At 36.4% G+C, this 144,179-nt stretch overlaps 3 protein-coding genes and 6 pseudogenes across 3 annotated transcripts; 8 read left to right on the top strand and 1 right to left on the bottom strand.

Annotated features, from left to right (window-relative positions):
* The first annotated feature begins 15,218 nt into the window (after positions 1-15,218).
* LOC100718871 (olfactory receptor 143-like) lies at positions 15,219-18,471 on the top strand. Its single transcript, XM_003472596.3, has 2 exons — positions 15,219-15,236; positions 17,536-18,471. The coding sequence occupies exon 2, from the start codon at positions 17,539-17,541 to the stop codon at positions 18,469-18,471; it is 933 nt and encodes a 310-aa protein (XP_003472644.2). The 5' UTR covers positions 15,219-15,236; positions 17,536-17,538.
* A 15,371-nt stretch (positions 18,472-33,842) lies between these two features.
* LOC100730096 (olfactory receptor 8B3-like) lies at positions 33,843-40,968 on the top strand. The gene is made up of 2 exons (XM_003472735.1): positions 33,843-33,854; positions 40,036-40,968. The coding sequence occupies exons 1-2, from the start codon at positions 33,843-33,845 to the stop codon at positions 40,966-40,968; spliced, it is 945 nt and encodes a 314-aa protein (XP_003472783.1).
* Positions 40,969-51,587: 10,619 nt separating this feature from the next.
* Positions 51,588-51,684, top strand: LOC111757707 (small nucleolar RNA SNORA11; annotated as a pseudogene).
* A 5-nt stretch (positions 51,685-51,689) lies between these two features.
* Positions 51,690-51,787, top strand: LOC111757708 (small nucleolar RNA SNORA11; annotated as a pseudogene).
* A 10,184-nt stretch (positions 51,788-61,971) lies between these two features.
* On the bottom strand, positions 61,972-77,332 carry LOC100719430 (olfactory receptor 8B3-like; annotated as a pseudogene).
* Positions 77,333-79,541: 2,209 nt separating this feature from the next.
* Positions 79,542-89,355, top strand: LOC100719704 (olfactory receptor 10D3-like; annotated as a pseudogene).
* Positions 89,356-111,010: 21,655 nt separating this feature from the next.
* Positions 111,011-111,985, top strand: LOC100719982 (putative olfactory receptor 10D4). Its single transcript, XM_003472597.3, has one exon. It carries the CDS (start codon positions 111,011-111,013, stop codon positions 111,983-111,985), a length of 975 nt encoding a protein of 324 aa, XP_003472645.3.
* A 7,208-nt stretch (positions 111,986-119,193) lies between these two features.
* On the top strand, positions 119,194-123,016 carry LOC100720258 (olfactory receptor 10D3-like; annotated as a pseudogene).
* Positions 123,017-137,397: 14,381 nt separating this feature from the next.
* LOC100720534 (olfactory receptor 10D3-like) lies at positions 137,398-138,290 on the top strand (annotated as a pseudogene).
* Positions 138,291-144,179: the final 5,889 nt, after the last annotated feature.

Raw genomic sequence — 144,179 nt, 5'->3', positions numbered from 1 at the left:
TCTTCTCTATGATTTTAAAGATGTAAGTCAATCCATAAGCCCTGAAATATTTACTCCGTTATACAACTTGTATAATATACAATGTATATTATGTGTGTATATATATATATATATATATATATATATATATCTGTGTGAGAAATAAATGCATATGAGTATATATTTATACATAAAACTTACATATACTAGAAGCTTCATTCTGTACATAAACATGGAAATTTACTTAATAGTATAAAATAAGAAAGTTCTCCTATTGTCTCCAAACTGCTCAAAGTTTAGACCCTAAAAACTCAAAAAATTAACAGTGTTAAAAAACATATGAGTTATTTCTGGGGACATGAGATAACATATGACATGAGAAAGATAAGAGACTAGTTAGGCTTTGAATTTATAATTTATTATATTAACAATTGCCTCTTATAACTTAAGTATTGTATCTCTGTATATCATAGCTTTTGATCTATCTTTTTATGATTTTTCCAGTGTGGTAAGAATGAGTTTAAAATTCTTAGATTCCGTAAGTAGGGTAAGAAATGAGAAATTCACTATGCAGCATTATTAATAAGGATCTAAGGTTAATAGATGATTGCTCCTCATGTGAATTGAAATTCTTTACTCCCTAGTAAACAGAGCCATTACTTTAGATATTGATAAAGAAACAGTATGTGTTTTGGGGATTGGGGTGGCATTTTTTTTTTTTTACTAATCTTGGTTCTTCATCTTGACTAAGTCTACACTATTGATCATAAAAGATCAGTAGAAGTTATGATGCATTAAAAGTCAATTATTTGGCTGTATTTATTCTTCCTTATACTCTGAATAAACATACAGAGGCAGAAAATGTACCTGGCATCCATGATATATGTAATGAGTATGCTCATTATGTATATTTTGAACCAAAAGCAATAGACCTGTGTAAGGCACTTTCATCTTCCTCAAGCTTTCACACAATTTGCAATTTCCAAACAGATCCATTGAATGGGAATTTTGATCGAGAAGGCTATACATAATTACACCTGTGAACATTGAGAAACAGAAAGTGCCTCGAGAGTTTCTTAGTGTGGTAGCAGTGTACTACTAAGCTGAAGTGTAATGTCTGAATTTAACTTATATATTAGTCATGCTGCCTAAGACCCTTATAGGGAGAAAAGTGCTGCCTCCTATGGTGTGACAAGTCTTTAATTCTGTACATATTTAAAACATAACATGTGACAGACTGAGGGATAAAGGGTCTTTTGATGAAAGCCTTCTTACAAATTCTAATTTTCATAAAATAAGCATTATCCTTTATACTAAAACTGCCTTGGTGAGACAAAAAAGTATATATTAATTGTATCTATTAACTGATAAATATGCTTCTGTCACCTAAATAGGTCCCTATTTCAGAATTAAATTTTCTCTGCTGAAAGTGGAGATTTTGGTGGAAATCTAGGAAAATAGCTCTCTCTGATGGGAACTTTTGATTTACGTAGGATTTGAATTAGTTAAAATATGAAAGTTATTCTAAGAAATATAGCAAGTAAAAGTTGACCAGAACATTTTAAAAGTGAAACTGAGTTATTCAAAAGGATGCCTAAGTTTAAGATGGTCAAAAAATTTACGATGTAATCATCTAATCTGTATCAAAGGAGCCAGACATGTTCACTTGAAGAAAGACTTTTTGCGAGAAAAACTGGCTTTTCACATGCCAAGGACTAAAACTTGATCCATATCTATCACCATGCACTATATTAAAATTAAAATAGATCCAAGATCTAAATATTAAAACAGAAATAATAAATCTGCTGAAAGAGAAAAAAAGTATAACTCTTGAAGACACAGGTGAAGGCAAAGATTTTATGAAGGAAATCCTGATTGCATGAGAAATGTTATAAAAGATCAACAGCTGGGAACTCAGCTTATTAAAAAGATTTTGCACAGCAAAAGAAGTCACCAACAGAGCAAAGAGATAACACAAAGAGTGGGAAGCAGATTTTGCTGGCTGTTCTTCAGACAAATGATCAACATTTAAAAGAGATCAAGAGCTCAAAACAATCAGACACACAAAATTTAAAGATCCAGCCACAAAATGAGCATCTGAAATGAATAGATATTTCTCAGATGAAAAAATCCAAATGGCAAATAAATACATAAAACTATTCAACATCACTGGTAATTTGAGAGATGCAATTTAAAACAATGCTTATATTCCATTCCATTCCAGAAAGAATATTATCAAGAAATCAATCAATAAAAAATGCTGGTATGGATGCTGATACAAACCCTTCTACATTGTTGGATTATATATCAGTGCAAACTCCTGTAGAAATCAGTATAGAGAGTCCTCAAAAATTCTAGGACTAGAGGTCCCAGTAAACTCAGACAATCATCTTCATGGTGTCTCCCTATGGGAATTAAAAGCATCATACTATGGTGATGTATACACACCCATACTTACAGCAGCACAGTTTTTAACATTTAAATCTTAGAAATAAGGCAAATGGCCATCAACTATGAATTCATAAAGAAGATATAGTTTTTTTTACAATGGAATATGATGATGCTATAAAGAAAACATAAACTTGAGACATTTCTAGGTAAATGGGTGCACCTTTAGACCATAATCTTAAATGAAATTAGTTGGACACACATGTGTAAATATGTTATTGTTTCAATGATATGAGAAACCAAAATTTTAAATTAGGACAAATATGTATAATAGATATCCATAAATATGAAGGAAATATTGAAATGGGAAGGAGAAATAAGAAGGGGAAGGGGGAAATAGAGAAAATAAGGAAAAATGTAAATAAAAACTTTTCTAAATAAGGAGGGTAATAGAGGTTGAAGAGAGGGGAAGAGAATGGGAAAAAGAATCAAGATTTATCATGTACATGAATAAAAATCATTTATGATAAGTGAGATCATTATGCATATCTAAAATGTAGCAATCAAAGCAATTTATTAAAAATGTCTGAAAATTATTTATATATAATAGAAGAATAAATAGCAATTTATTTTACACTTATATTTTCCTTTCTTTCATTATTAAAAATGCTGATGTCCTTCAGCGTAAAGTGGTTAAAAGTAACAGTTCTCTCAGAGCTCCGAATGTCACCTTATTTAACTAATTTGTTATTGTTAGAGTATTAGGATTTTTCTTCAAATCATTTGTGAAAAGAAGTCACTATGCTTTTTTTTATTAAAATTCTTTCATTTCTTTTCCTCACCTAAGTTGCATTCTTTAGATCTTGAAGTGCTATGCTAAATAAAATGACAGAAGATGCTTTACACCAGTCTGATGACACTGCTCACTCCTGAATTTTTCACAGTAGAGGACAGCAGAGATGATACCCAAAAGACTGACCTCACTGAAGAAGAGACCAACATCCAGGAGGAGAATTTCTCTTCAGGACTGAAGTATTACCTTAACAGAAAAAAGGAAGAACATGGGAAATCAGAGAAACAGAATACTTCAATGCAGTACTCCCAACTGTGCTTAGGTAGATCAAGGAGGCACAAATAAAGAGAAAATACCAGGTAGCAAAACTCTACCAAAAGGTTAAAGAAGAGATGAATTCACTAAGGAAGTTCAAACAAGAAATAAATTAAAATTCATTGGCATAGCTGAGTAAAACATGAATTGATTCAAAACATGAATGAATAATTCACCAAGGCAGAATCCTATTACTATTACCAGATTCAAATTCTTGAAATTAAAAAAAAAATTTGTATGGAACTCACAAATTGCAGAAATAACCAGTGTGAAGACAGTGTCAGAAATTTGGGCAAATTGTAAAGCACTCAGAGAAACCACACAAAAAAGCAAGAGAACAAGAAAAGAGGACCAGCTAATCAAGGACTAAAATAACTAATCAAGGGTGAACTGAAGTTAAATCTAGATGATAGCGCAGATGCAGTTATTATCAACATTTACAAAAATCACAGAAGAAAAATTTCCCAAATCTGAGAATATTTTAACACACATGCAAAGGGGGCTTTCAGAAATCAGATAACTGTCCTCAAAAAAAAAAAAAAAAAAAAAAAAAAAAAAAAAAAAACACCTCACTAAGACTCATCTTTATTAAATCACCAGATATCAACAAAACAAAAGAAAATGAAAAATAAAAACCAGAATTTTATAGACAGTCTGAGAGGAACAAAATATCAAATATAATAGTAAACCCATTAGAATTGCAACAAATTTATCAGCAAAAACTTTAAGACTGGAAGAGCTTGGAGCAAAGTCTTTCAAGCCATAACAAACAACTTCTAATGCCAATGAGCATTCCTAGTAAAGTCTTTCAAAATAGATGAATAAGAACATCTCATGTAAAACAGGTGGTCAAGGTATATATAGATATATATACAAATAAAGATACAGACACAGATACAGATACAGACATCTGTAGTATAGATTTATAGAGTATATATATATATAGTAGATTATATCTATGTCTATCTATCTATCTATCTATGTATAGTAAAGATACCACTCCAAAATATACTAAAAAAATCATAGGTATAAATAACAGAGGAAAAATGGAAAAAGGAGTCTCTGATAGAGAAAAAGTGCAGTGATAGCATATAACAGGCTATTATTATCTCTCAAAGTTAATGATATCAATTCTAATTAAAAGACAGATTGCCAGACTGCATCAAAAAACATACTCAAACAATTCATTGCATTCATGAAACTTACCCAATAAAAAGATATTCATAGATTAAAAATCAAAGGGTGGAAAAGAATATTTTATGCATCAGGACACCCCCCAAATGTAGCAAGGGTAGCAATTTAAATCTCAGACGTGACAAATCTGAAGTTAGTTAAAAGAGACAAAGGAGCCCACTCTGTTTCAAAGGGGAACACAAAATACTTCCTGCAAAATGGATTACATATTAATCCACAAGGCCTGCTTAAGTAAATATAAAGGAATTAAATTCACTCCATATGTACCATCAGACCACAGTGCAACAAACTTAGAAATCAAGGACAGAAAAAAATCATAAAAATGTAATAGCACTTATAAAATTCACAATACTCTCCTAAGCAACCAATGGGTCAGAGAAAAAAAAAATCAAGAAATACTTCTGTTTTAGTCAGGGGTTGTAAAGAGAACAATTGTATACAAAATACAGAATTTATAAAATTACTTTATGATGGTAATCAGAGTTAAATACAAGAAAGTGCAGGAAATCTGTTTGTAACACTAAACACCTAGAAAATCCATTCAAGAGCCCAGATCTCACAGCAATGTCCCACATGAGCCCAGGTGAAAACCTGGAACCCAAGAAAATGCTGCCCACAAGGCAACTGAAGGACTACAGCCTACAACAATGACTTATTCAAGTCTGATTTATGGATCTGCGATGGGAAGACAAAAAGGTCATCGCTGGAAGCCAGAAAGTGTATACCAGTGGGGTGAAAGGTCTGTGCTAGTAAGTTGAGAGCTCTATAATGGGGCAAAGAAGTGACACTCAAATAAGGACCAGAGCGCTCCTGAAATGTACCACAACCATCCTCAGTGACCTTAAGGTCCCGAGCTCCTTCGAGGATGAGCACAGCTCCATAAATGTCAGGAAGCCAGTGTGAAAAGCTTCTTCTGGAGATTAAACAGCACCCATATTCCCCTCTGTAGCCAGGAAGTGATGCTCAATGTAGGAGCAGAGCTCCTCCGAAGTGAACCACAGTCCCTCAGCTACAATGTCCCGAGGTCCTCCAGTGAGAATGGCCAAATTCATGTCACAGAAGCCAGCATGGCAAGCTCCTCAAGGAGAACCAATGACTGGAAACAGCAACACTTAGGAGAACCCTAAATGCCCTCCTCTTCTCCATGTCTTTGTATTTATGCTGGCAACTTTCCTCAGGTGGGCCAGCTACACTCAGCACAATGCTGATTTAACTCAGTTGGTGTTAATCACCAGTATTAATCCATAGTAAATTTTATTTTAATTTTGGAAGTCAATGACAATCCCTGTACAAATACCAGAACATACTGAGGAGGATTTCACAGCAATTGAGGACTACATTAGGAAAGCAAAGTGAGCTCGAATAAATAAACCTAAGAGGAACCTTCAGAAACTTGAGAAACAACAACAATCTCAGCCCAAATCAAAATAAAGGAGAGAACTCGGGATGATTAGAGCAGAAACTAGTGAAATTGAAATGAAAAATGCGAAGAATCAGTGAGTTGAAGAGCTATCTCTTTGGAAGAATAAACAAAATAGATAAATGCCCGAGTAAGTTTACCAGGAAAAAAAAAGAAAAATAGATTCATATCATTGCAATTAGGAATGGAAGAATTATAAAACACTAAATCTTAACAGTCACTATTAAAAGTCAGAAGATAGTAACTACTATGAAAAATTGTATTCCAAAAAGTTAGAAAATTTTAAAGAAATGGACAGATTTCAAGATATACAAATTAATAAGAGCTAACCCAATCAATGTAAAATTGTTGAACATTCCAATTAAAAGCAATGAAATAGTCCCAGTGATAAATAGCCCCTCAATTGAAAAAAGTCCAAAATGTGATAGATTCACTGCTGCGTTCTACAAAATTTCAATGGTATTATATCACCAATATTCCTCAGTCTTGTCTAAGAAATTGAAATGGATGGAGCATGTCCAAACTCTTTTATAGAACCTAGTATTACTCAGATTCCCAAATCAGACAAACATCCAATTAAAATATAGGACATTCTCCTCAATAAAAATAGATGGAAAAGCATTTAACAAGTTATTAGAAATAGAATTCAACATTCATCAAAAAAAAGAGTAAAAAAACATGCATCATGACTAAGTTTCATCACAGAGATACAGTATTATTTCAACATATCAAAATCAATAAATGTAAAACCACAAAACAAGGTAAAAAAACCACATGGTCGTATCAATAGATTCAGAAAAGTCTTTCAACAAAATCTAATACCCCTTATTGATAAGAACAATGAAAAAATAGCTATAGAAGGACTATTCATCAACTGGATTAAAAGCATCTGTGAGAAACAAACAGGCAACATCGTATTAAAAAGAGAACAAAAACATTCCTTCTAAAATCATTAACACAAGGATGCCCTATATCACCTCTTCTATTCAGCATACCAACCTTCCCTGAAAATGAGACCAAGTCAGAAAATAATTAGCCTTGAATACTAGAAGTCAAAATTCCACTTTAAATTGCCTTGCTTTGTCTGTCATTACACAGTACTACTGAGCAAGAGAAGAAGGAAGCTTAAACTTCTGCATGACAATGGTCATCACCATGGTAACAAGCAGAGCTTATTATCTGGTTAAATTTTCTTTTCAGGGAAACAAAGTAGTACTAGAAGGAGTAAACAAATCAATTAGACAAATGAAAAACATAAAGCATTATATATAGAAAAAGAAAAACTTAGATTATCATTATTTGTAGATGACATGACACTCTACATAGAAAACTCAAAGAATTCTACCAAGTAGCTCATAGAATTAGTAACCAGGTTCAGGAATGTAGTAAGACATAAAATCAACAAACACACCAAAAGCATTTGTTTATACCAGTGATGAAATCAATGAAAAGATAGTTATGAAAATAATAACATTGACAGCAGCGATGAGAAAAATGAAATACCTAGGTAAGAACATAGCCATAGAAGTTAAATAAGTCTACAAAAATACTATGGTATTCTGGATAAAAGTGGACAAAAACAGCAGAAAACAGAAAGTTGTCCCTGTCTGCTGGGTAGACAGACCCAGTGCTATGGTATGTAGCTGGATGTCTCCCCAAAGCCTGATAACTCTCATGTGTATGGCTTTTCAGAAGTGATGATTTAGGATGTGTGAATTTGAGTTAAGGATGTGATACTGGAATTAAGCATATGAATAATGGAAGCACCACCTTGGGTTGGGTGTAGATAATCAATAGTCCCTGAAGGGAATACAAAGGGACTGATAAAAAGCAGCGTCTTTGTGGCTGCTTTTGCTTCTTGCTGCCTTCTATCTGCTATACCATTTATGGTTTCTCCTCTATGATGTCCAACTGTATACTGGGAGCCAGCTAACTAACAATGAACTGAAACTTGTACAAACTCTGAGCTGAAAGAAACTCTTCCTCCTATAACTTTGGGGTATGGTATTTCATCTCAGCAATGAAAAAAGTAACAAGACAATCAGCATTGTCAAAATGGCCACACTCGCCATGCACCAAAATACCAACAGTGTACTTCACAGGACTAGATAAAACAATGCAAAAATTCTTATAGAACTAGAAGAGCTTCAGCTTAGAAAAACAATCTCAGACAACAAAAGAAAATCAGGAAGCATAACATTACCTGACCACAAGCTATACTACAAAGCAACAGTAATAAAAATGATGTAGTGCCACAACAAAAACAAACACATGAATCTGTGGAACAATGCAGAGGATGAGGAAACATTTCCAGACAGATTGAGCTAATTAATCTTTAAAATAGGGGCCAGAAGCTTCTGTTGGAGGAAAAGTAGCCTATTCAACAAATGGTCCTTGGAAAACTGGGTATCTGTTTGCAGAAGATAGAAAAAGGCTCTTATTTCTCACCATGTATTAATCTAAAATAAAAAAGGGATCAAAGATCTACATATTAAGGGAGAAACAATGAAACTACTAGAAGACATATAGGCAAATATCTTTTTGTCAAGCTGTAGTTTAAATAATTCATCATATGGACCATATTGATGTAAATGGTAGAAATTTTTGCTTCATCCACGGATCAAACCTTAGACAGCTGCCTAAATACATCTGATGCAAAGAAAAGAGAAACTTCAGTCATGTGGGAACTGTAGTTGCTGAAGTCTTTGGACCTTCCTCTCAGTGCAGGTGATGTGGAAGAAAAGAGAGAGGATAAAATTGTAGATGTGAAGATAGGTAAATGGGGCAAAATGATGTCAGTGCTGGCACGATAAATACCAACAACTCAGTGACATAGGTGCTGGTGCATCACAGGGAGAATATCACAGAAATAGCAGTTGACTGTGTTTGCATATGCCATTGTGGACCATGGTGCCAGAAAGAAAAAAATATGCATTTGTGAACAATTTGGTCCTTCCAATCCTAATTCGTCCCTCTCCTTTGAGGTGCATTCTGTGAATGCCTGAAAGTGCCTAAGAATAAACAGGTAAAATCTGCTTGTGTATGGCACAATTTACACTGCAGAGGAGATTCAGTGAGACTGAATAAAGACATGACTTCCAGAGAAAACACAGAAATAAAAAGAGTGTATTAGGACATTTTCCTCATCTTGTCTTCCATCCCTAGATCCCTTACCTGGTCAATAAAGCTAGAGGCAGAGACCTTGGTAAACTGTGCTGGCCTTTAAAACAGTCTAGAGTCTGGTGGAGTGGGAGCTAAAATACTTTTCTACTTTAAAAATAAAAGACCAGATTCTAAGAGAGCTTATTTATTGTCCATTTTCAAAGAAAAAGTAGTATGTCTGGAGGAGTGAAAACTCTTCTGTGGGGAGAAAAGTATTGATAGAGGTACTATCACACTCATCTCCCTTAATGTCTTCAAGCAGGCTCTGCTGTCTGGAGAACTCTGTATTTTTAGTTTTCTTGAGTTGCAGAATTGCAAGTAAGAGGGGATTTAACTTGGGTCAGGAGGCTGACCATCCATCTTATACTGAGAACAGTGATATACATGGAATTCAGGAATCCATTCTTAGTCCAGAGCAGCGGTAACTTGATCCTGGGTTCTATCTCTTATTTATTCCTGTGTTTGGGAGAAATGATTATGAGGTTCTGAGGTTTGAAGTCTTGTGTTCTGGGGGATGCAGTCCTGACACTATTTCTGATACACCCTGGAATTTTTTCTCAATATGTCATAATTTGTGATTATAATTTTAGCTCTCTGGCAGCAGAGATAAAGAGCTTTTATTATTACCACATTTGCCACTTACAAGGCAGAGGATTTAATGTCATTTTAGGGAGTTAGATACTTGACTGTAAACAAAGTACAAAAATATTTATGTCTCTTCCCCAGAGAAAAAATTCTACATGTAAATGTAGCATAAGGGAATTGTATTTACACTCAGTACCATCAACTATTTTTAGTCAGTGAGACTCTCACAATTTTACCCAACCTCCCTTTAAACCTACAGTGTGCATCCTTGTAGTCAGAGCAGAAAATGAACTCCATCTCCCCATTAATTTTGGTTCTGTAGAGAATCTGTCTTTATTTATGCATCTTAAGTGATATTTCCCACAAAGTTGTTTTCAGGTTTCCTTATCCTTGTTACTGAAAATGGTCAGAGGTGCAAGTCACGTAAGAGTTTGTATCAACTGCAGTAACACTAAGATATCTTTCAGTCACTTAGGTTTTTTCTAAAGTGTTTACTTGTAAAAACTTCCTAGGAATATCTATCTGTGTGTCTTGCTCCATCTTTAAATGGAAAGAATTAAATAAAAAGATCATCAGTTTCATCACCATAGAAAAGAGTGGATTCCATAGGATTCAAAGGCCTGTGTTTTAATCACTCCTCACCACCATGCTTATTAACAGAAATAGCTTGAATATCTTGTTGAAGCTCTTGGTGCATCGAATTCATAATTTCTAAAATAGGGACAATGATAGTGATATCTCATTCATGGCTTCTTGTGACAATTAAATAAGACACTGTAAGTCAAATGGGTACCTCATGGAAAATGGCGAACTGTTAACAAATATTTAACCCTAACCCTAACCCTATTATCTCCTTTCTCCCTTCATTTTCCAGTCTGTAAGTTAGTTTAGAGAACATCAGTATGAATCTCTACCCATCTCTCTTCTTTAGTCATGGGAATCATTGCACTAGAAACCTCATTTTCACTTTCACTCTGAAATAATTCTCCAGGAGTTTTCTTTGTGCCATCACAATTCTTCTTTCTTTTTCCATTGATCCTAGATGCACAATAGATTCAAAGACTGGACTTTGCATCTCTACCTGTGTGGCCTTAAGCAGATTTACCCATAAAATGATACTCTTGAAAAGGTTTCTCATCGGGATGTTGTGGGAATTATGCATAAATATCCCCATAAAATATTGGAATTGTGATATATACAAGGAACTTGAAAAAGGAGCTGAAAAGTGTGTAGGAGAATCTATCTTATTTTCAGTTGAAGTAGACTTTAAGGTAAAGCTGTTCATAATAGAGAAAGATTATTAACACCTATGTGTAAAGAGACAAGAGACAAAAACTGTATGTGTATGTGATTGAATGCTGGCATATTCATCTTCATGAAATAAAAGCTGACAAAACTGGATATTAATATTCCGATAGAAATTGACAAAATCATAGGACATTCAATTCCATCTCCTGTAAGTGTGTCAACCAGGCAAAAACAATTGAGAAAAATCAATTGATTCATTCTTTGAAAGAAGCAGATTTGAATGGCATCTGCACAATGTTTCATCCAACAATAATAAGATGGACACTTTTTATTAAAAATGCATGGAACTTTTTCTTAAATAGGATAAAAATGCTCAAAGTGCAATATGTATATCTATATCTATATATATACATCACTTTTTATAGTTGAAACATTCCTATGTATCATAAACATATAACATTTAAAAAATTTAAAAGATTCACAAATGTATTAAATGTATAGAAGACTCAGAAATAGATATTTATGCAGTCAATTGATTTTTGAAAAGGCAACAAAATAAACTAATTCTTTTGGGAATAAAAGTTTGTGTACTTGATGCTAGAATAACATGCATGAAAAAAGAGGGACAAATAGTCTGTGGGTCTATAAACTCTATCTCATCTCTTGTATTATGGTTCTTTTATAAATTTTTTGTTAGTACTATATAGGAAATTATTATATTGGTATATGCAAAGAGTTCTTAGTAATATTGTAGAAAGCTTTAAATTCAAAAGGAAAACAAAAGTACAAATAAAAATATATCGAACTATTTGTTCACAAAATAATTTTGGCAAACAGCATGCCTGTATCTGATATATATATATATATATATATATATATATATATATATACATAGATATAGAGATAGATATAGATATAGAGATAGATATAGATATAGATAGATATACATGTATATATTTATATATATAGTGTCCCTATATAATAACTATTCAATAATTAAAACTTATTACAGCAATAAAAAGATCATTTAATGAACACACAAATAACTGTTAAATTCCTTAAAAAGATACCCAGTAAGTTGATACGAAATGAACATGCGTTTACGCTTTTGTGGAGTGTAACTGCAAAGCATCCCTTACTGCGTGTCACTTGTTCTCCTTAAACGACATGAACTTTGCCCACTGACCGGCAGGAACGTTTGCGAAACATCTTCTCAGTTATTCCTCTCTGTAATTCCGAACCTCTGAGTGGAACTCGTACTTCAGAAGCCAAACACCAGTGGGGCACCGCCATTTTTCAGTTATTCTAAGTGCCAGTCCTCTGGAATCCTCTTTTAAGATTCTTGAATTTGGTTATGTTTCGTGTTCTGTATTCCCTCAAGTCATGGGATGGAAACTCTTTTCTCAAGTTTATAAATGTTTTATTTTCTAATTATTGACTATTTGCTATTTTTCCTTTGTGACATTTTCATGACTATTTTTCTGTCTTTTTAAATACTCTGCTGCATGCAGCATGCTATTTTTTTGAGAGGGGAGTGGACTGGATGCCTTGTTCACAGGGTGACTGTAAGGATGAATTTAGGCAAGGTATATAATAAATTTAGTTCTGTGAGGGGTAAGCAGAAGCTACAAATCTCAGCTTCTTTGGATGTCACTTTTATGAAAATGAGGGAACTTTGGCAAACCTGTTTGCCAAACCTGTTTGTCTTATTCTGTTTGCATTCTTGGTCCTCTGCATGTTTACATGCTAAAAGAGTATTTTTGGATTAAACAAATCATTAAAACCTCTAAAATGAACAAAGTAAGGGTTTTCAGACCTCATGCACATATACTCTGCATGGAACAGATTTTCTCAAGACTGGGCAGCTTTAGTCAGCAATCCCCGTGTCTTCCATTTCCACGATGCTCCTCTGTGTCATCCAAGTAAGTCAATCCGAAGGCTCTGGCTAGTAATGGCATACCTAATGCAAACACATTCTCAATTTCTTTCTGAAATTCATTGAGTTATTAGAAAGAGGTACAAATGGTATTAACTGAGAAGTGCAAAGCAAATGGATAAAAATCCTCTGTAGAATAATACACCACCAAAATCTTGGAAGTTAAATAGTAGATAAGTGAGCAAAATTTATTGTGGAATTCTCATGACTTGTGACATAAACAGAGCTGAAGAAGCCAAGGGTAAGGCTTCACCTACACTGAGCAGTGCTACATACACTCCAAGCTCCATGAGGCAAGGTGTTTTGTGGAGAAATTAGGTGGAGATAAATAACTGAAATACGTAAAAGTTCCTTTAGGAAGTATGTAATTCACCGGATCTTGCCCTGTGCACGTAGTCAGATGATTGTCTTCTACATCCTGAAAAAAGAATAAGCATTTATTCTTTAAAGAGAGTAAAATGGAGTTTCTAACTCTGGAGACCATATGTGTATGTGTGACTGAGTTTACCATATTTAAAACAAGGAAAGAAGGTAGAATTTTTGCTTTCTGAAGGTTGAAACATTTTCCTTCATTCAGTTTGAATATTGTTAAAGAAAGATAATATCTTTCAGGAATTTTGGTAGGCACATCTGTAGGTAATCAAACCAGACCATGATAGAAGACCTAATGGCATTCCAGTAATAGTTTCTCCCTGGTATTGGATAATATCCTGTGAAGTCCACCATTATTAAGTACTATCCGGCCACTTAGAAATATTCATTGGATTTGAGACCTCCACTCCCGAATGTTACAGGAGGGCAGGAGTGCTAAGACATTCTTAGAAGACATTTAAGTAAGTTTTCTACTCTCATTTAAAAGACCAATGGATAAGATGCTATAAAATGACACTTTTAGATAAACAAGTCAGAATTTTTAAATTCATCACTCCCCTAATTTTTTCCCAAGAAACTAAGGTATAACATCTTGTATAATAATGGAGAAATCAAGAAAAAAGGAAATGTATTATTCATTAAATAAATGAACCAGTACATGAGAGAGATGACAGAAATCCCTGATATTATGGCAGAAGACCTTACTCTTTCAAATTTTGTACCACTATAAGAAGACAAGACACTGGTGCTTCAAAAGCTTCTGAAAATTCTATTTGAGAAGATGAAAGTGAACATATGTGGCTAAATTCATTAATTTAAAAGAACAGGAATAATTTGTGGATGAACCAGAAAAATATATGGAATATTATTGAAAGCTGACCTAAGAAGAGTAATAGAAACGAATGCATTGATAGTGAAAGGGAAAACTATTAAAGGAAAAATTGTTCTTTTTAAAACTGCCTGGTTGTGTAACTGCTTCCTGTCTCTGTAATTGCTTTCTTGACCCCTGTAACCATGACAGCATATTAAACATATCTGATTGTAGCAGACTCTGTGATTATTAACCTGGCCGTGTAACTGATGATGTCCTCCTGTTAACTAATCAAGAACAGCCAGGCCATTCCATTTTCATAACTCCTGCTTATGGATTTTATAAAAATTCTATCCCACCAACCCTTGTGGCCTGGCATTTTTTGGGAACAATCCCAGCCTGGAACACCAGTGTAAGCCTCCAGGCTTCATCCTGTGTCCTGCCTTTCGTGGACTCGGTTTGGCCACAGTTTCACTGTAAATAGTACTTTAACACTAGTTTTAGTAGTAAAATGTTATTGATGTCAATAACATATCTGAATTTATGACTTTAATATTGGTGGCATGAACTGGGAGGGGGCATAAAGAAAAGGGGTGTCTGTGTACACAGGGCTGGTGATGGGTACGATGCCTCAATTCTCCTCTTCCATGGAAGATAAAGAAAGTTGTTAGTGACCCAAATGTGAGATGAAGAGAAGCTGAAATACTGTCTCCCAGGAAATTCTGAGCTTAGAAGAGGGGTTCACAGAATTTGGGGCATGGATGAATACCATGGAAGACAAGGGGGTGGTAGGTTTAGATTGTTCATCAGCACCAGGGTAAATGTGAAAATAAATGAGGAAATGATGAATTGAAGAAGAGCAGTACTAAGGACTGTTAGAAAAACTGGAATTCAGTGAGCGTACATTGAGGGTGAGGTGCAGAGGTAAATTTGAAATAGAATTCTTTGTGAGGCACACATGGCAGATGTCAGGCTATAGAAATAGAACAACAGTTCCTAAATGTGGGCAATTTTGCAACTGCAGCACGTAAATGTGTGATGCTTTCCTTTTGCATTATAGGAATCATTGCTGATACTCATAATAAAAAATGTTTTTAAGAGAAAAACTTATAGGATTGATTTAATCAAACTTTTACAAGACACAAAAGTTTACATAAATGAAGCTACAAAGCCCAAGGCAAACTATATATATATATATATATATATATATATATATATATATATTTTAGGTAAGTTAGAGGGGAAACGTAAATCTACAGAAATAAGAGTGGAACAAAAATATTACGCCTCTCTCTTAGATCTCTCCTTCCTCCTGGGCATGGAGGAGCATATCTTCCATAAGAGGACTCTATATGAGTCCTTATGGGACAAATAATGATAGAGAATTTCTTTACGATCAGGTCTTACACAAAAAGGTGAGAATAAGACTAACATTCCAGGTTCATTGCTGTTGTAATGGAGGTGATTTCTAGTTGGTAAGATGTACCTTGGATAATAGAAAATTCTCGTTTCTGTTTTTCAACCTTCGAGAAGTAAAAACAACTAGAGGAAGAAGGGCAGGGAAAGATCAGAAAGTCACTCTCTTCCACAGTCTTCCAGTGTTTGCGGTTCAAAGTTCATAGCTTACCAAAGCATCATATTTTTGGATTATCGTGTTTGCAAGACCCATAACCATCAAAAAGAAATTTTGATGGTCAAAAATTCATGATTTTTTTGGTGTGTATGAATGTGAGATGGGCAGAGAATACTCTTACTGCCTAATGGGAAAGAGTATGGATCTGTGAATTCTCCACAAATAAAAAGCTCACACACACAATAAAACCTTATTGCATTCCAATGTCCACAGTGCCAAGCTTTATCATATGAACATGTGTGGAACAGGACTGGAGGTGAAGCTATTTTACTTGTAATACTTACCAGGCTCTCTGTATAGTTCACAATTCCAATACCTTATGGGAAACTTTATGTACAATTCCCACAATGTTCAAATAAGTAACCTTTTCATGAGTATCGTTTTATAGACATGCAGAAATAAGTATAGATATAAACATACATAAACAGGGGTCAGAGAAATTTTACCACTCACTGATAGTCACATTTTGGGGCATTCAAACACTCAGATTTAAACTCAGATTGCTTTGGTACCTACTCCTGTTCTTTCAAGCTGGTTGCCTCCACATTCCATTACTGGGTGAGCTTCATAAGTGCACAGAGTCTTAGAGCTATGATCCAGTCTAATATTTATTAATGCAACCTCAAGGTTTGTAGGAACATTCTAGAAATAGAAGTGACTATGCTGTTGGCCTTGTTATAGACCTCTTTATCGCATGATGAAGAGAGTTACAAAGGTGGGCATTTGCTATTCTTCCCAGAGAATTAGATATTCCTGAAAATTTATTTATTTATTTAGGCGCCAGGAATCAAACTCATGAACTCAGGCTTGCCAAGCAGGTGATGTGCCACTGAGCTACATACACAGCTCTGGGAACTAGGTATTCCTCATGGGAAATTTTAACTCAGGTAGCATATTGAGTCTCAAAAGATCCAGTGTTAGGTTTATAGCACAGGATGTAAACACATGCTCAATAATTTCTATTCTCAAGGGGCTCATCCAACTCAGGAAGAAACGGTAAATAAGAGAATAGTTTTCTATGCATTGTACCATTTTCTTCAGAGCTATATGGCATAAGACAGGTTTTCATTTGATTGAGGAGAAGTTTTGGGGACTCATATAAGGTTGTTGTTTTCTTTCTTGCAAGTGAAGAGAACTTTTTAGTGAAATCTCTAAATCCAGAGCACTCCTCTAACATACAGATAGGCACTGATGGCCATAATCTCCTGTACCATCAAAAATTTCGATTACATCTCAGGACAGAGGAGAGGAAGGGTCCTTCAGATCCCAGACAGGGAGACCTCAAGAGGTAGAAGGTGAGCAGTAATTCATCTTGACCTTTAAATCCCCAACTAAGTAAATCACTGTTTAATGGGAACACTCCCTATTTATTGCTCTTCACATCCCTAATCTGCACCGAATAGTGAAGTGAGGCAATAATATTCAGATGCATTGTGAAATCCAGCAGCCTGTTTCTTGGACAGAGAAACCAGGTAGAGGGGCAAAGAGGAAATTGGGATTCCTGAGAAATCAACACAGGAGCTCTTGTTCTTTGGAGGTTTTATGCATGTTGTCAGAAAACTGTAACTCATAAAGCAGCTCTATCTCTCTCTCTCTCTCTCTCTCTCTCTCTCTCTCTCTCTCTCTCTCTCTCTCCCTCTCTGAAGTTTCAATGTTTATTTCACTGTCTTCTTGTCTTTCAGAAGATCCCACTGTGAAGGAAATGGACATAGGAAACAACTCTTCAGTGATGGAGTTTATTCTGATGGGATTGACGGACCAGCCTGAGCTACAATTGCCCCTCTTCTTCTTGTTCTTGATGAACAGCATAGCCACTGTGGTGGGAAATGTGAGCTTAATTAACTTAATTTTGCTGAATTCACACCTTCACACACCCATGTACTTTTTTCTCTTCAATTTGTCCTTCATTGATTTATGTTACTCATTTGTCTGTGGCCCCAAATTGCTGATGGGGTTTATTTCACAGAGGAATGTCATCCCATTTACAGGGTGTATGGCTCAGCTCTTTTTCTTCTGTTTTTTTGTCAGTTCTGAGTGCTATGTGCTGACAGCTATGGCCTATGATCGCTATGTGGCTATTTGTCAGCCCCTTCTGTACGCAGTCATCATATCCCCTAGAACCTGTTCTCTGCTGATGCTTGGCTCCTACTTGATGGGGTTTATGGGTGCCATGCTCCACACAGGATGCATGATGAGGCTTATCTTTTGTGATTCTAACATCATCAACCATTACATGTGTGACATCCTCCCCCTGCTCCAGCTCTCCTGCAGCAGCACATATGTCAACGAGCTTCTGAGTTCTGCTGTTGTGGGCACAGTTATCATTGGGTCTAGCCTCATTATTTTCATCTCGTATGCTTCGATTCTCTTTAATATCATGCATATGTCATCAGTCAGGGCTTCATCCAAAGCCATCAGTACCTGTGGTTCTCACATAATATCTGTTGGCCTGTTCTATGGATCTGGTCTGCTCACTTATGTCAAGCCATCATCTGCTAGCTCCGTGGGCCAGGGAAAGTTTTTCTCTGTGTTTTATACACTTGTGATTCCCATGCTCAATCCCCTCATTTATAGCCTCAGGAACAAGGATGTCAAACTTACTCTGAAGGGAGCCCTGAAGAGAAACACAAGCTGAGTGGACAGTGCAGCTGCCTGGGTCCCTGCCCACATTACTTGGACTTTTTCGTCACTTCCTGATCTCCTTCTATTTTTTTTTTTTCACCTTGTCTTCATCTTTCCTTCTACCATCTGGGTGGGAATTTTATTGTACTGTCTTTTCTCTCTCTGTCCACTATGAATACACCAGAAGTACCTGTTTACGGATCTGAGACAGTGTTAGTTCCAAGATGGTTCCAATCTAGAGTGAATTCTCTATACCATAAGGAGACACTGGACTGATAACTTTTCATGCATAAAGGTAGTACAAGTTACTTTTATTGTATTTTTTCTTCTTTCAAGGAAAAATGTATGAAATTTTTCATGTTACAAGCATACTAGTACTTGTAGCTACTTTAAAATAAACAGAATGATAAAAATTGTGGACATACTATATATTTCCAGATTTTTTTCAGCATTTTTTGATGGTGGTTGTATTGAGAGTTTTAACCTCATATCTCTATTGCAATTGTATACATTTTGCACAACATTCTTTGTTTTGTTTTGTTCTTTGGTCCAGGGATGAAATTCATGATCTGGCACTTACAAGGCAAGCATCTGAACTGCTGAGCTGAGTCCCTGGCCCTTGCATAACATTTATGTATCTGTAGATATATTAGGATTGGTGAGGCCTGTGACTGTGCCAAAAATTTTCCAATGCTACTCATAAAGATATTGCATTGGTACACTAATTTATTGTAAGAAATTATACTGAGTATATTTGTCCACATGTTGCTGGTTTGTGTCTGTCATTCAGAACCACATGTGGAATTCCTGACTAGTGAACACTGTCTCACATGTGATGCTGAGATTCTTTACTTCTTCAGCTACATAACCAGGCCCGAGTTTTTCAAGACAGAGTCTATTGCCTTGTCACCCTTTAAAACGCACATCAAAATATATGCAACGAATCTTAATCAGGTGGGACCTACTTTTTGAAAACATAAATTTGTCCACAGTTCTCTTAGAAGAATAGCCTAACCTAGTGTCCCATACTGAGTGTCACATTCTTTAAAGTTTCAGTTAAGGGCGTCATTTTATTTTTTTTTTCTCTTGATGAAGGAATATTCATGCTTAAGACCATACAGGTAGAGATGCAAAGTCCAGCCTTTGAATCTATTGTGCATCTATGATCAATGTAGAGTAACAGGAGAATTGCAAAGGAATAGAGAAAATTTCTGGAGAACTACTTCAGCAGGAGCCTTAAAATGGAATTTCTATTGCAATGTTGCCCTGAGCTAAGCTGATTATGGCAGGGAAATCTTTTATGGGGTGGTTAGAGTTTAATACTGACATGCCCTGAGTTGTTACCTACGAATTATTCACTTTAATTAATCTGATATTCAACAGTGTATAACTGGGCACTATAGTTTTTGGATACAGTTCAGAAGTATAGATCCTGGAATGTAGCCAGTTTGCTTTCTGTATATGCATTTGTTTATTCTAGACATTTTGTTAAAAATGTAGCTAAGCCTGTGTTGCCTCTGAGGAGAAGGGATGGGAGTCATTGTGGTTATATAACCTCTATTCCTAAGCAGGTAAGGAATGTGGAAAAGATAACAAAGTTATTCAGTCAAACACTATAATATCTATAAATACTTCAGGAGTTCCTCTCAGATATTCTGTAGTGAACTTATTACTGAGAGGAAGGTAGTACATAAGGTAGAAGTGATCTTTATCCTTGTAAAACATAGACTTCTTACAGAAACACAATCATTAGGGCAGAAAATGTCTGATAAGTGTGATGATAGAAATGTACTAGATGTTTACGCCTAATAACAGCTAATGTTTGTTAACAGTTTTCCATATTCCTGGCATGGGGTACTCATTTGAGTTATAGTATCTTATTTAATTTTCACAAATAGCCATGAATGAGATACAGCCATCATTGTCTCTATTTTAGGAATTATGAACTTGAAGCAAAAAGAAGTTCAACAAGATACCCAGGGTACTTTGATTAAAAAGCATGCTGGGGAGGAGGGATTGAAACACAGACCTTTGAATATTGTCGAATCCACCATTTACTATGAGGATGGCCTTATTACTGAGTTCTTCCATTTAAAGATTGAGCAAGACCCCCAGGTAGAGATTCCCAGGAAGCTTCTACAAGTAAACTCTTTAGAAGGAAAATGAATGGTTGAAAGATATTTTAGGGTTATTGCAGTTGATGTGACTTGCACCTGTGCAATTGATGTGACTTGCACTTGAGTGACTTGCACCCATGATCATTTTCAGTAATAGACATAGAAAGCCTGGAAACAAGTATGGGAAATATCAAATTGAGATGCATGAAAAATGCTGGGAAAAACCCAAGCAGTAAATTCCCTACATAACTGAAATTAATGGAGAAATGGAATTTATTTTTCACTGTGCTTTGGAGCATTAACCTTGTAGGCTGAAGTGTAATTTGAGTAAAAGTGCATGGATTTCAGTGGTTAAAAACAGATCATGGCCCTGGTTGTAAATACAATTACATTATGTGATATTTACACCTGGCATCTATTCTCTAGGGAGCAGATTGAATGTTCCTGCATTTTGTTTATAATTCCATGTTTAAATCCCTAAATTCATGTTAAATTCTCTGTGTCTCGTAAGTGGCAAATGTGGTAATAAAGACTTTTTGTCTGCTGCCACACAGCTAATCTCATAATTATAAATTATGACATATTGAAAAAAGATTCCAGGGTACATCAAAAATAGTCAGGATTACAACCTCCTAGAATCATAGGACACCAAAACTCATAATCTCAAAATCCTTCTTCCCACGGGAAACGTAAGGCATAAAACACAGCATCAAGAATCCCCAAGTCTCGACTGCTGATGTTACTGAATTCCATGTTTTCCAACACCCTTAGTGTTGGATGGAAGACAGCACCCTGACCCCATGTCGTTTCCCTCCTTGTTGCAGTGTGTCAACTCTAGCAAAAGACATCACTCCAGGCAGCAAAGAGTGCTTGAAGATAGTAGCAGAGACAAGTGTGATAGGATTTCCGTGGATGCTTTACTCTCTAGGAAGGAACTCTCGCTCATCCAGACATATCACTTTGTCTGTGCCATTGTAGAATAAATAACCTCTCTTAGAATCTGGTCTTTCACTTTTGAAGTAGGAAGTTTGAAAAATATACTAACTCCCACCCCATCATGGTCTAATCTGCCCTAAAAGGCAGCACCAGACTGACATGTCTCCTGCCTCTAGCTTTACTGACCAAGTGAGGATTCCAGGGATGGGTATGTGATGTGAAAATGTATATCCTAGTTTCTTCTTCTTTTTTAGCCTGTTTTCTTCAGAAGACATGTTCTTATTAAGTCTCACTGAATGTCCTCTGCAGTGTAAGTTATGCTGCACACTGGCTGATTCTTTTTGGTTTATGAATATATATATATATATATATATATATATATATATATATATACATTTTTTAAATTTTAAAAATGAAAAAAATAAAAATGATAATATAGAATTTCAAAATAAAATAATAGTTTAACACTGGTTAATATATTGTATATTGTTATCTTCAAAGTAGTCGTTCATATCACAAGATGTAAGCATGAAAAAATGATCACACTATCAAACAATGTGAGCACAAACTCTTTTTTTTGATGAACTAATAGAGATTAGTAGTATAATTGTCTATCTTTTCTCTCTGTCTATCTTCCTATCTACATATAATCTTTCTTTCCTCCTTTCCCCTACCCTAGTTTGTCTTTCCTTTTGAGCAGTTCATTCCGGGCTACTTTCAGGTGTTCCCAGAATGTACCTCAAGGGAGGGGAAAGAACTAACATTGGAAGAGCCAAATTGTTCTCTAGTGGACATTTATTTACTGTTCTCCATCGACTTGGAGAAGAATGTCTCCTGAAAAAGGCCCTTTTGTGACTGAATTTATTCTTGTGCGGTTAACAGACCAAAGTAATCTTCGGATAGCTCTGTTCTTTGTAGTAATGTGTGTGGTCACTATATTGGGAATTGTGGGCTTTAATAGGCAGAGTTTGGACTTTCATACACCTATGTAGTTTCTTCCTTATAGCGCTGACTTCTGTTGATTTTCAGTGCTTACTCCCACAATATCAGCAAATTGCATATTAAAAAATATAATCTTACATCAGATATATGACCCTGCTCTACGTTTTTTCTCATTTCTTTATGCTATGTGCTGATGTCTAAGCCTTATGATTTGTATGTGATGCTAGTTAAGTCATTGGTGTATACCATTTTCATGTCTCCCCAAGTGTGTAGCAACCTAACACTTGGTTCATACCTGATGGCATCTTCTGGTGCCATGGCCCACATAGGATGCATGCTGAGATTGACGTGTGACACAAACACTAGAAACTCCTATTTCTGTGACACTCTCCCTGTATTTCTGTGACATTCTCCCTGTGATCCAGCTCTCCTGCACCGGCACCTGTGTCAATAAGCTGTTGGTATTTATCGTAGGAGTAACCACATCATCCTGCCCAGTTTATCTATTTTTGTTTTTATGGTTTTATCCTTTCCATTGTCTTCCATCAGCTGCACGTAGGACAGGTCAAAATCATTCAGAAACTGCAATTCCCACATATTAGTTTCTCTTTTCTTTGGACCAGCTGTTTATAAGTATTTTAAGCCATTTTTTTGGGCCCATGGATAAGGAAACAACTTCTGTCTTTTATACCAGTAGTCCCTACGATGAACAATTAAATTTACAAGTTTAAAATGAAGATGTTCAATTAGCTCTGAGAAAATGCCTGAGCAGGAGAAAGTGTTGATTAGATACCCTGTCACCACATGTGTCATGACAGGCCAGGAAGATGCAATATATTTAACTACAACATTTTAGTGACATTATTTTTTTTTCTATTTTTTCCTGCCACATAGCCACACTTTGTACATTTAAGTTAAAATTTAAATATATCTTTGAATTGGGTAAAACACGATGTTTGGAAGTGAGCATATAGGGAAGACAGATTGAATTTATTTGTTTTTATCATACTAAAGGAAATTGAAATCTTCTCACAATGTGTTTCTATTTACCTGTAGTACACCTTTTTCCTTGCTTTACCATTTTGACTGTTGTTATGGTTTAAGACCTGGTGGTCAACTTAACGCAAGCAGGATTACATCAACATGGTGCTGAGATTGATGTTCCACCTGAGGAAAGTTGCCAGCATAAACAGAGAGGTGGAGAAGAAGAAGTTTTGTGTTAATGTGTTATTGCTTGAGGCATTGTGGGTTCTCCTACAAGTTGCTGTTTGAGCCATTGGTTCTCCTGGAAAAGCTCTGATCCTCACATCAAGCACTGCTTCCTGGCTCCAGAGGGTAAGACATGTGTTGCTTGGTCTCCAGGATGAACTAGTCACGCTGGTTTCCTGGCATGTACTCGACTGTGCTTATAATCAGAGGAGCTTGGAGCCTCCATGTCACTGAGGATGGCTGTGGTGCTTTTCAGGACAGCACTGGTCCTTTTGTGAGTGTGACATTTTGGCTCCAAACTAGAACCCTCAACCTACCAGCACAGCTCCTTGACCCTACTGACATAGAATTTCTGGCTTCCACCACTGACCTTTGGACCTTCCCAGCACAGATCTGTACAAGAGACTGTTGTGAGTCATCTCCAGTTGGACTTGTGGGAGGCATTTTCATGAGCTCTGGGTCTTCATCTGGACTCATGTGGAACATTGCTGTGGGATTCAGGACCTTGGCTAAATATTCTATGTGTTTGGTGTTGTAGATAGATTTCCTGCATTTTCTTGTGTTGACTCCCAGTGATGTCATGAAATAATATTATAAACTCCATGTCCTGATTCCAATTGTTCTCTGCACAACCCCTGATTACAACTGTCAGTGCTGTTCTTTACTACTTGTTCCACTGAAGAACAGTATTAAGAAAGAAATTTCTATTTTCCTACATCATTAAGGATTTTCTCCCTGAAGTAAAGGTAAGTGGTTCTATAAATGTTAATGTAAAATAACACCAGATGGACCCTGGGTCCTGGGTGTAAAGTTTCATATTTTTCACTTATAATGTAGGTTTGGTAGTTTAATTACAAATATTTGGCTATTCTCTCTGTTTATCCCTCACTGGGCAGAAACATGTCTTCATGGCAGCTTTCCATAAGTATGGAAGGATTGTTTTTCTTTTTTGTACTGGGGTACTTCACTGATAATTAAGTAGTAGTTAAGCTTACTACTTGTTGAAGTCAGGAGTTGCAAGAACAATTACATGCAGGACACAGAATTTACATTATTATTTTGTGATAGTCATTAGAGTTAAATATAAGAAAGTGAAGGAAATCTGTCCAAAACACTAAACACCTAGAAAATCCAGACAAGGGCCCCGGATCCCACAGCAATGTCCCATATGAGTCCAGGTAAAAACCTGGAGCCTAGGACAATGCCTCCCACGAGGCCAACTGGAGGCATAGAGCCACCGACAATGACCCATGCCAGTCTGTTTTATGGATCTGCACTGGGAAGACTCAAAGGTCAGTAGTGGAAGCCAGAAGTTCTATGGCAGTGGAGTGAAGGAGCTGTGTTGGTAAGTTGAGGCTTCTACACTGGAGCCAAGAAATGGCATTCAAAATAAGGATCAGAGCTCCCCTGAAAAATGTCCCAGCCATCATCAGTGGTAATGAGGTCCTGAGCTCCTCTGATGATAACATGTCAGGAAGCCAGCATGACAAGCTTCTCCTGGAGATTAAACAGCACCCATCTTCCCCTCTGGAGCCAGGAAGTGATGCTCAGTGTAAGCAGTAGAGATCCCCCAAAGTGTACCACAGCCATTTTCACCAACTAGGTCCTGAACTCTTCTGATAAGAATGGCTGAATTCATATCAGGGAAGTGGCTATGAAGAGTTCCTCTAAGAGAATCAACAGCTCAAAACAACAACACTTAGAGAACACACAATGCCCCATGCTTGTTCTCCACATCTCCATTTATGCTGACAACTTTCCTTAGGTGGGCCATCTTTACTCAGCACCATGCTGATTTAATTCAGCTGGTATTAAGGTGACCACAAGTTTTCAATTGATAACATCACTAGACCAAATGGTTTAGGCAAAGTTTTGTTTAATGGTGTACTTGCATTAAAATGTTTCTTGTTGTCATGAAATTTTACTGATGAAGAAGACCCTCCATCTTCCTCAGTGAGCGGGAGCCTGGTGGAATAATCCGGATTGTTTACTGTGTCTATGATACGAAGTGCAAAAAGCCAATGTATAGAGACACAGCAGGAGTTGCTGTAATTCTTAGAAGTCTTTCACAGTATCCTTCACATTGTGTCAGCTGTCAATTGCTGTTCTTATTATGGAAGAAATGGGAGGCCAGTGGGGAAGAGAGAATCCACAATATTCCTGTTTCAGACATGATGGCTCTCATACTCAGGGGTGTTCCCAGGTGGGTCCAAATCACAATTTACATGTTAGAACTGATACTAGGATTTCATGTATGCATTCCAAATCTATGCGGTCTTAAAAATTATTGTTTATTTTCACTTTGTAAAGAATAAGAGATTTAATGCATAAAAATTATTCAAAACACAAATATAAGCAAAATGCTCAAATACATTTCTAGATAGTAATATATCATTTTATATTTCATAGTTCTGTTAATTGAGAATGAGCCATTATGGTCCTTTTACCCTGCTTTATTCAATTAAGGGAAATTCATAAGGTAGATGATTTAAATAATGAGTGTTATTATTCTCTGTGAATCCCAGCATCAGCACAAGTCTCATATTCAAACTGATATTTGATGTCATGTAGAAGGTTCACAGTGTGTGGATGATACTCTATTTGTAGATTTTCATGGTAGTTATTATCTATTAATATCATAAAATATTTGAAATATATAATTCATAATTTTACTTATGCTGAATATAATCATACATTAGATTTTTTAAAAATTGTTTATAATTTTAATGAACTGAACATTAGACTAATCAAAAAAATCTTTAGAATACTCAAGCATAGATAAAAATTCTGGTGGCATAGAACTCACAAGAGGAGAGCATAATTTGAACGATTACTGGAGGATGATCTTTATTAGTCTTTGGTAGATAATTCTCTTCCACACCCAATGAAGAATATTTACTAGTGTCTATGAATGCAAATCAATATATATACAATGGTGTAGATTTATGTTTCATGATACTTAGGGTAGTCATATCTAAAAGAATGTCTGGATCATTTTTGAAGAATTATTATGGATAGTGTGTGATGAAAAAAATATTTCCCAGAAATGTGGGAATATTTCATCATAGATATATCCTGTATTATATTTATTATTTTCATCATAAAGATTGTCAGAACCGTGAACTATAATTTTAATTCAACTTCATAGTTTTTGAGTCCCAAATGTTGAGTTACAGTATTTAATATCACACATTAGTAGATAAACACTTTTTCTGAGTTATAGGAATGACAGAGATAAAGAAGCACAAAGAAGAACTAGAAATCCTCAGTTACATAAAATAAGAGCTATGGATAAGAATTTATTTATTATTCTCTGATGTATACAGTGGAGTATGAACAGATGACCAAACCCTGGCCTAAAACTTTAGATATAAATTGCCGAAGTTAGTGTCAGCAGAGTCTGAGATTTTGTGAAATGTGTTTTTTCAGTGTGATTTTGCATTTTTCGGGAGAAAGCTTTCTGGCACTCTGTCATTATAAAAACAACAAAACATCTTTTAATTATCATGTAAGTTTTGTTTTTGTTTTCAGTACATGTTTGCAGTACAGAGTTCACAAAAATCTTGGGAGTAGTTATATATACATAATACAACTTGTTTCTTTTTAAAATCTGCTTCCCCTTCCCTCCTACATCCCCTTTCTCCCTCTACTCTAAATCCTCTATCCCTATTTCTGTTCTCGTTGATGTTATTAATCTTGGCTCATGTTTATGACATATAATGTTTCTATTCATTGAGACTATCAGGTTCCTTCATCTGGCATATGCTTATTCCACTTATTTGTCCTGTACTTCCACCTTGATCTTCTGGCCCCATTCCCATTTGCCTGAGAACTGCTTTATTGTGTCCACTTAGCTATCTTTATTGTGCTCTCTTCCTCAAACAGCTAAAGACATTGTACTACAGAGGTTCATGTACACCAATGTTTAGTGTGGCACAAGTCATCATAGCTAAATCCTGGAAACAGCTGTGTATCCCAAAACAGATGATTGGATAAAGAAATAAAGATGATTAGATAAATGAAATCATGGAATAGTACTTGGCTGTAAAGAACAAATTAGAGATATCGGTGAGAAAATGAGTGTGGCTGGAAAATACAATTTTGAGTGAAATAAATCAGTCACCCAAGCTTATACACTACATTAGTAGCTCTCGTTTGAGTCAGCCAAAGCACAGAGTCCACACGTTTCTAAACTGATTCTTATTATCCAACAAATGTTTCCTTCATGAGAGTTTGCATCAATGAATAATTGATTCTATCTTTTTAAAAGTGAATGGAATTTACATAATTATAGAAATCATAATGTGTAAAGTAATCGATTGTGCCAATAGGCAGCTGTGGATAAAACAGCAAAGTGAAATATCATCTGCAAGAACTCCAAACATTTGTTTGGTGGTTGGTACAGTTTTAAACTTTATTCCCTATATTTCTGTACACATAATCTCCTCATTTCCCCCTCTCCTATTTCCTGCCAGTTCTCTGAACCTGGAAGCACTTTCTGTTTGCCTAAGCGTGGGCAGGGGTTCTGTTGTCTGGTTTCCATTTTAGTGATTTTTTTCCTTGATTATTTCTTCTATTTGACATGTAATACATTGCATCATATTTTTAAATGTTTTTCTCAATCTGAATAAATTGCCACTAGGAACTGATTCAGTTTCCTCAAAAACGAGCATTCCTTTTTACATAGAACATTGAAGAATACCTATTAAAATCAAACAACTAATATTTGTATTTTACATCTTCTCTTCTGGGTAATGAAAGGCAAAAAGAACTAGAAAAGTAGAAAAGAATCAAGCGGACTGTGGAGAACAGGGGAAGTGAGTAAATAATTACATAAGGCCTGCTATAAGCAAGTGTGGATGTGCCATAAAAATCTATTTCCCATAAGACATACACACTAATAAAATGTAAAATAAATGACAAAATATAAAATAAGACCGCAATCTTTCATCATTCTAAATAGGACAGATACATCTTCACTGAGAATGGCAGGTTAATAATGATTTAGAATTCTGAGCGATCTACCATGTTTGGGATTTCTTGCCTGGTATGGCAGGAAACACACCGTTAGGAGGTCTCAGAAGGGACAGGTGGATGCACCCATCTGTATTTATGGGCCAGCCAGATAAAGTGTTGTCTCTTGTAGAAAGTCATGTCACTTTCAAGATTTACATGATTAGTTGTAACATCTGTCTGTCTATCTATCTATCTATCTATCTATCTATCGATCGATCCATAATCACTTTCAAGTTGAATGTCTGATGCCATACAGAGTCATAGGGCTTCATTGTGTAATATCACGTTCCTTGAACTATAAAAAGGTATAATTTCTTAATTTCACCAAAGTTTTTTTTTTTTTTCTCTATACACTAACGTATTTTGGGAAGCTTAGGAGAGCTATTGAGAGTCATCAGATATTAAAAAAATTAAAAATTAAAATATATTGTTTTATTCAACCAGATAAGCATTGGGAAAATATGTAGAAGGATAAAAGTTATTGATTGTGGTGTTATATATTTCAGTGTAACAGACAGTGAGCTTAGCTCTCTCTGCTTTTTATCAATAAACCAAGTTTTCAGCTGTACGTCTTTGCTTACTTTTGTTGTTTTCACATTTCAGCTTTGTTACTGAATACAGTAGTGCACAGTTTTCAGCTGACAGCTGAATGCCAGGCCACTACTCACATTTTGAATCTTTTTTAAAGAATAAACTTCCTGAGACCCAAAAGGGTAGAAGTGACAGCATACAAATGATAAAGGAAATGTAAAAGAAATCGAGCTCTACCTGTCTTCTTGTTACCATCTTCCTCAGAGGTTCATGTAAGAAAACAAAATGGGGAGTGAATTGGCAGATGTGCTGGGTTCATTAACGTAGTAAGTCCCCAAAATGATCATGCAATTTTTTCTCATTTTAATGTAAAGTTATATTTAAAAACTAGTTCATGGAAAACTCTTTTAGTAGAGATTTTAATGTCATGAAAATTAAATTAATACTTTCAGACAAAGTTTTCTACTAGTTCCACTCTGCCTCTTGATTTCTAAGAAGATAAAATCTAGAAATGCGTAAGTCTATATCAGGAAATATATTTTAGTTGAAGACATAAAGTTAAATCAGGCATGACCCTTGATTCATTGAGAAAGCGATATATAAGGTAGACGTCTGAAAAAATTGCTCTTAGGCAAGTGTAAGGGACTATGCAGTATGAAAGCCTTAAGGAGACACTGCACAGATTTGGAAGACAGCAAAGCTGCTGTGGTGAATGAGTTTAGGGAGAAGGAGAATCAGAGGGGACAGACACCGGGGCACAAGAAGGGGTCGGGTCACACTGGAGCTCAGAGAGCTTTGCCAAACTTAGACTTCTTTTTCTACATGACAGAGTAAAACATTTAGCCACAATCTCACTTGTGTTTAAAACATAAGTAACTGCAACATGTGAAATAAATGTTCGATACAATGAACGAGGCCAGGATTGATTCTGAGCGCTTTGCACTTATCCAGAAAAGCAACTATGGTCTATCATCTTAAGCTTCTTATAACAGAGAACCAATATGTAGGTTTATCACACTTATGTCATGTGCATTGAAATAGATATATTTGTGTAAAACTTGGAAACATCTACTAGGCAGAATAAAAATAAAAAAAAATCAGTAGACAAACACTGGATTACAGAAATGTAAATTAAATTTTAATTAGTTTATTAAAATTTTGATTACTATATTATTTATAAGATAAAAACCTGTAGTTCATGTAGAGAGGACATAAGCAAGCATAGTGTAAAAATGAAGTTCAGGTTACAAATTTATGGAAATATACACAAACTCTTTAATGGGGAAATGCAACTTAGAAATACTAGGGAAAGATTCAGACATTAGCTTGAGGAATGTGAATTATTAAGGTTCTGAGGAAAACTGTCAGATCATAAAACTGAAAGAAAATATTTTTCTAATTTATTTTATTGAAATAAAATTTCTAGATATATGCAAAATTATGACTTTCACTATAGTTTAATGGTAAGGAATAGAAATATTCACAAATTTCTTTCTACATGTAGTTCACAAATAAATTATAATTCATATACAACAAAGAATATTAGAGAGATTTCAATGAAATATTGTTGGATGGGCAAAACAGGAAGTTAAAACTATTTCCTTGTAAATTAGAATCACAATTCCTACGGAAGTCCTTGATTAAACAAAACACTGAATGAAACATGAAAAGTTTGCATCAGGTTGAAAGGATGGAAACCAGGTGTAATGTATTGACAAGGTTACTAAACAGAGAAAACCAGCACTGAGTGAAAATAAAATACTGATTTGTTGTAAAATATTTTAATTTAAATTATGCAACGTAAGATCAAGTATGTTGTTTTAAAATTAAAATACATGAAAGCTTATTATGTGCGGGTAATTTAAAAATATTATCATTAAATAGTAATCTTTTAAAATTTGTTTTAATAGTCACAAAAGTATTGGCTATCATTTAATGGATATGGTGTGTTTAAACTGCACCTACCCTGCTTATTACCAGTTCTCCTTCACCACATCTCTTTATTTCCCTAACAGTTTCCCTTCTCTGTTCATGTTATCATTCCCCTGCTTTGATTCTGAAGATCAAATGAAACATGTAATACTTGTCTTGCTGAGTCTGGCTGATTTTTCTTAACATGAGGATTTCAAGTTCTTGTCAATTTCCTGTAAATGACATTCTTTTGTTCTTTTTATGGTGTAGTAATACTGCGTGCACTGTGTTTAGGAACCACATTTGCTTTACTTTTATTCACTGGTGGGCCGGCCCCTATGCAGTTTCTGTAACTTGGCCAACGTGAACAGTGCTGAGATTAACACGAGTATGCAGGTATCTACATAGCAATGTCGACTTGGAACCCTTTGGGTAGGGGTTTACCCAGGAGTGCTGCAATTGCTTCTGGTAGCTCTAATTATAAACTATTTTAACCTTCTATACTTGTTAACCAACTATACCCATAGTTGGCTATGGTAATTTCCATTCCCATCAAGAGTCTATAATGTTTCTTTTTTCTCTATGTTTCTACAAGTATTTGTTATGCTTTCTTTCTTGATAAGAACTGTCCTGGCTGGGTAACATGGAATCTCCCTGTAGTTTTGATTTATCTTTTCCTAATGGTTAAAAATATGGATCAGTTTTTCACATATTTATTGGCCATTAGTATTTCTTTGAGAAGTGTGTGCTCAACTTATTTGCTCATTTATTGTTGGATTATTTTTTTTTCTTTTCGTTATAGATTTTTGGGTTCTTTGTGTATTTTGGATATTAGTCCTCTGTCCACAGGTTTAATGGCTCAGCAATACTTACCTGACAGAATGGCACACGTATATACCTTTACTTTTCTTCTATGTTTATCTTAAACTGTAAGATAAACAATCTATATCATTTTTGAAGGTGCCCTTTTAGCATTCAGTTTTTCCAGTAATGCTTCCCTAATAGACTTTTTCATGAATTATCCTATCATACATGTATATATGTTTGTATTTTACATATGTGATTTAGAGAAAACATACTCAAATATGCATATCTATATATGTACATGTGTTGTATACATTGGATATGTATTTAAATGCAGCCAATGTATCCCCATGAAAATTTCTGTTTATTATATATTTCAGTTATATGAATTCTTTGCAATACTGTCTTAATATTCCATGATTTTTTATTTCTTTTGCCTGAGAGTTAAAAGCAAAGTGCGAAATAATCTCAAGAAAAGTCTCTATGAAAGACTCAGTATTGCAATTTGACTAGAATGGATCGACTCTTCCAAGTAATGAGTGAGGCTTATTGATGTAAAATGTCCTCAATCCTGGGCAAAGAAGCTCATCAGGAAGCTGCAGGAATTTTAAAAGTATTTTTAACAATAACATATTTTCCCTCAGATTTGCTCTTTTGTTTCTGTCCATTCAAAATTTAAAGAACATCTTATTCTTTAACTCACTGGAAAGAAGGTGGCACAGACTTCACAAGTTAATATTTTGTTCATTTTTTTATCAAGTATTTCATATTAGTATGTATGCACTATATAATGATTATATTTATCATGGGAAATCTGTCCCTCTACAGAACATATTTTAAATATTGTTTGCCCCCTATTACTCCCATTCATCAACTGTCTGTCAAGTTCTTATTAGCTTCAATGTTTAGATTTTTCTTTCTTGAGACAGCGTTTCATGCAGCTCAGGTTGGGCTTAACTCATTCTGGAGCACAGGTTAGCTTCAAACTTGCTTGTAATCCTCCTACCTCCAGAGGCCACAACTATAGGACCACACCACCATACTGTTTTAGCTTCCCATTTGAAAAAGCCCTATTTCCAGCATTTAATTTCTTTTTAGAACCTTTTCCCTTCCTTTCCTAATAGCCTTCATCTCTTGTTCCCTAGTAATCTTTTAAAGAAGTCTTTGCACGAGCTGATAGGCCACACACCTGTCACCCGCACTCTGGGAACATAGGCAGGAGGATTGCAAATTCAAGCTCAACTTGAGCAAGCTAGAGAGTTAGTGACCCTGTTGAAAACAAACAAAAGAACTGTAAAACTGCTAGGGTTGTAACTCAGTGCAAACGCCCTGAATTTACAGTACAACAATCAATAATAAACACTGATAACTGAATGACCACAAATGATATTAGAACTATGAATCCAGCTTTAAATGAGGCCATCTTTGGTCTTACTTAGTAACTTCCATTCAGATTGTCAGAAGAGGGAAATACACTCCAATGTGCATATATATGTAGAAAAGAAAATACATGGCTAAAGGGAGAGAAGTAAAGAAATACTAATCTCAAAAATATTTCCATCATCCTAATCCAACTGGTCTAATTTTCATTCTATCCTTCAATCCCACCCTTCAATTACTAAATTGGTTTTTATTCCATTCCTCTTGTCTGAAATCATTGTCTCTGAGTAAATTAAAAATCCATAGATAATTGTTCAAAGTGTCTCCAGTAGGAAGAATTTTTCTTCAGGTTTGAACATGCCTCAGGAATATCAAACAAAAGGAACTGAACCTTATCACTCACTTCAAGATGCCCCAAAAAGAAACCAGAAACTTCTGGAGTCTTCCACAAGTTCACCTTCCAGTCTGCGAAGCTACATGATCATCATGAAAAGTCTTTAACAAAAGATCATATGTACTGTGGAGCCACAAAATCCCCATGAAGCTAATTGTGAGCACACTATTGGTCAACCTGGAGCTGGGAGAGCCACCCTAACCTTACTCATCTTCAGATGCTGGGACGGCATTTCAGGCACATCAGCAGCAATGGCAGGTACACCTGACAGACTGCAGAACAGTCACCAGAGGCTGATGTCATCCACACTCAGCTACATTCTGTGCTGCCATGTGTTCCCTTGTGGGCATTTGGAAAGCTTTTCTCATGCTTTCTCCTTGTTCAAGGGACCTAAGCCATGATTTTCAGAAAGAATAGTGTTGCCATCCTTAACACAGTCAACTGGAGGACACCATGCTTGCTTTCTAGAGATTTCATCTTTCACTCCACTCTGGTGAGCCAGGAGATCCCTTCCAGAGAGGTCCTCCTCCTCCCAATCAGGCATCCATGCAGACACCTGAGTTCCTCAGTGTCTTGATAGACACCGGAACCTGGGTTGCAAGCATTCTTCTGCATAGTTGCCAGGTCCACTTTGTCACTTTCAGGGACTTCCACAGAAACTCTAATGACTTTTTACATCCATGGTTTACTTCATGCTCTCTTGACATCTTCACCCGCACCTGAATTTTAGAAAGTATTTTGGGCCTCTTTAGCATTTTCCAGTATGGTCTCTCTTCCTTCTCTTTTCCTATTAACTATCCACACTGTAATTACGATCAAATTTGGTGCCCAAGCCCTACAGTACACCTCATTATTTGATGTTTACATGTTGACCATTTTTTGAGTTCCAGAGTCATTAAAGTATATATGCATATTATTTTTACTTTTCACCTATTTTATTTTTTTTTTATTTTTTGGTTTTTTTCCTTTTTTATTGGTACCAGGGATCGAACTCACAACTGCCTGCTCGCAAGGCAGGCACTTATGCCACCGAGCTAAATCCCCAGCCCCTTTTTCACCTATTTTAAATTCTAATTTATTTCTAATGTATGCTTAAAATGTAAAATTTTTCATGATTATGGAGAACTACATAAAAATATAGTATTTTAATTCAAGTTTTTGCACTGCTGAATCAGTTTGATTTTCTTTTTGTTGAGAACTGTAGCATAAATGACTTGTAGCTTTGTCAAAATCCAAGAACGTATGCTGTTCCTGAATTCTACACACTGTTCCATTGACCTCTCTGTGCTTTAACCAACCTTACATACTCCTGAGAATTATATCATTATACTAAATTTTAAAGCACTGTTGTTACTGATTCTATTATTTTGGACAATTACTCTGAATATCACTGATGCTTTGACTATTGATATAAATTTGAGAGTCATTTTTCTCCTATAAAATGCTCTGCTTGGAATGTAATGTATTTGCATGGATCAACTTAAAGATAACGGGTCTGGATACAGCCCAGCACCATACCACCTGCCTGGTAAGCATGAGGTTGAAGAAAAGAAAAATATGATAAACACCTTGACAAGATTGAATCTTTTAATCTCTGAAAATGAGGTGTTTTGTTTTAGTCTCTAAGTGTTGTGGTTAAAAAAAAATAAGGTTTAAATCAGAAAATGTACTCCAGTAAAGAATGGATGGCCATTAATCTCCCTGAAAATACTTCCCTTACTACAAACACAACTGTGCCATCATTCTTGGAAGTTTCTTGACGCAGTTTTGGAATCCCTCCTCTGTGAATAAATCTTTCTCTCTTTTTTTAAAATTTTATTTAAGGAGAGAAATAAAAAAACAGAAAAAGATACAAGTGATATAGAGTTTCAAAAAAATAAACAATAGGAAATCACTGTTTAATAGATTACATATTGTCATCTTAGAAATAGTTTTTCAAGTTACAAAATAAAATCATACTAAGTGGACATTCAAAAAGTGAGACTGCAAAAAGTTCTGTTCAATGATCCAAGAAATATTCAGTAATATGGTTATCTATCTTATACACTTAAATCTACATGCAGTTACATCCTTTAGAGCACTTTCAATCTTTCTTTTTATAAAGATTATTTTTATTTTAAAAATAAAAAAAGAATAAAAATGATGATAGAGAATCTCAAGACACAATGATGGAAGATTAACACTGTTTAATATACAGTGTTTAATATAACTGTTTAATATAACACTGTTAAATAGTGTCTTGTTTCATGGCATGCATATCTTGCATATAACTTATTATTAGATTTGTACCTACAACAGCATCTGTACCTGGATCCCCAATTTCCCACACAAGTGCACGGAGAGGCCCAAAAAATGAGACAAGTGGTATGGGCATTGGGGTTTCCAGGAAGACCAAAACCCTCTGCAGAGTTCATAACTCTGGTGGCTGAGACAATGTCTTGTTTAGTATTCAAACAAGGAAGGGGTCAGAGTGAAAAACATAGGAAACCTGAGCAGGACTTTGGGAGGGGTTCAGGATCCCTCCAAGCAACAGACGATGCTGATTAAGGAGAACTATCCTAGGAGAAAGTCTCCCGGTGTCCTCAGCTGTGGCCTATCTTGCCCCCTGAGATGTCTCCTTGATCTCAGTTCAGCCCTGCCAGGGCCATGCACAGTTCTGCACAGATATTCATCATCAACGGCTCCAACATATCTAAAATTTCATTGTTTTTGGTATTATTCTGAAAGGTACTGCTTTATAGAACTTCAACTTTTCCATTGTTCATTGTTAACATAAAGAAATAATGTTGAGTTTCCTATCATTTTCTGTCTTCCCCAAACAATGGGGAAATTTGAAAGGCATGAAGAGTTAGTACCTATAAGAACTGATACAAGCAGTTAATGCGGGAGTGGGGTCCTTGTGAGGTGACATGTTTTTCCCTTTCTTGCTTCATTCTTGTCTTTTTGCTATCTTTTCTTTAGCTCTTAGACTCTTTTGTGTTTTCTGCCATGAGATGCCAAATAAGCACTCTATTATGATTCAGGAAGGCCTGGCCAGGTGCTGGTGTTTTGTGCTTTTGGATACCTAAAGCTCCAGAACAGAGAAACTATTTCTTAAAATTCATTCTTCTCCCCCACAGAAAAAGTCACCTCACCTATAAGATTCGGTTTTTCCAACAAGAAATGGACTGAGGCAGACCTGTTTTTCTGTGGCATTCTAAATTTATTCATAACTGCAGTGGAATCAGTTCTTCAGTGTATCTTTAGTTTTATGTGAGTGACCCTCATCTCATTTACTGAGAAAGTTGTCTTGTTTCTTCCTTTGCACGACAGCTAACATTTATTTTCTTCTTTCCATATCACCTCTAAACATGAAGGAATTGTAACAAGGAAAACCATGTCTTCTTTTCTCACTGTGTGGGGAAGATCACAAACTTCTTGGTGTCTTCAAATTTGTATGTTCTTTCTCCCTTTGAATTAACTTAAAAAATTATTTCTCTTGGTTCTCAGCACTAGGGAACTCACATGATTCTCAAAATGACAGAAGAGTGAATGGAAAAAGGAAAACATTTATCAAAATTTTGTTTCATTGAATCATAAATGATACTACTCTGCATTCATGAATCCATATATTACTTCCATAAAAAGTTGCAAGATCTAAACTATATAGTTTAGAGTTAGACACAGTAATTAAAATTTGAAATAATTTGACAGAAAGTGAGCCTGAGAGGATGAGAACACAATTGCAGATGGTCTCCAAGTCAGTGGTTCAGCTTGAACGCAGCAAAGTGTGTAGGTGCTGCACTGTGATTCCTGAATTTCCACCTGTTCTTGGGTAGTGAGTTTTTTGGCTCGTTCTTAGGAACTACATTTTGATTCTCAAATTTGGACATTTTCTTTGGTGTGATACTACCGTGATGCTTTAAGCTAATATAAGCAATCAGATAACAGTTAAGATGAACCCACCCAAACTATGTTGTTCCATAGCAGAACAGTATGTAATGTATTTTAATTTTAGGATGTTTTAAATTTGTGATACATGAAGGGCATCTGTACTGAAATTGATATCTCATTATTTTACATATATACACATTTATTTTGATTATTTCTTTATCTTCTTATGTAACAGTCCCAACAATTGCATGAGATACGTGTTACTTTTTACATCCCTATCGTATAAATGGGAAGCTGTGGCACAGACATGTTGCTACTCATCCAAGATATTGTAATTTGAAAATGTGATTCAGGATTCCAACACAGAACTTCTGTTTCTATATTTCCAGATTGGCTATGAGGAACTTACAAATTTCTAACTACACCACTGAAGTGTTCCACTTATGATCTCAGCAGGACACTTGCCAGCCATTTCCATTAAGTGTATAAAGGTCACAACTTTAGTATGGATGCAACACATTAAGTCATTTTGGACGTACCTCTGGAGAAACAAAACCTAATGTGAACTACTGCAGCCCTTCACAACTTTACATAAACAATAAGCAAGCCTATATGTACACTCCATGGGAGATCACTAATAAGGACACGAGAACAAGCAAAAGTGAACTAAAATGATGAATTTCCTTTTAAGATGATGGCGATGGGGAGATGAGAGTTTAATTTTGTCTCCAAAGTGGGAGATGCACAGTCCCTGTAGAGAAAGGAAAGCCTGAGTGAAATATTGACTGTCTAGGGAATTAATACAGGTTGTAGGTAAGAAGTAAACACAATCCCCTCATTTACTTTATATATGTAGAATCGGTATCCTAGGAAGAGACTGAAGAAGCTACTTTCTTTTTCATACACAAGATTATGTCTTTATAACTTTCTGATGTTTCCTCTAGTGACAATTGTAGGAAGAAGGGATATTTAGTTTTCTCCAAATCTGATGCTTCAGAGGATATAACATTATCCTTATAAATTATGACTGTTACTTCAGAAGAAAATATGAGAAATTAAGGTTGTGCTGTTTCTTAATAGAATCAGTGACAAAAGTCCTATATTGTCCTTTGGGACTTTTGAATAAAATACAATAAGCGATGACCAAGGTTTCCTCTCCTAAAAAGGGTAAGTTTGGAAATCCATTCATATTAATGTCTTCCAACTTATTTAACACCTTTACTGAGATATTGATAACATGCAAAATTGTATATATGAGATATTTCAATTATTATGGTGGCATATGGATTGTAAAATAATTTGAAAAGTGAAAGTAGTTAATATCCTGGTCTTTACATTGTTACCATTTTACATGTGTTATTCTCACATATGTCTAAAGAGTAGAAATTTTTTAAAAAATTGTTTTTTGGTCCTGGAGATCAACTGAGCTAAATCCCTAGTTCCAAGAGTGGAAATTTTTGAAAATCTTTTTTGTTATCAAATAATGTGTATGTGAACAAATACTTTTAACTATTATGTTTTGTATTAGCTTTCCAAATCTGAATTGTGTTATGTAGTTGAATGTAGTAACTTTGGCCAAAATAGCCTAAATTTCTCACTAGGTAATAATAATCAACATCCTACTGTCTGATTATGTGAATGTACTATTTTAGATTTACATATACATGTGAGATCTTACATTATTTCTCTGTCTCCTGCTATTTTAGTTACCATAGGTTTCACATTTTGAGGTAAAGTCCAGGAATCTGATATAAATATGTCACTTATTCTATTTTAAAACTTAAGTAAAACTAGTAGAACACATTTGAAAGAGAAATAGATATTGTTTGCAGCAATATTGGGCACAGTGGGCACAGTGTTTTAATCATTACTACATTCTGCGTAGACAGATCTCTCTTCTGGACATGAGATTCCTTGTGCTATAGGACAATCACTGAACCATTTGTTCATATAGTCTGGTTGCTATGTTTAGATTAAAACAGTTTTGATGGTTCCAAAACACCAGAGAGTAATCTACATTAAAAATTAATGCCAAGATGAAAGACTTCGGCCTCCAATTTTACTAGTGGAGGAAAAATCCAAAAAAGGAGAAAGTGAGATGATGCTGTCCACCCCTGTGTTTTTCTTTTTCTTTCTTTTCTTTTCTTTTCTTTTCTTTTTTCTTTTTTTTTTTTTAAATAGCAGCTTTGTTTTCATATGGCAGCACTGACCTGGCTCTATTGGCTAACTTGAAGATACAGGTTTATATTGTTTTTGTTTTTACCATATTTAGATTTTAAGACTTCAATGAGGCGATGACAATGTCACTCAGAACCAGATAACATTAGGGTGAAGCTTTATGGCTTTAGCCTTGTTATGTCCTGACATTTCTGGCTTGTGCCTCACATTTGTGAGAGAAGGGATTGTAAGAGCACTTCTGTGTGGTAAGTGTAATTCTGCTTTCCTGTGTCCATAGATTCTACAGAAAAGAATGGCTCCTGCAAATGGCTCTTTTGTGACTGAATTCATTCTGATGGGGTTAACAGACCGACCAGACCTCCAGCTCCCACTGTTCTTCCTGTTTCTAATAATGTATGTGGTCACTGCATTGGGAAATTTAGGCTTAATAACTCTGATTGGGTTGAATTCACATCTTCACACTCCCATGTACTTTTTCCTCTTTAACTTGTCCTTTATTGACTTTCATTATTGTTCTGTGTTTACCCCCAAAATGTTAATGAACTTCTTGTCACAGAACAATGCTATCTCCTGTAGGGGGTGTATGACCCAGTACTACTTTTATTGCTTTTTCATTATTTCTGAAATCTATGTGCTGACTTTAATGGCTTATGATCGCTATGTTGCCATCTGTGATCCCCTGTTGTATAACACGGTCATGTCCCCTAAAGTGTTTTGCAGCCTTATGCTTGGCTCCTACCTGATGGCATTTTCTGGTGCCATGGTCCACACAGGATGCCTGCTGAGACTGACATTCTGTGATGCAAATGCCATCAACCACTATTTTTGTGACATCCTCCCTTTGCTGGAGCTCTCCTGCACCAGCACCTATGTCAACGAACTGTTGATATTTACTGTAGGGGGTATTAACATCATTGTTCCCAGTGTCACCATCTTTTTATCTTATGTGTTTATCCTCTCTAGTATATGTAAAATACGCTCCATGGAGGGCAGGTCAAAAGTTTTCAGCACTTGCGGTTCCCACATAATTGAAGTTTCCCAGTTTTTTGGATCATGTACATTTATGTATCTGAAGCCATCCTCTGCTGGGTCTATGAATCAGGGAAAGATTTCTTCCGTGTTTTACAGCAATGTGGTTCCTATGATGAACCCTGTAATCTATAGCTTGAGGAACAAAGATGTGAAAGTTGCTCTGAGAAAATCTTTGGGCAGAAGATAGCTTTGATCAGAAACCATTTCTGTGTGTCTCTGTCTGTTTTTGTCAGATAAATTCTGAGTTAATATAAAATATATGTTCAAAATTTTATCATCCTATTTTATTTAAGTTTGGGGAGCAATGCCTTGTTTGCTAAAACTTTTTTTTTCAGTATGTTTTCTCTTTTTCCTTATCATTTACACCTTTTACAATTTTTCCTATTATGGTGACATGAAATGAAAATGACGAAGGGAATGAGGTTGCCAGTGTAATCTAGAAAGAGAAGCAGAACTGATACCCAAAGGCTAACACTTTGTTTTAGGTTTTTTTCTTCCCTATGTAGCTATGGGATTTCTTTTTTTCTGTCTTTCTTTCTTTCTTTCTTTCTTTTTTTTTTTTTCTGTTTGTTTGTTTTGTTTTGTTTTGTTCCAGAGGTTGAGCTGAAAGCCTTGCACTTACCAGCCAGGCACTTGAGTCATGGACCTAAATCCTTGGCCCACTATGGGATTTTAAATTATTGATCTTTCATAGTTTCACTGGCTCTTCTATACAATAAATATATATTGATAATGTAATAAGAATTAGTTGTATTTTACAAGATACTGTAAATAAAGATGACTAAAGCATATAATGCAGTGTTTAGTGATGTGATATAGTTTATATAGGACAGACTTTGTAGAAAGATGATTTGTAAACTGCTAGAACTTGAAAGATACATATTCCTGCTCAGTGTAAGACAAAAATGTAGAATAGAGACAACATCTGAGACTCATGTTTCATTACAAACTGACAAAAAACCAATGTCAGCATAGTGTTATTTTATTTCATCATGTACAGAGTGATTCACTATTTTTGAGGAAGGAATCCATATTGAAAATGAAGAGAAAGAAGAGAGGAAATGTAGAAAGTAAGAAAGGGAAGGAAGGAACAGAGAAAAAAAAGAAAAGTCAAGAAAACAAAAAAATAGAAGAAAATATAAAGCATTATACAGGACTTTTTCTAAGAGTTCTTGGGTTAAAGTTTTGCTCAGGTGAACACCTTGATGGCATTTTTTGTGTGGCTGGTATAGATTGGAGATGATTAGCCCAAAATTGGCAGCAGAATTTTCTTGAGAAGAATTAGTTTCCACAGTCTTTTAACTGAGAACAGTGGAGCTTGGGATAGAATGGAAGGGACAGACCAGGTGTTAAAGAAACACACTGTTAGTTAATAACAGACTTCCGTTTGAAGAATGATCAGTGAAAATTACAAAATATTTTAGAATGGCCCTGTTCCTGCCCTGTAGAGTGCTGTAATTATCCCCTGTTATTCATAACAGTTTGGACACTTGTTTGACACATAACTGATGTACATTAATATTGCACTGAGGAATGAACATGGCCGTATTTGCGGGAAATCAGAAAGACAAATGATAACCTTAAGAAATAAAATAGTGAATGTCAATTAAAATTCTAGTTGGAAGAAGAAATTTAAAAAGTCAAATAGTTGGAAAATATAGCCTAAATTTATCTTTTCTTTTTTGCTGAAGGCCATGGAAACATAAAAGTTATAGATTTCTCTTGAAGCAACACAGGTTTAGGCCTTTTGATTTTAAAGAAGATTAAACAGGTGGGCAGGAGGACTTGGGAACTACTAAATCTCTCTTGTTTGGGTTGATTTTCATATGCTGTTACCTTTTGTAATATAGTGAATGAAAACCTGATATTTCAGTTGAGAGAGCAGTGAGAATTGGTGAAGTCCATTGGGTGAAGAATTAAATTGTAATAAATTATTTTTAAGAATAGTTTGATGGATAATTTTCCTTTTTAGAATCTGGAGTTAGTGACTATTGAAGAATTCATATGCTAATGCATGACATGACAATTTATATAATTTGTAAGATAACTGTAATAAGATGTAGTCTTTTTCTTTTAAAAACAAAACCTGTCAAATCAGTGTTTGATAACTGCGGTGGTTTGTTGGTTTGTATGCTTTATACACATAGCTTTGCTAAATTCTTCATTAGAGGCTTGAAGAAACCATTCCTTCCCCATCTATGGCTGCAATATCAATATATTTGTCATTTCTCCACATGTTTGAACTATGTATAATTGTTGAACTTGAAAGATTTGCTTTAACTTCACTTGCTGCTCCTTTTATTATAGTCAGTTTCCCTGTGTAAAAAAAGCATGTTTAAATAAGAAGATGACATTTTTGTCACCTGGTATCCTTTGAAGGCATTGCAGAAACTGTGTCTGAACCTCATGTTTCATTAGCACTTGAACTGACGAAGCCTGTATTAAAGCAGATCACTAGTCTTTCATTTGAATAACCTCAAAACAAAATTTGCGTTCCATGTTATAAAGTTAAAATCCTTTAAAATCAAGCCCCTTCTTTTTATTTTCTTTAAATTTAACCTCAAAACATTAAAGTTTGTAAATGTAATAAAGTACATAAAGTCTCAGCATAAAATCCTGGAAATAGAATTTCAGTTTGACCCAGATTCTTCTTCTAGACATCATTCCCAAAAATCTCAAATTAGTTATACATGTGTACCCAAGTTTGTTACAACACAATTTCAATGGCCTAACTTTGGAAGTGTTCTATATATCATAGACAGATGATTGAAGGAAGAAAATGTATTTTATATACATAATAGAGCATTTCCCAGTTATGCAGAAGAATAAATTTGGGTCATTTGTAAAAAATAGGCACACCTGGAGACCATAATATTAATGAAAATAAATCATACACACACTTTCTCTTACATAAGAAACACATAATGTAAATTATAGAAAGAGCAAATTTAAAGATAGATAACAGGAAACAGGGTAATAGGTCTTTTGCAAACAGGAATGAGAGTTAGAGATAGAGAGAGACGGAAATGAAGAAAGGGAAAGGAGAAGTACAGAGAACCATGATGTTGTACACGTACATGAATTCCCCACCACAAATGAGATCACTGGGTACTGCAAATATGTGTTAATGGAAAGAATATTGTGGACACTGGCGCTCAGTGGGGCTCCTTGGTGGAAACTTGTGTGAGCACCAGGAGTACCACTAGATTCCACTAGAAAGAGACACAGGAGCTCTGCTTCAAGACCTTCCCACAGCTCGCCCCATGAGTCTCTTCATGTATGTCATCCAATAAAATTACACTCAGAAAAAACGAATGCAGTGAATCCTCTTAAAAGGATCATGATAGCTCTTCATGTTTCAAATTTTCAGTTCCCTAATGGTGAATGATTTGAAGGCATTTTGCTTTTTACACTATATTTTAGAACTGCTTTAGACTTACAGTAAATTTGGTGAGAGGGTGCACAGATTTGCCAGATAACACCCCGCCTGTACACATGCAGAGATTTCTCTGTTGTCAATATTTGCAATCAGAGTACCAAACATTTTATAATTGATGAACTCGTTTTGATGTATTCCTGGAACCAAAGCTCCATAGTAGACATCGGTGTTAACACTTGGTGTCTTACGTTATATGAGGTTGAACAAACATGACACTGTGGCCGTCTCAAGTTAGCTCTGATTTTAACTGTGATAATGATCTTCTGAGAAAATACATATTATAAAAGTGGCTGCAACCACTAAACACTCTCATCTGCAGTGTAAGAAAATTCCAAGTTTTCAGGGCTGGGGATTTAGCTCGGCAGCATAAGCGCCTGCCTTGCAAGCGGGCAGTCGTGATTTCGATCCCTGGTACCGATAAAAACGAAAAAGACGTAAAAAAAAAACCAAAATTCCAAGTTTTCACACTTTCTCTAACATTTCGCATTAGTTGTCATTTTTATTGAAACTATGCCAGTGAATCTGAGGTGGTTTCTTTGGCTGATTTATACTTCATTTGTTATTAAGGATTTTGAGAATCTATTTCTTGTGTATTGTCTTATGAGAAACATATATGTTTTCCAATACTGTGCCTATTTTAAGGACTTATATTTTTGAAATTTTACAGTTGAAGGAGATATTAATGAACTTGCAATGCTAATTCTGATTGTATATGATTTGGAAATGTTTTATTCTGTGGTTTATTCTTTCCTTCACTCAAAGATGTTGATTCAATCTCAAAAATTTATTTTTATCAAATTCAATTTGTCTTTATCTTTTCTGTCCTTAAAATCACTGTTTATCTCAAAATCAATAATATTTACTCTCATTTTTCTTCTAATACTTTTATCATGTTATTTGTTACATTTAAATATGTGATTTGAGTTAATTTTGTATTCTAATTTGTTTCTAGATCACTTTATGCATGTGGATACAGTGTTATTCCAACAAGTTTTTGTTGAAAAGACAATTCTTTGTCCATGAATTATCCTGACATTTCTATGGAAAATAAATGATCAGATTCATGGGTTTATTTTTGACTCTCAGTTTTATTCCATTTGAAATTCCTGCTTCATCTTATGACTCTCAGAGTCTGAAAGCATCAGTTTGCCTCTATGCATTGCTTCTTTTATTTCTTTCACATGCTATGTCCATGAGTTCTTCATATCCCATTTCTGTGGTTTTAAAATCCCATGGTTTAAGACATGAAATTGAAAGGAGGAACAAGGAAACAAGGATAAAGAAAAATCAGTTTTTCAGGAGGGTGAGTTTCTAATTTCTATGACTATTAATGTCCTTTGAAATGTCATTTCAGGGATCTAAGTTAGGGTGGTTTTCTGCTCATTGTGAGCATTTCTGAGACTCAAGTAGAGTTAGTAGAGGAATTTTTCAGAGGAGCAGAAAGTTCTTAGATATTTTGCAAAGCTCACAGTATGCACATGGCATTGGGCCATGTGTTCATTATTCAAGGACAGAACTCTCCCTGCTCTAAGAGATTTACAGCTTTAATTTTGTGACACGCTTAGTGACTCACCTCTCCTGGTACCTGGTTCCTCACCTCTTAGAGTCAATGCTTCATTGTACACTACACGAGAGTCTAACCTGCTTTATAGACTAGCATTGGTTATTAAGACTTTTGCTTCCAAATTTATGGGTAAAACAGTGAATAGCTGAGGGAAGAGAGTGTGAATAGAAGAAAAGAATAATGTTCTCCTGAAGTCTTTTTTCTGTAATCCCTTGATTTTTAGCAGTTCTGTTTGAATACAGCATCAGTGACCTTCACTTAGTCACTGAGTGATAAATTTCAATTTTTTTAAACTTAGGAACACTAACTAGTAAGTGGATGCTTCTGTGAGAATCTTGTCATGATAAATATCAGTTCCATGGTCCCAGTTTCGATGATACTTAGATTTTGTTGGTTTATTGTATTCTACTGGGAAGAAATAATGCAGGAGAAACAAAGTTGTCTGTCCTTTAATGTGACCCCAATTGTCTGTGTTCACAGACACTGCTACAAAAGAATGTCTCTAGAAAATGGCTCTTTTGGGACTGATTTCATTCTGATGGGATTGACAAACTGGCCAGATCTCCAGTTCCCACTGTTCTTCCTGTTTTTACTAATGTATGTGATGACTGCTCTGGGAAATTTGGGATTGGTAATTCTAATTAAGCTGAACTCACATCTTCACACTCCTATGTACTTTTTCGTCTTCAATTTATCCTTCACTGACCTCGGTTATGCTTCTGTGTTTATACCCAAAATGCTCATGAAATTCATTAGAGAAGAATGTTATTTCCTATATGGGGTGCATGATCCTGCTCTATTTTTACAGGTTTTTTTTTTTTTTTTTGGTTCTTTCTGAGGGCTATGTGTTGATAGCAATGGCCTATGGCCTCTATGTGGCCATCTGTAATCCACTTCTGTGTAAAACTTCCACGTCCCCCAGAGTGTATCTCAGCCTTGTGCTTGGCTCCTAACTGATGGCGTTTATTGGTACCATGGCCCACATGGGATGCATGCAGAAACTGACCTTCTGTGACACAAACAACATCAATCACTTTTTCTGTGACATCCTCCCTGTGATGCAGCTCTCCTGCACCAGCACCTACGTCAATGAGTTGGAAGTTCTTACTGTGGTGGGAATCAACATCACTGTGCCCAGTGTCACCATCTTCGTCTCTTATGGTTTCATTCTCCACAGCATCTTCCACATCAGCTCCACGGAGGGCAGGTCCAAGGCCATCAGCACCTGCAGCTTCCACATAATAGCAGTTGCTCTGTTCTTTAGGTCAGGGATGCTAATTCAGGACGTAAAAGCTGAATTTCTGTGTGAATCTATATTTGTACTACAGATTACTACAATACACTTCCCTATGAGAAAGCTTTGGTTAATCCTCTGATCTACAATGACTTTACATTAATAAATTTGCAGGAATGGATGTAAAAAACACATGACCACTTCTATGGGAAATGAGTAAGGGAAAGAATGTCAGGCTCAGGGGAGAAATTGAGTGTCCTAACTTAAACAGAAGGTGGGAATTCAGAAAGAAAAAGGATGGAAAATTAAAGCTTCTACAGTAGCTATGAGAGTTTTCCCAAAATTGAGGAATGCTACAAAAATGATGGGGTCACAGGTTTGTCTGTGTAGGAGGAGGCTTCAATTATGTGTTATTAAAATATGTTAAATCATGTTAATGTAATGTTAATGTCAATGTTAATGAAAATTTTTAGTACAGTTTGTGCTTCATTGTTTGTTTGCTCATTTTTATGCCTAAATCTTGTAGCCTACTTCTTAGATAACAATGTGCAATAGTGTTAACTATTAACTTATGTTAATATCCTACTACTTTTTAATAATTATGTATAATTTCTTTTTGTTTTGCTTTAAACAAAAAATGTTAAAAATAACATGGAAATTTCTGAGAAGAATTAATGACAATTTTATTCCTTCCTCATGATATTCTCATATTGTCTTTTATACTTTGAAATATAACATGACAGGAGAGCAATGATAATTTGAAAGAATTTTTGTGACTAAATCAAATAATAACTTGATTTCTAAAATTCAGTGTATTGTTTTCCTCTTGAAAAAGCAGGTAAAATTGATGATTGTAAAAACCTACTTAAAACTTAATTCTCAACCAAAGGACAATTTCAGTGTTTTCTAAAATAACTGAAATGTGTACTATTTTGCAATCTTAACTTCATATGTACCATTGCGAAATCCATCGTAAGTGCTTTATTGTCCATTTATTAGCAGATCCTGCACTCTCCTATTTATTAATTAATTATAACAACCTCTCACTTCAGGCAAGTCCTGAGCTGCTGAGCCAATGAGCTATATCTGCAAATACATGCAGATATAGATATAGATATATAGATATAGATATATAGATACAGATATATAGATACATAGATATATAGATACATAGATGTATAGATATGTATATCTATATATCTATGCTTTGGGAGTACTAGATATTGAACTCATGACCTCACGCTTGCCAGGCAGGCACTTGTGCTGCTGAGTTATATCTATAGCTGTTGAGCCCTTTTATATCACGGACTTATTGTCTGTGTCATACACTCATTTGCAACCTCTCATCCCAGTATCAATTTGATTGAATGTCAATCACCAGAGTTATACTTATGTAAAATAGTTGATCTAGTTTGATTTTGCCATTTTTAATCTATTTCTTCTTTTTTAAAATGCAGCTCTCTTATTGAATGTTAATCCTTCTAAATAAACATGTTCTTTGTTATTTATGATGCTTTGTAGACATCTTGGAGATTCATTCATTCTGTCACTTGTTGTATCACAAATAGAAGGAGTACAAAGAATAGATTAAACTGGATCACTTAACTTTCATTTGACAAGCCTCAAAATACAACTAAAATATTTCCATTTTCTGAAAGAAAAGTTTACCACTTTTTGTGGAAACAAATAATGTTCAAAAAGACATGAAAATATTGCAACTTAAGGGTGGCAGAGAAACAATTTCCTTGATAGCTTTGCTCAGCTGAAGCTGTTACTGCTTGTGTCTTGATGTCCCCTCAAAGCCTCATGAGGACAAGAGAGTGGGCTTTTCGGAGACTGCTGAGTCTAGAGTTTGTGACCTGTTCATTGTCTATTGCTGCAGTGGTGGTGTGACTGCTGCACCAGCCCAAGAGCCCTCGCCTGCATACAGCATAAGGGAGGGAAAGAGCCTGGCTTTTCCCTTCATGAGCTTTTCTGCCTTCTGCCACCGTGCACTGTTGCCCCTCTGCCATTTTCCAGCCTGCCTTGGACCAGCTAATTATGGACTAAAATCTCTAAGGACTGCAAATGAAGTGATTCTTTGCTTCCTTAATTTTGGGCATGAGGTATGTTGACATAACAATGAGAGAAAAATAACTAAGATAACAACTTTATATACAATGTTTAATGTTTTATGTTTCAAATGAAGTGAAAAAAAAGTGAGTATAATGATATTAAAGTTTTACATCTGACATTTAAAATGCAAGCCTTGGGATTCACCAGAGTCTGCATACTTCAAAAGAAATATTTCTAATTCATTAGAGAGATGTTAATTTTGTGAGTGAGATTTGAAAATAAAGTTTCCAGAAAGAACATTGCTCATTGCTGTTTGAACTGGTTAAATGCAAACTTTCTCTAAGCGGGTTGTGACGGTTGGTCAGGGTGAGTATGCAGTGAACATAATCACAGTGGATGCTGGTTAAAGCTGAGGAATCCCTCAGCAGAGGGCTGGGTTTCTATGTCCCTGCACTTCCTTGAGCTCTGGTTTTCATTTGCCTTCACTTTGCGTGCCCCTCTTCACACTGCTCCCCATAGAATTACATCCTCCTTGAAAGAATTCTGAAAATGTCTTGTCTGACTCCTAAAATTGGATTACAAGAGCTGATGAGGAATTTTTCTATATTCTAGCACAGGTAGTACATTTCTTGCCTAGTTCAGTCGAGCATCAGATGTAGAAGTTTATTATTGGGTCCATGTTGTACCAAATTGTTATCTTTCCACATTAAAATCTCAGTGTTGGGAAGTTTTACTTCTGAGGTAGAAATTCAATCTTCCTCTGTCTGTGAGAGGTTGGTGGAATCACCTGCAAGGTTCAAGTTCTTTCTAAGGCATGAAGCAGAAAATCTACCCCAGACATCAAGGTACAGACCTGCGCAGAGCTGCACTTGCTTGAGTAGCAGTGCTTGGTTCACTGTCCCTCCACCAGTCTTCGTGCTTCTCAGTAAGAACTAGAAGGGCAGCAGTGGAGGGAATCTTCATCCTCACCTCACAGATGATGGGTCTGATGCTCACAGATGTTTTTCATCTACTCCAGATCACTGGTTGAGTGAACACTGTGACTAGGCATTTTGGCTCTAAATCTACCTTTTCTTCATTGTGCATATTTTAGGTATTTAAAAAAAAAAAACTAGTGTGATGTAAACAATGACTTTTGCGAAGAAACAGTGCCTAAAAGCATAAATAAGAGTCAAATACTCACATAAGTAAAACGTCAAAAATGTATACTTCAGAGATCACGTTTCATAGCTCTATTGCCTTATTCAGGATGTGTAAACATATTCATAATTGTAATGGCCTATATAATAAGTGGAAACAGATAGGAGTGGCCTGTGTCATCATAATTTCTTTCTTCAGTCTCATGGTCAGCAGTGAATTCTTATACTTATCCTCTTCCTGAATCTCGTATCAGGCCACATTTGAGAGGTACCCATATGAGCAGCTCACTGAGGCTGTTGCTATACAATTCCTCCTCCAGAATATGCACAGTCCCTGTCTTTCTCCCAGTGATGTGGCACAGGACAGTTCTAGAAACAAAGATTGTATTTCAGGCCTGAGGTGTTTCCTTTGCACATATTCTTTGTCTTTTTGTTTGATGGATGCATGTGACAATGAGCTTCTATTTAGGTGGGGAAACTGTGATGCAAAGAGTTGTCAGATGCTGATTTTAACTGAATCAGAGTGGAGAAAGAAATACGGATAGAGTCACATACATGATGGGACCAAGAGAACACTCTGGCATATTCTATTCATAGATCTGCACAGTAGTTTTTATATGTCCATTTTAAAATAGAGAGAACTCTGTGTAACTTCTACACCTTTAGATTGGTATTTGCGGTGAATTTCTCAGTATCTGTGTCACAAACCTTTTATTGGAGCTCAGCTTTGAGTAAGGGATATACTGATCCATAAACAAAGACTGAAAATAAAGCCATGCATATAAGCATATTTCCTTAGTGTAAACTCTCACCTATGAGAACGAAAGCACAAAAAATATATGGAGTAATCAAGATGGGTCATGGTATAGAAAAGTCCATTACCACCCTATATATAGAATTTATCCCTAGTACAATGGGAGACCCTCCAGTGTTCAGTTGTCCATTGTGGACTATCCTGCCTCTGATCCTATAAGCTGACCTACTAAATCCCCCTTGCATGTTTTCATAAACAACAATAGCCAGTATCATATCAAATAAGGGAAACTGAAAGTTTTTCTGCTAAAATCATGAGGAGAAGCATGCATGTTATCATCTCTCTCCCAACATAATTCTCCAAATGTTATCCAAGGAAATCAGGAAGGAGAAAGAAATAAGAGTAGTATGTATAAGAAAGAAGTCAAATTATTATTTTATGATGATTTGTAATGATATTTAGAAGACCCAAAGAATTTCACCAAAATACTCTTAGAATTCATAACCAAATTGAGTAGTACAACAGTATACAAAATCAAGTCACAAAAGTCATTAGAATTCCAAGAATGAACTCACTAAAAATGAAACTAAGAGTACGATGCTGTGTATAAGAAACATTAATGGGGTGTGCTCAGAGCAGGTGGCCTGAAGAATGGCTGTTTACAACACACCCAACAGGAATCTAGGAATCTTCTCTGTTTACAACACACCCAACAGGAATCTAGGAATCTTCTCTGTTTACAACACACCCAACAGGAATCATGTTTTGTGACAAGGGGCACAAAACTTGTGACCTTTCTTGGGAGCAAATGTCCTACACATGCATTCCACATGCTTCCACATAGTTGCCGGATAGTAATAATGTGATGGGACTCAGTAACGGGGGAAAGTGGGTAGCATTTGGTGGGGAGGTGGACATTTTGAGTGTACACATAGGGGATCTGTTGATAGTACTAAAAGTAAAGACTTTGAATTTCTGTTTTCAATAAATTAAAAAAATTAAAATACTTAACAATTAATGTGATCAAAGAAGGGAAAGACTTACATTAACAAAACTGCAGTACCTTCAAAAAAGAGGTCAAAGAAGACATCAGGAAATGGAATGCTAGTCCCTGTTGCTGGGTTGGCAGTACCAATATTGAACAAATTGCTATATTTGTGTAATTAACTACATATTTAATGCAATTGCCTTCAAAGTGCAAATAGGATTGCTCAGAGAACAAAAAAACTGTCCAAACATCCATAATTCACATGAAACCAGAATAGTAAAAATGATCCTGGGGAGCAAGATCTGGGATCGCAATTCCTGATTTCAAGTTATACTACAAAGCTATAGTGATAAAACAATGTGGTACTGGCAAAAAGGAAAAAAAAAAGAAGAAAATAACAAAAGAAATGAAAGAAACAATAAACAATAGCAAGCAATTGACTATCCTCACCGAAAAAAAAAAAAAAAAAAAAAAACCAGTTTCATCAGTGTTACACAATAAAGGATGCTAAAATAACTCAGCTACCTGATCATTGATAAAGATGCCAAAAATATACATGGAAGAGAGAGAGTACTTTAGCACAAATAGAGAGGGGAAAACTGGTTATTCATATCTAGAAGATTAAATGTAGACCTATAGTTCTTACCGTGTACTGAAATAAAATCAAAATGGATAAAAACGTTAAATGTTAAAATGGAAACAATCTATTGGAAAATAAAATAGGTAAAACTGTTGAAAGCATGCTTGTCAGGGACTTTCTAAACAGAACCCCAACTGAACAGGCAATAAAACTGGAATTAAGAAATGGTTTATGTCAATTTAAAAAAAATTTCTGTACAGCAGTGTAAACAACCAACAGAGTGAAGAGATATCTTACCAAATGGGAAAAAAATACCTGCTATTATTCAGACAGAGAACTAATGTGTAGGATTTGTAAGGAACATAAAAAGTTAAATTTCTCAAATGAAAGACCTAATAAAAAATGGGCAACTGAAATAATAGGTACTTCTAAGAATAGGAAGTGGAAAGAACCAATAAATTCATGGACAATGTTCATCATCTCTGGCTATTATAGCAACACATATTAAAATAATACTCACATCTCAGCTTTCTCAAGGAAGAATAGCTGTCATCAGGAAATGAAAAAGCAACAATTGTTGGAGAAGCTGGAGAGAAGAGAAACTTTCAGTATATTTAGTGAGATTGTAAAGTGGTAAAATCATTGTGGAAATCAGTATGGAGATCCTTTAAAACAGTAAAACTTCAAATTCTATTTGACCGAGATCTTCCCCAAGAGATTGTTTTAATTACATGTATGTAACTTCCTTATACTCTTGCTTTGCTCATTGCTTTGTCCTGGAAGGATGTGAATTTTGCTGCACACGTTGTTCTGTCTCTGGAGATGATCGTGGTTTTCTTCCCTCACTTTGTTCTTTTATTAATGTGTTGTGTTACATTGTTTGAATTAAGAAAATCAGCTTACTTCATGCATTATCGTGAGACTATACAGTAGGATGACAATTATTATGGTTGTAGAATTTTAAGCCATCACCATTATATGATTTCATTATACTGTCACAATTACCCAAGAAATTCTGTACATAAATACAGCTAATTGTTTATTTCAGCTCCAATCATTTATAATCCCGAGTGGGCACTAATCCTTCCATTTGTATGGATTTGACTATTGTGGAAATTTACTACAAATGGGATCATAAAATATGTACATTTTTGTGACTGCCTTGTATCATTTGGCATATTTCTAAGCTTCTTTTGTGTTAGAAAACACACAAGTACTTCATTTTTAAGACTAAATAATATTTTAATATATGAATATTCCAAATTTTGCTTATGCATTAATTGGTAAATGAACACTGGGTTACTTTTTATGTTACCCATTACAAATGGTGTCACAATGAATATTTCTATAAAAAACAGACTTTTTTGAAATAGATATATTTTTTGGTTTGGAAATATTTTAAATTTTCTTGGGGGAAACAGAATGATATGATCATATTCTAATTATTTTTAAGCTTTTGAGGAAGTGACAGACTTTTCTCCAAATGTAGTTACACAGTTTTTTGTTTTTTTTTAATTTTATTTAAGGAGAAAAAAAAAGCAGAGAAAGGGTACAAGTTATACAGATTTACAGAAAAAATGAACAGTAGGAAATCACTAGTTAATGGATTACATATTGTCATCCTAGAAATAATTGTTCAAGTCACAAAATTAAAGCTTGTAAAGTGGACATTCCAACAGTGAGACTGCAAACAGTTCCGTTCAATGATCCAATAAAACTCAGTGATATCATTTTCTATCTTATACACTTAAATATACATGCAGTTATATCGTTTAGAGCACTTTCTTTTCCTCTCTTTTGTACAATGACAATTACACATTTTGGGTTTTGTTGCTCCCCCAGTTCTTACTACTTTTTTGGAAGGGAGTAGAACCAAATGTGACCTAAGAGAACAGAGTCAATCAAATCAAAAGGTTGGACATAATAGATAATGTAAAAGCATAATACAAGGTGATCAATAATGGGTACCATAATGCCTCCCGCTATCTCTAATAGAATTGCCTATATCATCAGTCATAATAAAATTGAACAAAACAGTAAAGAACAAAGCTGACAAAACCAAAACATTGGAGACATTATAGGTCTTAAGAAGTAGATAAAAGTCATCGAGAATGGGCATCATAATAAATCTCACTATCTTCACAGCTGTTGCCTAAACTTTTGAACCTGGTACTATCAAGCAAAAGAGAATAGGGGGACATCAGTCAAAAACAAGATGGTGAGAGCAATACAGGACTTTAAGTCAAGATAATGGAAAGTCAAAGTGGGTTACTATAATATATCCTGCTATTTTTTATTTTATTTTTCCTTTTATTAAAAAGATAAAAATAAAAAAGTAAATAATGAAGTGGAGATTGAGATAAAAGAGGGCATAACAGCAAAACAGCGCAGATCAAAACATAACCATTTAAACAGAATAGTGTTTCACCACAAGATAATCCTGACATAAAAGTAATTACCATATTATCTCTTTCCTTGAAATCTTTGAGTATAACTTCGTATACTGTAGCATCAAATATATCAAAACAATGTAAAACCATTTAAGAGAATGACAGCATTACAGGGTATTTAGACTCAACTAACAGAAAATGAACAATGGTTTCTGTATAATCTCCTTGTCTTTAAAAGTTTTTGCTTATACTATCATACATAATAAAAATCCAATAAGATACAACGTGTTTAGATCAATGGAGACAGAAGAAAAAAAGCTTGATGAGACTTCAAAACAAGATGATACTAAATTAGTATTACCTATTAAGACGTCGTTTTCTCCAAAATAGATGTTCCTATCATCCAATCATCTCTGCCTCTTTTCTGTTGAGCTCTTTTTCTGTCATTAGTTGTCAGTTTGTCTTCATTTTGTTTTCTGCTCCATTCATTGTGGCCTCTCTGCCACTATTTCTGGATTCTTTGTATTTTTCTTTTTTAGAATATCCTGCAGTATTCTCTGTAGAGTTGAATTGGTGGTTGCAAATTCCCCAGTTCCTCTTTATCCTGGAAGCACCTTGTTTTTCCATCAATTTCCAGAGATATTTATGCAGGATATATCAATCTTGGCTGCAGATTATTATCTTTCAAAGCTTGAATTATTTCCCCCCACTGTCTTCGTGATTTGATGGTTTGTGCAGAGAAATCTGCTGTAATTCTGATGGGTGTTCCCTTGTAAGTGGTCTGTTTCTTGTCTCTGACAGCTTTTAATATTCTATTGTATTGAATATTGTATTGTATTCAATATTGTATTGAATTTCTGGAATTTTTATTATTATATGCCTGGGTGTTGCTCTGTTTGGGTTGTAGGTGGCTGGTGTCCTGTATGCTTCATACATCTGAGTATCTTTACCTTTTGCTAAATTAGGAAAATTCTCCTGGATTATTTCTGTGAGTACCTTTTGTAGCTCATTTGTTTGTGTCCCTACTTCTTCTTTATGTTCTTAATTCTTAAGTTACGGATCCACTTATCATCTTCTAGTCTTTGTATTATTGCTGTTTGTTTCTTTGTTACTTTTAAGATTTCATTTCATTCTCCCATATTACAAATCTGCCCTCCAGTTCAGATAGTCTGTCCTTAGTTTCTTTCAAGCTGTTATGCCAGTTTTTGATAGAGTTTTTAGTTTCCTGGTAGTCTCTTTGAACCTGCTTCACGTATTCTATGCTTTCTCTATTTTCTCCATCAAACAATTCTCCCCTCTTTTTCTGTTCTTCCATTCCACCATCTGGTTTTTCTTGGGTGGTACTTAGCATTTCTCTAACTATTCTACTTATTTCTAGCTTTAGGTCATTAATAACTTCATTCCTGAACTGATCTATGAGGCTCTCTAGATGGTGCTTTATGTCTATTGGTGTGTTGTCCGCTATTACCTGTTTCTCAGGATTGGGGGCTGAGGAGCCTTTCTTGTTGCTGCCTCTTCCCATATTCTTTGTTTCTTATATACGCAAGCTTATATAGAAGGCCCAGCTTCCCTCCTGGTCAGCCACAGCCTGATCGAATTGCGCTGGCTAGGTGTTCCCGCCCACTGCAGCGTACCAGGGAGTTATGGACCAGGTAGCCTATACGGGGCCCACCCCTCCAGGCCACCCTCAGGCTCTGGGATCTGGGTTGTGTTAGCCTACTGGGTCTCCCCCAGCAGCATCATGTAGGCTAGGCACTTCTCACCAATCCCGCTTGAGAGGGATATGTGGCTGAAGTCGCTGCAGCGCCCCGCTCCCGCACATCTTCCCAGTCCCAGAATGTCCTCTGTTGGAGTCTCCTGGACTGTGGGAGAGTCCCAGTTTTCCCTCACTCACTGGAAGTGGGTGCACGGCTCCCCGCCCATCCTGTTTTCAACTCCATTCGCCGATTGCCATTCTCAGAGCTTCCGCACGTCTCTCTCCCTGGCTGAGCTGATGTAGACACAGCCGCCGTGCGGCAGGAAACCCAAATCGCGGCTTCCAATGGTGCGGGCTCCAGCTTTTACACTGAGGCTTTATCTATTCCTGTTATCGCACCAGGATTGCATTCCCAGTTGGTTTCTCTCAGCCCAATTCGTTCTTGAGTCGGCAGGGCATATCTCCACTTGCTTATGATTCCTTACTCTGCACCCTTCCTGAATTCTAAGGTGGGTGTTTCAGAGAGCTTCTGTAGCTGCTGCTATCTGTCCACCATGTTCTCCCAAGTCCAGTTACACAGTTTTGGATTTCATGCTTGTAGTATTTGAGAGGCCCAGTTTCTCTACATCTTCACCATACTTCAGTATTTTCAGCCTTATGATTACAAAACATCTAATTACTGTATGGTGAAACATTTTTAAGAAAGCAGTGTTTTGTGGTACTGGCGATCAAAGCTTCACGCTTTAGACAAACCCTGTCCTTAAGGTTCTCCCCAGGCTCTTTATGACATAATAAATCCAAGCTGACAGGAGTGATTTTTGAGCTTCACAGTGCTAGATAAAACATTGGCAAACATGTTCTTGATTGACTCAGGAACCCCACTCCCCAGTATGTACATTAGTGGGTGCTGTGCACTCCTTAGGTTCCTACTGCCTGCAGTGCTGTCTCTATGGATAAGAGGCTTTGCTTCTCATCATGTGTTGACCAGCCTTGCATATTCAGCAGTAACTGGGGACCAGTCAGAAAAGCAAAATTCATTTTAGATCTACTGAGTCAGAGACTGTCCGGTAAACTCCAGGGCTCTATGACTTATTACTGGGAAAAGACAGAGTCCACTCCAGAACAACTGTGCCTCTAATCATCAACTACCCTCCTAGTGGTAATTTTTGCTCACAGAGTCAACCATCCTTGCCAATGTGGGCCATGGGAACACAGAAAAGGAACTGTTTGCAAGGTTCAATAATGCAACATAAATGGAAGCCTTTGGCATGTTTCAGTCATGAGTACCACTAGTGAATGTGTGATAGTCACAATCTTGGATAGAAAAGCCCTTATGGAATCTAGAAATTTCACAGGGAATGCCATAGCCACAACAAATTGTCTAACACTTGCTGCTCTAAATATTTCTGCTTATTCCAAATTTCAGAAAACATCCTACCACGGTCCTATAACACACAGAGATTCTTCACTAAAAACGCAGTGAAAACAGTAAGGTTTGTCTGTCTGAATCCATATGAAAGAGATCACAAATAGTCTGGTTCTCTTTTGTATTCAATGTCATTTTTAAAGTGAGGGGAAATTTTTCATTTGTAGAGCAAGGATGTGCTTTGTTCATAGCTTTCCAGGTAAAAATCTGTTTCTCTCCTTTGGATATGTATCCCGAAGTGAGATAAATGGATCATACAGTAGTGCTATGTCAGTATTTTAGAGACTCTCTACCATTACCAACAAAGGTAGTATTAATTGAGGTTCTTTAGGTTTGGTGGTGGGGAGTGTTAGGCTGCTGGATTTGATCAGGACCTGCTATATGCTTCGATGGAGACATCATAGTGAAACTTCTTCAAATGAAGAGTTGATCAAAATTTTAAAATTCTATGTATATATCAGTTAAACCCATCCTCACTCAGCAATTAGGACAGATGAAGGCTGTTTGTGTCTACAATTTTGCAACTACCTTCAAATACAGTATTAATTATATTCACTCCTCTCTTTACATCTTTACCAGAAAACAATTGCCTTTCGAAGGCTGAAGCCAGATTGAAGTCAAGAGCAGTTTGCTCTTTCTTAATAACTACACTCAGATTCCCAGGAGAGGCAACACACACTCAAATGTTTGATGCTTTTATGCCTGGTGACATAAAGCATTCCATGGCTCCATAGTAAAAGGTAATGAAACACTAAGGTCAAGCAAAAACTCCAATGTCAGACTAGTACTGTAGTAACTCCAATGAGATCTTCAAGTGCAGTCCTCCAGTGCCTGAATTGCTTTTTAGATCTTTTCTGTTTTCTGAGATGGTCATGTCTCTGATTAAATCTAAAACCATCAGACAGAAGAAGGCATTTCTTCAGGAGATTAGTTCTTATATGAATCATGAATATGAAAGAAATGGAACTGAGTTATAATACCCCATTTGATGTGCATCAAAAGCAGATAGGGAACAACTGAACTCTTCCAGATGTGGTCACATGAGGTCATATGAGGTAGCGCAATCACTATTAAAAGGCCCTTACCACAGGGCTACAAGTGCTCTGGAGTCAAACTCCCCACCAACCCACTGTGGCCACACTTGCAAGGCGTCCTGGCACTGTGGTTCACCTGAGAAAAGGTGTACAAGTCATTTTTACTGCCTTGAAGTCACCCATTAGTAGATGCTGGGACAACACTTTGGGCACAGCATTGGTGCACCACACGAGCAGTGTGCCCAGGAGCCTGTGGTGCAGGCGATGTTGCTGGTGTCACAGTGCCCAACTGCAGCCTGTGCTGCCCTTTGTTGGCTTTAGGCACCGTGGTCATTTTAATGTTATTTACTTATTTATTTTATTTCCTGTTGCTTAAGGAGCACAGAAAGAATAGAGTTCCCATCCTCACAGTGGCCAAGCAGGGTGACGACATATTTGCTGCAGAGATTTTAACATCTGTGTCCCTGGTATAAATAAATCCCCTTTCATTTCCAAGCTGGTTAGAAGGGAAACTTTCCTGAGCGTCTTTCTTATCCCTGCTGACTGTCCATCCTGATGGATGGGTCTCTGGAGTGTTCTCCTTGGCCCATTGGCTGGCACAAAAGCACTATTCTGAACAAAAGTTGCAGACATATGTATATCCTCTTGGCAGTTTTAGAGATTTGAACAGAAATTCATGGCTCTACCCCCATAATATCTAGGGTATATTTTACCACTACCTGATTCATTAAGTGTGTCAGGCTTCTCTATTTTGCATGTGATTGCTCACTTGCTTCTTCTCTCCATTTCATTCTTCACACACCAAATAGGATTCTTTTTTGTTTTTGTTTTTGTCTTTTTCCTTTTTATCTGTACTGGGGATCAAACTCATGACTGCCTGCTTGCAAGGCAGGTGCTTATGCCTCTGAGCTAAATCCCTACCCCCCACATAGGATTCTTTCTGGTGTCTCCAGACCTATATGCAAACCACGTTGTTTGATTCTCACCCAGTGAACTGTTTTTGAATATGAAAAATATATTTTGTATGTTGCTATGCTCTCATATGATCATTTTATTTTATTTCACATCCTTTTCAATATTTTATTTTTATAGGTACATAAATCATAAAATTCATGCATATTTATGGGGTAAAATATGGTGGTTTGATATGTGTGCCCCTTATCATTTTAGGATTATCTTAGGATAAGAACAGTGATATTATCTTAGGATAAGAACAGTGATGAATCATTTTGAATCATTTGGTTGAGAGTTGTGTCAGTGGCTTTAATTTGTTGTCGAAATCAATACATTTGGCCCATTTCTGAATTCTACACGCTGTCCCATTGAGCTGTCTGTCTGTGCTGTTTTCATGAAGCCCTTCTAACCTATAAAGTTCTAAATTTTGATGAAGCCTAAATTATTTAATCCTTTTCTCCTTTGACACTTGTGCATTAAGTTTCATCTCTGGGAAAGCATTGCCCACTCTAAACCATAAAGATGTGTTTTGTGTTTTCTGTTATCAGTGTCAATATACTTTGTGTTTAGGTCTATATTTTACTTGAATTAATTTTATGAGGCAAATATCCAAAATTGTTTCTTAAATGTGGATATCTAGTTGTTCTAGAAATATTCACTAGCCATCGTATTGCCTTGCATTCCAATTGAACATGAAGTGATAAACTAACTATGTACACCGTATGTTGTATATGCATTATATGTATGTATTATACCTGGAGTGTGAATATTGGTCAAAATCATACTTTTGCATAAAGCAAAAATTACTTTTCATTAACATATATCTTAAATTTCAGCTGACCATATATATGTATATGCATTATGATATAACTGTATGTAAAATACATGGCCATTTCTTTACATATAAATTTTATGTATTATACATAATACATATAATCACTACTCTTATTTAAATTTGTACACATATTAAACAGTGTCAATTGATTTATATGCTGTAGATCTCTAATTTCTTCTAAATGTTATACATTCTTTACTGCATTGGAACCATGTATTGAATTCTTTATTCTTTTATTTTCTTCCTTTCTTGAGAGTGGTGAGAATTAAACCCAGTGCCTCACAAATAACTGGAACACTGTATACCATGCTGTCTAAGCCTTCTAGTTCGTTCTCTAAGTTACTCTTTGAAGACACAGTCTGAAGCATGTGGAAAGACAGTTTTTCTAGCTCCAGTCAATAATACTGAGTCCATGGTCTCCAATTTCAATCTTGCTTTCTTGCTTATCTTCTCATACTGATCATTTCTGGTGCCTACACTTTCAAGAGAATTTTTTATATATTGAATTTCTACTTGATTTCTCTTCATAATCCCTAATTCTTAAATGATCATTCTTGTCTTGAATCAGATGGTTTAATTCAGTCACCTCTCTATTTGTGTCCTCTTTGAGTTCGTTAATCAGTTTACTATGTAATTCTTCATTTATTTATGTGCTCTTTGAGCTTGCTAAGCATTCTTCTAAATGAATTTAGGAATTAGTTTATGATGCATTTGTTTATTTCTTCTTTGATATCTTCAGGTATTTTAAGTATTTGCTGTTGTATTTTTCCTACTGCAGTGTTTGTGAGATCAGATTTGAGGTAGTTAAAAGTTCTCCAAGGCATCTGTTGCCTTGTTTTTCTCCTGAGTGGAATCACTGAAGCTGTCTTTTCTTCTGCAGGTTGTACATTTTTGGTTTCAGTTGCAGTTTTGAGTATGTGGCTAGCTGGCGGCGTTTGGCCTCTATTTTCAATTTTATCAGAGTTGAGAGGGTAGGGTGAACTGACATGTACTCAGATTTTGGTTAATCACCAAAGGGATCTTCTTGATCCCTGCCTCTGTCCCTAAATGATAATCCATGCAGTTGCTTGTGTCCACTCTTTCTATCCCAGTCCAAGTAAGTCTACCAAGTCACTCCCTCAAACTCTTCCATCCCTCTCTGCTTCTCTTCCCATGCTAAACTTTGAGATGGGAGGATTTCTGTGTGGATCCAAAGGATGACAGGATACCCCGTGACAGCAATCACCCGTCTTTGGGGGAGTGATGCAAGGGTGCCTGTCTTGGCATGACTGGAGTGTCTTTTCTCTTCCTCTGCATCACACTGGTCATTACTGCTGCAAACCCCTAGTTAAAATAACCATAATACCTCATTTAACATTTCTTGAGAAGGACAATTCAAGAAATGATTAGACTTGTAAAGTATTTATTATGACACATAATTTGCAGAATACAGTGTGAGGGGGTGGGAACTGATGATGAAGATCTCAGACCAGCATGAAGGTCTGACACCTGAAGAGAGGGAAGTGGAATGATTAGGAAAAGCTCCCAGTTTGGTGCAGTGAAACATCTTCATCACAATGAGAAGTCTCTAAGGAAACATTCCTTATCAGAATAGACCTGTGTTATACAGAAACTTGCCCAGTCTGGTAAGGTCCACCCAGCAAGCACAGTCACTGACTGGGGCACTCCAGAGTAAACATTACAATACACCTAAAGGAGTGTCAGCTGAAGGGTTTTGATAACTGGGCTCCTTGAAGCTAATTATCCTCAAGTATGCCATAGTCCACCTAAAACCACAAATTAACCTCCCACTGTTTTCTGATTATTGATGGTATCATTTATACTTTTTATTGATAATGCTTGTATAATAGTAAATAACTGGCAATGATGTTATTTAAATAGGATGGTCCTACTCAGCAAGTCTTAATTGCATACATGTATTTCTAAAATTCTAAATACAGAGATGGAATATATACATTGAAAGGAATAGAAGTTACATGAAACAGCCTCTATGTAAAAGTATCTTATAGTTTTCTATGGTATAACGTCTATGTAAGTTCACAAAATATTCATAGGAATAACCTTGTTATTCATGTGCATTTATTTTTTCATAAACCTCATCATATCAGTAAAAGATTGAGTAACATAGTTTTACTGACTTAACACACAAGGTTTTTGTACTATATTTACAAAAGTAAATATAGTAAGAAGTATGGGATTTTTTACAAATATTTGACAACTTCCAAGATAGAAATGAATGCAAGTTTTGTAATACGAACCACCATAGTAGGAATAAGCATCAATTTCTTAAGAATTATTCGCTGTTAGTGTCTTTGGGAAAAATAAGTTATATTGTATTCTCTTTAATAATAGAGACTAGAGGTTCTTAGAAAATATGCAATAATCTTGTGTCATTAGTCAAAGGGAACAAAAAGAATCATGAACAAATGGGTAGAAAAGACGTAAAAATGCACAGGACTGCAGAGATATGATTTTGCTTTACATCAGTTCTACTGCATACACCAGTAATAATATGGACAATGATACATGAGATATGAGCAAAAGCTGAAACTTCAGTGTTTTATATACAAAAATTATATGTTTTTAAATTAAGAGTATACAGGAAGGCAAAAATATAAAAGAAAAATTAAAAACTACAGTGTACATGTGGCTTAAATATTCCTTTTGTTATTCACATTGAGAGAAGTTCCTGATATACACAATCAAAAATTGAGAGAAGATAATTACTAGAGATGAGATAACAAAAATATACTAAATTATATTATCTCATAACATCTTGTAAACATGAACAAATTCTATTCAGGAAAACACAGCAAATTTTAATGCCCTTCAACTTACTTACTTTATTAATGCTTTTGATAAGAATGTCTCTTCTTTGAATTTTAATCATGACATTCTTCAAAGCAACTTTTATATCGTTGTTTCTCAAACTGTAAATCAGCATGGGTACTACATCAGTGGAAAATACAGTAGAATTTTTCTCTGGTCCATAGATCCAAGAGAAGAATGTTTAAAATATATAAATGCTCCTGAACCAAAAAACAGAGAAACAGCATTGATGTGAGAGCTGCAGGTATTGAAAACTTTGAATGTTCCCTGTGTAGATTTGATGTGCAGATCGTTTGTGATGATGAACATATAAGACACTAGGATGGTGACACTGGGGACTGTGATATTCACACCCATCACAATGAGCACTACTACCTCATTGACAAAGGTGCTGGTGCAAGAGAGTTGGAGGAGGGGCAGGATGTCACACAAGTAATGGTTGATGATACTGGCCCTGCAGAAGGTCAGGTGAAGCAGGCAGCCTGTGTGAGCACTGGCTCCAGCAAAGCCCATTGCATAGGCAGCAAGAGATAGCCCAGAGTAGACCTTCTGGGACATGATGACCTTATACAGCAGTGGGTGACAGATGGCCACATAGCAATCATAACCCATTTCAGTCAACATGTAGCAATCAGAGATGACGAAGAAGAGAAAGAAAAACAGCTGAGTCATGTACCCCACATAGGAGATGCCATTCTTCTTTGAGACAAAGTTCATCAGCATTTTGGGAGTGAAAACAGAAGAGTAAAGAGATCAATGGAGGAGAGGTTAAAGAAGAAATAGTACATGGGGGAGTGGGGTGAAAACTGAGAACCAACAGAACAATCAATCCTAAATTGCCTGCCAGCTTGACAAAGTAAATTATCAGAAACAGGTAAAAGAGGAATGTTTGGAGCTCTGGGTGATCTTTTAGTCTAGCAAGAAGAAACTCAGTGACCAAGGAGTCATTTTCTTTCTTTTTTTTTTTTTTTTAATTTTATTTAAAGAAAAAAATGCAGTAAAAGGGTACAAGTAATACAGAATTTCAAAAAAATGAACAGTAAGAAATAAGTAGTTACTATATTACATCATGTCATCTTAGAAATACGTGTTCAAGTTACAAAATTAAAGCATGCAATGTGGACATTCAAACAGTGACACTGCAAATAGTTCTGTTCAATGATTCAACCAAAACTTAGTAGTATGGTCATCTGTCTTACACACCTAAACACACTTGCAGTTATAACCTTTAGAACACTTACTTTTCCTCTCTTTTTTTACAATAACAATTACACATTTTGGGTTTTATTACTCTCCTAGTTCTTACTACTTTTTTTTGGAAAGAGAATAAAACCAAATTTGACAAAACAAACCAGAGTCAGTTAAAACAAAGGGTGGGCATAGTACATGATGTAAAACAGAATGCAAGGTAATCAACAATGGTTACAATGATGCCTCTTGCTACCTTAAACAGAATTGCCTCAGGTATAATAAAATTGAACAAAACAGTAAAGAACAAAACCAATAAAATCAAAACATTGCAGACATGAAGGACTTCAAAAGAAGATAATAGTCAAACCAGAATGGGCATCATAGTGAATCTTGTTGTCTTCAAAGTAGATACCTATACCCTCAAATTTAGTACTATCAAAAAAAAAACCAGAATAAAGTAAAATAAGTCAAAACAAGATCGTGAGAGAAATACAGGGATTCAAATCAAGTTAATAGGAAAACCAAAAAGTTCTGTAATATATTCTGCTGTTTTTAATTTTTTTCCCTAATTAAAAAAATAAATACATTTTTAAAAAGGGGGAGATTGAAATAAAACAGGACATAACAACATAATAGTACAGGTCAGAACAGAACAATATAAGCAATATAGTGTTTCACAACTAGATAACCCAACTTAATAGTAGTTACCATAGTGTCTGTTATGGTTTGAAAATTGGTGGTCAGCTTAATGCCAGCTGGATTACATCAGCATGCATTGAGAGAAGACGCTCCACCTGAGGAGGGATTGAGGTGTTAAGGAGGCCTTGTGGGTTTTCCTACGAGTTGCTGTCTGAGCTATTGGTTCTCCTGGTCTTCACATCAAGCATTGCTTCCTGGCTCCGAAGGGGAAGACATGTGCTGCCTGGCCTCCAGGATGACTTGTCACGATGCTTCCTGGCACGTACCCACTGTGCTTGTCGTCAGAGTAGCTCGGGGCCTCTGGGTCGCTGAGGACAGCTGTGGTGACTTTCAGGACAGCCCTATTCTTTGTTGTGAGTGTTACTTCTTGGCTCCAGTGTAGAAACCTCATCCCACTAGCACAGCTCCTTCATCCTCTGGCATAGACTTTCTGGCTTCCACTGCTGACCCTTGGGTCTTCTTGGCACGAATCTGTAAAAGAGATTGGTGTGAGTCCTTGTAGGCTCTGGACTTCCAGTTGGACTCGTGGAGGCCTTGTCCTGAGCTCTGGGTTTTTATCTGGACTCATGTGGGACATTGCCATGGCATTTAGACTCTTGACTAAATAATCTATGTCATTGGTGTTGCGGATAGATTTCCTGCATTCTCCTGTGTTAACTTCCGATGACCATTATAAAAATATTATAAACTCCATGTCCTGATCTGAATTGTTCTCAGTGTATAATCCCCGATTACAACAGTGTCTCTTTCCTTGAAATATTTGAGTATAGCTTCGAATACTACAGCATCAAATATATCAAGACAGTGTAAAATCATTCAAGAGAATGAAAGTATTACAGGGTATTTAGAACCAGCTATATGAAAATGAACAACGTTATCTATATTATCTCTTTCCTATAAAAAATTGTGTTTATACTATCACATATAATAAAATCCAGTGATACAACATGATAAAAACAATGGAGACAAAAGAACAACAGTTTGATGGGACTTCAAAGAAAGGTGATATTAAATCAACATTATTATGATGTTGTGTTTTCTTCAAAATAGCTGTTCATATCATCACAGACAATAAAATCAAATATTCCAAAATAAAAACATTCCAAATAATGAGTGAAAACTTTATAAGGCTTCAAAGCCATATAATGGGGAATCATGATTACCACATACTTTTATGTATTTGTATAATTTCTTATACTAGGGAAACTATTTGGAATTCGTACATGTGAGTTTATTTCACTTATGAGTATGATCTCAAGCTGAGCCCATTTATTTATAAATATTTCAATCTGATCATTCTTTATGGCTGAGTAGCACTCCATTGTATAAAAACACCACAACTGTTTTATCCATTCCTCAGTTGATGGACACTTGGGTTGTTTCCAAGATCTGGCTATTAAAAATTGTGCTTCTGTAAACATGGGTGCACATATATCACTGTGGTGTGATGCTTTCAGTTCTTCTGAGAATACACCTAGAATGGAATAGCGGCGAGAAATGGGAATTCCAATCCCAGCTTTTTGAGAATTCTCCAGACTGACCTCCACAATGGTTGAACCATTCTACACTCCCACCAACAGTGCAGGAGAGTTCCTTTTTCCCACAGCCTCTCCAGTATTTGTTGTTGATGATTTTCTTGATCCTGGCCATTCTTTCAGGAGTGAGATGGAATCACAGTGTGACTCTAATTTGCATTTCTCTAATGAGTAATGATGATGAACATTTTTTCATTTATTTATTTGCTATTTGTATTTGTTATCTGAGAATTGTATATTCATCTCAGATGCCCATTTTTGGATTGGATCTTTGAATTTGGGGGGTCTGATTTATTTAAATCCTTTGTATGTTTTAGACAGAAGTCTTTTGTCTGAGTGACAGTACACTAAAATATTTTCCCAGTTCTTTTCACTATTCTGGAGATTTCTTTTGACATGCAGAAATTTTTTAATAAGAGATGACCCCAGTTATTGGTTCTGGGAAGGATTTCCTGTGTGGCCTGAGTCCTGTTCTTGAATTCTCGACCTACCCCTATGTCTTTAAGCTTTCTACCCAATTCGTCTTCTAATAGATTTAATGTTTCTGTTTTAATATTCAGATGTTTGATCCACTTACATTTTATTTTAGTACATGGTGATAGGCATGGGTCTAGTTTTAGTTTTCAGCATATGGAGAGCCAGTTTTTCCAACAACTTTTGTTAAAGAGACTGTCAATCTTCCAGGGAACCTGTTTGGACCCTTTATCAGAGATAAGGTGGTTAAGTGTCTTTGTAGTGGTGGTTGTATCTTTTAATCTATTCCATTGATCTTTGGCTCTGTTTTTATTCCAGTACTTTGTTGGTTTTACTACAGTTGCTTTGTAATATAACTTCTTGTCAGGGATTGTGATGCTTCCTGCCTTGCCTTTGCAGCTTAGTACTGTCTTTGCTGTTCTAGGTCTCTTCTCAGTCCAGATGAAATTTAGGAGTGACTTCTTGAGATCTATGAGGTATGTTGATGTTATTTTAATTGGGATTGCATTGAATATGTATAACATTTTTGGGAGAATGGCCATTTTCACAATATTTATTCTTCCTATCCATGAGCAAGGGATGTCTTTCCATTTTCTGAGATCATCTTCATTTTTTTTTCAGTGTATTATAATTTTCCCTGTATAGGTCTTTCACTTGTTTCATGTGAGTAATTCCTAAATATTTCATTTTTCAGTTGCTAGTGTGAAGGTTGTGGTTTCTCTTATTTCTCTCTCAGTTATTTTGTTGTTAGTGTATAGGAATTTTAATTGATTTTTGAGTATTGATTTTGTATCCAGCTACATTGCCCAATTTATTTTTTATATCTAACAGTCTTTCAATGGAGTTTTGGGTGTCTTCTATGTAGAGTATCATGTCATCTGCAAACAATGGTAATTTAACTTCTTCTTTTCCTATCATTACCCGTTTATTTCTCTCTCTTGTCTAATTGCTCTGGCTAGTATTTCCAGTACTATATTCAATAGGAGCAGTAATAAGGGACATCCTTGTCTTGTGCCTAATTTTAAAGTAAAAGCATTCAGTTTTTGGTCATTTAGTATGATACTGGCTGTTCATTTCTCATAGATGGCCTTTATTATATTGAGGTACATTCCATCTATTCCAATTTTCTGTAAAGTTCTCTTCATGAATGAATGTTGGAACTTATCAGTAGCTTTTTCTGCAGCTATAGAAATGATCCTATGATTCTTATTTTTGACTTTATTGATATGGTGGGTTACGTTTATTGATTTGCATATGTTGAACCATCCCTACATTCCTGGAATGAATCCCACTTGGTTATAGTTGTAATCTTCTTGATGATTTGCTGCATCCTATTTGCCAATATTTTATTGAGGATTTTTGCATCTATGTTCATTAGGGATATTGGTCTATAGTTCTCTTTTTTAGTTGGGTCTTTCTCAGGTTTTGGTACTAGAGTAATATTTACTTCGAGGAATGACTTAGAAAGGATTGCTTCATTTCAGTTTCATTGAATAGTTTGAGGAGTGTCGGGATTAACTCTTCTTTGTATTTCTTGTAGAATTCTGCGGTGAATCTGTCTGGGCCTGTGCTCTTCTTTGTAGGTAAGGACTTACTTACCTTTTCAATTTCAGTAATAGAAATTGGGTTATTCAACAGTTTTACATCTTCTGGATGTAGCTTTGGTACTTCATGTTTTTCTAGAATCTGTCTATTTCTTCTGTGTTACCAAACCTTTGAGAATAGAGGTTTTCGAAATAGTTGTTGATGATCTGTATTTCTATAGAGTCTGTAGTGATTTCACCTTTTAGTCATTGATTCTTTGGATTGTTTTGTTAGTCTCTACTGCATTGATTTCTGCTCTGATTTTTATAATTTCTTCCCTTCTTTTGCCTTTGGTCTTGACTTGCTCTTCTTTTTTTAGATGTTTGAATTATTTATTTGTATTCATTCTGTTTTCCTCGTGTGGGAAATCAGTGCAATAAATTTTCCTCTGAGGGTGGTTTCATTGCTTTCCACAGATTCTGGTAAGTTATGTTTGTATTTTTGTTTGCTTGTAGGTATTGTTTAATTTCTTCTTTAATTTCCTCTGTGACCCGTTCATTACTTAAGAGTGTGATATTGGGGCTGGGGATTTAGCACAGCAGTATAAGCGCCTGCCTTGCAAACAGGAAATCGTGAGTTCAATCCCTGGTACCGACAAAAATGAAAAAGAAAAAAAAAAAAGAGTATATTATTCAGTTTCCGTGTGTTTGTGGTATGTTGAAGTATCATTTATCATTAATTTCTAATTTCATAGTGCTATGATCCAGTAACATGCATGGCATAATTTGAACTTTTTTGCATTTATTTAAAATAAGTTCTGTGAGCTAATACATGGTCTATTTTAGACAATGACCCATGTACTGCTTAGAACAATGTGTATTCTCATGTTTTTGTGTGGAACAATCTGTATATATCTATCAAGTCCATTTGTTCACAGGTGTGATTCAGTTCTGTTTCTTTGCTGATTTTCTGTCTGATTGATCTGTGCCTAACTGTTAATGGTATGTTAAGGTATACTGTTATAATTGTGTTAATGCTAATTTGGTTTTTCATTTCTGTTAATACTTGTTTTATATAATTGGCTGCTCTGGAATCTGGTGCATAAATATTTAAGATATTTATCTCATCCTCTTGAAATTTTCCCCTATCCAGTATGTAGTGACCTTCTTTATCTCTTCTGATCATGACTGGCTTAAAGTTCACATTCTCTGCAAACAGAATAGCTACTCACCCCCCCCCTTTTGGGGTTGGTTACTATTGTATGAAGTATTGTTTTCCATCCTTTGACTTTCAGTCTCTTAGTATCCTTGTGGATAAGATGGGTTTCTTGCAGACAGCATATGGTTGGATTTTGTTTCTTGATCCATTCTACCACGGTTTCTTTTTAATTGTTGCATTGAGCCCATTTACAATAATGGTTATGACTATTAAATGTTGGTTTATTGTTGATATGTTATCTCTCTGCTGTTGCATCTTTATCAATCTGTTCTGTTTAATTGCTTTGCTTAGTGGTTTATTCCTAAGTGCATCTAAACTGTCCTTCTCTATGCTTTGCCAATTCACTTGGTGATCATGAAGTTTTTCAACTGTTCTTTGTCAAGAAAGTAGCTCATTTTTCCATCGATTTTGAAAGACAGTTTTTCAGGGTGCATCAGTCTAGGTTGGAAATCATTTTCCTTTAGGGTCTGAACTACTTCACTCCATGCTCTCCTTGACTTTATTGTCTGTGCTCAGAAGTCTGCTGTGATTTGATTAGTTTTCATTTATAAGTGATCTGTTTTTTCTCCCTGACAGCTTTTAATATTCTATTCTTATGTTGGATTTCTGGGATGGTGATTAATATATATCTGGGTATAGTTTTATTTTGATTATCACTATTTGGAATTCCATATGCTTCACTGATCCTGATGTCAGTTTCCATTCTCATGTTTGAGAAATTTTCATCTATTATTTCTCTAAATATCCTCTTGACATCTTTTATGTTGTTCCCTTCTTTTTCATTAATCCTTATCAATCTTATGTTGTTTTTCTTTGTGTCTTCTTGCAGTTGCTGAATTGCTATTTCCTGATTCCTTGTTAATTTTAAAAGATCTTTCCTTCCATTTTCACTATCTTCAATCTTGTCTTCAAGTTCTGAAATTCTATCTTCAGTTTCATTAAGGCAGTTTTTACAGCTTTCAACTGAATTTTTTATTTCCTGTATATCTCTTTGCATCTGTTTTATTTGTTCTGTTTGTTTCTTATATTGCCTTCCCACGGATTCTATCTTTTTGTTTAGTTCCAGTAGTTTTTTTAACTGTGTCTTCTTTAGATATGTTCAGCATCTCCTTCATTTCTTTTTTCATTTCTTCTATTACCTGGGAGATTATTTCTAGTTTGAATTCTTTTAAAGCTTCCTGAAGTTGCTTCTTTATTTCAGTTGCCTTTATGTCCAATATTTAAGGTGTGTGGCATGTATTTTCTTCTATGTACATAGTTCCTAAGGTTTCTTAGGATGAGCTGGAAGTTTGACGTTGTATTTTGGTCTTTCATTTTGTTATATTCCTATATTTCTGTTTTTATGTGTTTCAAGTGCTATTTCAAGGCTTACTGAGGGTCTGTTGGAAATCTTCTTCTATGCCCTGAGCTCATGGGACTCTGGTCATTCACTTCCCTGGATTGAGAAAGGGTCTGGAGGTGGGGCAGGCCAGCTGAAGCCCAGCCTCTGGATCCCATGGCACCTGCCTGATTGCTAAGAAGTCCAGAGTTTGCCAAGCATGGCTGGGAGTGGGGAGTTCGTTGGAGGCCTACTCAGGACCCACCAGACTCTGAGGAGTCATTTTCCAATATCTTCTTCATTGTCAAAAATCTGGGAAGATAAAAGAAATTTTAAACAGAGGATTCATCTGTCTGTCTCCAAACTCTCCTTCATAGTGATGGAATTGGGAGAATCTACTGGACTTTTTTTTCATGGCATCTGTAAATATTACCACATCCTCTCCCCTTAACATTTTAATTACTGGATATTTCCTCTAATTAGCTAAATATGACAAACATCCACCTGTCCTCTCTAGAAGATAAAGAGATAAAGTGGCTTAGATATAACTAGTTCATGAGCTTAGACACTGCAAGTAGTGCTAGCAAATCTCCCTGTCACTCTCATTGACCTTCACCTTGTGGTTCCTGTTAACGTTTCCATTATTCTACCAGATACCTCAGTTTCTCTAGATAGCCAGCCTTTGAAAATTCCCTATGGCAGAGCTGCACCACATTCTATTACTCTGCTTCCTAAAAGGTGGTTCCTGTAGTCTGTACTGTTGCTAGATGCCTTACTGCAAGAATCCACAAACTCAGCTATTGAATTGACAATTATAGGGGACTTCTGTGATTTGTGGGCAACCCTGATATTTATGATCAATCATAGCTTCTACTACATCCAAGATAGGAAGAGGATGACAAGGTCAAATGTGTTTTCAAAGAGCTTTGAATGAGATAATGAGAGATAGTTAGTTTAGGTACTTGTTATGTTTGTCAACTTTCAAAAGATTTGCCAAGTATATACTTTTTGACATGTAAACTCACCACATATCACAGATTTCTCTCCGTCTGTCTGTCTGTCTGTCTGTCTGTCTGTCTCTCTCTCTCTATCTCTCTACCTCTCTCCCTTTTTCTTTGAAGAAGACAGGAAAGCATCTCCTTCCTGCTGCTACTGTGCTCTTAATCATCTGAGGCTGTCACAGCTCATTGTGGCTACATTGCCAATGACACCAACACAGCCATGACAAGATTAGACCATTGTGGGCAGTAGATAAAGGCAGAATCCCACACCGGTGAGTTTCTCTTTGTAACATAGTCACTCTCATTTTTCAGCCTCTTGAAGAAGAAAAAATGTAACTAGAGAATGACACTCACCCTCCTTCTACTGAGTGAAACTGTGCTGGTCCTCAGTGGGTGTCTCACCTCCACTGTCCTCAAGAAGATGCGACCTCAGAGCTGTTGGAGCAGACCAGATGCAAACACAAAATCTTTCCTGGAATTCCAAAAGGGTCACTGGCCAATCTCACAGTCCGTATGTCCCAAAGTTAAAGTGTCCTAAAGCTCATCACACATGCTCAGGGCTTCTGAAGCTTTTGTACCTGATTAGAAATCCAGGAATAATTGTTCCCAGGAGCTTTTCTATAGTGAAAAACCAGGAAAGAAAAATTGCTGCTGTCTGTGTTTGAACTCTGCTTCATGATAGCAGATACAATCTTCCCAGATTGTATGCCTGTACAGTCCCCAGGCATATAGGGATGAGCCTTCCACTGCTAATTATATATAAGTAAATATAAGTAATATCAGTGAAATTATTCATTAATCATATTTATGGATAACCTCTTGGTTTAGACAAATATTTGTCCAGTGTCTGTTATACTTTTTGTTAATAGTTGAAATATCTTTAAAGATTCTGGATATATTCTCAGATATATACAGGTATCCTAATATATCCTATATATAGCTTTTTGATTAAGATCAGTGTATCAATACAAATATTGTGTACTAATTATTACTAATTTTATGAATATTAGTTACTTTGTGTTTTTCAGTCAGCAGGTCTTTCAATGATTACAATCAAATTTATCAGAGAAAGTAGTATTTATGAACTGTAATTTCAAGAAAATAAGACTAGAACTTCCTTGTACATATCGACACTTGCTATTACTTATTAGAAGACATTAGTTTTTCTTTAAAATTTTTTAAAATAAATTTTGATAGGTTTTGACAAATGTGAGCACCCCTGAAACCAGTCAAGGGTTGAGAGAGGGAACAGACCTGCCCTCTTGAAAGTTCCCCAATCCTACCTGTCACCTGCAGCTCATCCTAGCAAGGCTGGTCTGCTTTCCATCATCACAGACTACTTTACTGTTTCTGGAATTTTATAGGAATTGAATTGTAAGGCCTATAATTTTATTACTTAAAAATGTATTTAGAACTAAAGGAGAGGGGACAGAGAGAGAGACAGAGAGACAGAGAGAGAAAGGAAGGGAGAGAGGGAGAGTGTGTGTGTGCTTACAGAAAGGCAAAGAGAGACATGGAAAGGTAGGGAGAGTGAGAGGTTGACAGGGTTTAAGAAGCTGCTCACACAATCACAGGGCTGGAACACAGAGGGACGGTCAGTAGGCTGAGGACACAGGAGTCACTAATGTTTTGAGGAGGAATTTCCTCATTTCCTGGAAACTTTGTTTGTAGTTTTCTGGGAATTTAATTTTTTTGTTAAAACAGACCACACTCATAGCAACAACAAAGACTGTAATATATCCAAAGAAATGGACTTGATTTTAAATTTTTAACTGATTGTGAACTCACAAGAAGTTAAAAAAAATGATACAGATTCTCTTGGACTCTTTGCCCTTTTCATCCTGTAGTGACAGCTTCCATAGCTATAGGACACGAGCATAATCAGCAAAGTGACTTTTGTTAAGCAGTGGTAACTACCCGCCAGAACTTATTCATGCTCCTCAGTTTCAGTTCAGCAGTGTCTGTGTGTGGATGTATGCAGAATGCATGCGACTTGATCCTATGTAGATTTTCAAATAACCATCACACTCATCAGGATGCAGAATTTTCCACTATCTTAAGTGAATCTCCTCCTCCTACCTGTCTGAAGTTCTACCAGTCCCCTCCCTTTTATCTTTGTTTTCTGATCATCACTAATCAGATCCCTGTTTGTTTAGTTCTAGTATTTTTAGAACGCTGAATAGATCCACAGGACACATAACTTCTTTTAAAAAAAAAAATATTTAAAAGGGAAAAAAGGAAAAAGCCAAACAAAACAAAACAGTGTAAAGGTACAAGTAATACAGTACTACAAAAAATAAAAATAAAAACAGTAAGAAATCACCAGTTAATAGATTACACATTGTCATCTTAGAAATAGTTGCTCAAGTCACAGGATCAAACCATCAAAGTGGACACTCAAACAGTGAGACTGCAAACAGTTGTGTTCAATGATCCAATAACAACTCAGTAATATTGTCATCTATCCTAACACTCCTAAACACACTTGCAGTTCTATCCTTTAGAGCACTTTTGTCCCTTTCTTTTTTACAACAAAATTTACACATTTTGGGTTTTATTACTCCTACCTGTTCTTATTTCATTTTTTGGAAGAAAATAAAACCAAATATGAGTAAACAAAGCTGAAAGTCAGAACCAAGGATAGACATAGCACATGATGTAAAAACAGAGTACAAGGTTATCAACAATGGTTACCATAATGCCTCTTGATTTCATAAAAAGAATTGTGTATTTCTTTAGGTATAATAAATTTGAACGAAACAATACAGAACAAGACCAATAAAACCTAAACATTATCAACATTACCGGACTTCAAAAGAAGATAATAGTCAAACCAGAATGGGCATCACAGTGAATCTTATTGCCTTCAAAGTAGTTGCCTATACCCTCCAACTTGATACTATCAAACAGAATGGAACAGAGTCCGATCAGTCAAAACAAGATAGTGGGTGTAATACAGGACTTAAAATCAAGTTAATAGGGAATCAAAAAAAGTTATTTAAATTTTTAAAATTTATCTTAAATACAAATTTTTACCCACATGTGAATTGCAGATCTCTCCTAGTTTCTGTTTTTCATCTTATGACCTCAGATAATAGAAAAAACCAATTTTGAAATTTTAATTTCTAATAGATTTTTGTGTTATGTTAAAGAAATCTTTGCTAGTCACCAATTTCAAAGGAGATTTGCATCACTGTTTTAGAGTTTCAAGTTCTGAATTTTAAGCCTATGATATTTATAAAATTAATTTTCATATACAGTACATGCCATTGATCTAATTTATGACAATGATGATAATGGTGCATTTAGATATCTTTTCATTCTGAGAGAGTCTCAGTAAGTTGTCCAGGTTAGTCTCCAAATTGTGACCTTCCTGTCCTAGCCTCCTGAGTAGCTGGGATTAAATGCCTTGGATATTGCGCCCCATTGAATTTGAATACATCACTATTATAGCATCATTTTTTAAAATAGCAGACCACAGTGAAGATTGGTTTGTTTCAGATTTACATATAGGAGACTTCCTGTTTTATCCTCCAGAAAGAATGTCTGTAACACCAAGATTTCCACAGATCTCAGGATCTGACAGAGACAAGCTGAACACAGACTATGTCCCACCATGAGTCTTCAAGAAAGCACGTGTGGTAATTAGGAATCATCTTAAAGTGGACCCACTAGCATGGTTATGAGTAGAAAGGACAGCAGGGATCATTAGGGGAGATGCTTTGAATGCTAATATGCTGCTGATGGAAATATAAAACAGCAGTGTCTGTTTTGATCACGGTTTGACTGTTTTGGAAAAAAGTCAAACACAAACCTTTCAACTACACCTTCCCATCAAGCTTTTTCCCCTTGGTGTCAATGAACTAACTCCCCAAATTTTGAAGTCATACATCAGTGCCCAGTAGTGTTAGTTATACATTACTCCTCACCACTACTGATCTACATCTACTCATTCTTGTTCATTAGCTTGAGTTGAAATTATTCTTTAAAATGATGCTATAATAATAATGTGTTCAAATTCAACTGGAAACACTGTTCAAGGCATTTAATCCCAGCTACTCAGGAGGCCGAAGCAGGACGGTCACAAGTTATAGACTAACCTGGACAACTTACTGACACTCTCTCAAAATGAAAAGATATCTAAATGCACCATCATCATCATAATCATAAATTAGATCAATGGCATGTACTATATATGAAAAATAATTTTACAAATATCACAGACTTAAAATTCAAAAGTTGAAACTCTACAACAGTGATTAAAAACTGAAGGCAAATATCCTTTGCATTTGGTGACTAGCAAAGACTTCATTAATGTAACACAAAGTCTATTAGAAATTGAAATTTCAAAATTAGTTTTTTCTATTATCTGAGATCATTAAGATGAAAAACAGAAACTAAGAGAGAAGATCTGTAATTCACATGTTGGTTAAAAATTTACATGTGAGATAAACAAAATCTTAAATTGAGCAAGAAGAAAAACAACTATAAAAAGTAGACAAACAGTGCAAGTCATTTCCCCAAAGAGATTACCTAAATGGCGCACAAGTACAAGAAAATTGTCCCATGTCATCAATCAATTAGAAAATATAAATCAAAGTAACAAAAATGTCTACTTCAACTTACCGTACTATATACTCCATTATCAGCTACAGCATAGTAAAGAACATACATTTGTAAAAGTTGATTTTAACAAAATGAGCCCGGTTCTGCAAAAACAGCCACAAGACACACTGAATGATGCAAAAATTGTAACCACTTTTTTTTTATTTTATTACTCCTTAGTTCTTATTACTTTTTTGGGGGGGAGAGAATAAAGTCAAATATGGCAAAACAAAGCTGTCAGTCAAAACCAAGGATAGACATAGCACATGATGTAAAACAGAGTACAAGGTTATCAACAATGGTTATCAACGATGTCTCTTGTTTCCTTAAAAAGAATTGTCCAAATTGTAACCACTTTTGAAAACTATTTACCAGGTTTTTAAAAATCTAAACATTATGTAATCCAACCATTCCATCCCTTGCATTTGCTTATGTTAACAGTTAATTCAGCTGACCATATTGAGTCTGAATTTGGTTACTAAGCTAGCAATAGAAGCATTTATACTGAAGGCAAAGTTTATACACTTCTAGGCTATAAAATGTTTTTTTTTTGTAAAGAAATTTGCCAGAATATTTACATAACTCACTGATTTGGATCTGAGGAAAACTGTGACATTCACTCTTTTTTCCCCCTTTTGGTACAAGACCTTCCCATTCAGCTACATTCCTGTTCCTTTAATTTTTTTTTTTTTTAATTTGAAACAGCGTCTTGCTAAAACACTAAGTTACCTAGATTGGTCTCAAACTTGTCACCCCCTGCCTAGTCCTCCCAGACTGACAAGCTTATATAGCTGTAGACTACCATAATGGGCCTCTCACTGACTTTAAAGACATGCAGACTCCATAAGTATTTATAGTTTTATGGATCATTAACAAGTAAAAGATTTTATTTTGAAAATCCTATATATCTTAAAGTGCATTTCTAAATTCATCTTTATTTCCTCTTGGTGCTTTTGTTATTAACCCATTATAACTTTTACCTTAGTCTCACAACACTAAGGATTAGTAGATAAGTAAATGTGTTATACATTTACTGTTAAGTGCAAAAGGTAAAGATTTTATATTTATTTTCTGACTTACTAACACAAAGTTAATATGAGGCTGAATATATACTTATGACTTTTGAGCACATTGTGCTCTGAGAATTTAAACTACTGAAGTCCCTAGAGGTGGCAAATGTAGAGTCAGATTAAGTTTAGACATCAGTTTTATATAACCTCAGAGGGATCTGTCATAAGTTACAGAATCTTATTTTACTTATTTTTCTTTCTGTATCAGGATACAAATTATAATAGTTGTTACCCTTTCCTTCTTTCATGTGTTATCCTCACTGGGAATTTTACTCATACCATCAATCTCTGCCCTTGCCAAATTGAAGTATTTCAGGGAATTAACTGAGCAGCTATCTGTGAACCATGAATGCACTTAGCAGATTACTTCCTATGAAAAACCCTGGTTACAATGGAGGAAAATCAGATTTATCTTGTGGCAACATAAAAGTTTAATTGAAAATAGATTGCAAAAAATATGTAAATAGGAGCCTCAGAAAATGTGGTTCAGGTTGTTTGCTAAGTTTATCTAGTACAGATATTGATTAATAAATTATGTTAATGTTAATAATATTGTTAGAATTGTTTATAGTATACACTAAAACTTAGTGGAGAAGGGAATTTATAATGGGATATTGCAGTTGTTTCTATGACCTGTACTGTAACATACTACACAGCCCACTTTATGTATGTGTGTGAGCCAGTTATAAACATGGGATTATGTTTTATTGTCTTGAATACAAATGATGAAGAATATAAACAGGATTGTTGAAAGTAAAAATAATGGGAAGACACATCACTCTTACTTAAATTCATTTTATATGTGCATATATTTAAGTAGTTGGTCTGTCTATAGACCAACTATAACTTGTCTAATATTTAAGAGACATGGAACCTGAACACATCTTTTTCTTGGGGGAGACAGATAGCTCTGAAATATGTTTGTTTGATCATGAACCAGACTGGGAGAAACTAAACTAAGATGGTTGTAAAAATTAATTAGTGCAGATATTTCTGATCATAAAAATAAATTATTGTATTGCTTTATGATTCATTTTATAATTTAACTTCAATATCAGATTTATTGTAGGTCTCTTTTCCTCAATGCCACTTTTTAGCTTACATCCACTGCCTTCAGCAGAATCACTTTGTTAGGAAGACATTCTCGGTTTCTCTGGTCTTACATCATACCACTTTATTGCTTTTCCAGGACCGTGTGCCCTCTGAGCATGAGAAACTACACATCAATGACTGAATTCATCCTCTTGGGGATTCCTAATACTCAAGGGCTGGAGGATATGATCTGTATTGTGTTCCTGACTTCCTATACTTTCTCCTTGCGGGGCAACCTGCTCATTTTCCTCACCATTATGGCTTCCTCCAACCTCCACACCCCCATGTATTTCTTCCTGGCAAACCTCTCTGTGTTTGACATGTTTTCCCCTTCTGTGAACTCCCCCAAAATGATGGTCTTCTTGTTGGGGCAAAGCCACACCATCTCTTACCAGGGCTGTGCTTCCCACGTCTTCTTCTACCATAGCCTGTGTGGCACTGTTTCCTCTATAGAATGATGGCCTATGACTACTTTGTGTCCATCTGTCACCCTATGAAATACATGGCCATCATGAACCCCAAACTATGTTTTGGCCTGACACTGGGCACCTGGCTGAGGGGCTGTGTCCATGGGAGTGTCCTCACCTTCCTCACCTTCAGGATACCCTACTGTTGCCCTAACTAAGTGCACAGCTGTAGGGAGTGGCATATCTCACTGCTGCCACCTTATCTCACCCTCCTGTGGGCCTCTGCTGCATCTGCCTACATTTCCCATGATCTTCATGTCTGCCTACATTACCCATAATTCTCTCCTGCTCACATACTTTCACTTCCACTTACCTAGTTGCCTATGCCTGGTTTCCTGCTAATCTGATAAGTTCACGTCATATGAGGAGATCTAAACTGAACTATGCTATAAAGCTCTTCCGGTACTGTGGTGCTTGATATTCCAGAGCCCCTTCAAGACAGCAGCTTCTCCCCCTCCGGAGACTCCCAAAATGGCAACTTGCCATCACTTCCCCTTTCTAGAGCACATGGGGATACTCAAAATGGTGCCAATATTCAAAGTGGCTTCCAGGGCTCCTTAGAGCTTGGTGCCACCACACCCCCTCTGTTATGTAGGCCTATGTACCCTGACCTTTCTAAGCTCCAAGGGGTTGATTGGTTGCAATTGGAGAAAGAGGCTGTGCAACATCAGGGTGAGAAACCCCTTTTTGCAGCCCCTGTGTTATCCATCGATCCCAAATTAATGACTAAAATACTAACAAGTAAACCAGATAACACCCAGCCTGGCTTCCAAAAGCCACCTAAGCCACCTCATCATCTCCTTGATTTATAAACAGAGATTCATTATTTACAACAGCAGCTCCAATTGAAACAGGAGAAACAGAGGCTCATTTTACAACTCCAGTCGTTAGATGTAGGCTCCCATCCCTTCTCAGATGCACCAGCAATGATGTTTCCAGTAACGGAAACAACTCACCCTCCAAAAATGGGCGCCTTAAAAATGGCGCCTCATTTAATGTTTCTAGTAACAGAGATCACCCAGACTGCCACAGCTGGTGTTAGCCCACAAAATGATGGGGAGGCAACTCAACCTGCACAAGATGGCACTGGTCCACAAAATGGCGGGAACAAAACATTTAAGGAAAGAGGGAGACAAAAGGGATGAACTAGACATGAGGATCGGTCCCCAAGTCAGGGAAGCAGAAGGAACAAAACATGGGCTACTACAACAACTAGGAGAGATAGACAGCCACCACGTCTACAGAGGTGGGAAATAGAAATTGATGATAGCGAGGAAGAAAATGACTCTGACCTACATGATAGCGATACAGAAACAGACACTCCAGGGCTATGGGCTAACAGGGCCCACACACCATTCCCTGTAACTGCCCTGAAAGAATTAAAAACAGCAGTATCCCAATATGGCCCCACGGCAGCCTTCACCCTTGCAGTTTTAGACTCCTTAACCCAAGGTTGGATTACACCTAATGATTGGAGAGATCTAACTAGAGCTACACTCTCAGGGGGCAATTATCTGCTCTGGAAAGCAGAATTCCAAGACCAATGTGAACTTTTACCTAAAGACAATGCTAACAGGAGAAATCATTACACCCTTCCCATGCTAACAGGAACAGGCCAATATGCAACGCAACAAGCCCAAATGTGATATGAGGCATGCCTTTTTGCTCAGATCACCTTGGCGGCAACTAAAGCATGGAAAATACTCCCTTCTGGTGGAGTTGCTTCCTCTCTTACTAAAATTAAACAAAAACCCGAGGAGTCCTCCTGTGATTTCATTGATCGCCTCTTACAGGCAACTGCATGTCTTTTTGGCACCTGTGAGGATAACCCTGACCTAGTTAAACAATTGGTATATGAAAATACAAATTCTGCCTGCCAGGCTGCAATCAAACCATATAGAGAAAGAGAAGATCTCTGAGGTTATATTCGCTTGTGTCCTGATATAGGCCCTGCCCATCATCAAGCTCAGGTCAGAGCTACACGTACGGCTGCAGCTGTAAAAGAGATCCTCCTTGCATACAAGCAAGGAGGAAAAACAAATAATGGGAAATGTTTTAAATGTGATCAGATGGGCCATTTTGCCAGAGATTGCCCAACAGCCCCAAAGTCTCAACACAATAACTCAAGACCAAAACCTACAAGCTTATGCCCAAAATGAAGAAGGGGATATCATTGGGATAATGAATGCAGGTCAAAGACAGATGCAGATGGCAATCCCCTCCCCCAGCAGGCAAATGGGATTCAGGGTTAGCCCCAGATCCCCAACTTGAGGCAGACCCCCGGGGCTATAGGGTTTGTCCCACAGCAACAAAACAATCCAGCACAAAACAATCCGCTTCAGACCTCCTCCGTGCCACACCAGGAAGTACAGGACTGGACCTCTGTTCCGCATCCAATACAGTATTAGCTCCTGACATGGGTATACAAGCCATCCTTACTGCGATTTTTGGCCCCCTGCCCGAGGACACATGTGGGTTAGTCCTTGGACACAGCAGCACAATATTGAAAGGATTACAAGTTGTTCCAGGAAACATAGATAATGACTATACTGGTGAAATTACTGTTCTGGCATCCTCTATCTCTGGCCTGGTTTTCATTAGTCAAGGACAACGTATTGCTCAATTGGTGCTATTGCCTTTAGTCCAAACTCTTAATGCAGCTGTGGCTTCCTATAGAGGAAATTCTTCCCTTGGGTCTTCAGATATATATTGGGCTCAATTTATTTCCAAAGATAAACCCCTTAGGGCTTTGTTGCTCAATGGGAAAAGTTTCTCAGGGCTCATAGATACAGGTGCTGATGTGACTGTCATTAGAAAAGAGGACTGGCCTCCCACATGGCCCCTAGAGACCACTATAACTCATCTGCAAGGGATTGGACAATCCAAAAATCCACAGTGTAGTGCCAATCTACTTACCTGGAAAGATAAAGAAAACAATCAAGGGCACATACAGCCCTATATTGTTGAAGGGCTACCCCTTAATTTGTGGGGCAGAGATTTACTGACCCAAATGGGAATGATGATGGGCAGCCCTAATATTATAGTCACCAAACAAATGCTTACTCAGGGATTCCTTCCTAATCAAGGTTTAGGTAAACAGAGTTCAGATATTAAAGTCTCTATTTCCCCAACCCCAAACCCTTCAAGAGAAGGCTTAGGCCATTTTCAATAGAGGTCATTGACATTCCTGTGGCCCATGCCAAAGAAATTACATGGTTATCAGATGTCCCTGTTTGGGTCGATCAGTGGCCCCTTACATCTGAAAAGCTCACAGCTGCTCAACAGCTGGTGCAGGATCAGCTAAATGCAGGCTACATTGTACCAAGTGATTCTCCCTGGAATACACCCATTTTTGTAGTTAAAAAAAGTCAGGAAAATGGAGGTTGTTACAGGACCTCCGGGCAACAAACAAAACCACAGTTATAATGGGATGATTACAGCCAGGAGTTCCTTCACCCAGTGCCATTCCTTTAGAATTTTTCAAAATTGTCATAGATCTCAAAGACTGTTTCTTCTCAATTCCCCTACATCCACAAGATCAAAAACGCTTTGCCTTTAGTCTCCCATCCATTAATTTTCAGGCTCCTATGCAGAGGTTTCAATGGTGTCTCCTCTCTCAAGGGATGGCCAACTCTCCTACTTTATGTCAGGCTTTCATGGCCGCTGCCATACATTAGAGGTCATTGGCCAAACACATACATTCTTCATTATATGGATGATATCCTCTTGGCAGGAAAAAATAAAGACCAGACCTTACAATGCTATCACGCACTACAGGCCACCTTACAAGAGGCTGGACTTCAAATTGTGCCAGATAAAGTCCAGCTTACAGATCCATACATATATTTGGGTTTCCAGCTACAGGGCACTCAAATATATTCACTAAAGCCCCAACTAAGACTTGACCACCTTAAGACACTTAATGATTTTCAAAAGCTTCTAGGTGATATTAATTGGCTTTTATCCTATTTAAAATTGACCAAATGTGATCTACAACCCCTCTGTGAGATCCTCCAAGAAGACGCTGACCCAACTTCCCCCCGAGAGCTCAAACCCGATGCTAGAAAAACACTCCATACAGTGGAAGAGGCTATTGCCCAACAAACTGTTTCCTTCATAGATTATAGTAAGCCACTACAATTTTTCACTTTTAACACAAAAATCTCTCCCACAGCAGTTTTTTGGCAGCAAACTCCCCTTATGTGGCTTCATCTGCCAGTCTCCCCAAAGAGAGTACTATTACTACCAAGTGGTCTCTGACCTGATAATTCGAGGCAGAAAGCAAGGAAAATGTTATTTTGGAAAAGAACCAAATGTTACCATTCAACCCTTCACCAAAGATCAAGTGGACTGGCTGCTCCAGACCACTGAAGCATGGCCTATTGCTTTAGCCTCCTTCTCAGGGACCATTGATAATCATTACCCTTCAAATAAATTGATTGATTTTGCTAACCATCACTCATTCATATTCCCCAAGATTACAGCTCCACAACCTCTTCCCGATGCCCCAGTGTTATTCACTGATAGTTCCTCCTCCAGCAGAGCTGCTTAGGTAGCACAAATTGTATTTTTATAATATATCCTGCTATTTTTTTTAACCCACTTTGACTTTCCATTACCTCGATTTAAAGCCCTGTATTACTCTCACCATCTGGTTTTTAACTGATGTTCCCCTATTCTGTTTTGCTGGATAGTATCAGGTTCGAAAGTTTAGGCATCAGCTGTAAAGATAATGAGATTCATTATAACGCCCATTCTCGTTGACTTTTATCTACTTTTGAAGACCTACAATGTCTCCAATGTTTTGGTTTTGTCGGTTTTATTCTTTACTGTTTTATTCAATTGTATTATAACTAACGATATAGGCAATTCTATTAGAAATAGCGGGAGGCATTATGGTAACCATTGTTGATCACCTTGTATTATGTTTTTACATTATCTATTATGTCCACCCTTTTGACTTGACCAATTCTGTTCTGTTATGTCACATTTGGTTTTACTCTCTTCCAAAAAAGAAATAAGAACCGTGGGAGCAATGAATCCCAAAATGTGTAATAGTCATGGTACAAAAGAGAGGAAAAGAAAGTGCTCCAAACTATATAACTGCATGTATATTTAAGTGTGTAAGATAGAAAATGATATCACAGAGTTTTATTGGATCAATGAACAGAACTGTTTGCAGTATCATTGATGGAATGTCCACTTTACAAGCTTTAATTTTGTGACTTGAACAGTTATTTCTAAGATGACAATATGTAATCCATTAATAGTGATTTCCTGCTGTTCATTTTTTTTCTGTAAATCTGTATAACTTGTACCCTTTCTCTGCTTTTTTTTTCTTTTCTACTTAAATAAAATTAAAAAAAAAAACAATTAAAAAAATACAAATTGTATTTTTACCCTACAGACAGATACATCATCTGCACAACTGGCAGAACTAAAGGCTATCCTTGCAGTTTTTACTGCTTACCCCAACCAACCGTTCAATTTGCTTACTGATAGTGCCTACCTCACTCAGTCCGTTCCATTATTAGAAACCCTTGCCTCCATAAGTCATGTCTCCCCAGCTGCAAACCTATTCAAACAATTACAAAACATGATTCGACTTCACAGTCATAAGTTTTTCATTGGTCATTTAAGAATTCATTCTAGCCTCCCTGGTGCTCTTGCTCAGGGAAATAATTGGGCTGATATTGACACACTGGCACAGGTCCCATGACTCATTCTGAGCCCACAAAAGACTCTGAGGTATCCGAGGCCCAATAGACTCATCATTTACACCACCTCAATGCCCAAACACTTCACCTCCTCCACAAAATCACTCGGGAACAAGCTCGACAGATTATAAAAAATTGCCCCTCTTGTGCTACTCAGCTACCTGTCCAACATCTAGGAGTCAATCCAAAAGGTTTAATCCCTAATGCCCTATGGCAAATGGATTTTTCACATTTCAATGAATTTGGCAACTTAAAATATATACATGTAATTTTTGATACATACAGCGGTTTCATTTTTGCCACCCTTCAGACAGGAGAGGCTACCAAACATGTTATACCCACATGTTGTCAGCTCTCTCCATCCTGGGATGTTCCCAACAGCTCAAAACAGACAATGGCCCAGGCTATACCAGCATGCCCTTTGCCCAATTTTGCAAGTGCCTTGGTATTCTACACACCACAGGTATACCTTACAATCCACAAGGAAAAGGTATTGTTGAGTGTGCACATAGCTCCCTCAAATCTACCATAGATAAAATAAAAGGAGGAACCTGGTACCCAACCTGAGGGTCTTCTAAAAATACTATTTCACACCCTCTCTTTATTTTAAATTTTTTATCTCTGAATGCCTCAGGCTGCTCCGAGGCATCTTGCTTCTGGCACACACAGACACAAACACAATTTGCCTCTGTGTTATGGCAGGACCCAATAACCAACACATGGAATGGCCCTGACCCTGTCCTCATCTAGGCCGAGGCTCATTGTGTGTTTACTCCAAACAGGAAAAGGGAGCCCAATGGCTACCCAAGTGACTTGTAAAACAAATAGACAGTCCTTCATCTAAAAATCCAGATTATGCTCAGGAGTGATGCCATCTCCTGAGGCCCAAACCCTTTGTGTTCTCTTACAGGAAATGCTGGCTTCCATGTGGATCACTGTCAGACTTCTAACACAACTACACCTGTGCACAAAGACTGATAATTCCCACCAACCTTGGAAGTGGTCAATCATTTGTTGGGATGATCAAATGGAGGTTACAACCTGGGTAGGATCAGGAAGTCCAAATTTTAAGGTTCAGTCCTGTGGCTTTGTGCCCATTAATCTATGCCAAAATACATTGCCAGTATGTTTTTGTCCTGCTGCAGTAGGAGGCAGATCATATTGTAATTCCCCAGGACATTATTATTGTTCCTACTGGGGCTGTGAAACAGCGGCTACAGGATGGGACCCCTACATACATGATATTGATCAGGTATCAAACATCTTCACGTAAAATAGGGGCCATCAGGTTGCCGCCCATTGTGGTGCTCCGCCCATTCTCCCTCCTGTTGGGATAGCAGAACAGGCCAAATTTGTGATATAATAGATATAACTTTCACCACCCCTGATGAAACTGGCTGGCTGACAGGGCACACCTGGGGAATGCAATATCACAAATCTGGCTCAGACAGGGGTGGCCTTATTCTCATAAAAAAGGCTCCTCTACAGAATTCATTCATGCCCATAGGCCCAAATCTTGTTCTAAAGCCAAACTACAATTTTTCCAATACAAATCCCATTACAGCTGTCCAAAAAACCACTGTAAGTCACCCAACCCTGAGCATTCCCCGTGCCTTCCCATCCACCCCAACCCCCATACAATCGGATCACATACCTACCCCCTAGTATCCAAATTCTAACCTGTTCAATTTGATTGAAGGGGCATACACTGCCTTAAACCACACCCAACCTTATCTCACCCAATCCTGTTGGCTGTGCTTGGCTGCTCCTCCCCCATATTAGGAAGGAAAGGCCCTCAATTTAACCTTTAACAGTTCTTCTAGCTCATTTGCCTGTGACTGGGACAATCGCCACAAGCTGACTCTTCCTGATGTCTCTGGTAGAGGGACCTGTCTTGGGGACTCCAGCCACCCACCAGCACTAGCAGCACGATTCTGTGCCCAGCTTCATTCAGAGTTCCAACCAAACAATTATCTCATCCCTCCCCCAGGAACATCTTGGGCCTGCAATTTTGGCCTTTCACCCTGCATAGCAACTACTGTATTTAACAAGTCTACAGATTTTTGTGTTCTTGTACAGGTTCTTCCTCGCACAATAGTCCACCCAGGAGACTACTACCTCCAGGCATCACAGATTGGCTATATGTATAAAAGAGTACCTGCCATGCTCACCTTAGCTGTATTACTAGGGTTAGAAGTTGCAATGGGGATAGGAACAGGGACTACAGCTCTAGTGTTGGGAAATCAACACCTAGCTCAATTACGGGTGGCAGTAGATCAAGATTAAAAAAAATAGAAACATCTGTAATGGTTTTACAGGCATCTCTGACGTCTTTATCTGAGGTAGTCCTACAAAATAGAAGAGGACTAGACCTCCTATTTATGCAGGAGGGTGGCTTATATGCTGCCCTCAAAGAAGAATGCTGTTTTTATGCCGACCACTCAGGAGTTGTCAGAGAGTCAATGACTAAATTAAGAGAATGCCTCAAAGAGAGAGAGAAGGAGCGCCTCAGAGAAACTACCTTCTCTTCCATGTGGGGGGGTCTCCCCCCTTACATTGGCCCCCTCTTGGGACCCCTAGCTGCTTTATTGCTACTCCCTACTGTAGGCTCTTGTATTTTCCAGAGGATCATGATACTCCTTAATAACAGGATTGACGTGTTTAAGCCCATTAAGGTACATTACCCTCAATTGGAGATGGCAGAACAACAAACTTATCGGGAAAGTTTGGTCCACATAATGATGTGGCCCTAATGCCTTGAGGCACTGGATGGGCAGCCAGAGATAGCAACTTGGACATTTGTGTCACACTGCCAAGCAGCCTAAGAGAGGCACAGGACCAACTGCTGTCCTGCAGGCCCATGACGGGAAAGGCCTGGTTGGGGTCGCAAATAGAGTCCATGATCCAAGACAGGAACCGTTCTCACAAGGCCTGCCATATTCTTGATATTATAAATAAAAAGGGAGGAGATATAGGGAGTGGCATATCTCACTGCTGCCACCTTATCTCGCCCTCCTGTGGGCCTCTGCCACGTCCACCTACATTTCCCATGATCTTCACATCTGCCTATATTACCCATAATTCTCTCCTGCTCACATACTTTTGCTTCTGCTTACCTAGTTGCCTACTCATGGTTTCCTGCTAATCTGATAATTCCACGTCATATGAGATCTAAACTGACCTATCCTATAAAGCCACATTCCATTGGACTTTATACAAGCCATGTACACTTCCTGAATAAACGAGACTTGATTGGAACCTCATCTTGTCTCCATCTCTCTTTCCTCTTGCCCTGCCCCCCATCCCCATTCCCTCTCCAGGCAAGACCCATGGACTGATCTGTGGGCTGGATCACATAGCTTTTTCTGTGATAGCACCATGATGCTTCCCCTGGCTGATGCAGACACCCCCCTAGCACAGATGGTGAGTTTCACCAATGTGAGTGTGGTTGCACTCTTGTGTTTTCTCCTTATCCTCACTTCATATTTGCGATCATTTTCTCCATCCTGAAAATCAGCTCCTCTGAAGGCAGGCACAGAGCCTTCTCCACCTGCAGTGCCCATCTGATCTCCATTCTCTTGGCCTATGGGCAAGTGATTCTTGTCTACCTCAAGCCTGCTTCCAGCCTTTGGCTAGATGCTGCTGTTCAGGTGTTAAGCAATGTCGTCACTCCTTCCCTCAACCCGGTGATTTATTCCTTAAGGAACAAGGATGTGAAATTGGCCCTGAGGACAGTGATAGTTTAAGTGGCTCGGTCTTCTTCGGTATAAAGTAAGAAAATTTTGGGGGCTGGGGATTTAGCTCAGCGGCATAAACCCCTGCCTTGCAAGTAGGAGTTCGTGAGTTGATTCCCGGTACCTTGCTTCAGAGTCAGGGTTTTTACATCACAGTATTTGCCAAATATTGAACTGGGTAAATTTTTTACTCTGTCATTTTTTGGACATTCTAATAGTTACTTCATCCAGGATGGATTTGCTATGACATGGTTTTACCACTTCAGAGAAACTTTTTCAGTTAACCAGGCATTTTGCCATTTTATTATTGCCACAGAGTCCCTTTCTTACTCCTCACAATCTGTAGCTATTAAAACATTATTTGATTGATTTTAATGAAAGTACAATTTTCTAGAAAGAAAATGTATTTCCTATGATATTATGTTTTCTTGCTTATAAATTTATGCCTTACTCTTTTTTTCTACTTTCTAAGGCAATATCTGTGTCATCATTCAGTGAAGCTTGCAATTCTAGTTCTGAAGGTATGAAATTCAAGAGTAGGATTCCCCAGCTTGGTCCATTAATCAATTTACAGTCAGTGTATGTGTTTTTTGGCCTTACCTGTATCTTTATCTTGCAAAGCTTTATCTTTCTCTTATGAAATAATTTACAATTTTCCTCAGATTCCAGAGAAATCTGGTGTGGGACTTCATTCTTAAGTGATGAAGTGTCCAACAAACTATGATTTAAAATATGAGAAAAAAATTTAAATGAGAGATTTGAGTCTGTCACTTTGTAATGACTTTATGAGCTGGAGAATTCTCTCCATTATGGGTACTCTCCATTTCTTGAAAACTTAGTATAATTGTAAGTAATTGAAGTAAATTTATAAATAAGTTCTTATTTTTGAAGTATTTTCACATTTACAACTTGACATTTACTCAAACTAAGTTTAGTATAGGAGCCTTATATTTGAGTACAGCAGCCAAGCACCTACAATAAGTCCTAAAGATAAAGTTCTGTTTAATGTGTTCAAAGCACTTTATATGTGTTGGCTAAGTTAATTCACAGAATTTAAGAGGATTTGCTATATCACATTTTTCATCCAGATGAAGAAACTAAGAACTGAGAATTATTCGTATGCAGGTCTTTGGACCTAGAATTAAACCTTTGTCTTTCTTGTGCCACCTTGTTTGCTGAGAAACCTTTAAGAATCCTAAATTCTGTATAATGACAGCTGTCTGTATGTCTTTCTAACTATGTATCATTCACTATTATTTTTCAGTATCACTTGCTTTTATTGACTAACACAATATTAATTGAACCTCCTTTTGGCTGGTATTTCTGCTTTCAATTATACAAGAGGGAGCTGAGACCCAGAGGTGACTATTAGCACAGGTAAACAATAGTTATGTCATTGGTTAAGCAGGGAAGCACTCTGGATAGCAGTTCCATAATAAGGCAGTGATTGGAAGAGAGTATCTTCAACTCTTCCTCACTCTATACTAATACCCTTTCATTCAGGGAGTCGCTGAATTTAAGTTAAACTCTTCATCTGATCTGTGTCAGATGGGACCTGGATGGGATGTCACATAATGACCCATATAAAGGGTACAAGAGGAAAAGCAGGTAACTACATCTTACTGTCTGTGATACAAATAAGACACATATATGCCATCACCTGATTTACTACCACAGCTACTATTATTACCTCGCTGTTCTTTATGGACAACCTTTTTTATATGAAAGTTCTTGGATCTCCTGTACCATGCACCTTATTGTATTTGATTCTATTGCAGTGAAACAATTCACTCTAAAGGTTAGCAGATCAGAATGAACTTACTTTGCTTTCATATTACTATGTCTGAATGCTGAGTAGCTCAGCTGGGTGGTCTTACACAGGATCTCTCATAATTTCATGTCACTCTGCCTGCCAGGGCGGCAGTCACGTGAGGCAGTGTCTGCTCACAGAGAGGCTCAGGACAGTTCTGTTAGGAGGCATCCGTTTCCCACCCACTGCACTGCCCTCTTCACTAAGCCACTCCCATGTCCCCACATTGTGGCAGCTGCTGACCTTTCAGTGAGCAATTACAGGGAGGTCTCTGTGGCAACCTGGAGAGTCTAGAATCTTGATACCATCATTCCTGCTTCTATTTTCTTGCTGTTAGGAAGGCATTGAGCTAGAATTCTGTGGGAGAGAATTTAGGCTGCACATTTGAAGGGATTCTCAAAAATATTGTAGGCACATTTCCAGCCACCACAGATATCATTCTATCTTATTTAAATGGGTTCCTTATTGGAAATCTTCCTTTTCAGGGTTATTTCAGATGATAATATGTGTTTTGCACAGTTTTCTTGATTTAAAAGGTTCACACTAATTCCTCCTGCCTTTTTTAAAAAACGAACATCTTTAGATGTACTTCCTCTGATCATATCATTCCACAAGAATTCCTTTCTTTTGTCAGTTTTTGTTGCTTAAATTACTCACTATGTCTTTAAGAAATATAGAAATTGTGACACTTCTCATATCAGCATTTTGAGTTGTTGCATAATCCATAAATTATTAGTAATTATTTAAATCATTTAATGGTCTATAACACAATTAAGTCTAAAGGGCAGCCATGAGAATAATTCCTAATATTTATTTGTAGTTTACTATTTATAAGGCAGAGTGCTGGCCAAACAGGATATAGTATTGATTCAAGGAGATATAATCTCTGTATTTGCATAACATAAGACATATCAGAGGAGAGCAATATGGTGCAAAAAGTCAATACATAATGGAGCAAATATTTTGCACAAAAGTCAAGGGGGAAGGGTCTGAGGAAACTTAGGTTTAGATTAATGTGCCAAAGCCAAGAAAATGAATGAATAACCTAGAAAATGAATGAACTGGCATTCTATGGAACCAACTTTGATAATTATGCTTGTAGGGTACTTGAAATTCCTTTGACTTCAAGGACTTGTTATGTTCTTGTTTCCTGGTAGGACTTTCTCCTGACAGCTCCTGCCTTGTTTCTTAAAAAGAACAATAATAAATGTAGTTCTAATGCATAACTTACCTTGTTTACTTTTCTGTAAACACTTTTGCTGGAATAATGTAAACTATTTCTTTATTTTTCTGATCATCTCAGATAGTGTTCTTTGCATTGTAGTTTCTCCCAGTCTGCTCTAAGCTTTATTTATTTTTATTTATTCATATAAAATAGAAAAAAGGTAAAAATAACAATGAAACAGAATTTCAAGACAGGTGAGTTGGAAAGCTATGGTAATTAACACATTGTGCTTTACTGTCTTCATAGTTGTTATTCCATGTACAAGCTATAGGAATGATATCTCATCCAAACATTCACACAAATCTTTCTTTTCAATGAACTAAGAGAATGAGCTGTTTAACTGTCTTAACTATCCTATGTATATACATTTTTTTCTTTTCCTTTTGTTTCTTTTCTCTTCCTCTAGCACAGATTGTCTTTTGTTTTTGAACAATGCCTTCCCAGTTCCCAATATCTATTGTAAACTTTGGATGTTATTTTACACATTAAGTTTCTCACACTAGTGAGACAGTACTATGAATATGGCTATCAATATGGCTCTGAATTATTTCACTTAAGTGTATGTTCTCAAGTTACATTATTTTATATAGTGGAGTACTACTTAGCCATAAAGAAGGGAAAACTGGAGTCTTTTATGGTCTCAACTTTAAAATCCAATCACTATTCAAACCATAGAAAACATTTACAGCAACTGTCTCTGGGTCATCATTGAGAAAATATACCCTTTGTTCTTAGGAATACTTTGTTGTATTAAAGCTATGAAGGGATGAATAAGTCACAGCTGCCACAGCAATTAATGAAAGAGCCATTGTTCGGTGCTGGTCACCTCAGACACATCTTAAGCCCCATTAAGTCAACTCACTGTCCACTCACAGATATCCGCAAATCCTTCTTATGTGATAAATGTTTTTCCTTTTTATTTTTGGTACCGGGGATCAAAATCACAACCTTGTGCTTGCAAGGCAGGCACTTTTGCCATTGAGCTAAACCTCTAGCCCTAATAAATGTTTTTCCTGGAAGGCCTACAATTTGATTTGTTTCTTACATAATCAATGGTATTTTCTCTGATTCACTGATACTTCAGGGGTCCAATAAAAGCATCCTTTTATTTCTACCTATGTTAGAAATAATTGAGATAAAACCCACTATGCCAGGGTGCATCAAAATAGCAATTTAATTACTGATAACTAAGTTTTACATTGCTAAATTAAGTGGTTTGGATTAGGGATGTAGTATACTTAATCCACCCCAGTGAATGCACTTGGCTACTCTTTTTCTAGTCTTGGGAATATTTTCCAAAGCTTTAAGTTTCACTTGTATCACAGTGTGAGTGATGGTCCTCACAGTAGGCATGGCTGGCTTATCACTTCCTAAACCACATGATGCACGGTAGCTCTTCTGCTGACAGGCAAGTCTGGAATCAGACATTGGCGTGTTTCTGAAGATATGACATGACAAAAATGAAGAGTAGAATTTTGATAATGATTACTATCATCTCAAAGGGAAGCATTTCCATTCCCAGTGAATTTTAGTTTACATTACCAATGCCTAGGAAGATAACCAGTTATATCCACCTATGTGAGGCAGATGTGTGCATCGATGTGAGCCATGTCCATGAAGTCCGTATAGACAAGAAATGAGCACGGTCTGAGACAGTAAGACCTGAAAATGAATAGACCTCTTAAGAAATTAGATGTCTACAGAAGAGCAACTTGCTCTGAACACAAAATTTCCTCTTCTTAAAAGATTATGCTGACCTATTAATGCAGTTTCAGTGAACATGTTATTTAATTCTTCACGTGACTTTATATTAACTTAACATTGTTCATATACTGAAATACATTTATTCATTATTGTTTAAACCATATGTAACTCTTTTGTGAATGAATATCTTGAGAAAGTGATTTAATTTGTATATCTGAAAAATGAAATTTTTCACCATACGTACTTGTTAAACAAGCGAATAATTTGGAAAGTTTGTAAACACATAAATGAATGATACAGTTTGAGGCTGGTATTTTGACTCAATGATGATGATAATTTTGAGATCATCAGTATATTATGGACTTTAAACTAATAACTTTTTGAGGGCTGTAAGCAATGGCTTATTAGAGGAAATAAAATTATCCATAAAATGGAAAAGTATGCATCAACAACAATAAAGTAAAATATTGTATATGCAGTACAAGACAAAAATTAGAAAATATTATATTGTAAGAAACCAAGTCTAAAGAATACAGACTTTATAATTCTACTTAAAATAAGTGCCAAAGAAGGGAAATCTATAGAAACAGAGGTTAGTGATTGAAGCTCATGTATGAATATGCATGATTATAAATCAGCATGAGTTTATTCTATGGGCAGGGATATGTTCTAAAATTAGATTTGATGACATCCACACAGCTTTTTAAATGTATGTCCTGTGAATATATACTCTCTGTTACAATAAACTTACTATAAATGACTGTTAATGATGTGAATTAAATTTCAATTAAGCTATTTAGAACACATGGCAATGACTGAAGGTTGAAAGAACTGAGTTTTTAATTAATCCTTTTACAAAACAAAGCTCATGATGTGGCATGATTATTTCTAAAATTCAGACTCAGAATATTTCTTCTATTTAGTTATGCTGCAATACAGTTTTTGGTGCATATATGCTGCTAAACTGGGAAAGTGGTACATAGCCAACAAGTAGAGATCTCGGAGAAACTAACTTCCAAGCAACTTGTATTCAACACTGTCCAATGACAACCCCTTTCTCTAATTGAATGAGAGTACATCTCACCAACGAAGTCTTAGGTCTGAGATACAAAACCAGAGAACATTATCATAGTCAGCTATCTTTGTGCAGACCCTGAAAAGAGAGATTAGAACTTCTTTTATTCATCCGGGCAAAATGGGTGTAAATTTTTATTCCTTTGGATTAGATTTCCACTGACTGCTTAGAAAATTTCCCTCTTTTGGAGCTGATTCACTAAATAGCAGATGCTGAAGTGATTGCCCCAAGAGATTCTACCCTCTTCAGGGGACAAAAAAGAAAGGGCTGTAATTGTGGTCACTCCTCAGACAATCATAATTGTGACACATGTATTCACATACATACGTACAAAGAGAAATAATTTTGATAGAGAAACAGCTATCAACATCAGATGTTTGGGAGAGTTGATGTTAAGCATAAATCATCTATACATTTGTAAAAAGAAATACTAAGCTCTAGAATAATATGTTTGTTAATCCAGAATATATTAACACTGTCAATAAAAGTTTATAGTTATGAAAAATTATGTTCCATCCTTAATTTATTCAGTATGGCTAAGTATATTTCAAACATAAACTCAGGAGCCTTTTATGTTTTGGGTTCATTTGATTATGAATCTAAGTCCATCTGAATTAAAAATTATGCAAAATATGTTTTAAAATGGAGTCTTATCCTGTATTTATTCTCTGTTTTGACTGGTTTTAGACTGTTTTCCATTATTTGATTTCAATTTGTATGAAGGTATGGACATCTATTTTGAAGAAAATCAGACATTATGGTCACCATTATTGATTTTCTATTGTTTTGTAGGCCTATAATGCTTTCATTCTTTTGTTTTGACTGGTTTTATACTATTTTATTTTGTCTTAATTTATTGTGTGTGAAGGTATGAATAGCTATTTCAAAGAAAACAAGAGACATTATGTAGCCACTGTTGATTTCCTGTTGTGTTGTCTTGAAGTCCTGTGATGCTTGCATTGTTCTATTCTGATCTACTTTGGTCTGTTTTGTTTTATAATCCTTGAAATAAAATTAAAAAATAACATGAGATTTTTAGATGAGAGAAAAAAGGCAATAATCACATGTGGAGTTGAAAACACAACACTGAAAGTTTTGTACAGTACTGTACAGTAAGCAAGTTCTGCATACTGTAGGTGTTACCTAACCTTGACACTCCACTGGCTTCACTTTGTCCATAGGGTATCATCTCAGGAGCAGAAAACTTTGGTGGCCACTCAGGTGAGCTTATTTGTTTATATTTATATTATTTATTGTGAAGCGAGTGAATTTATAACTCTACTCCTTATTTGAAGTTTATTTCCCAATGACCTGTTTCCAGTGACAGTAACTCATGAAAGTAGAAAAACATCATTAAGTAGGTATATTCAAGAAAGGGAAAACTGAGCTGCAGGCCTCCACCAAACCATTCACTATAGGAAAATCCTCTACAGAATGAATTACATGTGAAAACTGGAAACAGCTGCTTGCTAATATTTATATATTAAGCTCTGGGCTTTTTGGTAAAGAATTAGCACAAATGAGTATGGCAGTTGGCAAATGCAAATTCTGCAAAGTAGTTTTATGGTTTGAGTCCAAAATTCAGAAGGTCCTCTAGAACTAGCAAATCTTTGAAGCCCATCGGGCAAGAACAGTCCACGACCCAGCTCAAAGAATTTAAGGCAGAATTTTCTCTCTAGTTGATGGGAGTGAGGGTTAGTTGTGCTTTATTATGGCTTTGACCTGAGTAGATGAGGTTTGCTCAAATTATGGAGGTCAATTTTGTTCAACCAAGGTGAGCAATGTAATTGTTAATTTCACCCAAAAACTTTGAAGCAAACTTTTAAATCAGAGAAACTTAAATTTAAAACTAAGTTCTGCAATTACATTTTCCAGTAAAACTTTTAAAATTTCTGAGTGGTAATTTTATGTTTTAGGAAACAAAAATGATATCTAACAAGAACTCAGCAATACAATAAAAGGTTTTGAATAGACTTCCTGAGGCAAAAAAGGATTCTGAATGTGCAATGATAACTAATTCTAAATCATGGAGAAGCAAGTTTTTTATTTATTACCTCTGACATTATGAAGAGAAATAGTTATGAGTGTCTTAGTTACATTTGTCTCATTACTGAGACAAAATACCTGATACCAAAGTTAATGAAGGAAAGGTTAACTTAGCTTATAGTTTGTGGGGCTTTCAGTCCATAATTGGTTGGCTCCAACATAGAGTGGTTTTGCAGAGGAGAGCAATTCATGGTGGATAGAAGACAGAAAATTCAACAAGCAGCCCCGACTGTTTTTCGGCCTCTTTATACTGTATATAGGCTGTTGGGGTTACAGCAGTGCCAAATCATTGAACTGATCACACATCCTTAATCCTAGTAATAAACACTCTAGATTCAGCCAGGTCAGAACCTGTCCACCCCATTATTGCATGAGGCATTGGTAGGGGACATCAAGACACAAACGAAAAACAACACAACATCCCACCAGTGACCCTCCCCAAAGATTCACACACATCCCTTTATGCCAAAGGTGTTAGCCCATCTCCAAATGTTGCAAAAGTCAGAGCAGTTTCAGCATTGCTGAAAAATTCAAGTTCCAAATCTCCCCTGGGATCTAAGGCAAACTCTCATATCTGAGACCTGCACAAATGAAAAGAAAGTTAAACATTTGCAATATTAAATGACACAAAATAAATATATCCATTCCACAAGTTACAAACAGGAGGATACAAAGGCATGTGCCCAACTCAGTGCAAAATCCTGCAGGCCACATCTTATGTCCTGTAGTTCCTTGTGCAGAATCTGAGTTAACCTGTGACTCTTAAGTTGTGAATTCTAATGTCTTCAGTGGCTCTTCCCCTAGGGCACTTCTGGTGATTGTAGCTCCCATGGCTTCTTCTTCGGCCTGCTCTGCTCCCTCTCTGCAGTGTTCCTCAGACTATCCACATTCCTGGAGTCTCCAAACTTCTAGGTTCTCCACTACACCTTTGGCTTCACACTCATGGTTTTACACACTGCCTTCTCAGGGGCACACTGTCTGTCCTCCCAGGCCTACTTCTGATACCTGTGTGAAAGCCTTCCTGACCCCACAACATCTCTGCATTCACTTTAAAACCTAGCCAAATGCATGGCAACATCTGTTGCCAGTTAGTACAATAGTTAGGCTTCTTTTTCTCTTGGCTGTGGGGGTTGAGTGCCTATGAACAAATCCTAAGCAACAAGTCCCAAGGCTGCTGCCATTCTGGAGCATGGTTCTCTGGAGCTGTCTTCTTGTAGCAAAGCCTTTCACTTTTGCAATTTTGAGGATGAAAAGGGTGGAGCCTTGCTGCTTCTTGTGATGCCCCAGGCCTTCTTTTCTGTTCTTCTTTTCCTTCTTGGGAAACAAGATCTCCTGTGTTATGTCTTCAGAGCCTACAGCTATATTGGTGCTTCCTTTCTGCCCAAACTCACATTTTAAATCATTCTTCTGGTCTATTTGTTCTTGATTCTCAATATAGTTGTGGCTTAAAGCCCCCAACAGTGGATACATCCTTGCCTCAAGATGTGCCTGTCTTAAAATTTCTTCTTCCAGATTAATTCATCTGCCCTTAGCCTCAGTCTCAGGCAAAGTCTCTGGTCTTGAGCAAATACAGGGAAACTTTCTGCCAAGCTGTAACATACATCATGTGGAGTCCAGCAGTCAGTGCAGTGCTTCTTCGTAACAGAACCTCCTGAGGCTGATATTTACCAGCTTTCTGGTCTTCTAAGTTGTGGCAAAATCTCCCATGCAGTATAACTAAGATTTTTCAGCTCTACATTTTGAGCTGGTATCTCTGAACATTTCCGAACTCTTCCCACAAGCCATTCCATACCTGAAACACATGGTCAAGTATAGTCACAGCAATGACCTTACTCCCAGAACTCAGTTATTTTCTCATTGCTGAGACAAAATGCTCATCATGCAAAGTTAAAGGAAAGATTTATCTTGCTCACAACTTGGAGAAGTTTCAGTCCATATTTGGCTGATCCTAGGACGTGATGATTTTGCGTAGGAGAACAGTTCATGGTGAGCAAAAACTACAACTGACCTTAACGGTGTCTTTCTGCCCCTTTTATACATTATCCAGGCTACTGGGATTAGGGTGGTGCTAAATCAATCCATGAACTGAGCACAAATCCTTAATGCCAGCAACATACGCTCTAGACGAAGCCATTCTAAGCAGCACCCCCCCCTCGCCAAGACAGGATGAGGGTTTGGGTAGGAATCATCTAGATACAAACCATAACAATGAGAATGTTTTCAAGATTATCTATTTCTCACTACAGTAGTCATTTTGTACTTTCTGTGTTATTTTGAAATTATTTTATTTACAACATTTTTATTAGCCCTATGTTACTATTTCTTGAATAACCAGTAAAAATTATGTGCTCACAGACTTATCTAGTTTACATATGTGTGCCCTGATCTATTCTCCGTGCAGAAGACTTTAGATTGAATTCTTAAAATGCACATTACATCATTAGAATAATTAAAATATATGGAAATAAATAGTAGTAGTCTTACGGGAAAATCAAAGTTAGTTTTCAGAAAACAATATATAACTAGCAGTTGTGAAAATCATAATGAAGATTTATAATACTAATTGAACACAGTTACAAGAAATTGCTTGTGTTGCTTGTTAGCATTAGATAATCACTACTTTTACTGTGTGACTGACTTCTTTTTTAATCTTCAGTCTTGAAACTCAGATTTTCTAGGCACAGGATCACTGGGCAATTTCAAATACCTGAAACCAAGTGTTGTATTTCTTGTATGTAGAATAAAATGCTCAGGAGTTATAATTCAAAAGCTTTAAAGACTGAATACAGCTAACATATATGTGTACCAACTTCTCACAGGGAATTTAAATATTATGTACTATACAAAGGTACTAGTAAATGAAAAAACACAGAACCTGACTGTACCTAAGGGGTGCCTTGTATCTGTGTGTTAGCCTGAGCAGTCGTGATGGGAAGGGAGTAGGGAAAGGAGAGAGAAGGCAAGAGAGGGTCTCCTGCACTCTAATTGCTCCCTCTGTGCCACTTCTTCAAGTCAGTGCTCACCAGGGATGAGGGTCTCAAGGAAGCTGGAGACCTTTATTCTCCCCTGAGGGGAGTCATCCTGTCTCTTCCCTCAGGGCTGAAGGTGTTATGGATTGGGTCTAGGTTTCTACACCTGAGTGTCCGTTTCTGAGTGTGAAAAACTCTTAGCCTTTTTGGCTTCATAATCTGGCTGTTCAGTCTCCACCATCTAAGGGCAAAAGAAATAGTTGCAGTAATATGAGGCCTGGGTTTTAAGTCAGTAGGACCACATATCCGTGCACTCTGTTGATGCTTTTTCTTTGGCCACTGTCTCCTTTTGTGTTCAGATTTGCTCAGGGTTCTATGAGCTCCAGGAAGATAGTAGAATGAAAAAGCATCTGTTTGAGTTTGTGTAAATGGTGACTGAATGGATTTTAGGTTGTTTTCTTAAGCTAGTTCCTGATAAATAAACATTTTACAGTCCTCCATGCAGTTGCATATAACTCATTTTGTATTGCAAATGACACTGCAATTCTTACCCATATTCAGTGACTAATTGGAACCAGGGTATCTGACTTCCTTTTTGGTTTCATTGCCTCTATGAACATCTATATCAATGCTTATGACTACATTACCTATCTTTTTGCTATAGAAAGAGGTATACAGCTGTGATTGAATTTTAGATACCTTCTCTGGTTTTAATGTAATATTGACATCTTCAATCAGCTCAATGTTTTAAACAGCTTTACTGAGATACTATTAACCTATGAAACCATTGATTCCTTACATGCTTTCTATTTGAGTTTTTATGCTTTTTTTATTTTAAAGTGAAAAAAATATCCCATAAAACAGAATTTCAAAACGAATTAATACAAGAGTTACAATAGCTAATATATTGTGTATTGTTGTCTTTGTGGAAATTATTCAGAGTAAAAGATATAGGCATGATATCTTGTCCAAACAATATTGACACAAATCTTTCTTTTCAATGAACTAAGAGAAACTAGATGTATAACTGTCTTAACTACCTTGTGTAAAAATATATATATATTTTTTGTTTTTCCCTTTCTTCATTTCCCTTTTCCCCATCACAGTCTGTCTTATCTTTTGAACAGTTTCTTCCCAATTCACAGTATCTATTGTATATTTTGGATCTTACTTACTCTTTCAGTTTCTCATACTAGTAAAACCATATGATACTTTGAAATATATCTACAGCTACATACCATTACTACTACTTTTAGTTGCTGAAAATTTTTCCTATGATCAAAAATTCCTGGAGCTCCAACTAATACCTTCCTATACTTTTCTCACCCTTTTCTTTAAGTAAATGCTCATTTACTTTCTGTACTTACAGACTTGCCTTTTCCAGATATTTCAAGAAAATGGAACCAGAAAATATGTGCTATTTAGTGCCTGGCTTCTTTGTCATGCCATTTTCAAGATTTAGCTGGGAATATTTTAATATATTTCCTTTTATGAATTAATAATGTATCATTGTATGACATAGTCAAATTCATGTGGCATCAAAATGGGCAACTTCAGAGTTAGTTCCTCATTTTAATTATTGTTAACTTAGAGTTAACAGTAGAGTTACTGTTAATATTTGTGTATACAGTTTTGTTTCAATTATTTTGCGTATATACTTCATAGTGAAATTGGAGGATGATATTGTAATTGTATGTTGAAGCTCTTGATGAAGCTTTATTTTTCACTGTATTTGCACCATATAATAAACATATGAGTTCCTTCTTTATCATATTTGTGCCAGTATTTTTTTTACATTTTTTGTTATTATTTTCATATCTATTCTATTTGCTGTGATGTAGAATCTTATTGTTGTTTGGATTTTAATTCCCTAGATGACTAATGATGTTGGGTATTATCTCATTTGCTTCCTGACTCTCTGTATATTTACTTTGTAAAATAGATGTCTATTGAAATATTTGCTTATTTTTAATTGAGCTTTGTACTTATTTTTTATTTATAAGAATTTTTTTATATATTCCAAGAATCTGAACTTTTATGTCACACAATACAGGCACATATGATGAGGTCCGTCAGGTAATATTACAGTGCCAGAACAATGTTGATAAATCCTTATACACTTTTCACATTATTTTTCTGAAATGTCCACAAGTATACCTATCTTTTATGTAATTTCCAGGGATTACTAAACTGGGATACTGTCTACAAGTTACCAACATTTGAGAGAACCAAATAATGTCAAAGTTTATTCTCCATCCAAAATTGAGGAAAATGTCAATGAGGCCAGACAATTTAATTATTAAGCAATTAATTAATAGAAATTTAATTATTGATAATTAAATGGTATAATTACTGAATTCAAGAATGTGATTTAGATCTGGGGACAGTTACTGAACTCCTTAATCATTTCCCCAGTGAATGCTCTTGGTTTTCTTTCTTCTAGTCTCTGAAAATCTTAATAATTTCCACTGCAGTTTGCCTTTTTCATATGTCATATTGTGAGTATTGTTGCCCACAGTAGTTGTAGCTGGATTTTTGGCTTGTAAATCACATAATATGAAGGTAGCCTTATAGATAGCAGGCAAGATTAAGAAACTGGCAATAATACAAATGTCCACTATCATGTGAAGAATAAAAAGTTTACGATGGAAAGGATTATCCAGCAATAAAAAGGATGAACTATTTTAAATTTGTATAGCATAGGTGAATCTCAACAACTTTATTTTAATGGATAATATGTTTCATTATTCCATTTTTATGAAATGCCTAGGAAGAACAAATCAATGGAGAATTAAAGCAAAGCAATCCTTTCTTGGGAAGGAGCAGGAGAGAGAATTGCCTGCAGTTGGACTCCAGGAAAGTTTAATGCTTATGGAAATGATGTGGGTACAAGATTATTCAGAGTGGAAGTAACTGGGGTTGCTGTGTTGCAGAACCAGTATTGAACTGAAAGGAAGATTTTCTGCACCAAGGAGTGGAAGGCAGTTTATTTTATTATATTAGTGGGCTGTTGGGGAATGCTCCTAGATCATCAGCCCTGCATCAGTTTTGGTTTTAGTTTACATAGGTTTGCAAGCAGGACATACAGAGGCTTAAAAGTGTGTTGAAGATTTATCGGACATTGTAGTCATTCACTGTTTCTGGCAGAAAGTCCTGAAAACAGGCCAACAAATAAGGTATGCTTGTGGTCTAGGAAGTATAGGGTGTCTGCTTAGGTGTGGTCAAGCTGGGCTAGTAAGGTTACCTGTGGTTTGCAGGTCAGTATACTCAGTCAAGATTAGTTGTGTCTAATGGTCGAGCATGTGACAGGTCACATGACCATCCATGGTCTTGTCCTAATTTAGCATCAGACTACTAATTGGTTTTTAAGTTTTCCCTTACAATTGGACCACATGATACATGTGTTTTTAACTTTTTGAGGACCATCCATACTGCTTTACATAGTGGCTCTGCTATTTTATATTCTCATTAATAGTGGCCAAGGGTTTCCTTTGTTTCAGATCTTTGTCAGCATTTGTAGTCATTAGTATTTTAATAAAAGCCATTCTTATTGGGGAAAGGTTGATGAATGGTTATAATTTACAAGTAGAGAGGAGCAACATGTCCTGGTGAATAACTGTACCATAGGATGACGAGATAACAGCACTGCACTGTATACTTTCTGAAGCTAGAGGAAACCTATGAAATTTTAATGTACTACAGTAAGCAATATATCAAATCATAAAATAAGGAGGAAGGGAATGGGAATGTACACAAGAAAGATGAAAGCACAAACAAAGAGATTCATACTTGAGCCAGAGAATTGGGCCACTGGAGATATTGTCCCAAAAGGATACAGATCCATTAATTCTCTACAGCTTGAGCACATTATAAATTCTAATTTAGGCACCATATTAGTAGCAGGTCAGAGTGTGGGATCTATGTTTTAGATTCAAATAAAGAGCACTTAAAGTCATGATTCTTCACAATGGACTCATGTAAAATAGAGGCTTAGAATGGGAAACATATTCTTCTTACCTGGAAACTTGAGAAAACTATTTCTGTGCTAAATTAGATGTGTTTTGGGAAGTATATGGGTAAAGTTCTTCCTGCTTTTGTTGACTCTTGTTCTGCTTATATCATTCTCTTTCTTTTGTTCTTCTCTGTTCTGCTGAGATATCCTCTGAGTCCTGATCATTTCACCTGTTGATTCAAGGGAAAGAGAATCATGGAACTTTAGAGAATTCTTATATGGAGGTAAGTTCAGCAATCCACCAGTAAGTCAGCTCTGAGAAAGCAGTGAAAGTGTGGATAGTCTGGGGAAAGTGTGTGTGTGTGTGTGTGTGTGTGTGTGTGTGTGTGTGTGTGTGTGTTGTGGGCATGTTTCCCAGGAGAATGGCTTGTGGAAGGAAGGTGAGAGACACTGGAAAGAGACAGAGTTTTTCTTCACAAATCTTATTTTGCAGTTAGTTATAGATTATAGATTTTCCCTATCTTACCATGTTGTCATCTATATGAGAATTTAATTTGACCGGCACATTTCTAAACTGTCATTAACTACCAAAAGGGACAAAGTGTGGGGAGAGTGAGATTCATCAAGTTTAGAAAAAGCTAAAATGCTAATTTTAGAATTTAGAGTTAAATAAATGTAGGTGGATCTTTTCACAAGAAAAGAGATGATTCTCTTTCTGTTTGTCTGGGATGTTACCCTGAGTGATCTTCTGTGGCAGAAATTCAGTCTGCTGTTCAATGAGTGTCCGCATAATAAATTGCAGCCTAATCATGGAACATTTCCTTGGGCTGATGTCTGTCCTTTTAGGAGCAGATAGGAGGTGTGCTGTGGGATGCTTCTTTGATTTTTCATTTTGAAAAGAACAAAACAAAATGAAAAAGAAAACAAAATGGGGTCATTCAAAACAAAAGAATGGGCAAGATTAAAACCAAAATACAAAGGTGATCTTTGTATTTTTATGATCTTTCTATTTTTATGGTTCCCTGTCACATAAGGCTTTATAAGAAAACAAAATGGGGTCATTCAAAACAAAAGAATGGACAAGATTAAAACCAAAATACAAGGTGATCTTGTATGGTTACTATAATGTCTCTTGTTATCTTCAATAGACTTTTCTATATCATCAGGCATAGTATAATTAAACATAGCAGTACATAACAATATAATAAAAACAGACCATTGGAGACAATATAGAACTTAAAAAGCAGGTAATAGTCAAAGCAGAATGGGTATCCTAGTGAATCTTGTTGTCTTCAGAGTAGTTGTCTATATTCTCAGGCTTGATATTACCAAACTTAACAGATTCAAATAAAATCAGTCAACACAAAACAATCTAACAAACCAGATTCAAATAAGATCAGGCATAATAAGACAGTGTAAATAGACCTCCCCTCCCTGGTAATCAGTGGCAATGTGGCAGACTGCGGTCCTTCCAGGGGGAGAACCAGCAGCAGCTCCTGAGATCCACACCATGTTGGAACTTAGGACGCTGTGAAACCAATCAACCGGCCTGCCTCCCTGCTAAGAAATAGTGAAGCTACTGATGCACAGCCTAGAGTCAAATATCCCACTTCCCCTACCCTCCTTGTCTCCCCCCCACCCCACTGCCCATTAGGAAATGGGAACCAGAAATCTGAGCGTCTCCTGGGAGGTTGAGCATAGCAAGTAAGGCGACTTTCTTCTACCATCTCTTTGAAGGAAAATATCTTTATTACTGTTTTGCTCTTTTCTGATTAATAGTACTTCTCTATTCAATATTCTGTTATAATAAGTTCTATAGTGTTGTATATTTCATCTCAATTTGATATGTGTGCTGGAAAGAACAACTATTATAATGATAAAAAATATACTGTGATACCCCCTATTACTGTTATCCCGATAACCTGCTCTGAAGTTCTGTACTAATTACACTGTAATATCTTAGTTGGCTTTATTCTGTCTTGTTCTGTTGTATATTTTCAAAATAAAATTTTAAAAAAGACAGTGTAAGTAAAGCAGGGCTTCAAATTAAGTTAATAGGAATTTAAGGATGGTTAATATAGTACATCCTGCTGTTTTTGACATATCTATCTGCGCCCTCAAATCTAGTTCAGATAGACAGACTGGTACAGAATATAATCAAACTAAATAGAGTGATGAGAATTAAGTGGGTTTTAAATCCTGATATACTATTAACAATGTCCTGTGTCTTCCTTTTTTAGACAAGCCCTCCCCTTTCACTTTCACAGGTGCATTGTACATTTTGTGTCCCACTAACTCCTTTAGTTTTTAGATTAGTGGCAACCCGCTATTTATGTAAGTGGTTCTGAACCTTTTTACTTCTGAGCTTGATCTTGTTGTATTCATTTACCTACAAAAGCCTCAAGGTTTTCCTTCCTTATAGCTGAGTAGTTCTCCACTGCACAAAAGTGTCATGTCTTTCAAACCTATCTGCAGCTGCTGGATAAGCTGCTACTATTTTTATGGTTCCCTGTCACATAAGGCTTTATTTTTTCATCTTTGACTTTCCGTCCTTAGATCCTTTTTCAGGTTTATTATATTTCTTATACAGAGCATCTCAATAGACCCTATCTCCTGATCTACTCTGCCTGTGCTTCTTTTTATTAGTGTATCAAGGCCATCTATGTTAAAGATCATAGCCAACCTTCTCTGTCTCATCTCTACTATGCTATTTTTCTGACAATGGTTGTCTACTTTTCCCCTTCATTCTACTGTCTACCTTGTTCATTGAGGCCCTCTCTGCCACTATTCCTGAAATGCTGGTGTTTTTTTTTTTTTCTCTCTCTCTCTCTAGAATGTCCTTCAGTATTTTTGGTAGGCTTGGATAGGTGGTCATGAATTCCCCCAGTTCATCTTTGTCGTGGAAGCATCTTGTTTCTCCATTAATTTTGAGAGAGAGCTTTACAGGGTACATCAATCTGGGTTGGAGGATATTTTCATGCAGGGCTTGTAATACTTTTCTCCAAGCTCTTCTTGATTTGATTGTTTGTGTTGAGAAGTCTGTCATGATTTTGATGGGTTTTCCTTTATAGATGATATATTTCTTTTCTCTGACAGCTTTCAATATTCCATTCTTGTGTTGAATTTCTGGGATCTTAATTGTTACGTGTCTGGGTGTAGATATGTTTTGGTTATAGCTGGCTGGAGTTATGTATGCCTCATATATCTGAATATCATTTCTTTTTCCTGTGCTTGGAAAATTTTCCGTAATTATTTTGCTGAATAGCCTTTGTATTTCATTTGTGTTTATCCCTGATTACCATCTTGTTGTCTTCTAGTATTTGTATTGCTACTTCCTGGTACTTTGTTATTTTTAAGAGATGTTTCCTTTCACTATCACATATCTCTTCAAGTTTTGATAGTATATCTTTAGTTTCTTTCAAGCAGTTTTGCCAGCTTTCAATAGAGTTTTTAATTTCCTGGTAGTCTCTTTGAATATGTTTCATGTATTCTAGATTTTTTTATATTCTTCATCGAAGATTTCCCTCCTTTTTCTGTGTTCCTCCATTCTTCCATCTGTGTCTTCTTGAGAGGTGCTTAGTCTTTCTTTTATTAATCTTCTTATATCATGCTTTACTTGTATTAGTATTTCTGTTTTGAGTTCTATAATGTCACAAAGATATTTCTTACTGTCAGCTAATGCTGTTTCTGATATTGCATGTTTGCTGCCCTCAGTCTCTTCTGTGTTTACCTCTCCTGGACCCATATTCCCTGAGTTGGTGGCTGGAGACTTTTTTTTTTTTTATTTCTCTTGTCATGTTTCTGGTTTCCTCTAGACATGTGTAAGGTCCTAGGCCTTTTCTGTACTGGTTATGATTGCTCTGTAGAGTACTGGCTAGGGATTGCTGTCTTTTTAAGTTTGCTGTTGATCACTGAGGTGCAAGCAGGGCAAGTGCAGGTTGGCCCCTCCGCTCTGAGCCAGTCAATCAGCAGGTTCTTAACCAAACTTGTGTGTGCCTCATGGATAGAACAAGTTCATGGCAGTTTCAGGGGCAACTTAATACCCTGGATATTGGGGCCTGCCCAGGGGCATGACCCAGCCCAAGGAGTTCCCAACAATCTTCTCTGCAACAGGAGCACCCAACTGAGGCTGCTATAGTTCTGAGTTCAAGTCCATCCTGCCCGATCCATGATATTGTTCAGCTGCCCCCCCCCCCGCCGTTGGAGGACCAAATTCTGAGCACTCATCATGGGCCAGTGCAGATCTACATGATGTCTCCATTCTCTGTTGTAATGTGTCCTCCTGCAGAGGTCCTTAGGCTTGCCAACCCCCGACTTTAGAGCAATCCACCATGAGTTGTCAGAGTCCAGGATGCCTTGCACAGTGTGGGACCAGCTCCGGTGAGAGCATGTCCAGCTGCAAGCTTCCGTCCACACTTTTCTTTTCTTTTTCTTTTTCTTTAATTTCTTCCTGGGTCATGGTAAACTCTCTCCTTTCATCTGGTCTTCTCCATGGTGTTAAATTCTAGCATCTGAGCTGTTTCTCTCAGAGAGGCTCCTTACCTTGCCACTTATCCATCCACTATCTTCCCTGTGGACTGCTTTTTGCAGATGACTCTAAGCAGGATGTTGAGAGTGTAGCTAAGATACTTTGTGATGTCCACACTACGTTGGGTAGGTAAACAGCTGACCATTTAACAGTTTGAATTTGGTTATTAAGCTAGCAATAGTAGTGTTCATATTGAAGGAAAGGTTGTATACTTCTAGGCTCTAAAGTGTTTTCTTTTTTAAAAATTCTGCAAGAATATTTAAAGTAGTCATTCTTTTGTGTCTGAGAAAACTAACATTTCTCTGACATATGTGTCTTGCTATTTTCCCCCACTTTGGTAATGGTGAGAAGCAAGCACAATGAGTTCTTATTCAATGATATTCTCATTAGAAATATTTTTTTGCTTTGAAATCATTCCACACTATATGGCTAAGTTGCTTAAATTGCTCATAATTGTCATCCCTCTCCTTGCCTCAGCCTCCTAGACTGTAAAACGCAAAAAGGCAAGGGCCACTCTACCTGGCTAAGGCTAGTGCAATCAAAGCTTTGTCTTGAGGTGACAAGGGATAGCTCAGAGGGTGTAGGGAGGGTATGTGTGTTCATTGGGCCAAATCTTTGATGTTTTGAGTTCAGGTTAAAGAGGCCATTTATCTTGGTAAATGGGAAATTTTACTTTGTCTGATTTTCTGTGAATGGCAAAAGAACAGAAGTGCATAAAGTTTTACTGTTTCTCAAGAAAAAAAAAACAAGTTCAATAAATATATACAGTATTTTGTATTAATTAAAAGTAAATAAATTCTTTTCATAATCTTATTGATATGGTAATGTCCATTTCTAGTTTTATTTTCATTATATCTTGATGTTTTTGCTAATATATCATTATTTTTTCCTCAGTCTTGCAAGAATGTTTAGTACTTAAAGGGATTTATTACATATTTACTAATAAGTGACAAAGAGAGATCACAGCTTTTTATATCAATCTCATAAAACCTCTATGAGCTGAAAATATCTACTTTTCTTTTGAGCACATGGCACTCAGAGAGCTTGTTACTGAGATCCCTCTAGATAGCAGATGTAGAGTCAGGTTAACTTTAGGCATCAGTTTTATTCACCCTTGAGGGAGCAAGGAAGGGAACCTTGTTTTATTTATTTCTCTTTTTCTGGCAGGAGATAGTGATTTTGTGTGACATTAAATAGATGGCCCTCATCCAAGGGTGAAGGTTAAATATCTTCTGAGACTGCAAGAATTTTTTTTTTTCCTTCCACTGATATCTCTGTTAGTTCTGAGTCTGCTCAGACCCCCAGAAAAGGACAAATCTTATACAGGGCATGAGATGGAAAAGACAATACATTTCCTGAAGATCCCCTGCTTCCTTAACCCCTTTGCTCTTTCCTGTGTTACCCTCAATGGGAATTTCACCCACAGCATAAATCTCTGCCATTGCCAAATTGAAGCATTTCAGGGAATGAACTGTGCAACAGTCTGTGAACCATGAATGCACTTATCAGATTACTTCCTGTGAACAAATCCTGGTCACAATGGAGGAAAATCAGATTTATCTTCTGGTAGCATAAAAGTTTAAGTGATAGTGGAATGCAAAAATATAAACTGGTGCTTCAGAAAATCTGGTTCAGGTTGTTCCCTAGGTTTATCTAGTGGAAATATTAACCAATAAAGCTAAATTTTATTAATGTTACTAATATTACATGCCATTGTTTATGGTACAGAAGTAAAATTTACAGAGCAGGATATTTCTGTTCATATATCATAGTTGTTTCCTATTGTGGTACAATGCCTTTTTCTGGGCACAACAATTTTTTGTATGTGTATGATGAGGTTATAAATACAAATAATGTTCTTTTCTTTTGAATATAAATGATGAAGATGTAAACAGGATTATTGAAAGTAAAAATAATACAAAGATAGTCATAATTTTTGCTTTAATTCCTATTTTTGTACATATATTTAAGCAGTCATAATTTTTGCTTTAATTCCTATTTTTGTACATATATTTAAGCAGGTGTTCGTTTTACAAATGAATTATGACATGTGTAATATTTGAGTGACATGGTACCTGAACACACGTTTTTCTTGGGAAAGACAGATGGCTCTGAAATACAATAATTTGTCCGATGATGAACCAGATTAGGAGATAGTCAAATGAGTTGGTTTATGTAGTTATTTTCTGTTTATAAAATAAATTTTCTGTTGTTTTATGATTCATTTTATAATTTAACCTCAATAGCAGATTTATTGTAGGACCTTTTTGCTTAATGCCCATTTTTTAGCTTATATCCACTGCCTTCAGCAGAATCACTTTGTTAGGAAGATATTCTTGGTTTCTCTGATCTTACATCATGCTACTTTATTGCTTTTCCAGGACCATGTGCCCTCTGAGCATGAGAAACTACACCTCTGTGATCGAGTTCATCCTCTTGGGGATTCCTAATACTCAAGGGCTGGAGGACATGATCTTTGTTGTGTTCCTGACTTTCTATACTTTCTCCTTGCTGGGCAACCTGCTCATTTTCCTCACCATTCTGGCTTCCTCCAACCTCCACACCCCCATGTATTTCTTCCTGGCAAACCTCTCTGTGTTTGACATACTTTTCCCTTCTGTGAACTCCCCCAAGATGATGGTCTTCTTGTTGGGACAAAGCTACACCATCTCTTACCAGGGCTGTGCTTCCCAGGTCTTCTTCTACCATACTCTGGGTGGCACTGAGTGTTTCCTGTATACCGTGATGGCCTATGACCGCTTTGTGGCCATCTGTCACCCTATGCGATACACGATCATCATGAACCCCAAACTGTGTTTTGGCCTGACACTGGGCACCTGGCTGGGCGGCTGTGTCCATGGGAGTTTCCTCACCTTCCTCACCTTCAGGTTACCCTACTGTGGACCTAACCAAGTGCATAGCTTTTTCTGTGATATCCCCATGGTGCTTCCCCTGGCCTGTGCAGACACCTCCCTAGCACAGATGGTGAGTTTCACCAATGTGGGTGTGGTTGCACTCTTGTGTTTTATCCTTATCCTCACTTCATATATGCATATCATTTTCTCCATACTGAAAATCCGCTCCTCTGAAGGCAGGCACAGAGCCTTTTCCACCTGCAGTGCCCACCTGGTTTCCATCCTCTTGGCCTATGGACCTGTGATTCTTGTCTACCTCAAGCCTGCTTCCAGCCTTTGGCTAGATGCTGCTGTTCAGGTGTTAAACAATGTTGTAACTCCTTCCCTCAACCCAGTGATTTATTCCTTAAGAAACAAGGATGTGAAATTGGCCCTGCAGAAGGTGTTAGGACAAATGACCTGCCTTGCTGGGCTCTAAGGAATAGGGGCAATTTCTCTTTAGGCAGTTTTTTCAGCTCCAGGACTTCCTTTTTCATCATTTTACTACCACCAAGTATTAAGCTTGGCAAAGTTAACATATGTCATTACTTTTGAGTTGCGACAGTCATTTCATCACATTGAAATTGGGTTTACACCCATGAAGAACTATTTTTTAGGTTAACCCAGAATGTTTTCATTTTTACATTTACCAAAATGTGCTCAATATGCATTAGAACGTTGTTTTCTTTAGTTTTCATGAAAATGCTATTTTCTAATAGGAAACTGACTTCCTCACCAAACTTTCTTCTCATCCTTTTCAAATTTATGTCTTATTGTTTGGTAGTTTCTATGGAAGTGTCTCTTTTATCACTCAGTGAGAAGCTAGTAATTACAGTGGACAGGGTGAGAAATTCAAACATACGATTCTATAATTCGATAATATGTTTATACTATCTTTATAACTTCTCTGGCAACAGTCATCTGTTCCTCTTACAAAATAACTTGGAAATTTTTGTCTTTCATTGCAAAGAAACGGGTTGAATGTAATTAACTCTCAAGTAAGGAAGTGGCCATCAAAATATGGTTTAAAATGTGAGAATGGATTCGAGATGAGATATTGTAAAAATTTATAATTTTGTAAAGATTTCATAAGCTAGAAATTCCTCTCCATTGGGGAAAACCTCACTTTATGATAATTTAGTGTAACTATAGTTAACAGATATTAAAGCTTGAACATTATTTTTATATATTTTGAGCGTATTTCCAGCTCAATATTTCTCATTTCATCAAATTTATTTCAGAATAGAAAACACATCATGTTGGAACTTAGGACACTGGGAAGCCAGGCAAGCACCTCCTAGTAAGTGGTGATGGTCTGGCTGACTGCAGCTCTTCCAGGGGAAGAACCAGCAGCAGCTCCTGAGATCCATGCCATGTTGGAACTAAGGACGCTGTGAAACCAAATGACCATCCTGCCTCCTTGCTACTCCTTGTAGCAGTAGGTTCACTATACTGCTACATGGCCTAGAGTCAAATATCCCACTTCCCCTATCCTCCTTGACCATAGCAAATAAGGGGGACTTCCTTCTACCATTTCTTTGAAGGCAAATATTTTTGTTACTGTTTTGCTCTTTTCTGATTAATGGTACTGCTCTATTCATTATTGTTTTCATAAGTTCTATAGTGTTCTATCTTTCATCTCATTTTGATATGTGTGATTGAAAGAAAAACTATTATAAAGATAACAAAACATACTGTGATACCTATTACTGTTATCCCGGTAACCTGCTGTGAAGTTCTGTACCAATTTCACTGTATGATCTTTAGTATACTTTATTCTGACTTGTTCTGTTATATACTTTCAGTCAAATCAGTTTTGAATAAAATCTGTCAATACCAAACAGCAATCAAACAAAGCAGATTTAACTAAGATCAGTCATGATAAAACAGTATAAGTCATACAGGACTCCAGATTAAGATAATAGGAAATTAAAGATGATTATTGTGCTATATCCTGATGTTTTTTGGGATAGCTGTCTGTGTCTGCAAATCTAATTAAGTAGACAAGCTGGGACAGAATAAAATCTATCAAAAAATAAAATATAATCAGAGTGGTGTGAGTATTGTGGGTTTTAAATCCTGATACACTATTAACAATATCTTCTGTCATCTTTAAGACTCTCCCTCTCCTTTCACTTCCCCAGGGTACACTGTGCATTTTTGGGTCTGTTCAAGACCCTTGGTTTTAAATTGGGGGAGGAGCAGCCTACTATTTACCTAAGTGGTTCTGAACCTTCTCTCTTCTGGATCTCTAACTGTATTCCTTTACCTATTAAAACCTGTCTTTCCAACCTCTCCACAAATAGTGGTCTAGTTGCCCCAATTACTCTCTGGTTTTCTGTCACATAGAGCATTGTTTTCTCATATTTGACTTTCAGTCCATGTACTCTTTTCCATGTTAATTATATTTCCTATAAATAGCATCTTGGTGGACCCTGCCTCCTGATCTACTCCATGTGTAGTTCTTTTCTTTTAATTTAGTGTATCAAGGACATCTATATTAGAGACTATAACCAACCTTCTCTGCTTCATGTCTCTTGTGCTCTTTTTTTGCCATCAGTTATCTGCTTATCTTCTTCACTCTGTTTTCTGCTCCATTCATTGAGGCCTCTCTGCTACTGTTCCTGGAACCTTAGTACTTTTCTCTCTTTCTAGAATGCCTTACAGTATTCTCTGTAGAGTTGGATTGGTGGTTGCGAATTCTGCAAGTTCCTCTTCATCTTGGAAGCATCTTGTTTCTCTATTAATTTCTCGAGACAGTTTAGCAGGGTATATCAATTTGGGTTGGAGGTTGTTTTCCTTCAGTGCTTGGAATATTTCACTCCAGGCTCTTCTTGACTTAATAGTTTGTGTTGTGAAGTCTGCCATTATTCTGATGGGCCTTTCTTTATAGGTTATCTGTTTCTTTTAATATTCTGTTCTTACATTGAATTCCTGGGATCTTGATTATTATATGCCTCAGTATAGCTCTGTTTTGGTTATAGGTGGCTGGAGTTCTGTATGCCTCATACATCAGAATATCATTTCCTTTTCCTATGCTTGGGAAGCTTTCCTTAATTATTTCTGTGAATAGCCTTTGTAGATCCTTTGTTTGTACCCCTGCTTCTTCATTCACATTCTTTATTCTCAAGTTATAGATTCTTTTGTCAACTTCTAGTGTTTGTATTATTACTGCTTGTTTGCTTCTTATTTTTAAAAATGTTTTCCTTTCATAATCCCACACTGCACAACTGTCCTCCAGTTTGGATAATCGATCCTTAGTTTATTTCAATCACATTTGCCATCTTTCCATAGAGTTTTTAATTCCTTGGTAATCTCTTCAAATCTGCTTCATGTATTCTATATTTTCTTTATATTCTTCATCAAATGGTTCTCTCCTTTGTTTGAGTTCATCCCTTCTTCCATCTGTGTCTCCTTGAGGGGTGCTTAGCATCTCTTTCATTAATCATATCTTGCTTTACGTGGCTAAATATTTCACTTTTGAACTCATCTACGCAGTCCCAAAGATATCTCTTTATGTCCACTGGTGCCCTGTCTGATATTGCATGTTTGCTGTTCTCATTCTCCTTTGTATTTATCTGTCCTGGGCCAATATTCTCAGGGTTGGGACCTGGGAACTTTTTGCTATAGCTTCCTCTTCCCATATTTTTTTTTCTTCCAGGAGGCCTCAGTTTCTTTCTTTGCTGGTTACAATTCTTCTGAAGTGCACTGGCTAGGTGACACTTCCCACTGCAGTTGCTAGTGAGTTGCAAGCAGGGGCAGTGTATGCTGGTCCCTCCCCTTCAGTTCAGTCAAGCTGCTGAGGCATACACTGAATTACTCTGTGCTGCCTCCCCTCTGGGTCAGTCAAACTTCTGAGGCTTCACTGCATTAGTATTTGCCACTGCATTGGGAATTGATTTCGGATAATCTATTGGGTCTCAGCCAGATCTCATGACCCAGGCTTTGCTCACTCCACCAATCCCATACAGGAAGGGAACAACTGACTGAAGTCTTTTTGGCCCTTGTACTTTTCAGTTCTGCCAGGTCCCAGAATGTCATCTGCCACAGCCCCCTTTTTGTGGAATGGCTCCATTCCCCTCACTCACCACAAGTCAATGCAGGCTCCCCACCAGCTCAGCTCTCCATTCAACTGGCTGACCCTCAACCTCAGTGTGACTGTGCCACCAGTGAGTTGAAGTGGTGGGACTTCAGATGGCTTAGCAAGTCGCCCACTGTGGCCAGAGCACTGAACCTTTAGCTGTTCCAATAATAGCATGGGGAATGTATGTTTGAATGGTTCTTCTCACCTTAGTTTCTTCTTGGGATGAGAGAATTCATCTCCCTCTGTTTGGGGCTCCCCACTCTGTATTATGTTGAATTCTAAGTTGACTATCTTAGGGAGCCTCTGTAGGCTGCTGTTATCTACCTGTCATCTTTGCTCCACCTCCTATGCTTTAGTATTTAAAGTATTTTATATGTATGGACTGACTTAACTCACGGAATCTACTTTTGCAACACATTCTCTTACAAAAACTAAGAACTGGAACATATTTGCATGTGGGTTCTTTCAATCTACTATGTCATTCCTACAGCATCCTACCTGATAAGAAGAATGTAAAGATCCTAAAGTCTCCATAATGACAACTGTTTATAATTTTTTATTTGACATACATCCTCTGTTAATTTTCATGTATTAACTAATGAAATCTTAATCACATCTACTTTTGTCAGATGTGATCCCTGCCCTTAATTACACAGAATATAGATGAGGCAGTGGGATATTGATTAATTACCTGTAAACAAAAGTGATGACATTGGTGTGAGTGGGGAAACATAATAAATAACAGTCACAAAAATAGGCAGACCTTAAGTAATATCTTCAACTTTTCCCCACTGTGTAGTAATATCCTTTTATTCATTAAATTATTGGTTCATTATTTAACTTAAAATCATTATCTGGGTGGTGTCAGATGGGACCTGGGTAGAATGTCACATAAATGGCCCATGTGAAGATTAAAAGAGGAAAATTAATGAACTGCATCTAGCTGTCCATGAAACAAATCAAATGTGTCCAAGTAATCAGTTGCTTTATCATCAGTTACTATTGTCATATTGTCCTGCACAGACAACTTTACTTTCTTTCTGAGTGGAAGTTCTTGCCTCCTTTGAGCCGCTTACAGAATTGTATTAGGTTATGACAGTGTAAAAATTTACTCTCAAACTTGGAAATTTAGAATGCATTTTTTCATTTAGGTTTTATTGGGTTTAATTGGCAAGAATATAGAAATAGCTTAGCTAGATGGTCTTAGCACACAGGTAAGCATCACTCAGAGCGTGCGTCACTCTGTCTCCCAGGGAAGTAGTTATCTGATGCAAGATCTGTTGGCTCAGTTAGAGAAAACCTCAGGTCCTCACTCACTGTGTGGGCCTTTCATTGAACCACATACAAGTCCTCACATCATGGCAGCTGCTTCCCTCATGGAAACTGATTCAAGGGAAGGTGTAAGCATGGACCTGGAAAGTCCTCTTGGATGTTGATAACATGAAGCCTGCTTTTATTTTCTCTCGATAAGCAAGTTTCTACATGCTGCGGGGATTCAGTGGGTGAGAGGTTAGCTCTTTGTTTGAAAACATTGTCAAAAATTTTGTGTGCATCACTCTAAATCATACCTATTTTTCTACCTTATAAAAGTCCTTTCTTTACTGAAACTCTTGTCTTTTTAGAATTATTTCACATGATAATACAGGTTATATAGAGAGTTTTCTATTTAACAGTGCACGTTGACTCACTCTACCTTTGTGAAAATCACATATCTTTTAGATTTACCTTTTCTGATCATGTTCATGCCATTCCACAACTATTCTTTTCTTCTATAAGCCAACATTTTTTATTCACTTAAATTTTCTTTGAGAAATATAGAGATTGTGACACTTTTAGTAAGACTTCGGATTGCTATATGATTTATAAATTCAATATTTTCATCAATGACTGTCCTGTAACACAATCAAAGGGCAGCCATGAGAATACTTCCAAATATTTATTAGTATTTTACTGTTTTTAAGCTCAGTGCTTGCCAAACAAGACATATAATTGATTCAGGCATTTATAGTCTCTGTACCTGTATAGCATAACACATGCTGGAGAGGCTGATATGGTGCAGATAGTCAATGTATGAGGCAACAAAGGCTTTAAACAAAAATCAAAGGTAGGGGAGTGGTCTGTGAAAACATAGGTTTGGATAAATATGCCAAAGAATAGGGCAGAAGCATCCTAGAAAATGCATGAACTGGCATTTTAAGAAATCAACTTTGATGATTATGCTTGTAAAGTACTTGAAAATCAGAGTCATCGTAGGAACTTATATTGAATGTTCTTGTTTTCTACTAACAGCTACTGGGCTGTAATACATTACTTTAAAAAGAACAATAACAAATAATTTTAATGCATACCTTGACTTGCCAGCTTTTCTGCAAACTCTGATGTCAGGAGAGTGTAGACTATCTCTTCACTGTTTTAGCCATTTCAGACAGTGTTCTTGGCAGTGTAGCTACTTTTCCCAGTCTCGTCTAGAATTTAAAAACTTATCACTGTTCCAACAAGAGAAAGCATTTGAAGCAGCCGTCTCTAGCTCAGCATGGAGAAAAGCATGCCCTTTATCCTTAGGAAAACTTTGTTATATTAAAGGTATGAAGGGATGAGCAAATCACAGTTGCCACTACTACTAAGGGACTAGAGGTGCCATTCAGTGCTGGTCACCTCAGCCATGATCCTTTATGTCAGCCCAGTGGAGACTCACTTCCTGAGCCTCATTAAGTCATCTCACTGCCACTCACAGTTATCCACAAATCTTTACACGCTCAGGATATTTTTCCTAAAATGCTCACAATTTGATCTGCTTCTCATATAATCACCTTTGGTGGTGTTTTCTCTGACTTACTGATATTTCATTCTTTCATTTCCATGTTGTGTTAGAAATAATGGAGATAAAACCCACACTGTCATGTTGCATCAAAATGCGATTTAATTACTGATAACTGTGTTATACAATATTGAATTAAAGAGTGTGGTTTAGGTTGTCGGTGTAGAACTCTTAATTCTTCCCCACTTAATGAATTTTACTACTGTTTTGTAGCTTTGGAATTCTTTTCAAAGATTCTAGTTTCATTTATATCGCAATGTGCCCCTCACAGGAAGTGTAGCAGGCTTATTAGGTCCTGGACCACATGATGCATGGTAACTCTACTGCTGACAGCAAGGCTGGCATCAGACGTTCGTGTATGTCTGCAGATCTGACATCATAAAAAATTTTGAGTCTGGGGGACTCTGAATTGCAATAGCAACTGCTATCATCTCAAGGGGAAGCATTTCCATTCCCACTGAATTTTAATTGAAATAACAAATATCTGAGAAAATAACTAATTATATCCACGTATGTGAGCTAAGTATGTCCACCTGTATGAACTGTGTCTACAAAATGTCGGGATAGTCCCCAGTAAACCAAGAAAAGAGTGTTGAGACAGTGAGTAGCAAGAATGAATAGACCCAAGATAAAATTAAATGTCTATAAAGTCATTTGCTTTGAATGTAGTCTGTCTTTCTTTCTTTCTTTCCTTCTTGCTTTCTTCCTTTCTTTCTATACCAGGAATCAAATTCAGGACCTTGTGCTTGCCAGTCAGGCACACTGTGCTATATCTTGGACCAAAATTTCTTCCTTTTAAAAGAATATGCAGATCCCTTGATGTGTTCCAGTGAATACAGTATTTCATTTCTTCATGAAAAATTATATTAGTTTTAATGTATTTCATACATGGGTAATATATTCACCCATTCTTCTTTAAAACTTATGTAAGTCTTTTGAGAAATTGTGTCCTGGGAAAGTCATTTAATGTTTCTACCTGAAAAAATATTTTTCACTCACTTGTTAAGTAAGTCAATAATTTGGAAAGTTTATTAACACATGTAACAAATAATACAATTTGACACTGTTATACTACTTTTAACTTTGGTATTGGGAATTTTGGCAAGAGCAGTAGTTCTAGAAATTAAAATTGCATGGTATATCAACATATACAACCACATTATTACTCAAAACTTCTCTCTATGGTATGAATATTAATTATGAGATGTTTAAAGCTCTTGGGAAATGATTTCTGGCATTATGTGCAAAATAAAAGGCTTAATTTATTTTAGGAGTAACAGTAAATAAATGTTTGCAGTACATTATTAATTATACACAGTTTCATTATGGGATTGATTTTTGACTCAGAAAGAAAAACTTGAGAAGATTAGCTGAAACTAGATAATTACCCATTCATGTTAAATTCTACACCTCATTCATTAAATGATTTAATATGTCACCCAAACCAAAATGATTCAATTTGTCTCAGTGATGATGATCACCATTTTGAGATCTTCAAACTTCCTAACTTTAAACAAGAAGTCTTTTGAGGCCCTTGGGCAAAATAAATTATACTTTTAAACTATGTTTGAGGAAATAAAATTATTCATGGGATGGGAAACAATTCATCAAAAACAATAATGAAAACTACTGGTACTGCATATGAAACAAGAGATGGATTTCAAAATTTTATATTGAAAGAAGTCAGGTCAAAAAGGAAACAGATTTCATGATTCTGTTTAAAATAAATGCCAAATGATGGCAAATCTCTAGAAAAAGAAAATATGATGGTGATTGACTAGAGCTGAAGTTTAAATAAGCATGATTATAAATGATCATGAATTTACTCTTATTAGAGTGAAATATTATAAAATTAGAATCGATGATGCCTGTGCAGATTCTCTAAGCACAGGACCCCTGGGAAGTCTCAAACATCTGAATCCAATGTGTATTGTGGAGAAAAAGATGCTCAGCAGTTATAATTCAAAAGCTTTAAAGACCAAATACAGCTAACATGTTAATGCACCAACTTCCCATAGGGGATTTCAACATGGTATATGTATACAGGCACTAATAAATGAAAAAAATACAGAACCTGACTGTACATAAGGGCTGCCATATATCGGTGCATTAGTCTGAGCAGTCCTGAGGGAAGGGAGGAGGGAAAGGGGAGAGCAGGGAAGAGAGGGTCTCCTGCACTCTAATTGCTCCCTCTGTGCCACACCTTCGTCTGTGGCCTCCAGGGATGAGGGCCTCAAGGAAGCTAGAGACATTTATTCTCTCCTGAGGAGATTCATCCTGCCCCTTCCCTCAGAGCTGGAGGTGCTGCTGGCTCCAGGCTTCTATACATGAGAGTCTGGGTCTGAGTGTGAAAAACCCTTAGCCTTTTTGGCCTCATAATCTGGCTTTTCAGTTTCCACACTCTAAGGGCAAAACCAGTGGTTGCAGTAATGTGGGGCCTGGGTTTTACCTCAGTATGATAACAGATCCATGCATTATGTCGATGCTTTTTCTTTGGCTACTGTCTCCTTTCATGTTCAAGTCTTCTCAGGGTTCTATGGGCTCCAGGAAGATGGTAGAATGCAGGAGTAACTCTGTTTGAGTTTGAGTAATGACTGAATGAGATCCTCGGTACTTTCTAACTAAATGAAGGCTTTAAAATCTTCCATGTGGTTGCATAGAACTCATTTGTTGCATAAAACTATAATGAAGCCTAAAATCTGCACTGAAGCAGGTTAATTTTTTAACATTGATCATCATGTTGTTTTTCCCTAAGTTGCATATTATATTTTTCCTCTTGTGTTATTCGACAAACACCAGTTTTCATTTGTTCTGCTTGACAGAGAAAGTAACTTCACGAATCATCCACTTCATTAGGTAAGCCAGACAGTTCCTACTCTCTTTACAAAGAGCCTGTGAAGTAAAGGCTTCTTAGAAGCAAACATTAGCACCTTCAATGTATTTTTCAATCAAGGGTGTGTGGGAGCACAATTTCAGTAAATAGTTTATATAGGTTAAATCTGCTATTGAGCCAGATGTTAACACTAGCAAATATATACATACATATTGCATATTAAGTATTATTTTCCCTTCTGTTTTGTTATTTATCCACTAGTCAAATTTAATTGTTCAGTTATTCTGAGGAATAATGGGAAAAACAGTTTTGAGAAATTTCTACCTTAATAGTTAATGCCAGGTACTCACACAATGTAATACTGAAGAATAAAGCAGCATTAAAATTAGAATATATCATTTAAGCAAGGTTGGGTGTGTCAGCATTACATTATTTTTTATAAGAACCATAAGGTAATAGTGTACTATTTGTAGAGATTTAGGGGAAATTTAAAGACCTTTTTCAACATGATTGGGAGTCACGATGTGGAAAGCAGACACGACACTAAAAATCAGATGTATCCAATTTGGAGGCTTATTCCATGTTCTTAATTCCACCCTACCTTTAATTTTGAGGAAACACTTGAAAAACAAGGATGACATACATGCAGCAACACATTAATTACCACAGGAAATAGACTGAGTCCCATTTAGAAGTACTTTATGGTACGTAGATATCAACAGTTTCCAGTGGGTTCCTGAGCGGAGATATGTGTGCTGCAGGAAAGATCCCCTTGGTGAGGTTGTTCTTTCATCTTCCAGGACTAACAGGCACCTGAGGATGTGGAATCACACTGCAATAACTGAGTTTCTCCTGATGGGAATCATTCTCACAGCTGGCTGGAAAATGTGTTCTTTGTCCTTTTTCTGGCCTTCTACCTGCTCACGTTCCTCGGAAACCTGCTCATTCTTCTGGCCATCCTCACCTCCGCCAACCTCCACACTCCTATGTATTTCTTCCTGGGAAACCTGTCAGTGTTAGACATCTTTTTCCCTTCGGTGAGTTCTCCCAAAATGATACTCTACTTAATGGGGCAAAGCCGCACCACCTCTTACCAGGGCTGTGCCTCTCAGCTCTTCTTCTACCACTTCCTGGGCTGCACCAAGTGCTTCCTGTACACAGTGATGGCCTATGACCGCTTTGCTGCCATCTGTCACCCTCTGCAGTACACAGTCATCATGAGCTATATTGTGTGTGTCGCCATGGCTCTACGCAACTGGCTGGGGAGCTGTCTGCATGCATCTGTCCTCACCTTCCTCATCTTCAGGTTACCCTACTGGGCCCAAGTGAGGTGCACAACTTTTTCTGTGATATCCCCGTGGTGCTGCCGCTGGCCTGTGCAGACATCACCCTAGTGCAGGTGGTGAGTTTCACCAACGTGGGGATGGTTGCGCTCCTGTGTTTTCTCCTTATCCTCACTTCCTACACCTGTATTGCTCTGTCCATATTAAAAATTAGTTCATTGGAAGGCAGGAGCCGAGCCTTCTCCACTTGTAGTGCCTACTTGACCTCCGTTCTGGTGATCCTCATTTATCTGCAGCCTGCTTCCGGCCCCTGGCTGGATTCTATGGTTCAGGTGCTGAATAATATTGTGACGCCTTCTCTGAATCCTTTGATTTATTCCTTGAGAAACAAAGAGGTAAAGTTGGCTCTGAGGAAGGCACTGAGCCAAGGGGTGCACCCCTGTGGGGGGTGAGCTTCACACCACGGTCATCTTTGCACTTTGCCTGGCATTCATCTGAATGCAGGGCCTCATATTTTATCTGGTTTCTGTGTGGGGTTTGTAGCAAGAAGGTGACATTGTACAGTTTATAGTGAAATTAATGTTTGTATGTTTATACAATAATTTATTCTTCAAAAGTTTTCAATATTTGCCACACTGTGTACTGTGCTATGCACTTTAGAGATAAATATATAAATTAAATGATATTTATATGAATTTGATCATATGATTATCTTGGTGTCCTCATTTTTTTCACTATGTCTTCACCTTTTCACATTCTTAGTATCACAGGAGTCCAGTTTGACTATATCCTTGCTTGTATCTTTTGTTTCTTATTTTTAAAAATTGTTTTATACTTATTCTAATGATATAATGTATTATATTATTATTGCTTTTGTTTGAATTTCCCTGATGACTATTGATGTTAGATATTATTTCATTTGGTTCTTGACCTTCTATATGTCTTATTTAGAAAATAATTGTGTGATGTACCAGTATTTTCTCCTATTGTGGACTTTTGTCCTTTACCTTACTGGCAATGCTATTTATGCAGAATCACTTTACATTTTGATGATGTACTGGTTATTTATCTTTTCTTTTATTATTTATGCTTTTATCATGGTCCCTTGAAACCATTGAAAAGCAGTGGTCATATAGATTTACTCTTATATTTTCTTCTGTGTTTTATAGTTTGGTTCTTAAATTAGACTTAAAATTCATTTTGGATTAATCTTTATGTGTTGTGTGAGATACAGGTTCACATTCATTCTTTCGAATGTTGACATCCAATTGTTTCAGGGCCATCATTGAGATTATTTTTACCCATTGAATGATCTTCGCTTCATAGATACTTTTTTGATTTAGTGCTTCTCAGTTCTAATCCTCTGATCCATTTATATCTATTCCTTATGGCAGACCACACTGTCTTAATTATCACTGCCTTTTACTCCAGTTTGAAACTGGGAAGTGTGAAGTCTACTTTCTAGTTCTTTTTTTGAAGTGTTTGCATTAATTCCTGCTATTCTGCATCAATTTCTACAAGGCAGGCTGCTGAGATTATTATAGGGAATATACTGAATCTGTCGATTAATTTGGTAAGACTTGCCAACCTAACAATATTAAGTCTTCTAATCCAGGAACATAACATAGTTTTCCATTTGTCTAGATATCCTTTAATGTGTTCAATAACATTTTGTGGTTTTTAATCTTTAAGTTCAGAATTCTTTGACTTTCTTGGTTATATTTATTCCTCATATTTTATTCTTCTAGATGCTACTATAAATAAAATTATTTCCTTGTGTCCTTTGAAAATTTTTAATTGTTGTTATATAAAGCACAATTGATTTTTGCATATGATCTTAGGTTATTAGTACTAATTTAGTGGATATCTTAGGATTTTAGTGTATACCACTTTATACTTTGTAAATAGAAATAGTTTGTCTATTCTTTCCTTTGTGGATTTTTTAAACCTTTTTTTTTTTTTTTTCTTAATTGCTGTGGTTAGAAACTCTTGTGCAACGTGAACTGGCAATTCTGAGGACAAATATTCTTTTCTTCCTCCTCACCTTAAGGCAAAGCATCCAGTATTTTACCATCAAATATTTGTTCACTGTGGGTTTTTCATTGATATCATTCATTATATTAAAGAAGTTCCATGTGCTTCTAGTTTGTTGAATATTTCTATGATGGCGAAATATTTTTGTCAAGTGCTTTTTGTGTTTATTGGGATGATTATGCGGTTCCTATGTGCAAGCAGTTTTGATTATTGTGTATAACATTAATTGACTTTTGAAAGTCAGTCGAAGTTGAATATTTGGGATAAATCTTCACTTGGTTAAGATATATAAATCTTTTTATACTTGGTGAATTCATTGTGTGAGTATCTTGTTGAGGATTGTGGTATACATACTATTAGCAGATATTGGCTTGTCATTTTGTTCTTTTCTGTGATGACATACTTGTATCAGGATAATTCTGGTTTGATAGAATAGTTCTGGAAAGTTTTTCCCTCTTGTTTTGGGGGAAGGGTTTTGAACAATTGGTATCAATACTTTCATAGAACTATAGCAAAGTAGAGTTCTGGGTCTTCACTTGTAGGTAATTTTGATGATTACCATTAAAGATATTTACTTTTTATAGTTGTATTTAATTTTTCTTCTGTAACCTGTTTGTCATATATATCTTTTAAGAATTTGACAGCTATTCTAAGTTACTTAATTTACTGACATACAGTTGTTTCTATTGTTACTTATATATATATATATATATATATATATATATATATAATTTCAATCATGCTTGTTTTTTTATTTTTGACTCAAGTAACTCAAGTCTTTGTTTAGCTTTTAATGGTAAGTCTAGTTAAAGATGGTCTATGTTACTGTTTCAAATATCTTTTGCTTATTATATACATTATTGGTAGTCTGTTCTTGCTTATTCATTTCTACTCCATTTTATAAATGGCACTATGTTTATCTATAACCACTCCAATTTCTTCTAAACCTACTATTTCTCACATCTTTTTACTCTTACCAGAAACATTTTCTTTTGCACCTGTGTCACATGTAATACACTACTTACAGGTTGTTATGGCTTATATCTAGATGAACCCTCAAATATTCATGTGGTCACAGGCAGGGTTTTCATAAATCAAGTTTACGAAGCTGGGATTGAATAATCCTAGTGCCTCACTAGGATGAAGAATCCTGAGTGTTATATAAGATACAAGGGACAAAAAGAGGGTTACTATTTTCATTTGCTACTTGTTTTTTTTTTTTTTTTTTTTGCCTGCCTTGATTTGTCATGGGCAGTTTATCCTCTGTGGTAGAACTCTGCCATGCCATCCTGTCTTGGAGCCAGTCAGCTATGCACTGAAACCTCTATGATCCATGAGACAAATAACATTCATCCTTTAACTCTGGGTTTTGGATATTTTATCTCAACAGTAAGAAAAGTAAGTAGGACCTAACTATTTCTTCCTGTTTGCACTGCATGCTTGAGGGGCATCTCCTTTCTCCCTTGACCTTTGGCTATTCAGCCCTGCTTTGTATTAGGAGTAGCTGTCTCTATGGGCTAGAGAAGGGAACATCCTTATGGAACATCCTTAGTGAGAGATACTGTGTCAGAAGTGGAACATCTGCCATCACAGTGAATCATAGCTCCATGAATGGAAATATATTATTATAAAATGCATTCATCTGTGGAGAGTCTCATTTGGGGGCTTATTTCTTTTCAGTTTTGGTGGAGACTATACCAATCACTTTTCCATATCAGCATATAACACATAATTGCCAATATTTAGAGAACAGACTTCTAGAATCTATCCAGGATATCCTATGTGTATACTATACACTAAAGAAAATGAAAAGCTCATTAATCCATTTCTTTAACAGAATAATATTTTTGTATTTTCTGCTTAGTTTTCATTTAAGCAATGAAGTAAGTTTGATAAATGAGATGAAAATTACATTAATATATGATCCAATTCGATTGAAATGCTATTGAGTCACATGAAATCATATAGAAGTTTTGGCTTCTCTAAATTTGTGATTCTGAACTTGTGCTATAACTAAAAGTTTCCACCATTTGTCACTGCTCAACAACAGAATTTTCTTATTTTCAATATTTATAATCCTAAGTGAAAAAGAGTTGTTGAATATAAGCACAAACATGTTTTCTTTAGAGAATAGTATTAGAAAGTCTATACAATCATTACATTAATGGAAGATTTCTATTTTCAGGAACACACCCACTATGATACTGCAGAAGTAACTTCTGCTGCCCACAAACCACACTGTTATGTTCTAGTCTTACCAAACCTTGGATCATCATGTGCATTTGCATAAAGCCTTGATTTTCTTCAATTCTCCCATGGCTCTCATCCTGATCATTCTAAGTCTCCACCATCATTGAAAGTTTTCCCCTCCTTTTACCCCAATATTCTATTCCTTTTCCCAATATTCAAGATGTTTTATCCTTATTCCATAGTATTTTTCTCTGTCTTACTGTCTTCACTAAAATGCTTCGGAAAAATGAAATATCTCTCTCTTTCTCTCTCTCTCTCTCTCTCTCTCTCTCTCTCTCTCTCTCTCTCTCTCTCACACACACACACACACACACACACACACACACCAAGTCTTGTTTTCTTCTATTTTCCCCTGGACACAAAAGCAGAGGGTAACTCTGATTCCTTGAGAGTTGCACTGGACCCTATTATAGTTTCTGCATATTTCCGTGTGACCCACCCTACAAGACTGTGCATGGGACAATGTCAGGGTCCTTCCTATCCCCTTTCTCCCTAACAGGGGGACTCTGGAAGCCAAGAAAGCAGTCCTATCTGAAACTTTTCATGACTAAGAAATAATTTGTGCTCTGTATAGTCCCTGGAATTTTGACTTAATTGCTATTGTGATGTAGTCTATTCTACACTGACACAACGCTGCTCATCATTTATTGTTAAGTAAACTGGTGATCCTTACCTTTTTAGCATGTAACTGACACTTTTATTAAATATTGAAAGAAGGTACTGATTATGTTGGACACTCAATCTGAAGCAGCACAGAGAAAATGAGAGATAAGGAGATGAAGGAGGAGCCCTTTAATGGGGGCATAGGAGAGCTTCACAGGGCAGGAGGCACATAAGCTCTCAACAAGAACAAAGAAGTGGGACTTTTATCAGTTTTGGCTGGGGGAGCAGTTTGGGAGGTGGGCAAAATGACATATTAACCACTGACTAGAAGGAGCATCTGCCTGTGTAAAACAGGAAACAGAAAAATTACTTGGGGTGGGGGGTGGAGGCTTGGGTGGTTGTAGAGACTTGGGATTGGACCTCTCCAATCCCAAGGGAGCACGAGGTTTATCTCTGGAACCCCCAGGAGAATATAGAAGTTACTCTTGAAGAGAGAAGTTGTTTTTCTGGGTCTGGCACCGAGTTGAGAGGATGTAGTTAAATCCCAGGCTAGCAGAATCTATTAGGTTCTATCTTTTGAACAACTTATGTTTATTTATTGTGAAGATATTGTAGGTAGCAATTAAAAAATTAGGCGAGGTGCTGGAAATACTGGCTAGCAGTTAAATTGGTAAAGGGACTTCTGACATTTCCAAATAACCCAAAAATGCAGCTCTCTGAGTAAAGTTGACTAATTATATTACAATTTGGTTGAACATGCACATTTATTGTTCAAATCTCACTCACAGTGGGTTGTATTTGAAACTCCTTAAGTCATCAAAGGAAACCCTTTTCTCCTGTGTAACTCCAAGTGGCTCTTCAGTCTGCATTCCATTCAGCCCATCTCATGGTCATGTCCGAACGTGGCATTAAGAGAATTTGTTGCCTGTAGGATTTTGCTATGTTGCCCCTATGGGTTTTCTTTTTTGAACACTGGGAATTGAACTCAGGACTTTGCACTTGCTGGGCAGGCACTTGCACCACTGAGCTGTGGCTCCAACTCTCTACATATAGGCTTTTATGACTCTGTTTACTTTTCTTTGCATTTTCACACCTCAGCACATAGTTGTGTTTATTTTTTATTCTTCATTTTTTGAATTTTGCTTGTCTTAAATATTTTCCAGTTTACATCATTTCTTTTTTATTCTAGACAAAATACCAGTATACTTGGAATTGGTAAGTCTATAAAACAGCTGATTTTCCATTTTAATTCCTAGTTATAAGTAAAAATAGACAATTACAGTCCTTAGATTCTATTTGCTGAAGTTATTCTGATTGTTTTATAGCTCAGAATTAGTATTAAAGTTTGCTTTCTGGGAGCTGGGGATTTAGCTCAGCGGCATAAGCGCCTGCCTTGCAAGCAGGCAGTCGTGAGTTTTTATTGGTATCCCCATACCAATAAAAAGGAAAAAGACAAAAAAAAAAAAGGTTGCTTTCTGCTAAATTTTGGAAATTAGTCTCCATATTTTTGTCTTATTTAAACAAATGCAATTTTAAAAATCTTAGAGAACTGAGAGAAAATATTTCATCTTCAGCTAGCATTCTACAAATATTTACCATCCAGAATTGTGCAGCACTTTTGATAAATTGTAAAGGTAAACATCATAAACGTGAGCCTTGAGAAATTGTGCAATATCAGTTTTCATTTTGAATTTTAGAAAACTGTTCTTGTAGAAAGTTCTCAAGAATAGAACTTGGGAAAATGTATCTGGTTTGAACAAATTGTGAAATGTTCTCAAAAATGTAATTTTTCAACCCGGTAATGTCTCTTTTGCTATCTGTTAACTTTGCTTAAAATTCATTGCCTTAGGTTTGGCATTCACACCTTAAATTTATGCTTTCTGAAAGCAGAACTGCTGCAAATGATTTTCCTTGGGCAACATTATTTTTTTTCTTCTTTCTTTATACGTAAAGCCATGAAGCTCTCAGTGTGATGTGTTTCCTATTTAAGCAAAGGGTTTGGAAATCTTTCTCTTTTGTCAACATAAGGGCTGCGCAACCTTCTCCTTTTGCTACTTGGACCATTCACTTCACTGTGCCCTTCTCCAGGCAGGGGCTTCACTCATGGTCACCTTGCCCCCTCCCTGAGTGTCTCCCTCTACAAGAAAAGCTGTCAGTCATTTCCTTTCTTTCAAGTGGTCCTTCCAAACATTTCTAATTTAATTGCTTGATTAAAATTGTTGAATTAAAATTTCCTTGCATTTCTGTATTTTTGAAAACTTGACTCCAAACTTTATGATGAACAGAATTTAAGTAAATATTAAAGTAAGAAGTTTTCCTTTTATGGTGACTTGAAAATACTTTTGGAAACGATGTGAAAGTATCTGCATTCTTAAAGTAGTGCTGTGAGGATTAAATGAGCTAAAGAAAATGCTTTAACCACAGCTAATTCATACTAAATTGTTAATGAAATGTTTAATTTAAAACTTTCAGATAACCAGATTCTGAGAATTGTTGTTTGCATGCTGTTTCAGTGATATTCTAGGCATTTTTATAGCACACTTATTTAGTTTTCTAACCTTTATTAACATGTCATTAACAGATGAAAATTGCATCTATTTGGAGGTTACATAGTGTTGGTTGTTATAGATATATATTGTGAAGCAATTAACATAATCAATCTAATTAACATATCTATCACTTCCAATAATTATTTTTATATGGTGGCAAAACACTTGAGTGGACTGTTTTATGAAAGGTTAAATATACAATGTAATTTTATTAACCATAATTATCACACTGTACTTTTCATTTTCAGAACTTTATCAAGTTGTAATTTCCACCCAAATCTCTTTTACCCCAACACTAAGCTTCCAACTAACATTATATTTTCTTTCCAAGAGTTTGACTTTTCTTTAGATTCTTTCTTTAGACTGAAATGAGATTGGACAGTGTTTGTCTTTCCCTGTCTATACTTTGCTGACATTAAGTGTGATGCCCGATTCCTTCAACTATGTCCTCAGTCTTGTAGGTGTTCATGCTGTCTTCACTATTCATTTGTTGATGGAGCTGGATCATTTATGTGTCTTGGCTATTTTGAAAATGTACAGTGGATAGAGGAGCACAGATATCTCCTTGACATACTAACTGGATTTTCTTAGATTTGTACCAAGAACTGAAATTGCTGTATCATATGTAATTCTTTTACCTGTTTGATTATACCCTTCATACTTTTTTCCATTGGCAGCACCAACTTTCATTTCTACCAGACATGCACAGGAGTTTCCCTCCTTCACATTTTTATCAACACTTAGCCTTTTGATAACAGATATCCAAACAGCTATTTTATTTTGGTTTTGGGCTGCAGTTTCCTGTTGATTAGTGGTGTTGAACATATTTTCATGTACTTGTTTGCAATTTGTCCCTTTAGGAAGTCTATTCAAGTATTTGCTTATTTTTGATGTTAATTTTTTGTTATTGTTCTTAAGTTGTAAGTTGTATGAATGCTTTATATAATTTGGATATTAGCCCTTAGCAGATACATTCATCCTATTTAATTGGTTATCTTTTCATTTTTTTGAATCTTAATTTACTTTGTTGAAACATTTTGGTTTTATGTAGCCACACTGCTTCTTTTTGCTTTTGTTGACCACATTGCATAGTACTTTTAAGGAGGCAGAAAGCAGCTTTCTTTCTGTCACTGAAAATAAATTAATATTGAGTTTTATAATATTATTTATAAAACAAACACACTTTATGTCAATTATTTTAATAAATTTGATATTCCCAAATTTATTAATTTTTAAGAATTTTTTGGTGCCAGAGATTAAACTCATAACCTTATGTTTGCTAAGCAAGCACTTATGCCTGAGCTAAACTCCCAGCTATTTTTAAAGGAATTTATAGTTAAATGTGTGAACATTAAAAATCATAAAAAATACTCTTCTAGAATAATTCACCAACAAAACCATGAACTTTATTGAACTTGTGATCTGCTACATAATTTCTAAATTTCCCTTACCATGATCAGAACCCCAGGAGATGTGTGCTGTTGTATAAGTTCACATGGTGAGTAATGAATTTGGTTTAGGTTTAATGCAAGAATATGTGGTAGCAAAGTGCATTTTCTGACTTTTACACTACTTTGTTTCCATGAAATTTTTTAAACTTGCTGTTTTTTTAGGAGGCAGGGTACTGTCCGTGAATAAAGTTGCAATAACAAAGTATGTATTTTTGTATAGTTACATGCTTCTTGCACCAGTGTGGCATTAAAACTTGACCATATTAATTACTGATTGTTTTAATTTATGTATCACCATAGAGCTTTTCCTAAAAATATTTCCAATAGAACATAAAACACAACACATGTTGCCATTCTTCTGATACTTGATTTACATTCCAAATACCTAATCTGACTCTCTCCTTCGTTTATTTATGTGGTCCATGTCAAGCTGTAGCCTCTTCAATGAATAATATGGTGGTGATTCTGTAGTTATTCATCCATATAAATCTTAGTAAGTTTTCTTTAGGATGTTCCTCAGACAATTGGCTCATGCCATCTTCACAGATGTTGCCTTACCTTTGCAGGAACCCCTGATCCATACTGTCAGTGCTAGACAGCACTTAAAGGTAGATGATTTCTCTTTACTCAAATTCTCATTTTGTCAGTTTGAGGCCATACTAATTTTAGTTTTCAGAATTTTACCTGTATCAGGGCATTCAGTCAACCTTTATATGTCCAAAGAAACTGTCCATTCCCTCCTTGAGTTCAATTGTTTATCTTCTGTGTCATGACTGACCTCACCCTAGACACCCTGAAACTTGGAAGATCTTTTTCAGTCCTGTTTCTTACTGTATTTTGTAAACAATGGTAAGAAAACAGAAAAGATGGAAAAGTTGCAATGCAAACATTAGTTGCAATGAAATAATATTGCATTGAAAATATTAGTGAATTGCTGGAAAATAAAGGTAAATGGTGGTTTTAATCGTTATAACCAAAAAGCAAGGTGAGACAAGACCCAATTTGATGCAATTAGAATGAAAAAGGTGAAATCTCAGTAGATACTGCCCAAACCAAAGACATTAGCAACTCATTCTCCATCCTGTCTACTAATAAATTATAGAGTTCTGAATAAATAGATAAATTGTTAGATACATATAAGTTACCAAAATTGCATCAAGATGATTTGAAAATTCTCAATCATTCAAGAACATGCAAGGGTATTGAAGCAGCAATAAATAGCCTACCATCCAAGAAAATCTTAGATTCTGAATTCCTGCTGAATTCTTCAAAACACTCATGGAAGTTTTAATAGCAATACTCTCAAGCTTTTAGAGAAATTGGAAAGGAAAGATTACTCCCAAAGTCATGCATGGAAGCTACCTAAAACCAAACAAGGATTCAATCAGAAAAGACAAACATAGGTCAGTTTCCTCAATGAAAAGAGATGCAAAAATCCTCAACAAGGTACTGGCAAACAGAAAGAAATGAACCATCAAAAATTGTGTCATGACCAAGTAGGGTTCATCTTGGAGGTGCAAGAGTGGTTCCATATATGTGAATCAATAAACAGACTTCATCACACCAACAAAAGTAAAGTTAGTATCATATCGTTATCTCAATAGATACAGAAAAAGCCTTTTAAAAAGCAAGCAATCTTTCATGATAAAAATACTGGAAAAACTAAGTATACAAGAATTTTAGTTCAATCTGATAAACATCACTTATGATTAAACTACTGCCCACATAATATTAAATGGGGAAAAATGGAAATGTTCCCTCTAATATCAGGATAACAATTTCCACTACCATCACTTCTGACCATCATAGTGTTGAAAACATTAGGAACAGACATTATGCAAGCAAAATAAAAGGGGAAGTGGAGACCAGAGACCCTACAATGTTTTGAATGGAAAACTGAAGCTCACAGAGAGAGTGAAGAAATATAAGACAATACAGGAAAAGGAAGGAAACTACACTTTCTCCCTGGATTCTACTTCCCAGCATAAGAAAGGAGGATTGAATCAAAAGACAGTGAAAGTGGGTGACTCTAAAGTCTGCAGGGAGAAACACACCTCGGAATGGCAGGTATGTATATAGATACACACTCTGTATATAGATACATACTGAGAACTGTATATACATCCAACTGTATATTCGTCCATTTTTGGATTGGGTCTTTGAATTTCGGTGGTCTAATTTTTTTAATTCTTCATATGTTTTAGACAGAAGACCTTTGTCTTAGGGCCAGTTCACTAAGACATTTTCCCAGTTTTTGGATTTTCTTTTCACTATGCTGGAGATTTCTTTTTGATGTTCAGAAACTTTTTCATAAGATGTGATTCCAGTTATTGATTCTGGGAAGTATTTCCTGTGAAGTTTGATTCTTGTCCATTCTCTACACACTCCTTTGTCTTCAAGATTTTTACCTAATTTTCTTCCAAGAGATTTAGTGTTCCTGTTTTAATATTCAGATCTTTGATCCATTTAGATTTTGGATTAGTACATGGTGATAGGCATGATTCTAATTTTAGTTTCAGCATATGGATAGTCAGTTTTTCCAGCACTACTTATTAAAGAGACTGTCGTTCTTCCAGTGTACATGTTTGGCCCCTTTTTCAAAGATAAGGTGGTTGAATGTGTTGATAGTAATGGTTATGTCTTCTAATTTATTCCATTGATCTACAGGTCTGTTTTTATTCCAGTATCATGTTGATTTTACTACAGTTACTCTGTAGTATAACTTCAAGTTAGGGATTATGATGCCTCTTGCCTTGCCTTTGCTGCTTAGAAATGTCTTTGCTATTCTAGGTCTCTTTTGGTTCCAGATGAATTTTAGGAGTGATTACTCTAGATCTATGAGGTATGTCAATAGTATTTCCTTGGGGTGGCATTGAATCTGTATAAAAATTTTGGGAGAATGTCTATTTTCACCATATTTATTTTTCCTATCCATGAACAAGTGATGTCTTTCCATTTTCTGAGATCCTCTTCGATTTCTTTTTCAAGGTATTATATTTTTTCCTATATAGATCTTTTACATCTTTTGTGAGATTAATTCCTAAATATTTCATTTTTTTGAATGTTAGTATGAAGGGTGTATTGCTTCGCTTATTTCTCTATCAGTGATTTTGTTGTTAATGTATAGGAATGTGATTTATTTTTGAGTATTAATTTTTTATCCAGCTACATTATTGAATTTATTTATTATATCTAGGAGATGTTCAAAGGAGTTTTGGAGGTCATTTAGTATAGTATCATGTCATCTGTAAATAACGATAATTTAGCTTTCTCTTTTCCTATCTTTATCCCTTTTATTTCTTGCTCTTTTCTAATTCCTCTGACTAGTATTTCCAGTACTGTGTTGAATAGGAATGGTGATAAGATACACCCTTGTCTTGTGCCTGATTTTAAGGTAAAGGCCACCAGTTTTTAGCCATTTAATATGATGTTGGCTGTTGGTTTGTCATACGTGGCCATTAGCATTTTGAGGTAAAGACAAACTATTACAATTTTCTGTAAGATTCTTATCATGAATGAATGTTGTACCTTATCAAAACCTTTTTCTGCATCTATAGAAATGATTATGTGATTCTTACCTTTGGCTTTATTGGTATGGTAGGTTACATTTATTGATGTGTAAGATCTCCTGTTATAATTGTGCTATTGCTAATTTGATTTTTCATTTCTATTAATACTTGCTTTGTATAGATGTGTGCTCTGAATTTTGGTGCATATATATTTAAGATTGTTATCTCTTCCTCTTGAAGCTTTCCCCAACCATTATGTAGTGACTTTCTTTACCCCTTAGATTCATTCTTGATTTGAAGTGCACATTGTCTGCAAACAGAGTAGCCACCCCCACTTTTTTGGAGGGTCCTGTTGCATGAAGTATTGTTTTCCATCCTTTCACTTTCAGTCTGTGAGTTTCCCTTTCATTTAGATGGGCTTCTTATAGACAACTTACGGTTGCATTTTGTTTCTTTATCTATTCTACCAGTCTATTTCTTTTAACTGGTGCATTGAGACCATGACATTGATAGTTATAACAGTTATATGTTGATTTATTGTGTACATGTTATCTTTCTGCTGTTGCATCTTTATCTTTCCACTCTGTTTGTCTGCCTTGCTTAGTGTTTTGTTCCTTTGTGTATCTAAACTGCCTTTCAGTGTTCTTTGCAGCATTGGTTTGGTGATCATGAAGTTCTTCAGCTGTTCTTTGTCAAGGAAGTATCTTATTTCTCCATCCATTTTGAAAGACTGTTTTTCAGGGTACATCAGTCTAGGTTGGAAGTCATTTTCCTTTAGAATCTAAAATACTTCACTCCATGTTCTTCTGGACTTCACTGTTTATGTTGAGAAGTCTGCTATGATTCTGATAGGTTTTCCTCTTTAGGTGATCTGTCTTTTCTCTCTAACAGCTTTTAATATTCTGATCTTATTTTGGATTTCTGGGATGGTGATTATTATATGTCCTGGTGTAGTTTTATTTTCCTTACGGCTATTTGTCATTCTGTATGCTTCAATAATTCACATGTCAGTTTCCATTCTCATGTTTGGGAATATTTCAGCTATTACTGCTGTAAATAGCCTCTTTATATCATTTGTGTTATCCCCTTCTTTTTCATTTATCCCTATCAATCTTATGTTGTTTTTCTTTGCATCATCTTGCAGCTGTTGAATTGTTATTTCCTGATTCTTTGTTATTTTTTAAAAGATCTTTCCTTTACTGTTCACTAGCTGCAATTTTGTCTTCCGGGTCTGAAAAAATATATTCACTTTCACTGAGGCAGTTTTGACAACTTCCAATGGAATTTTAGATTTCTTGTAAATCTCTTTGAATCTGCTTCATGTATTGTTTGTTTCTTATACTGTTCATCCAGGGATTCTATCTTTTTGTTTTGCTCCTCTAATATTTTAACTGTTTTCTTTAGATGTGTTCAGCATCTCTTTGATTACTTTTATCATTTCTTCTTTTACCTGGGAGATTATTTCTAGTTTCATTTCCTTTTAAAGCTTCCCAGAGTTGCTTCTTTATTTCAGTTGTTGTTTTTTCAGTTGTATGGCATATATTTTCTTCATTTCCATGGCTCCTAGGCTTTTTTGGATGGGCTGGAGGTTTGAGATTTAATTGTGTTCTTTCATTTTGTCATTTTCCTATATTTCCATGTTTCAAGTGTTGTTCCAAGGCTTCCTGTGGACGTGTTGGAAATTGTCTCCTATGCCTTCAGTTCCTGGGACTGAATGGAGGTTGCTGAGAGTGATCCAGTCAGGCTTACAGGACATCCTGTGCAACCTCCAGTGTTCCAGGAAGCTGAATGGGCACTTAACTACTGTAGATGATGGTCCAAAGCTCGCCATGGGCAAGGAAAAATGTGCTGGAACTCACTTAATGTGTTCTCAAATCCCCTAATTGAACTCGCTGGATGTAATCTAGTCAGGCCTCCCAACCTAGTATAGTGTGGCTGCAATCTGCGGGCCCTTGACCACTGGGAGCAATGATCTTAAACTCTCCTGCTGCTTGGGATGTCGTTCACGAACTCACCCCTGCCAGCATCCCAGTTCCCTGGATTGAAAGGTCACTGAGCGTGGCCCTGGCAGGTCCAAAAACTGCAGAGCCTAGCCTAGTGTGCCTGAAAGCTGAGCTGATCCCTGGCCACAGGGAGTGATGATCTTAAACTCTCCAGGGCTCGGGGTCGTGTGCAGAAACTCACTTCCTCCAGCAGCACAGTTCCCCTGATTGAAAGAAGGTGACAACACATTTTTAAAGTTGTCTCAAAGCTGGATTCATTACAGACTCCTTTTCCTCATTGTCCTTCTTTTGCAAGAAGACACTGACTTAAATGAAAGTCACTTTGTCATGAAAATAGTCTCACCTCCTTTGGTCTTGATCAGTTAGTATTGCTATGCTTTTCAGGACCCCCTTCCACAGGAAGACTGAGGACTCAACCCCCGTGACAGTTTGTTCTGCTGGGAATTTCTAATATAGAAGGGCTGGAGACCATGATATTTGTTCTATTCCTGACCTTCTATGTTTTCACCTTGCTGGGCAATCTCATCATTTTCGTCATTATTCTGGCTTTTTTGAGCCTCCATACCCCCATGTATTTCTTGCTGGCCAACCTGTGTGTGTTTGACATATTTTTCCTTTCTGAGAACTCCCCCAAGATCACGGTCTTCTTGGTGGGGTGAAGCCGCACCATCTCTTACCAGAGCTATGCTTCTCAGGTCTTCTTCTACCACTTCCTGGGCTACACTGAGTGTATCTTCTATACCATGATGGTCTATGACTGCTTTGTGGCCATCTGTTACCCTATGTGATATATGGTCCTTATGAGCCATAGGGTGTGTACCAGCTTGACCATGGGCACATGGCTGGGGAAATGTCTGCATGCATCTGTCTTCACATTCTTCAGATTGCCCTATTATGGCCCCGATGAAGGAGAGAGCTTTTTCTGTGATATCCCAGTGGTATTTCCCCTGGCCTGTCCAGACACCTCCCGACCACAAATGGTGAGTTTCACCAATGTAGGTGTTCTTGCATCCTATGTTTTCTCCTTATTCTCGCTTCTGACAATCACATTGTTCTATCCATATTGGAAATCTGTTCTTCAGAAGGCAGGCAGAGAACCTTCTACACTTGCAGTGCCCATCTGACTTCCATCCTCTTTTACTATGGACCAGTGATTCTCATCTATCTCTTTCCAGCTTCTAGCCCTTGGCTAGCTGCAGTAGTTCAGGTATAAAATAATGTCATCACTCCTTGCTTGAATCCTTTGATTTATTCCTTGAGAAACAAAGATGTGAAATTGGCCCTGAGAAAGACATTGGTGCAAATTGTCCACCCTTATGGAGTATAAGGAATAGGAAAAATTCCTCTCTCAAATTATTTGGAGAGGTGCTTCAGACTCATTCCTGCAAGAGTATGTTTTTCAAATGCTGAAATGGGCAAAATTAATATTTCTCATTTTGGGAAGTTACAAAAGTCCTGCTATCGGTCCTGCTATAGAGAAGTCTGAACTGGTAAGACAGATCTGCATCTTCAAGCAGACATTTCATGGCAACCCAGCATTTAAACAACACTTGTAATTTTCTAAAACAATATACCTCTTCCATTGTACACACTATGTTTTTGAAATTCTCTCTCAATTTTTTGTATGATAATGTATGCAATTTGCTATCTGATAATTAGCTCTTATTGCATGAAAATGTATGAAATTTGAAGGTAGGAGTATAGTTTGTTAGCTATATCTTTAAATTGTTTGCTGAAATAAAAGCAACCTAGTTGAGAACCAAAAGGTGTTCATCTTGATGACGGCTGTTTCCAGAAACCGTGAAGATGTACACCACTGTTTTATGAGATGTGACTCTTTTTATGGCTGAAAGTGCAAGCTGTGTGCTTAGCTTCATGATATATTTGTCAAAAATTATGATGGTGCAGCAGAGTTTTAATTGCCTTATAATAAACAGATTGGTCAGTCCAGGGAAGTAAATGAGATTACCACCAGTCCTGGTAAAATTGCTCAATGTTGAAAAACCAGTACTAACGAGAGAATAGTTGGTGGGAAGAAAATGTTTCACTACAAAGCTTACAGCTGAGATGATGGATGGAATTATCACTGTGCTGTTCAAAAACAAAGTCATGCTCAGGATGTCATGTTTGTGAAAAGGGATTTTAGGGCAGACTGCGGCCATTCCAGGGGGAGAACCACCAGTGTCTCCTGAGATTCACGCTACATTGAAACTTAGGACCCTGGGAAACCAAGGAAGCAGCTTGCCTTCCTGGAAAGTGACTGTGGTGTGGCAGACTATGGCCTCTCCAGGGAGAGAAACACCAATGTCTTCTGAGGTCCACACCATGTTAGAAATTAGGATGCTGAGAAACCAAGCAACCAGCCTGCTTCCCTGCTAAGCAATAGTGAATCTACTGGTGCATGGCCTAGAGTCAAACACCCCACTTCCCGTACCCGTCTTTCCCTGTCCCCCTGTTAGCAAATGGGAACCAGAAATCTGAGCATCTCTTGGGAGGTTGACCATACCAATTAAGGGGGATTTCCTTTTACCATCTCTCTTTTTTTTTTAATTTAGAGAAATAAAACAGAATAAAAAATGGGAAGAAATAGTGCATACTTTCAAAGAAAAGAAATAAACAGTAATAAATCACTAGTTGATGTATACATATGTCCCCCCACAAATAATTGTTCAAGATACAAAAGTGGAACATATAAATGGGAATTCAACTGGGGAGACTGCAAACCATTCTGTTCAACTATCTAACAAAACTGAGTAATATGATTATAGATATGTACGCATTTATCCATATCTTCATTTATGTTGAGACCTAATAAAGCTTAGTAGATTAAAATCCTTCTGAACAAATATTAATAATATTGCTGGATTTCACATCATAACACTCTGAAATCAGCACTGGATACTGCAGTGCCCCTTTTTTTCCTTCAAAGCATTGGTTCATTTCATCACGTGTCATGAGATCAGTTCTTATAAACTGTTTATAAGTTTTATGCAAGTATGAGTCTTAACATGTATTTCTACCCTTTCTATATTAGAGGGAGAAACAGAACAAAGCAGGAAAGAACTTAACATGTTCCTATAGACACACAAAACTAAAAAGACTTATAAATCTGCCGTATAAGGAGTTCTACCATGGTTACTGTGCTGTTTCATGTTATCAACTGAATTGGCTATATCATCAGATAAAGTATAACTGAACATATCAGTCCATAACAGAATTAACAGAAATCCAACTTTGTAGATAGTGTAGAACTACAGAAAGAGGTAGTCATCAAATCAGAATGGATATCATGGTGAATCGTCATTTTCAGTATAGTTGTCTATTCTCCTCAACTTGATACCAGCAACCTACCAGTTTTGATTAAAATGTGTCAATAATAAGCAGTATTGAAACAAGTCAGATTTAACTAAGATCAATTATGATACAGCAGCATAATTCATACAGGGATCCTGATTGAGTTTATAGAAAAGTAAGATGACCACTGTGCTATGTCCTGATAATCTTTGGGATAGCTGTCCGTGCCCTCAGATCCAGTGCTTGTATACAAACTAGGATGTAACAAGTTCCAGCCAAGCAGAGTGGTGCGAGTAATAAGGGTTTGATTCCTGATACACTATTAGCTGTATCTTCTGCTATTTGTTTTGAAGACTATTCCTCCCCTTTACTCCCCCAGAATGAACTGTGTATTTTTGGGTGTGCCCATAACTCATGGTTTTATACTGGGGGGGGAATCCTGCTATTTACCTAAGTATTTCCGTGCTTTCTCACTCCTGGGTTGGATTTTTAGTTATATTTCTTCATTTATTAAAGTCTGTTTGTTCAACCTATCCATAAATACTTCCCCAATTATCCCTATTACTCTCTGGTTCCCTATCACTTCGAGTTCCATTTTCTCATATTTGATTTGGGTCTATATAACCTTCTTCAAGCTAATTATATTTCCTATAAAGAGTCTCTTGGTGAACCCTACCTCTTGATCCACTCTGCCTGTGATTCACTTTTTTCTCCCTTAAGGTAGTGTATTCAGGCCATGTATATTAGAAATTATATACAAGATTCTGTGTTTTGTTTCTGTTGTGTTCTTTTTCTGTCATTATTTGTGTTTGTCTTTTTTCATTTTTGCTGTTTCATTCATTGTGGCCTCTCTGCCATTGTTTCTGGTATCCTGGAACTTCTCTCTCTCTCTGTCTCTCTCTCTCTCTGTCTCTCTCTGTCTGTCTCTCTCTGTCTCTCTCTCTGTCTCTCTCTCTCTGTCTCTCTGTCTCTCTCTCTCTGTCTCTCTCTCTGTCTCTCTCTCTCTGTTTCACTCTCTGTCTCTCTCTCTGTCTCTCTCTCTGTCTCTCTGTCTCTGTCTCTCTCTGTCTCTCTCTGTCTCTCTCTGTCTCTCTCTCTCTCTCTCTCTCTCTCTCTCTCTCTCTCTCTGTCTTTTTCCTTTTTATCAGTACCAAGGATTGAACTCACGACTGCCTGCTTGCAAGGCAGGCCTCCAGCCCCTACATTTCTCTTTCTTTAGAATGTCCTGAAGTACTTTCTGTGGAGTTAGATTGGTGGTTGTGAATTCCTCCAGTTCCTCTTTATCTTGGAAACACCTTGTTTCTCCACTAATTTCTAGGGACAGTTGTGCAGGATATATCAAGTTTGGCTGGAGGTTTTTGTCTTTCAAGGCTTGGATTATTTCACCCCATGCTCTTTTTTATTATTATTTAAAGAGAAAAAAAAGGAAATAAAACTAAAAAAAATCAGTAAAAGGGTACAAATAATACAGAATTTCAAGAAAAAATACAGTAAGATATCACTAGTTAATAGGTTACATATTGTCATCTTTGAAACAGTCGTCCAAATTATAAAATTAAAGTATGTAAAGTGAACATTCATACAATGAGATTGCACACAATGCAGATCAATGATCCATCAAAAGTCCAGTAATATGGATTTGCATCCTACACATTCAAACATACATGCAGTTATATCCCTTAGAACCTCTTCCTTTCCTCTCTTTTTAATAACAATTACACTTTTGAGGTTTTTTTACTTCCACAATTCTTATCATTTTTTGGAGAGAATAAAACCGAATGTGGCTAAACAAAACAAAGTCGGTTAGAACAAAAGGATGGGCATGATGTAAAAATAGAATATCAGGTGATCTAAAATGGTTACTATTGTGCCTCTTGCTATTTTTTTAAAAGGTTGCTTACATTGTCAGGTATGATAGAATTGATCAAAACAGTACTAAACAAGACCAATAAAACCTACACTGGAGACCTTACAGGACTTCAAAAAAAGATAATAGTCAAACCATAATGGGTGTCATAGTATATCTTATTGCCTTCATAGTGGTTGCCTATACTGTCAAACTTAATACTATCAAGCAAAACAGTATATAGAATATTCAGACAGAACAAGATGGAGAGAGCAATACTGAGGTTCAAATCAGGTTAACAGGAAAACAAAAAAGTTACTATAATATGTTCTGCTATTTTTTAAATTTAGTTTTCCCTTAATTGAAAAAAATGTAAGAAAAAATAGATTAATTTTTAAAAAAAGATAAGATTGAGGTAAAAGAGGACACTCTATTAGAACAACACAGGTCAGAACCAAACTATTTAAGCAACATTGTGTTTCATCCCCAGATAATCTAACATAATAGTAATCACCATAGTGCCTTCTTCCTTGAATTATTTGAGTATAACTTCATATACTATAGCATCAAGCACGGCAAGTCAGTCTGAAGCTATTCAGGAGAATGAAGAAATTACAGGGTATTCAGAACCAGTTAACAGAAAATGAACAATGGTTTTTATATCTTTTTGCCTATAAAAATTTTGTTTATACTACCGCATATAGTAAAATATAGTAAGATACCACATGTTAAAACCAGTGGAAACAGATGTACAATAGCTTGATGGGACTTCAAAACAAGATGATATTAAACCAGCACTAGCTTTAATGATATGTTGTTTTCTTCAGAATAGCTATTTATACTATTACCGATACTAAAATTGAACAACCCAGGTTAAAACCATTGCAATTAATGAGTGATAACATTATATGGATTAAAACCAATATGACTGGGAATCATGCTTACCATATAATTTTATGTATTTTTATCATTTCTTACACAGGGAAACTATTCGGTATTTATACATGTGAGTTTGATTTATTTCACTTATGAGTATGGTCTCAAGCTGCGTCCATTTATTTATAAACATCTCAATGTGATCATTCTTTATAGCTGAGTAGTACTCCATTGTATAAAAATACCAAAACTTTTTTATCCATTCCTCAGTTGATGGACACATAGGTTGTTTCCAAGATCTGGCTATTACAAATTGTGCTGCTATAAACATGGGTGCACATATATCACTGTGGTATGATGCTTTCCGTTTTTCTGGAAATATACCTAGACGTGGAATAGCTGGGTCAAATGGGGCTTCCAGTCCCAGCTTTTTGAGAAAGCTCCAGACTGACCTCCACAATGGTTGTAAAAGTATACACTCCCACCAACAGTGTAGGAGAGTTCTTTTTTCCCCACAGCCTCCCCAGCATTTGTTGTTGGTGGTTTTCTTGATCTTGGCCATTCTTTCAGGAGTGAGATGAAATCTCAATGTGGTTTTAATTTGCATTTATCTAATGACCAGTGATGGTGAGCATTTTTTCATGGATTTATTTGCCATTTGAATTTCTTCATCTGAAAATTGTTTATTCATCTCAGATGCCCATTTTTGGATTGAGTCTTTGAATTTTGGGGGTCTGTTTTTTTTTTTTTTTTTTTTTTTTGTTGTTTTTAATTCTTTATATGTTTTAGGCAGAACTCCTTTGTCTGAGGGGAAGTTCATTAAGATTTTTTCCCAGTTTGTGGGTTTTCTTTTCACTACATTGGAGATTTCTTTTGATGTGCAGAAACTTTTTAATAAGAGGCAATCTCAGTTATTGACTCTGGGAAGTATTTCGCGTGCAGTTTGAGTCCTGTTCATGAACTCTTTACCTACTTCTATGTCTTCAAGATTGTTACCCAATTTGTCTTCCAATAAATTCAGTGTTTCTGTTTTAATATTAAGATCTTTGATCCATTTAGATTTTCTTTTAGTACATGGTGACAGGCATGGGTCTAGTTTAATTTTCGGCATGTGGAGAGCCAGTTTTTCCAACACCATTTATTAAAGAGACTGTCGTTCTTCCAGTGAACATGTTTGGACCCTTTATCAAAGACAAGGTG

Source organism: Cavia porcellus, unplaced genomic scaffold, assembly GCF_034190915.1.
Source record: "Cavia porcellus strain 051 isolate PalLab524CR breed Dunkin Hartley unplaced genomic scaffold, mCavPor4.1 scaffold_9, whole genome shotgun sequence".
NCBI lineage: Eukaryota > Metazoa > Chordata > Mammalia > Rodentia > Caviidae > Cavia > Cavia porcellus.
This window is presented reverse-complemented; position numbering and strand designations above follow the sequence as displayed.

Coding starts and splice junctions, on each gene's coding strand:
- LOC100719982 (XM_003472597.3), top strand. CDS start 111,011: ATGCTACTTTATTGCTTTTCCAGGACCATGTGCCCTCTGAGCATGAGA.
- LOC100718871 (XM_003472596.3), top strand. CDS start 17,539: ATGGACATAGGAAACAACTCTTCAGTGATGGAGTTTATTCTGATGGGA.